The sequence below is a fragment of the Lontra canadensis genome, unplaced genomic scaffold (genome assembly GCF_010015895.1).
Source record: "Lontra canadensis isolate GAN:19392208 unplaced genomic scaffold, GSC_riverotter_1.0 scaffold68, whole genome shotgun sequence".
In the NCBI taxonomy this organism is placed as follows: Eukaryota; Metazoa; Chordata; class Mammalia; order Carnivora; family Mustelidae; genus Lontra; species Lontra canadensis.
Window position 1 is genome coordinate 266,926 of NW_022631062.1, and position 125,466 is coordinate 392,391.

At 44.0% G+C, this 125,466-nt stretch overlaps 4 protein-coding genes and 1 long non-coding RNA gene across 8 annotated transcripts in view; 4 read left to right on the forward strand and 1 right to left on the reverse strand.

The window, feature by feature from the left end:
* Positions 1–10,519, forward strand: part of VEGFD (vascular endothelial growth factor D) — a 41,921-nt gene extending 31,402 nt beyond the window's left edge. For both annotated transcript variants that reach the window (XM_032880144.1, XM_032880142.1), the window contains exons 4-7: positions 840–988; positions 3,106–3,206; positions 8,826–9,021; positions 9,855–10,519. In XM_032880144.1, the coding sequence (XP_032736035.1) occupies positions 840–988; positions 3,106–3,206; positions 8,826–9,021; positions 9,855–9,981 (573 nt within the window). In that variant the 3' untranslated portion in view covers positions 9,982–10,519. The remainder of the gene's footprint in view (positions 1–839; positions 989–3,105; positions 3,207–8,825; positions 9,022–9,854) is intronic.
* A 6,318-nt stretch (positions 10,520–16,837) lies between these two features.
* On the forward strand, positions 16,838–29,496 carry PIGA (phosphatidylinositol glycan anchor biosynthesis class A). 2 transcript variants are annotated; one of them, XM_032880146.1, is made up of 6 exons: positions 16,838–16,855; positions 18,868–19,642; positions 23,865–23,997; positions 24,903–25,035; positions 25,194–25,400; positions 27,141–29,496. In XM_032880146.1, exons 2-6 carry the CDS (start codon positions 18,925–18,927, stop codon positions 27,405–27,407), a joined length of 1,458 nt encoding a protein of 485 aa, XP_032736037.1. In that variant the 5' UTR covers positions 16,838–16,855; positions 18,868–18,924; the 3' UTR covers positions 27,408–29,496. The 2 variants fall into 2 exon arrangements, with proteins under 2 accessions (XP_032736037.1, XP_032736036.1); XM_032880145.1 differs by lacking the exon at positions 16,838–16,855 and adding an exon at positions 16,871–17,227.
* Positions 29,497–31,885: 2,389 nt separating this feature from the next.
* ASB11 (ankyrin repeat and SOCS box containing 11) lies at positions 31,886–56,396 on the forward strand. 2 transcript variants are annotated; one of them, XM_032880147.1, is made up of 7 exons: positions 31,886–32,189; positions 40,655–40,734; positions 44,333–44,440; positions 47,859–48,009; positions 50,841–50,975; positions 52,323–52,514; positions 55,648–56,394. In XM_032880147.1, exons 1-7 carry the CDS (start codon positions 32,009–32,011, stop codon positions 55,770–55,772), a joined length of 972 nt encoding a protein of 323 aa, XP_032736038.1. In that variant the 5' UTR covers positions 31,886–32,008; the 3' UTR covers positions 55,773–56,394. The 2 variants fall into 2 exon arrangements, with proteins under 2 accessions (XP_032736038.1, XP_032736039.1); XM_032880148.1 differs by lacking the exon at positions 31,886–32,189 and adding an exon at positions 33,116–33,263 and having other exon boundaries at positions 55,648–56,396.
* On the reverse strand, positions 38,484–40,265 carry LOC116880776. Its single transcript, XR_004385275.1, has 3 exons — positions 40,203–40,265; positions 39,530–39,610; positions 38,484–38,858 (listed from the first exon to the last, which is right to left on the reverse strand). It is a non-coding gene; the product is annotated as an uncharacterized LOC116880776 (long non-coding RNA).
* A 7,415-nt stretch (positions 56,397–63,811) lies between the features above and the next one.
* Positions 63,812–89,678, forward strand: ASB9 (ankyrin repeat and SOCS box containing 9). Its single transcript, XM_032880149.1, has 7 exons — positions 63,812–63,987; positions 71,630–71,709; positions 78,981–79,088; positions 82,343–82,493; positions 84,795–84,929; positions 86,159–86,350; positions 89,459–89,678. Exons 1-7 carry the CDS (start codon positions 63,897–63,899, stop codon positions 89,581–89,583), a joined length of 882 nt encoding a protein of 293 aa, XP_032736040.1. The 5' UTR covers positions 63,812–63,896; the 3' UTR covers positions 89,584–89,678.
* The last annotated feature ends 35,788 nt before the right edge of the window (positions 89,679–125,466 follow it).

Below are 125,466 nucleotides of genomic sequence, written 5' to 3' on the forward strand. Positions count from 1 at the left end.
TGAATGAATATAAAATAGGACCTGGCATATAGAAACCTAGAAAGAATGCTGTTCATGTTACCTATAGTATCTGGTTGAGAATGGTGATCTTGTATCAGCCACTTATTACTGGGTAATGCTGTATAATATACACCCTAAAATGTGGTTTCAAATGATAATAACTTATTCTTACCCATGTATTCAAAGATCACTTAGTTCGGAGTGGGCTTGACTCCAGGCTACAGGTTAAGTGCAGATCTGTTCCCTGAGTCTCTCATCCCTTGGCCCAGCACACCTGCCAAATCATGCTCTTCTCATGGCCACAGCATACGCAGGAGAAAATGAGCCCAAAAAGCACACACAGTTCAAGTTTGTAGCTGTATCATATCTGCTAGTATCCTGTTGGCCAAAGGAAGTCGCATAGCCACGTCCAAAGTCAACGAACAGGGAACTGTTCCTTCAGTGGAGATGGTATGAGAAAGAATAAGTAAAGAGTTTTGGACAATAATCTATTCACCATGGTCTCAAACGTCATAGCTATAATTTCACTCAGTCTGTATAATTTACACTCAAATTTAAGACAGGAGCAGATACCAACAGTGCTTTTTACAGGGGTACCAGTGACACCAAAAAGTTAAGAGACTTGGTCAGGCTTAAATACTTGTTAAAGTTGTGTAAGCCCAGTGTCCTGATTCCCAGCCCAGCATCCTTTCCATCATGCCAGCCCTTATCCTTATTAGTTCTGTTGTTAATGGACAGCTTTGCCAAAGTCACTCCCATAAAGGACAAAGGCAAAAATGCAGACTATAGAAATTATTATCTAAAAATATATATGTGTTGTGGTTCTTTCTCTCTTCTAGCTGTTTGAGATATCAGTGCCTTTGACTTCCGTACCTGAATTAGTGCCTGTTAAAGTTGCCAACCATACAGGTTGTAAGTGCTTGCCAACGGCTCCCCGCCATCCGTACACTATTATCAGAAGATCCATCCAGATACCGGAAGAAGATCAGTAAGCCCTTCTTGTATTCAGTTATGCTTGTTCTTGAGTTTGCTAAAGTTGTATGTGGAGAATTCTTCCTTAATGAGGTGTTAGATGGATATTGCATTAGGACCAAAAAGCTCAGTGGTTATGAACTTACCCATCCACTTACAGACACCTTTGCTCTTTTTTAAAATAATTTTTAGGGGCACCTGGGTGGCTCAGTGGGTTAAGGCCTCCGCCTTTGGCTCAGGTCATGATCCCAGGGTCCTGGGATCGAGTCCCGCATCGGGCTCTCTGCTCAGCAGGGAACCTGCTTCCCTTTCTATCTCTCTGTCTGTCTCTCTGCCTACTTGTGATCTCTCTCTGTCAAATAAATAAATAAAATCTCTAAGAAAAATAATAATTTTTAAATTATTTTAAATCAAATTTAATTATTTTAAATAATTAAAATAAATATTTAAAGTAACTTCATTATTGTAATCTTTTTAAAAATAATTCTTATTCTTATTTTCTTTCTTTCTTTCTTTTTTTCTTTCTTTATTTTTTAAGAGAGAGAGTACATGCCTGCATGTGAGATCAGGGGGCGGGGTAGGGGGCAGAGGGGCAGAAGGAGAGGGAGAGAGCTCATCTCAAGTAGGCTCCATGCCCACGCCCAGTGTGGAGCCTGATGCCAGGCTCGATCTTACCACCTGAGATCACGACCTGAGCTGAAATCGAGAGTCAGGTATTTAACCAACTGAGCCACCCAGGCACCCCTAGACACCTTTTTTTTCCTTTTTAAAGATTTATTTATTTTAAAGAGAGAGGGAGCGTGGGCGGATGGGGGGTGGAGTTGAGGGAGAGGGAGAGAGAAACTCAAGCAGACTCCAAGCTGAGCATGGAGCCACATGCGGGGCTTGATCTCATGACCCTGAGATCATGACCGGAGCCGAAAACAAGAGTCACACACTTAACTGACTGAGCCACCCAGATGCCCTGACACCTTCGATCTTAATATTCAGAGGCCAGTGGAATTGTATAATTCTTCTTCAGTCTTAGCTTTGGCACATGTCCCTATTCCAGAACAAGCATTACATGGAACTCATTTCCGGCTGTCTATCCTTTTAAGTCCCCAAATTGGCAGGTGGGGGGAGTCGGGGGAAGGTTCCCAAAGTCCCTGAGAGTGACAAAACTGTCTGCATCTGTGTTTGGTGATTATTCTGACTTTCCTCTTCTGAGTCCCAAATGGAAAAGTCTTATTTTTAATTAAAATGGCTTAAAATTGATTTGACTTTGAAATTTCTTGAGAGTAGTCTGTAGCTCTTTATGAAACAAATTATGACACCCTGATGTCCTGAAATCTAAGGTAAGAATCACGGGTTTGTGGGGAGGGAGGAGGAAGGAATTCCATAAAGAGAAAGCAAGGGTAGGCGCTGCTGAATGAAAATCTAAAGTGAGTAAGCTAGATACTTCGATCTTGCAGAAGTGGAGCAGTAAATGTGTTGAACGAGTGGTAAGTGGACTGAGCTGGTACTTATGTTAGTTATTACCCAGCCAAGAAGACCCTTCTGTCGCTCTCAAGCACAAACGAAAGCTCCTGGGGAAAGATTGCTTATCCTCGTGTTCCTGCTGTCCTCGCCAGTGCTCTTATCTCCATTTTATTTTTAAAGTTTTATTTATTTATTTGACAGAGAGCAAGCATGTGTGCAGGGCAGGAGGAAAAGCAGGAGAGAAAAAATTTTAGGCAAGCACCACGCCCAGCATGGAGCCCCACATGGGCTCGATCTCATGACCCTGAGATCACGACTTAACCCCAAAATCCAGAGTCAGATACCCAACCAACTATGCCACCCAGTTGCCCCTTATCTCCGTCTTAAAGAAGGAAGTGTTTAAGAGCTGTGACAGCTAATTTGCACAGTTTTAACAGCAGCCTTCTTAAAAAGATTATAACTGTCCAAAATTACAGTTTAGTTCCCAAATAGAGTATTTGTGCTTACGGATTTGCTGTCTAATAACACAAGCAGTTCATAAATATGGATTAAGCTCCTTAAAAACCTTAACTATTCTCCCCTCAGAAATGTATTCAGTCTTTTAAAAAAAAATGCCACAAAGGTGTGATTACCCTTGAAAGATTTTAAATCTGGTTTATTGTTTTCTTTCCCTAGCTGCTCCCATTCTAAGAAACTCTGTCCTATTGACATGTTGTGGGACAGCGACAAATGCAAATGTGTTTTACAGGAGGAGAATCCACTCGTTGGAATGGAAGGTAATGATGACAGTAAGGAAATAATAACAGTAATAATAAAAATAACAATTGTAACTCACATCTACCAAGTGCTTACAATGACCAGGCAATGTGTAAGACTTTTCGATGTATTAACTCATTTGATCCTCGCAACAATCCATAATGTACTATTATTTTTTTTAAGATTTTATTTATTTATCTGACAGGCAGAGATCCCAAGTAGGCAGAGAGGCAAGCAGAGAGAGAAGGGGGAAGCAGGCTCCCTGCCGAGCAGAGAGCCCAATGCAGGGCTCCATCCCAGGACCCTGGGATCACGACCTGAGCCAAGGCAGAGGCTTAACCCGCTGAGCCACCCAGGTGCCCCTGTAATGTACTATTATTATCCCTTTTTTTACAATGACAAAATGGACACACCAAGATGTCTTGTCATTTTCTCCAGATTACACCCCTAAGAGTGACAGAAGCAGTCAGGTCCCAGAGCCCTCTCTGCTCTCATTATACAGTTAAGTATAATTCCAATGCAGGACTCTTTCAATCTTAAAGAAAAGCCTGGGGATTAGAGCAACCCCCAACACTGGGTTTGAAAGGCAATGGCAGCCTTTCATGAAAGCTACTTCCAAACTCAACACTAGTCAACCACATGTTACTAATTTATTTGTTTAAAAGTCTCACAGGAACATAAAGTAATTTTAGACTTGTTGGTTTCTTTCAAAAGTGGCATGTGAAAACAGGCCAATTACTTGAGGGAAAAAAATGGGGAGTCGGAGAAAACTTTTTCTGAAACTAGGGCAAAGTAAAAGGAAAACACAGCTAGCTAATGGGCTGAGAGGAGTTGGGAAGCCAATCCCATCACTGCTCAAAGTCACAGTGCTGTGACGTTTGATGACGACTCTGGCTGAAAATGGATGCATTGTTAAAATTTCTTTCCCAGAGAACATGACAGAATTCCACTAGAAAAAAAAAATCACAAGGAGTCATGCGCTTTGAACCTTGCTTGTTTTAAGCTGATCTACAAGCCAGACTCTGTAAGGACTAAACTACTCTATGCAATGCTGTCCTAGAAACCATAAATAACATTCCATTTTCTAGACTTCTGTCTCTCCGCTTCCTCCTAAATGTTTTCCTGAAAGCTCATGCTGGTCCTGAATGTGGTCTACATCCTTCCCACCAAGTGTTGAGATTATCCTCTGCTAGAGTATACCTCAGTCCCGGGGAAGCCTGCCACCCACCGAGGCAGCCCAGTTACCCTGGGCTCACCCTTGTTGGTTACTAAACCATATTGAACCTCAGTCTGTCTTTCCAGAACAGGACTGTTCAATGGAATGACAGTAAGAGTCACAGATGTGATTCACATTTTGTAGTACTCACATTAAGAAGGTCAAAAGGAACAAGTCAGTTTAATTTTTATATCTTTTTATTTAATCTAACATATCAAAATAGAATCATTTCAGCATGTTCTCGGTATACAATTCCTAAATGAGCTGTCCTGGGGAGAGAATCAGTGGGCGCTTCCTTGTGTGTGCCTAGGGTGGGAAGAATGGGGGCTGGGGAAGGAGAGAAGTGCTCTGAGCAGGAGCAACATGAGCGCTCAGGACAGGAAGTGAGAGAAGGTAGCAGGTCAGCATGCTAAAAAATGCTCAGCCTGGGGGGCGCCTGGGTGGCTCAGTGGGTTAAAGCCTCTGCCTTCGGCTCAGGTCATGATCCCAGGGTTCTGGGATCGAGCCCCACATCGGGCTCTCTGCTCAGCGGGGAGCCTGCTTCCTCCTCTCTCTCTCTCTGCCTGCCTCTCTGCCTACTTGTGATCTCTGTCTGTCAAATAAATAACTAAATAAAATCTTTAAAAAAAAATGTTCAGCCTGGTGGGAACATAATGGGAGGGGGCTGGGTGGATGTGAGAGAGGAAGCTGGAGAGGTTCACAGGGGACGTTGTACATCTTGTCCCAAACATTGGATGTGATGCTAAGGCAAAGGGAACCCTTCATCTCGTTCAAGCAGGAGAGCGAGAGCACCAATTAGAAATTTTTTTAAGATTCATTTATGTATTTTAGAGAAAGAGAAAGAGCACGCATGCATGCACATAAGCCCCTGAGTTGGGGGAGGGGCGGGGGGAGAGTCTTCAAGCAGACTTACCACTGAGCACGGAGCACACCAAGGGCTCTTGCTCATGACCCATGAGATCACGAACCATGAGCTGAAACCAAGAGTCAGACATTTCATGGATGGAGCCACCCAGGAGCCCCAAGGAAGCACCGATTTGAATTTTAACACTGTCAGCCAGTGACAGGGAAGAAGAGGATGTGTTGGCCCAGGGTAGGAAAGGAGGCAAGGGCCTTTGGGGACGTGGTCACCGTGATAGAAGCAAGAGACATGGGGTAGCTAGTTCACGGTCACTCCTCTAGTAAGCTCATCAAACTGATGACATACACTGAGTTTACTGTTCACTAAACACCCTTTGCACACATGTGGCGGTTAAGCCAACTGCTTTTTCTACATCTACAATGACTTCTCTTCTTGAATGAGTGCATGTGGCTTAGTGAATCCAAGACCAGTTTAATTTCATCTCATTGGATTCAGATGATAGCTTTAAAGTGTTACAACAAACAATAGCCAAAAAGAAAAAAGGAAAATTGGGGAGTCCTTATGTTATATTTTAAATTCTTCAAGGTAGCCACAACTTTAAGAATTTATTTGGAAAAAAATCCATGAGCTTATTGATAAAAATGATGAATGAAACAAGGCTGGCAACAGAACTCATGGCCTTCCATCATCAACCTCCCTAGGCTTGAAATCAGTATATAATAGTTTCAGGTATCACCCTTGGCTAGTTGCTGCTTCACACAGTTCTCCTACACCCAGTCTCTGTTACTTTTTTTTCTTTTTTAAGTAATCACTACACCAAAGTGGGGCTCGAACTCATGACCCTGAGATCAAGAGTCACATGCTCTATAGCCTGAGCTGGCCAAGCCCCCCCAGTCTCTGTTGCTTTTAACTAATGCCTGTAGGGATTGTGGCCAGCCTCTGCCAACTACCTCAGCAAACGCTTAGTGGACTGTTTCCCTAAACCACTCAAGGGCGTTGGTGCTACTCTAAGGGGTCTAAATGAATCTCTACCGCCACCTAGTGATTCATGTGGGTCTTTTAAGAACTACTTAACTATCCTTTAATAATCGGTTTTGTTTTTAGTTTTTATTTTAATTCCAATATAGTTAATATACACTGTTATAGTAGTTTTGGGTGTGCAATATAGTGATTCATCAATTCTTCTGAATTTCACGTCACCTGGTGCTCATCACGTTAAGTGCCCTCCTTAATACCCATCCCGTTTTCCCCCGTGCCCCCTATCCACCTCCCCTCTGGTAACCATTAGTCTGTTCTCTAGAGTTAAGAGTCTGTTTCTTGGTTTGTCTCTCTCTTTTCTTCCCCTTTGCTTGTTTTGTTTCTTACTTTCCATATGTGAGTGAAATCATAGGGTAATTGTCTTTCTCTGCCTGACTTATTTCATGTAACATTATACTCTCTAGCTCTATCCACGTCATTGCACGTGGAAAGGTTTCATTCTTTTTTATGACCAAATAATATTCCACGGTATATGTATATACCACTTCTTCTTTATCCATTTATCAATCAATAGACAATTCCAGACTTAAAGTTATATTATAAAGCTATAGTCACCAAAATAGTATGGTACTGACACAGAAATGGACACATAGATGAACAGAACAGAATAGAAAACCCAGAAATGAGCCCACAATTATACAGTCAATTAATCTTTGGCAAAGCAGGAAAAACTATCCAATGGGAACAATGAATTCTCATCTTGCCCCAAAGTGACATATGCCTCATTGGCATATGGCTTATAAAGATTACCTTTTTCCTCTTCACACAACTCCAAGAATCTCCCCAGATTTGGCCTTCCAACACGCTTTCCACATGGTTCCTTGAATATCATCAACCAGAGAGAAATTAAAACTATGAGATTAGACAACCTGAGATTGCCATTTTGATATACTATCAGTAGTCAGATATTGACTAGAACACATGGTTTAACCCAATGTCTTGGAACGATGGATGGAATTCTTCAGAGTCTTCGTATATCTGCCTGTTTCAGGACCCTTTTATTAGGGCAGATGAACTTAACATTTATCATGTGCCTATTTTATGTCAGAATGATGAGATCTGGTTCCTATAACCTTCAGCATCTTTTAATTCATCAAGGAAATGGACAAATGTAAGCAGTGTAAGAAAGGACAGGATGGAAATATGCAGAGGGCAAGGGCACTTAGCTGAACTTATAGAAGTTGGGAAAGATACTGGGGGAGAAAGATGATGGGCAGGGAGAAAGGCAAGGCCAAAAGCATGGGGCTGAGAGATCCTGGCATATCAGGGGAACAAAAAGTAGTGTAATTTGGTATGGATGGAACACAGGATATATATGGAAGGGGAAGGTGAGAGGAAGAGACATGAGTCTGGGAGGTTAGTAAGATCTAGGGTCTCATATGTCCTGGTGGGTAAACCGTTTTTTTTTTAAATTGGGAACCTTTTAAGGAACTTAAAGCAGTAGAACGATGTGAGTAGTTTTACATTTGATAATATTGTGGAAAATGGATAGAAGGGATAAAACTTGTGATAGCAAGATCTGTGACAGCGTTGATGGAAATGATAGAACAAATTCAAGATGGCAGAACTGGATGGACAAAGCGATGAGACCCAATATGGCAGGAGAGTCGGGATTGATGGCATCATTCCCTAAATGAGGTAGGTTTGGAAATAAGTGGGTTTGGGGAAGAAGCTAACCACATACTTGCCTCCAAAACCTTTAAGAAAGATGTCACAGTCAAGTTCTTCCCACATACTTGCTTGAACTTACAAGTTCAACCACATACTTGCCTCCAGAATCTTTAAGAAAGATGTCACAGTCAAGTTCTTCCCAAGTTTCTATCTCTTCCATTTCCTTCCAAGTTGACTAGATCTCAACTTGATGATCAGAATTGAACATGGTGTAATAGTTACCCAATTGTGTACACTCTTTAGAAGAAATAGCTGTCAACCAAGTGTGTTAAAAATCTCTGAGACCCTCCTCTCAGCTGAACATATTCTTCCAACAGATGTCTGTGGAATCAAAGTTTATCATCACTGGTGTATCTTTTAATAACAGCACTGTGATCTGTGGTGAGGAAATACATCACTCTTTCTATCCACAGCTTGGAAGGTCTAAGGTGTATTTCTATCATGCCGATACCTCTGTTCCTCCCTCTTTTTAGTCTTTACCCCAAAACTAGGAAGGATCAGCCTCATAATTCTTAGCTATCCTATGTTTTATTCTTAATACTTGGTTGTGAAAGATTGCATTGTGTAACAAGTCACCCACCAACCAAAAAATCTCTTTAAAAATCCGATCAAAAATATTCAGCTCAAAACCTTTCTCACAAACGTAAGAGAACACATGCATTCGGTGTTTGTATTATGAAATCAGAGGTGAACCTCCTTCACTGCGTGGAAAGAGGAGAAGCAAAAATTGATAGGAAAGGAGATGAGGAGAATCCAAGTTATTTTCCCATGAATGGAGAGTATACAGCCAACTTCAATGCCATATGATCCGTGCTGCAGCCCTTCAAGCAACCCTTTCCTCTTTCCGTCTAGACCACTCTCATCTCCAGGAACTGGCTCTCTGCGGGCCACACATGAAGTTTGACGAAGATCGGTGTGAGTGTGTCTGTAAGACCCCATGTCCCAGAGATCTCATCCAGCATCCAGAAAACTGCAGCTGCCTGGAGTGCAGAGAGAGCCTGGAGAGCTGCTGCCAGAAGCACAAGATATTTCACGCAGACACCTGCAGGTCAAGTGCATTTTCACTTTCACCTTCACTTGACCCATTGACATTGAATGTGAATGCCCTTTCTTTTGATGTGGTGACATTTCTTGTTGAGGCATTGTTTGCAGTGCCCAAGCCCCTTTTTTAGATAGTAAAACAGAGGTTTGGCAACTAAGGACAAAGTGAGAGTATATAGAGTGATGATGAATTGTGAAAGCAAGACAGTCATGGGGCACCTGGGTGGCTTAGTTGGTTAACCAGCTGACTCTTGGTTTCGGCTCAGGTCCAGATCGTGGGGTCCTGGGATCGAGCCCCATGTCAGGTTCTGTGCTTAGCGGGGAGCCTGCTTGAGACTCTCTCTCTCTCTCCCTCTGCCCCTCCACTCCCTCTCTCAAATAAATAAATAAATCTTAAAAAAAAAAAAGAAAGAAAATCCTGCCTGCTATTGTTGGGTATGGATCTTTAGCAAAAACTTTAATTGATGAGATTTAAGCAATCATTTTGGGGGCTGAGTTTCAAATCAGCAGACTCTTTGGTCCCATCTCTCTCAATATATGTCCACCTCTGGTTTTTTTTTTTTTTTTTTTTTTTTTTTTTTTTTTTTTTCTTTGAAGAAGGTGATGGCGCTGGATTTATATCACAAGAAATTTGTTGATAAATAGAACCCTTATGGGTTACTGTTTGGCCTTTCATAGATTTTTGCATCCATGTGGAATAACCATTCAGGATTTTATGTTGACATTTTAAATACATATCTGGAAAATTCACTTGGAAAACATAATCAAATCAGAACAGAGTTATTCCTTTGAATGTAGTCCTTGATTCGGAACTCTCGTGTTTATTTTCTTTCACAACAGCTGTGAGGACAGATGTCCCTTTCACACCAGAACATGTGCAAATGGAAAACCAGCATGTGCGAAGCATTGCCGCTTTCCAAAGGAGAAGAAAGCTGTCTATGGGCTCCATGGTCAAGAAAATCCTTGACTCAACTTTGTTCTGAAGTTCCCCAGCCCTGACATTTTAAATAGCGTGCTGCTTTGCCAAGTTGCTGTCACTCCTCCCCTCCCCAGGTACTAGAAAAAGGTCCATTTTACCCAGTCCCACAGTGAATCCAGACCACTCTTCCATTACACACCAGCTGAGGATTCCCTGCCCTGGCTCACTGACAGATGTCTTCCAACTGACCACGCCCCTGCACAAGGAGAATGGAGAGGAGGGAACCTGTGTGAACCTTTTTTTTTTCCCTAATGAATGAAAAAGGTCTGATCATCCTAGAATCAGCGGGGCCATGTGATTGACTGCTCAAAGCCGATGAGATAATTTTATAGTCTCCAAATCCTTTGTTAATGCAACTCTCTTGTGAATTATTCTGACTCTATATTATGCAGATTTTGATTTTGTAGGATCAGCACTGATTTTCTGATGACTGTCCAGCTTGTAGTTTTGAGTTTACTGCATTACTGTTCTGTTGTTTCATATTTAAGTGTATTTAAAGAAAATAAACACCATTATTCAGGCCATGAGATTTTGTGTTATTTAATATCGTATCACTCTACATTTTATGCCAAAGGCAATAGCATGTTTTAAAGAGAGAAAGGAATTGAGAAGGGGGAGGGATGGGAAGAGACATGGGCAAAAAAAAACTTGATGTCAGTTTGGGGAAGCCCAGGGAGCAGCTCTCAGAATGTTTAAGATTCTCAGTGAAGTTAAGTGTCTGCCTTGGGCTCAGGTCATAATCCTGGGGTCCTGGGATCAAGCCCCAGTCGGAGCCCCACTTCCGTCTATCTGGCCCCCTGCTCAGTAGGGAAGTCTGCTTCTCCCTCTGCCCCACCCCTCACTCGCACTCGCATTCTCTCTCTCACAGGTAACATCTGAATGAATGAATGAGATGAAGCAAATGTGACCCAAGAATTAGCTTGAAATCTCTCTTTCCTTTGAGATTCAATTTGATTTCACTTGACCTGTGTCTCATGATGAAGGAGAGTCCAGTGATAACCCCTGATGTCTTTGAAAGCTTGCATCTTCCAGCTGCTTCCAGCTCCAACTGTGCCCTCATGCTCTGGTTGTTCACATCTCCCCTCTCGTGGCTAAGGGATTCTTCTCTCTTTACTGCACGTTTCTGACTTTACTGCACGTTTGGCAAACCAGAATGAAGGCAGCTTTATGGGTATTAAGCCTTTTGGCAAATTAAAATGTTAGTGCACAGAATTAAATTATTTAGCAAATAACTCCCTCCCTGGCATCTTGCAGAAATAGAAAGATAGATAGATCCACAATCTATTACAACACTTCATTGCGGACTTTTGGAAAGGGCTGTGTTCATGCTTCTCTCTCCATACACTGTGACCTCCTTACAACTGGAAACGCTCCTGGTCAAATTTGTGTGACCCAAGCTGGACAATAACAAGGGGGAAGATGATGATGTTTCTGATGCGCACCGTAGAATTGTTGGACCCTGGCCCAAATCCCTGCCCTTCCTCTCTTGGTCCCTAAGCAGTTCCTGAATTCTCCTCCCCTTCACGCAAGTCCTCTGTGGCCTGTGGCTCTGGACCCCTGCTCCTTTCCTGGCTTTAGTTCTCAGTCCCTGCCCTGGGGACACGACTGATCTGGAGCTGGCTTGGGACCAGTCCCCAGCGTGCTGCCATTATCACGGCTGTCCTTTGCTGGCGTTGGCCCAGTCATTCCTCTCCTGTCACTGTTCCTCTTGTCCCTGCCTTATGACCTTCAACCCAAAGCGCCTTCTTCCTTCTGGTTTTACTGTTTGATTCCTAGCCTTCTGAAAGGGCTTGTACATAACGCATCAGCTTTCAACTCCTAGCTGTATTCCTTCATTTGATTCCTACCAGTCTCTCCTCCTCTGTAGCTGTTGGTCAAATTCCGTTGAGAGCTGGGGCAGCAGACAGCAGACACTGCACGAAAGAGTCACTTTGCTCATCTTTGATATAAAGAGAGTCTAAATCCAAGCACGGGCTCTGTCACCTCACCTCATTAAGAGGCTGAGAAACCCTATGGGTCCTCAGTTTCCACACCTGTCAAATGTGGGGGATAATCCCATCTCCCTCTCAGAGTTGCTAACTTCACCTGAGTAACCACACATGAAAACAATTTGAAAAATACAATGTAATTTATAAATTAAAGGGATCATCCTGAAAGAGAGAAGCATGACTGTGAGCAAAGTTCTTGGCTTATGCTGGATTCCTGGATCTCCCCTAAAACCACCTAAAAACTGTGTTTTGATTAGTGGCTCTGGCTTCCTAACTGCCATTTAGATGGGGGATATAATAGAGAATTCTGGGCTGGGACAATATTATTTGCTGTCTGACTTTGCGCCCCTAGCCCTCCGTAACTGCCAAGAGATTTGCACTTGGATCCCCGAGGGCTGTAGGCTGCATCTGAGCTGGGATGGGGCTGGTCCTCAGGGTAGAGGTGGGTAACTGGCCTACTGCCACCTGTGTCTTTTTCATACTAACAGCTTTGGAATGTGGACTGAAAATTCTCAACTTGTTGCAAAATAAAAAATATGTGGGAAGCCTCAAGAGCTTAAAGCAAACACAGTAAACTCAAGTGCTGCATGATGTTCCTGATTATTTAAGCCAAAAGGCTGGAGAATGTATTTTAAGTAAATTCTCTCCCCCATGTGGGGCTCGAACTCATGACTCAGAGATTAAGAGCCACATGCGCTACTGACCGAGCCAGCCAGGAGGCCCCCATTTTAAGGCTTTCAAGGAAAGTAGTAGTTTGGTGAAAATTGTGACCTTAATGGATTTGGTCATTTGGTCATCAAGAGCTGGATTTTGTCTAATTTACCCATAATCCTCAGTGTGAAAACAATGTCTTACATTCAGTAGGGACCGAATAAATAAGAAAGAAGTATCGCATTAATTTTGTGGAAGCCCAAGCTCTCATTCTCCAGGTGGTTTTTCATCATTCAGCATCTTGCCTGAGTTTCTTTGCTGCATAGCCCTAGGCGATCAAGAAGAGAGTATCCGTTAGGACATCCTTGGCATGCAAAAGCACTTACTAATTAAGCTTCTGCTGCCTCCCCTTTACTGATGACCTGCTGGCCAACCAAGTCACGCGGCCCAGCCTGCTGCCGGTGTGGGAGGGAATAAGATGAGAGTGTGACTCTTGGAAGGTGGTTCATTGAAAGCCACCAATGTAAACGCCTCCTACAAGCCTGGTTCCTGTCTCTGGCCACAGGCAGAGCCCTTAGTCTTTGTCATTCTTCAAGAGCCGAACCCAGTTCATGACTTCCTGCTTCCACATACAGAGTCCGGGACCTATGGTGGCTTTGATCTGATTACCATTTTGCATTTTGGTTCTCTTTCTGGTACCCAGAAATGTTTGTTCTTTTTGAACTCACAGCTATAACATTTTGATTTTCTTGTATCTCTCTTTCTTTTTGAAGCAGAATGAGGAGGAGTGAATCGTCTCAAGATGTTAATTGAAAATATTATTTTGGCTGCAAGTCTGGCTCAAGATCAAGTCCATTTCGCTCAGTAAGTTCCTCCACCAGTTTGCTTCAACCTTTGCTGGAAGTGCCACACTTGTCCTGTCTGAACCCTTCCCCTCCTCATCCCCTGTATGACCGCACAGCAGTATACACTGGACAGTCAGCACCTGTCTCTCTACCTTGTTCCTGTTGTTCTTGGAATGATCTTGTGCCCAGCAATTGCATGAGCCACCTTTTACTTCTATGCTAAAGGCTGCCAGCTAGAAATACTCTTTCCCTATGAACTCCCGGTGTTTCTCTTGTATTTCTCTTGCGGTGCTTCCCACTTTCTACCTTTTCTCACAGGTATTTACATATGCCTTACTGCCATCTTGGTTCCTTGGGTATAAAGCTCATGCCTGAATTTCCCTGCCTCATGTCTTATATATAGATAGCAAGTTCTTGATACAAATGTGTGGCCTTCCCACTCCAAAATTACCCAAGGGAACTTGGAGCCAAATTTACAAAGAGCTGGATTTCAAGGGAAGGTGATATCGACCTTTATTTTATACCTTCTCCATGTATAGGTTATTTTATACCCCAACTGGTCCTGACTGCCCTCATATTTCACTAAGTGTCATCAGAATACACCGCAGGTAAGTATTTCACTTTCATTTTAGTAGTTTCTAAGAAAATTCTCTAAAAGCATACCTTGATTCCACACATTAGGCAGCACATGCTAATTAGAATGATCCCTCGTTTTATAGCTGAATCCTGATGCTACAACTTTGCTTTGACTTTCAGAAAGCAGCCTTAAATTTTAACGGACTAGAAATGGAGTCTCATACCCACCTGAGATTGTGAGCCACGTACAGAATTACGATTTGTTTGTCTTTAATGCTCAGTGCCTAGGTCAGAGACTGGAGCATGATGAATGAATTTCAATGTTTTCAGACTGCTAGAACCTACACACTTCATTGGAACAGCCTGCAGTTTTCTCAGCCCTCTCCCCTGCCACAGAGACTCAGCAACCGTGTGCCTTTATTAATTATTTATAAAGGTCAGCCTATTCTACAGTATTTAAAACACAAAGAACCTTTCAAGGAAAGTGGATTGCTTTTTACCATTGGCAAGAGGTATATAAAAGCACAGAAGGAATCAAAAAACGTTTAAAACATAGGGACTATGTTTAATATTTCTGGTATTCCCCACTAAGCCTTCTACAGAGTGGCACTCAGTAAATGTTTGATGATAAAGGTAGAAAATATGCTGTTTTGAAAAAAGATCACAACTCTTTTGAAGGAGTATTGGCACCAGGATCTTAGAATTTCAAATGTGTATTGTGACTAGAACTATGGCACTGGCAAACCAGGGGATCGATGAATGGGCTTATTATACTTTCTAGGGTCTCTGCCCACGCTCTGTGTCTTAAAACCTATTGTAAAAATGAAAAGGAGACCAAAGCAATGCTGTAGTTTGGTGCGGTCTGTGCAACTAACTGCACCTTATTAAGCTTTTAAGTATCCTTGAGCCTTCATTATCTTTATTTTCTGATGCTTAAATATTAACCCAGTGCAGTGTATCTATTCCTAATTGACTTAAATAAATTTTAACTCATGAAAGTTAGCTCACTGATACACTTCAAATCCTACAACCAAAATGTTCTTTGAATTCTATCACTGAACTGTAATTTAAAAAAAAAGATTTATTTAGTTTTAGAGGGAGGGAGGAAGAGCAGGGGGAGAGAATCTTCAAGCAGACTTCCCACTGAGCGCTGAGCCAGACACTGGGCTCGATCCCATGACCCATGAGATCAAGACCAGAGCTGAAACCAAGAGTCAGACGCTTAACGGACTGAGCCACCCAGGCACCCCTGAACTGTAATGTTTCTATGGTACACACCATAAAATATTTTCAATACATTTTATTGGGTATATGTATTTGTACTGGGACTGTACCGGTATTGGATTAAAAAGTCCATTAATATAACTAAAACTTACTCAATGTCTATTACCAGGAACAAACCCTGACTCAGCTTACTATCTGGCCAGGAGCGCAGACATTCAACAAGCAAATTCAATTGCCAGTTTTCAAAAAGAAGTCCGTGTGAGAGCCCAAGAAGACAGATCTTCCACGATCAGGTTGAGGGGGACAGGGCCTGGCAGCCAGGCAAACAACTTGAATATCACCCGATAACTGCTATACCAGCATATGGCCAAAGTATTATCAAAATACAAAGGAGAGAGAGGATTGGATTCCCTCAGGAGGCTTGAGGAGGGCATCAGAAAGGAGCTGAAGTTTTCAGGGGATGAATAGGACTTCTACAGGCTTAAAAGGTATACCAGTTAGAGTGCTCAGGAAGGCATCTCTTCCCAAAATTGTACACATGGCAGAGCTGGGGGAACTCCAAGCACCAAATGGAAGCGGTGGGTGGCCATCAGACCACTTCCACGGATTCATTAGCTTCCTGGCCAAGCACCACCATAGCCAGTTGAACCAGTTTGAGTGGGACTTGCTATTTCAGGTCAGACCTCAGAGTTTTTTCTTCAGAGTGTAGGGTTGCCTCATAAAACACAAGATACCCAGTTAAGTTTCAATTTCAGATCAACAACGAGTACTTTTTTAGTAAAGTCTCCAATGTTTGGGACATACCTGTATAACCTGTATTTACCTGAAATTCAAATTTTTATAAAACTTGATTTTATTTTACTCTTTAGCTGTGTGTTTTTATTTGCTACATCAGGCAACCCTAGCAGGGGGCTTAAGAACAAGCGCGGCTCTGCTGCTGGCACAGATAACCACAAACACAACGCCGCCACGACCCCGGTAGCCTTCCGCCCCAAAAGTCTCTCCAGTCCCAAGCCAGAGAGAACGGGATTCCAGAAAAGAAACGCTGTAACTAGGTAACCAGGACGCGAACCCACTCGACCTTCCGCAGAATCCAGGTTTAGAGGTGCGGTGCATCCTGGGAGTGAGTTTTCTAAGTTCTGCTTCGCTTCCAAAAGCCACCGGACTACAACTCCCAGCAGCCCTAAAGGCTCGCAGCGAGTCACGCTGGGATTTCTGACTTTAGCCTGAGGTAGGCTGCTTGTGTCAGAAGAGACGGGGGACGGCTTCTAGAGATTCGTGACACTAAGAATTCATAAGAAAGGTTAAACCGACGATTACTACTTTCGATGCAGAGAAAACAAGTCTCTTCGAACATTACGAAAACATGTGCCTACGCGCGCTGACGTTACCGCCCGCGCTGAAGGGTGGGGACCGAGCGGCGCTCCTGCACGTGACGCCAGCGCATCTTTGCGATTGGCCGCCTCGGGGGCGCGGAGCTCGGGCGCGGACGCCTCGGATTGGTGTTTCGGGGCAGCGGGGTGGGCCTTTGGCTGCAGCCGCGGGAGGTCCGGACACTGGCGGCCATGGGACTTGCCGGTAAGCGCGCGTCTGACCCTGCGCCGGCACTCTCGGCCGCTTCCGGATGGGACTGGGCAGCACCCGTGGGAGTGTGGCCGGCGATGGAAGGGGCGAACCCGGCGAGGTTTAGAAGCTCGGAAGTAGGGGTCGAGAACCTTCGGAGTCGAGCGGGGCTGAGGGTTCGCTGGAGCGGCCGCGCTGGAGCCGGTTCCGCCGAGATTGAGGCGGGTAGGGTGAAGGGCTCCGGGACCTCCAGCCTCAGACACCCGCCTACTGTCTGGCCATCATCCTCCTTTTGGGCCTGGCGAGACCCCGCTTGACTCCAGCGGGGTCGGTGGTTGAACCGGGTCGTCCCTTCCTTGGCCCTGGCGCTCTCCGGTGACCTCTCCAGTGAGTGGAGCCGGGAGTGAAGCCGGGGTATTTATTGCCCAGGGTGTGGGTGTGGAAACAACGTTCTCTTGACCCAAGCCCCGGCAGGGTATTCCTAAAGCTCCTCGGGAGCTTCTACTGCTGACTGCCCAGGGATTCGTTGGCCATGGCTGGTTGTAAATTTACGGCGGTCTCGCATTTGTCACTTAAGTGTCTGGGTGGAGACCTTGGGCAAATCGCTCAACTTGTTTGGCTTCTCATTTGTAAAGCAAGGGAGGTATTCCTGAATTTCCAAGCCTCTCGTCGGATTTAAAATCTAAGATTCTGTGATTGTTCCGTTTGTTGAGCTTTTACGCCATAAAGATGTTAGTCGTGATGACCCAATGGAAGTAGGCAGATTCCACAGTGTTTGCAGGTTAATGACAAAACTTCAGATAATTTCAGATGGTTCTTTGCTCACTTTTTTTTTAATTACTCATCTTTTTAAATTGAATACAACTGGGAATTCAGGTTTAGGTGACAAACCACGGTAAGAAAATGTTACTGAAACCACTTCAAAGTACAAAACGGAAGAATCGCGGTATTTGGTAATCTTGAATCTTAATTAATAAATTGAGGTCGACAAACACTTAACTGAGTATTTCTGAGACTGTGTTTAAAATACAGATGACTTTGTTGGCAGGAATAGATAATTAAGAGTTTACAAAGGCAGTTACTTTGCATTTCCTGAGTTTGCAGGTGAAATCAGAAACAGACCTTTAGGATGGCTTTCCATTGTGTAGTTCAGTTTACGGAGGTATGAAAATCTTATTTGTAAATCTGAGGAAGATTGTCACTAGCTTTCCAAAAGACTCTTTAGCTTTAAAACTAAGAATCTGTAATAGGACTGAATATTGAGTGAATTTTGTGAATAAAGTGAATAAGACTGAATTTTGTGCTGATAAGGATCTAGGGGACCCCTGAGATCAATATTTCCTACTTTAGATGTAGGAAATAGCCCCAGATCTGCTCTACCTCGAATTGAGCCTTTATCTTTAGACTTCAAAGAGAGAGACACTTCTGGAAGTAGGCCTGTGTAACTGAAAGAAAGGTTAAGAAAGAAAATGAAAGCAGTTTATCACCATTCTTGAAGAAGGAAGAGGAAAACATAGATGGATACCTGTAGCACTTGCGGTAGGTGCTCCTTGAAAAAGCTACTGTCAGAAAGACACTTAGGATGCCGGGTATATTTTAGTATAAGCCACAAAAGTGAATAGCAAAAGTGTATGGGATTCGCCACATCAGTGGCTTAAGCTCTAGAGCAGGGCTGGCAAACTTTTTCTGGAAAGAGCCATATATTTAATTATCTGAATGAACTGGTTTGTTAGCACATTCTTCTAAACTGTGATGTAACAAACTAATTTTTAAAAATTAGGTGTATCAGTATTTTTAAAGCAAAATTAAAATGTAAGGGCATTGTGGAATCGAGTTTTGTTGTAGAGCGCAGAGGAAGTACTAAGCAAGTAAATGTCAGATGAGTCATTTCATTATATGCTTGTGTTTTAGTTCTAGGGGGAAAGCTAGCAAATGTACATTAGCATAAAACAGTGTTTATGTCTGGATTTGGAAAATGTAATATATTTTGTCGCTGAGCTGAGATCTTGTTTTACTCTCTCTTTCAGGTACTAGACGACACATAACCGAGTTGCTGTAAGGACAAATGCCTAAACCATCTCAGCATGGCTTATAGAGGAGGAGGTGGGCGTGGCCAGCCCTCCTCATCTCTGCGCTCCTGTGTTAGCCCTGGAAGTCTCTCAACATGTAGGACCCGTACCCATAATATATGCATGGTGTCGGACTTTTTCTATCCTAACATGGGAGGCGTGGAAAGCCACATTTACCAGCTCTCTCAGTGCCTGATTGAAAGAGGGCACAAAGTCATAATTGTCACCCATGCTTACGGAAATCGGAAAGGCATCCGTTACCTCACTAATGGCCTCAAAGTTTATTACTTGCCTCTGAAAGTCATGTACAACCAATCTACAGCCACGACCCTCTTTCACAGTCTGCCATTGCTCAGGTACATATTTGTTCGGGAGAGAGTCACGATAATCCATTCACATAGTTCTTTTTCTGCCATGGCCCATGATGCCCTCTTCCACGCCAAGACAATGGGGCTCCAGACAGTCTTCACGGACCATTCCCTTTTCGGATTTGCTGATGTCAGCTCGGTGCTTACAAACAAGCTTCTAACTGTGTCTCTTTGTGACACAAACCACATAATTTGTGTCTCTTATACTAGTAAGGAAAACACTGTGCTAAGAGCAGCACTGAATCCTGAAATAGTGTCCGTCATTCCTAATGCTGTAGATCCTACTGACTTCACTCCAGACCCATTTAGGAGGCATGATAGTATAATAACTATTGTTGTTGTCAGCAGACTTGTTTACAGAAAAGGTAATGAAATGATAGCTACAATTGCACTGCACAGACTTTTTTTTTCTTGTAGAAAGCTGTTGAATACTTGAATGTAATGATTGTTTGGCTTTTCGTTTTGTTCTATGGTTTCATAACTACTTCTGTATTAAATATAGCAAAGAAAGGTGTAATGTCTTATACATTCAAAAAGAAATTTCTGGAGTGGTGGTGAATGCTGCCCACTCCCCCCCCCCCCCCGTGCCTGCCCACCTTCGATGCTTTAATAGTTACTTAAAGATAAAAATAGTAATCTGATGTTGTTTAATAGGTCAGGTCTTTCTAAAGTTAAAACAGCCCCATATGTGTGGTAAGAAGTAACAGGCTGAGCTCACCACTAGCCCGCCCTTTCTGAAGGCAAAAGTCATGTCTTTCATTGCAGGTATTTTGAAAATTCAGAAAAGCACAGGGGTGGAAACTAAAATCAGCTGTAACTGTACTGTTCAGGGGTGACCCTCATGAATATTTTGATGTACAACTCTCCTGTGTTTTATCGGGATCCTCAAAATCAATGAACTTGTCTCCCACGTGGCTCTTTGGCAACTTGCTTGTTTCATCTCATCGCAGATTTAGACATTAAGAGCATGTAGGCAGGTAAGTGGTGAAGGCAGGGGGATTAGACAGCTTGGAGTCTGATCCCGGCTGCATCCTCTTGTGTGATTGAGGACAAGCTACTTAACATCTCTGAGTCTCAGTTTTTTCATTTGTATGGTTTGGGCAACAAGGGGACTCTTGTGAGGGTTCAGTGATGGTTCCTTTAAAGTACTTAGGCCAGTTGGTATTTGATAAGTGTCTGCCATTACTAAGGAGGAGATTTTTTTTTTAGTGCCTCCGCAGCATTTGACACCACAGTAGCGTTCATAGAGCCTCGTGTACTAGAAGCCTGGAACAGTCTGGTTCAAAACCTAACTGGTCTTCAGGGTGGTATTTGAAAACCTGTCTAGTAATCAAAACTGTCACTCCAAGTAGGGAATTATTAAAAAGATAACAGGTACCTTCCTTAAATACTTGAATTTAACCCCAAATATTATTAACGTGTACTGAGTTGCCAATAGTCTGAGGTTGGCCTGCAGGCGTAAGAGTACTGGTCTACCGCTTGGAGCTGCATCAACTTTCTGGCACAGTCTCCTTCAAAAAGCATAATTTATCGTTGCCAGTTTGGGTTCCTTGTAAGTGGGGCGAGAACGTAACAGTGTATGAAGTAACGTACTTCTGGATTCTTAACTGGTTTTTGATTTTGTGTAGTGGTTTAATCTGACTAGAGCTTTTCTCCATAACTTCGCTTTGTTGAATTTTTCGAACCATTCAGCTTAGTTTCATAGAAACTTACTCCGTCAGTTTATGTGCTGTTTAACTAAATGTCCCAACACGATAGCAAGTGTAGCTGGCATCAAACACGTGGACCAATGCAGCTGATTGTTGGTGGGCACGGAGTGCAGCGGTGGGATCAGCAGCGTCCCGGTGTGCTAGGGAGCGGTCTGAAATCCACGCACAGGCCTTGGTCAGTAGGCTTTATATTTGGAACAGAGCCTCGGTTGATCGAGCAGGTTGGTGGGAAAACCACTGAACGTTTTCTGGGGTGAAGGCATGCTCTCGTGATGTGCTTTCATTCTTGAATCAAGAAGATGTGAATGGACCGGCATTCTCTGGTCTGAATCCCTCTTGGGATATTGGTGATGTGTTTGTCATAACTTAGAAAACGTGCCTAGTTTGTCTTTTAATCACCTTCGGGAGCTAGCTAGCCGAGCAAGCGCCTGATGCACACGTCGAGAATCAGAGCAAAACAATTTGTACAAAGATTTTAAACCTGTTACCTTTACTTCGTGAGTGATGGTATCTTAACCAGCTGAGTTAACCACCAGCCACAGAGCGAAGGTATGGCCTGTCCTGTTCTCAATTCAGTACTTTAATGAATATTGAACCCTCTCGATATGCCAGACATGGTGCAAAAAGTTAACATTCTCAGAAGGAATGGCCACGTCCATAGCCCAAAAGTGAGTAGCTGTATTTATGGTCCGTTACTTATTAACTAATTAATTTCCATAGGAGGTGTTCCTTTGGACCAGTTCTCAAAGGCCCGCTGCCACGTATTGAGTGAGAGAGGCTAAGTCCCAGTTCTTATCACCCAGGTTTTCTGGCTGCCGTCCTCCCTCTTTAGAGCCTGTTGTGCTCTCAGGGTGTCACGGTGCTCCTCTGTGTGTGCAGGCACGCCCCACTTCCTGCTGCGGTGGTAATGACAACTTCCATTTATATTCTGCAGTTGATAAAGCCTGTGCATGGTACAGTACCTCACTTGACTCTCCCAACAACTGTAGGGTAGATGTTATCTGCATGTAACAAAGAAACTGAGTCTCAGAGAGGGTAAGTAACTCGCTCAGGTTACACAGTAAGTATCAGAGATGACAAACATGAGTTCAGCTCTTGAGTTAAGGGCTCCTGTTCCCCTCACGTCTGGCCCAGCGTCTAGGTATATGCAGACTGATTTGAGTCTTTAAAATATTGTTAGACTGAACTTTAAAAGCAGTTCGAATCATGATTTTTCTTTGTCCATTTTGTGTGACTATGGCGATTGAAAGCCCTTTTCTGTGTTCCATTGTGTTAGACACTTCTCAGAGGCAGGAGAGTATCTTTTATCGTTTGGGAAAAACCTTTTATTCTTAGAATAATATTACAGATCATTGATAATGTTCATCAGTTCAGTTTCTTATAAGGTAGTTGTCCGGATTAAATGACATGATGCACTTAAGGGACGTAGCCTGATGTAGTAACCACTCAGCAGATGTTACTAGTTGTTATCAGCTCTTAGGATTATTACTGTGTATGTGTTGCACTTTTCAGTTGAAGAATGGGTTCTTAACCTTCATATTAGACGGGAGAAGGAAAGGAAAGAAAGAAAATGAAAGAAAGGAAGCTAAATGTTAAAAGTCATTAAGCCACCTTCTGGTTTAGGTAGAAATCCAGTTGATGGATTTCGTAATTGTCTCAAATCAAAGGTAGCTAAGATTTTAATGAGAAGCCTTCATAATTCAGAAAAGCCGCATGTGAATTTATGTTTGCTAATGCAATCATATTTGGAAAATACTGGCAGAGTTTACTTAAATCCTACTTTGAATTATTTAATAAAAATGACCCCGTATAAATGATTTCTCCCACCATCTTTTTAAATAACTCATCTGCCTGTATTTGGGAAGATTGATAGAAAAAGTGCAATTCTTATGTATGTGCGTGTGTATGTATGCATTTCTTAAATGAATAAACTTTAACTGGGTTATTTTACATTTACTTTTACTTTCGAATGTGTCCAGTTTATAGTTGTTAATGAACTAAATTCCCAAATAGTGTCAACATTGCTGTCACTTTGGATAGCCACTTTCAGACTGGTAGGGCATGGGTTTTGGTACTGCTTTATATCACCTGAGGTTGGTTTATGTATTGTAAGAAAAATGTTTCATTAAAGAAACAAAGGAACCAAGATGTACCCTTTTGTTCTCTGTACTGCAAGGATCTGGCAGTTGAGGTCCTGCCACCTGCATTTACTCTCATTCAAGGGAAGTGGGCTTCGGCAGGTTTGGACAGACTGCTCTTACATTTGGCTAATAGTATGAGGTTTGTTAAAAGACCCTCCTTACAAACTGCCTTCTCACCAAAGCCAAGGCTGTGGTTCCACTTTGTGGCTTAGCCCCTTCCTGTGGCGGGAAGTGGAACACAGACGTAGAAATTTTGTCGCTGAAAGAGACCTTGGACTTCAGGTACATCCGGTCTCTTCATTTTCTATATCAGAAAACTTCCCCGTGATCAAAGAGCTTGCTCCTAAAAGGGCTGGGACAAGACCTAGATCTCCAGTCAGCTGTCCGGCTGTGTAGAAAATTTAAACATTAGCTACCTCAACTACCTTTTTTAGATGTAGGTAATGCGGAAATGCGAGTGAATAACTTCAAGAATGTTATGTTAGAATGAAACACAGTAGTCCCCTTATTGGGTAACAGTGGACGTCAATGGATGTATCTCTAAGATTTGCAACTCTTAGGAGACCACTGGTAGTTGAAACATTCTACCTTCCTAGGAAAGGTTTGAGAGTTAGCTTCTCCACTTAAGGAGGGCGTAGCTAATATTTACCAAAGTGAGTGGTTTCTCAGTTCTGATTAATTTTTTTTAAGTTTCAATGTTAATATTTCCAACATTCAACTTTATTTTATATTTTCAGGGACTGATTTGCTTAGTGGTATAATACCTGAACTCTGTCAGAAATATCCAGATTTAAATTTCATAATTGGAGGAGAGGGACCTAAGAGAATCATTTTGGAAGAAGTACGAGAAAGGTACCAGCTGCATGACAGGTATTGATGGATTCTGTATTGTCTTGGGTGAGAAAGTATGTTACCTAAATTCAGTTTTGGTTCCATGTGTCTGTTAAGTGGGCTGCTTCTCCTACATGCACTTGATGTAAAAATGTAACGCAAGGCCTATTTTTTTTTAAAATGTGTATAAAATGGGAAACCTTAGTTTAAAAAAAATCACAATCTAATTTTTTTTTGCTAGTCCAGTATTATTTGACTTTTGGGGGCAGTGGTTGGAAGTACCCTAGAAGACGTGTGTGTGCGCGCACACACACACACACACACACACACACACACAAAACAAGCACTTTGGAAATGTTCGTAGATTTTCAAGCCTTGCTGAGTTCTGCTTTATATAGCATGGCCCAAATCATGTAAATTGTCCTGCACATACAGATTCAAATGCTTTCCTTTCTCAGTAACTTAGAATGATGTTTGCTGTGAAGCGTCAATTTAAAACGGGCCTTTTTCTGTTTAGAAATGACTCTTTAATATTTACTCTCCAAAGTATATATATATATTTTCACGGTTCCTTCTTTTGCCCCAAAGAGTGACATTTATTCAAAGAAAAAAAAATGACAAGATGTCCATCCCTTGGCTCCCTTCCCTCCCCACTCCTGTCCAAAGTATATTGATATTCTCACTAAATGCCAACTAATTTTGGAGAAGTTGAAATTTGTATGCGTGACCAAAGTTAGAAATATGTTAGCTGTATGAGTTTTAACCACATAGCTTCAAAAGACTCTTTTAGATCAGAATTTGGGGTATTAATTTTTTATGGTGGAAAATACTAGAACCAGCAATAATCTAAGTATAATATGAATAGCACACTTGGCTTCTAAATGATATTTCTTTTCTAGCATGATTTTCACTCCCTTCTTTTCTTCTTTCATTTCAAAAATCAGAGTGCGTCTTTTGGGAGCCTTAGAACACAAGGATGTTAGAAATGTCTTAGTTCAAGGACATATTTTTCTTAATACTTCCCTTACTGAAGCATTCTGCATGGCAATTGTGGAAGCAGCCAGTTGTGGTTTACAGGTAAAAATCTTTGAGGGCTTACACTGTTGGGGTTCCTATACTTGTATTTTGAAAAACAAGCAGATACATTCTGTAATAACTTTTAATTTAAGTTGGTTTTGCTGATTTTCCTGAGATAGGAATTATGGTATATTATATATTCTTTTTCTCTTTTTAAGGTTGTAAGTACCAGGGTTGGTGGAATTCCTGAAGTACTTCCAGAAAATCTTATCATTCTATGTGAGCCTTCTGTCAAGTCCTTGTGCGAGGGGTTGGAAAAAGCGATTTCCCAGCTGAAGTCAGGAGCATTGCCGGCTCCCGAAAATATCCATAATGTAGTAAAGACTTTCTACACCTGGAGGAATGTTGCGGAAAGAACTGAAAAAGTATGTCATGCTAAGCAGAGGGTATTTGAAGGTTGTGTCTAAATTCTTGGCGTTTCACGTACATGTTTGCTTTTTCTTGCATAGGTTTACCCTTTCTGTTGCTTAAGTTTATGAAATCTCTTCACATGAAAAGAAATGTACTATGTACTACTTTTGGGAGTTTTTTCATAGGCTGAGTTTCTAGTCAACTTGTTGCGTTTGACATCTGAAAACAGCAGTAATGCCATCTAGAGCCTTCATTAAAGTGGGCTTAAGGAAGTTACCGAATTTTCTAGAAGTCAAAACTATTAAGGGCCAGACTGATACTAATAGCTCCTCTTAGACCTTTTCTTGGGGCTCTTTCTAATTCTAAATCAGGCGGCCTATTAGAAAACACCTGGCTTTGCTTAGTCCAATGGCAGCGATGTAAAACAAACGTTTCATTCAGGCTACTTCCCAAAATTCTTGCGTCACCTTGGCTAAATACCTTGATTTTCTATGGGAAAAGGATTTTTGCATCTCTGCACTGATTGAGAACATAGTAAGTTAAGAGTCAGAATGCTCATGACAGATGTTAGAAAGACCACAGATAAAAAGCGGCAATAGAGAATTTATAGTCGTTCTCTTAATTCTTCCTGTTCCACACAGGCCGTTTTGATCCTTTGCGACCCTCCTCCGTAGTTTAACTGTGCATATTTAGAAAATTGATGGAAGAAATTAAATTGGAGTTCACGCTGCAAATATATTTTGTCAACTGTTCTAATTCACCAGTCTCCGCATAATTCGGACTGAAATGTATTCCAGATGTTTTGAGGGTAGAAGAGCTAGCTGGAAACAGCCTGTACCTTTCCAGAGGCTGCTGGTGTGTAGAGCCCGCCCTGCACGTCCCAGCCATCCTGAGTTTCAAAGGAGATGGCTCACAGGTCCGCGGTGTGACAATGACCACAAGTCATGCTCCAGTGCAATTGAAACAGATAAATGCTGGCTTCATTTATGTGTGCGAAACTAAGTATGTTTACGGATCTTTGTTTTTAAAATATTTCTGAGTTTCATGCTTAGCCGTGCTTCCAAACAAACAGCAAGGCACCTACTGTACCGGTTCGCAGCAGTGAACGTTGCTTTGTTTGCCAAAAGCGTCTGACCTATGCCATCTGCTAAAATTTCCCCCGTCTTTCCCCCGTCTTTCCCCCCTCCCTTTTATTTGGAGTCCACAAAGTGGTTCTGTATAGTCTCACCGTCCGTGCTCAGCAACACAGCCTCACAAGGCTGTGGAAAGAAGAGCCTCTCTGTACCCAGAAGCGCCCTAGGTTAGAGCCCTCTGATGGTGGTTGATGTCTGCCAGCCAGCCGGGAGAGCTGCTTAGCCAAGTCAAGGAATCTTAGAAGGCCAGTCCTGCTTCAGGAAGTCACTGCTGAATTAAATATGGCCTCGACAGAGGTGACCTGAAAAGCGGTTCCAACTTCTCAGGACTTTGGAATTCTCGTAGTTGGTTAGAATTGATGGTGATCTCCTAGGGGACAGGAGTCCTGGCATTATTCGTCTTTGTGTGATGCAGTGTCTAGCCCCGTGTTTTGTCCAGAAGCAGCACTCCATAAGTGTGGAATCACAGGGCAGTAATTAGTTTCATTAATCACATCCTTACTATAACAACGACGATGAAATGCAAGCGCCTCCCGTTTGCATCTATAACACATTCCTGGTCTGTGCAGGTCGTCGTTTCTTGTGGGTCAGAGCGCTCACTCTCGGCCTCTCTCCCGCCAGGTGTACGACCGCGTGGCAGGAGAAGCTGTGTTACTGATGGACAAACGACTGGACAGACTCATCTCTCACTGTGGCCCAGTAACAGGCTGCATTTTTGCTTTGTTGGCTGTATTCAACTTTCTCTTCCTCCTTTTCCTGAGATGGATGACTCCAGATTCTATCATCGATGTTGCAATAGATGCCACAGGGCCCAAGGGCTCCTGGACTCATCAATATCCTTACAGTAAAAAAGGGGGCGAGAATAATGAGATGTCTAAACCCAGGTAGAAGAAAGCCTGGATTGTAAGGTTTTACACATTTGTAATAGTTCTAGTAAGATGATTGAAAATAACCTTGCTTTTTTTCTTGCTTTTTTTTAACGTTAATTTAGTAAGTTATGCTACCTCTATATCATTCAATGTTTTATTTTGAGGAAAGATAAAAACTTATGCAATTCCTGAGTGTAGAAACTCCTTGCACTTACTTAAGATTTAGGAGAGAACATTGAAGCCACTCAGGTATGAAATTTTTCAGACTACTGAAGTCCCTCTATCAGAGATGTTTTAAAATTATATTTTGGGAGATTTTGGGTGCTGAAGGGCCAAATGTTTTCTGGGCATTTTTTGGCCAATTTTAAATGTTCTACCATTAATTAGACATTCACCAGATGTTTACAGGTTTTCTTTCGGGAAGTACAACAACGATATGAACTGTTTTTGAGTCCTCTTCATAAACATTCCAGTCATTGAAGTCATGTTCTTAGACATTCGTTTGGTGCGCTCAGTAAGTGTTACAGACCGTCAGCAGGATTCTTGAGCAAAATGGTCCATCAGTTATGAGCATGTTTTAAGCACCTACTGTGTGTAGAAAAATGAACTAGACACATCCTGCTGCTATGGACCAGGGGCGCATTCAGATGTTCTTTGTGTATCGCTTGGGTGGCTCACTTCACCATAGTCACAGTTAACAAAATGGTAAACCGTCTAACATGGCCAAAAACACTCAGGCTTCCAATGCCAGGAAAAAAAAATGGTCGGCACACTCTGATTTCTTCAATCTGGTCATAATGCATTCTCCTAGGTAGAGCCTTCGTCTTAATTTGTGTTTATGAAAAACCTTTTTGCTTCTGAAATACTAGGGACCGATATCACTGTTGACGATAGTGCAGAGAAACCCTCCAAGTCTTCCCAGGCATAATTGAGTCCTCTGTAAATGCCTTCGTATTTTCCGAGCAGGACGGATGAGGTGTGCCGTCTCCAACTCAGCTGTTACCCTCCTCGACCTTTGATAGAAGTCACTTCCCTTCACTTGTGGCCTAGCTGATGTCTGAGAAGTATTGTCAGTGTGCAGAAGTCTTCACCCCGGAACGTTTTATTTATAGCAAATTGAGTCTGAAAATTGTAGAAACACAGTCTCTTTGTGGTTGTCTGTTGTTAACTGTAATCGTTGTTGCCCAGAGCCATGGGTTTTTAAACCCCAAATTATCCACATGGTGTGTCTTATTAACTCCTTGAACTCCTTAGAATACATTTTTGTGATAAAGGACTGTGAAGTCAAAAGAAAGAGGCGCTCGTGGCGCACTAGGAAGATGCTGGCAGTATTGGGATTCTGTACAGAATTGGTTTCCTTTTTTTTTTTTTTTTTTAACGACAACACTCACAAAGCTTCTTTTTTAAAAGGTATCTTAACATGCCTATTAACCGGTTGCCACTGATACATAAAAAATACGATTTTTGTTTTGTGCTAAAACACAAATGCAATGTTATTTTTAAAACCTGCAAGTTGAGCGATCTTTTGTTAAAGAGAAATGAGTTGACCCAAACCATTAAAATGTTAGGGATTTTTTTGCACAGAAATTGATTTATATAAATATGAAATAAACAGTGCCAATAATCACGAAAAAGCAAGAAACAGTAACCTGTGTTTTTATTTATTCTCTTCAGCAGCTTTTAAGGGCATACTACCATTGGTTCTTATATTTTTGTTTCTCAGCATATTTTCAAGATGGCCATTTATTTCAGATGGAAATGGGATTTAAACTATTTGCATGTAAAATATGTAATTTGCAAATCAAAATTAGTTCCTTTGGTTTTAACAAATGGAGGTAAATTTGCTTGTTCTAGTAAATCTTAATTTTCAGGCTTCCTGGATACCTTAATTGTAACTGTCGGTGTTGCACTGGTCAGTATGCGCAAACATATTGTTCGACCCTGCTACTTCCATTAATTTGAAAGTGAACTTGCAGTGACGAGGAATTTATGAAAAACAATACTGTATTTCTCTCGATATTACAAAAACTAGCACATATGAAACTGATTTATGAAAACACGCTACACGTCCAAAAAATAAAGACCAAAATGACATTTTGACAATTTTCTGAGTTTGTCTTGTTTTATGAAGAGAATATGATTTCTTTGTTTAACAGTGCCCCCGCACCCCCTCCCTCTTATGCATGCTCTTTCACTGTGATTAGACATGTTGCTTGGTCTGTTAGTTAAACAGGAACTGTCCTTCAGATGATGAATTACTCTGTCATCTTTTCTCTCTAGAGTACATTCTCTCTCTTTACTCATGGAATAGCACGTTGAATTATGCCTTTGTTTCCTGATCCACACAAGCCCTGTTTTTCCCTGCACTGGAGTTGTCGCATGAGCCAAGCAAATACATCTAGAAGCTGTTGTATATGCGAACTACGTAATTATGCTTTCTATCTCTTAAGCTATTTTAAGAGGAATTTGAATTTTGATTTCACTTACAGGAGCCCAGCTTCTCCCACCCCTTTTGTTGGAAACAGTGGAGAGCAGTCCTCTACGCTGGTATTTTCTGATTTATCTTGCACCAAAATTTATTTTTGGCCAAGTTGGGGTATCATAGGTCTGTGTTTACTTTAGCACAGGGTTTTTTAAAGTCCTCTTTCTCCTTCTCCACATTCCCGAAAGAATATGGTGAGATGTTAAATTGTATCATCCTGTGGCTGGGCTTTTTTAAATATGAAATTCTAAAAATTCAAGTTCTGTACAAAATTTAATTTGTATTCACTAGTACTCCGGGGACTTGATTTTCCTTTATCCTTTATGTTTGGCTACGGCTCAGTGGTTCTTAACTGAATGTGGGTAGGGGGATAGGGGAGAAGGGGGGGTGGCGATTTTGCCCCGTAGGGGACACCTGGCAGTGTCTGGAGACATCTCTAGTTGATAGCCCTGGGTAGGAGTGTGGGGGTGTTGGCATCAAGTGGGCAGAGGGCAGAGCTGCTGCTGGATATCCTACAATGTTTTTGGATCCCCGCCAAACAAAGAATTATCTGGTCCCAAATATCAGTAGTGCTGATGCTGAGATATTGGTGCTACAGAGGATTTCGTCTGAGGGCTGCTGTGAGTTAACCCCTTATTTTGTGCCCATCCTGAATGTCATGCTCAAACACAGTTAAAGACGGTCTCTCAGAAATAGCATAGATGTCCGTATGAACCTTAAAAAAAGAGCCGAACTCCTCATGGCCAACACAGAAAGTATAGCCATGTTTTAAATGAAGATTAAGGCCCAAACAAGATTGACTAACGTGCTATAATATGTCACTGGGCTGACTTGAGTAAAGGACGGGCTTCTTAGAGGGTGGTGTTCTTGTGTTCACAGATGCCTGTGTTCACGGATTCTCCTACGTTGGCACTCTGTAGGTAGCAACCTGTGGTCGGTACTAAGCTGGGTCAAGAAACCGTGTATGTTGATCTCAGTCTTTGGGAGTGGGAACTGCACTGGGTTTTCCTGGTTCTATAATTCACTGAGATGGACGCAGTATGTACTGGGACCCAAAGCTGTGTGCTCGCACGTCAACATTTCCCCGGACTACGGGGAGCCAGTTCTCATAGAGGTCATCATTCCACTTTGCCTGAGTGCTATAAGAAACTCCCATATTTTGTGCATAAAGCATTTAGTAAGATTTCTTTAGTCTGCGCTAGGCAAATTTTTTTGGTTTGCCTTTTTCAATAGTTTGTAGAGATGTTTGAAAATCTAATATAGCCAAGAATGAAAGAGGAGACCTGGATTTTCCTCGTCTGATTTTTGTAGGTGAGGGAAATGAACAGCAAGCCGATTTCCCTTGTATTGGCCCACCGACATATGTTGAAGGGTTAGAGTTGTAAGGGAATACTGTCCAATGTGGGAAGGTATTGATATGTAGAATCTTTGGGTAATTCACTCAGAACATAGGGCATCTTCTTCATTTCGCTGTAACTCTTCCATGGTCAAGGAGAGCGCCCATATTCCAATCCGAGGCACCATCTTTACTAATACTTGAAATGGGAAATGAACAATGGGCTTTGCTAGCAGACCTTGTCACGGATGAGACCATTAGAGCAAGTGGTCTAATGCTTTCAATGTGACACAACCACTTGGAGAAGCATCCAGGATGAGCCCTTTACTAAATACTGCCTTAGAGTAAATGATCTTGTTTAACTGGTCATAGTTTAGATTGGGGCATTATCTCCCCAAAACCTCAGGAGGAAGAGAAAATGAAATGGTCTGGGGCCAATTCTTCCCCCTTCAGATAACTCACTCCTCGCCCCCTCCCCGCCCTGCCCCCGTTTGTTTTCTCTCTCCAATGCTGCCTTCCCATGTAACTGGGATTTAGGAACAGAACAGATCCAGCCAGGAATCCTGTGTGTTAAATAGCACTGAGGAATGCGGGTCAAAAAGGAAGTTTCTTGAGTTCATTTCCCATCGCTGTGGAAGTCAGCACTGCAGCCGCCAAATCACAGTGAGCTTAGAATGTATGAGTGAGTTCTCAGTAACAAGAGCAGCAAGGGCTAGAAAGTTGAAAATAGATGTCATATGATACCAATTATAACTCAGTGAGATTTTGCAGTACCAAGAACCTATACAGAGGGTGAGCCAAAATGGAAGACGGTCCTGTTTCCTATGGCTTTAAAAACATTTTTATTACAATGTTTGCTACCTTTTTTTTCTTCAAACTTTTAATTAAAGTTTGTTTGGCTCTCCTGACTCATTTCTATATCGTCAAAGGAAATAGAAAAGAAGCGGCTAGGATAGCAGAAGAGATCTATGGTGGAATTTCAGGTAAAAATACCCGGATTTGCTCCTAAAACTTAAAAAAAAAAAAGAAAAAAAACACTCTCCTGATAGTTCATGTGAATAATATTTCTAGAGGGCAGATTTTATTATACTTTGGCTTTGTGTGGGTAGTTTCAAGAATTATTGTTTAAAGTAGCAAGTGATGTTGGCTACACCAATTTGAAGGATTTCTCAGCTTTATTTTTTGCAAGTTTGTAGTTCTTTTAGGGGTTATTATTTAAGTAAATAGGTTAGTGGCTTTCTTAGAGTATGTGGAGAAACCTCATTGCTACTAACCTAGAGAATGACTTACATGGGATTATTTTCTTTAATATTTTTAAGCAAACTTTAACAATGCATTCTAACAAGACTAAGTTTCCTCTGGAAATAGAATGACCAGGAAATCTGATTTAAAGCAGCAAATGTGCCATGCTATATATATTTTTGTGTTGTCACTTGCAATTCGAATCCATTAGCTACTCGTCGCTGTCAGGAAATACCCTGCGTTAAACCCGTTTATACACGGCACTGTGCAAAGCCCTGCAAACAAAGGTTTCCTAATATGAAATGCCAGCATTCGGGAAAAACATTTTTAAGTCTCATGCTCTGTAGGATTTAGTCTCCAGTTCTCTCAAGAAATGATTCACCTTAACTGGAGTGAATTGCTGCAAAAGTAAATGAATTGGATAGCTGTCACTGCTGGGATGGTCACTTGATAGAGGAGTATTTATTTGTAAACAGAGTTCACAATTTCCCTCTCTATCCTTAGTGTTCGTAGGGATTCCAGGATGACGTCATTCTTGATCTAGTATACATGTCAATTTGCACCCGGGATTCTCTTTCAAAATAGACCTGTGCAATGTGATTCCAATACACTAGACAACTTTGAAGACACTAGATGACGGCAGTCTCATCCCCCCCCCCATCCCCCCAAATAAGACCTCCAAAGACAAAGCCTCAGAATGCTTCAGTTCCCCGGGGGAAATGAGGAGAATCTTGAAGTTTCAGGAAGTGTCAGAAGGCCCGGAATGTGGAAGGAGGTTTCTTTTGGGGATTACATTTGTCACACATTTCAGGGAGGTATGTTGCTTAGACTGGTTTTTTAAAAGTTTCTCTTTCATTTCAAGTTCATGTGATCTGAAAATCTATTTTCTAATTTCATATGTAAATGTGGGCAGGGACTTTCTAAAAGTTTCGGTCACACAGTATGGATGTTCTCATAGATTGATCCTCATGGTTTAAATGAGGTAAAGTGCAACAAAGTATTGACAGGAACGTGTTAAGAATATTTTGTCCTGTTGTTCACCTGCATTGTTTCTGTCTTTGTCATCCTGAATTAAGCACACTCTTAAAAAGTTTCGATAGTAGTCAAAACCCATGTAAAAACATGGTTTGGATTTAGGTCTGGAGCCATAATACAGATCTCTTAAGTAGAGCTCATTCATTCTTTAACCCAAATGTCCTCATTTGGTCATTAAATGGGTAATATCCCACTTAATTTGGAAGTAGCATGGCGTTATAAAATCAAAAATGTGTGTCTTAATTATCATCAACGAGGCGGATGGCGGGGGGAATAGTACATGTCAATTTCTCAGTTTAATTTCCTTTCTATGTATACATATATGTGTGGGTGGGTGACTGTGTGTGCACCCCCCCACGTATGTATAATAGACAGTATATCCAGATGTGGTAAATAAGGCTTTCTATGAGAATGTAGGCAGCAGCATGCCAGAAACAGTGTGGTTTTTTTTTTCTTTTGACACTGTTAGGAGTCAGTTGCTATATACTTAAAGCTAAATGTATTAAAGAACAAAATTTTGTGCCAGTCTTCAGCTCAAACCTGAAATTCTCTTTACCGCTCACGGTTAAGGCAAATGTCGGTTGGGAAAATATGTGACCTTTAATCAGTAAGTTAGCTAATTGACTTAGAAAAGTCTCAGTCCAAGGTTAAATTTCTTGATTCCTGTAGTATTGTATGTTCCTGTAAACTATCATCAGAGCTGTCAAAAACAAGGGGAGGGAGGTAAAAACTAAGCCAGGACAGAGTTTAGCCTGTCATAGCTGCTGGCACGCTTTCTTTTGGAAGCTACACCTAGAAACATGTCCCTCGTTAAATATCATTTCTTGGACTGTAAAATGCGGAGTTTTCTTTTTCGACTCTCATATTCTGGACTTAAGGGTTCCATATGTCTTTGTGGCTTAAACTACTGCATTTGTAGATAACTTACCAGACTTGAGGTGAACTGTGGCTGGCTGGTTTTTTGATCTTGGGGGGCTTCTTTGTGTAATTGGCCAATTATATATACATATGTAGTTAAGTTTAAAACATTGTCATTGGCCCTTGGCACTGCAGCTTGAGCACCAGATCAATCACTGGATCCCACCTTCAGCCCCTAGAGATCCCTGCAGGCACTTTCTCCTGACAGATGTGGTATATGATTTTTCTGCCTTTGCTAATTTGGCCAGAATTGAAGCTATTTTTAGTCCAGGGCTTGGTCATCAAACTTGATAAAAATATAAAAATAGCTACAGGTTGATCATCTGTTTTCACGACCCTTGGGCCAGATGTGGTTCAAGATTCAGGAGTTTTGGGGATACTGGAAAGATCTCACGGTGTGTATAACGTCTATCACACAGCACTCCCGTAGTCAGACTTTTTCGTATTTCTATTTCTGAATTATATTTGATATTTGACACTAAGTGGAAATACAAATGAAAGAGAATAAATTGCTTAACCTGAGTCCTTACCATGTTTTGCTGCCAAGGGAGTTTGTATCAAACTTGAGGAAAAGCTTCGTTTTCCAAAATTCGGGTGATTTTACAATTGCAGATAAGAGATTGTGGAACTATTGTACTCTCTTTTTTTTTTTTTGAGAATTTAAGCTAAACTTGAAAAGAAAAAATTTAAAAAAAAGCATTTATGCTAAACCATATCTAAAAGATTAGTTCTAGTCTAAGTGTTAACGCTTAGAATCAATTGTCCTTGTTCTAAATTCAGAAAAGACTCACCTTGACTTGATGGCCACACCTCTGTCTGACTCAACATCCTGACTCCTTTTTCCTGTCCTTCCCCTTCCAACAGGTTTTTCCTGCTTTTGGCCCATTCTTGCCTAATCCTTTATTTAGCTTTCTACCCTGTTGAGTTTTGCTGGTTATCCTCCCAAACCTTGGCCCAGCCATCCTCTGCAGAGTGACCTCTCACAGGAGTCTTTCCAAATTTCGACAACCCGTCCTCAGCAGGGGCTCTCTAACACCGCCTGTTACCTCTAGCTCAGCTCCCCTGCTCCTGATGGGCTCAAGGGCACCTTCTTTCTAACACCCTACAGAAAGATGTTCATTGACCATGGTGTGTCTCCTGACTAGAACCGTGTATTCTAGGGAGTATGCATTTTAATTCAATTTTATTATAATATTTTAGGTATCCCAGGAAGTTATAATATGGGTTTTTGCCAGTTACCTTTGTTTGATTTGAAATACCATTAATTCTGCCAGGTTCTTGTGTATATTTTGGTTCAGAATTGAGATTCCTTTTAAATTTTTTATTTGATAGATGCTACAAGAGAAGATATTGCTTCATATGATTTTGGAACTTGAATAAAGAGAATAAAGATTGTTACATGTGCACCAGAGATGATTACCCATTAGGTGGTTCTTTAAAAATAACAAACCAGTAATCTTAAATACTTGTTGGAATTAGGAAGGGGAGAATTGCAAAAAAATGTTTTTTTAAATAGTCATAATGGGTTTTATCTTGAATACTTGGCACTCAGACAACTATATTCCTTCGGAACCAATTTTGTGATTGAAATTTGTGGTTTTAGAAGTTGTCATGAAACTGTTATTCAAAGATTCTGAGAACTAGAGATATAAATCATATTCTGAGAAAAAGTCAAAGGGGTGAATGAAAAAGTACTTGAACATTTTCCATACACCTCATCAGGAACAAGTAAACATATTTGTTCAGTAAACTATCTTCCTAATGTGCTTGCAATCCTGTGACCCAGGCAGTCCGCCAAGGGACTAAAAATAGGCTGCCTTAGAAGAGAATGACTGATTTCTACTTAGGCATTCATTTATTTGGAGAGCTTAGTTGATATTTCCTGAAAGGAATGGAAAAACTCCCTAGCTGCCAAAAAACTTTTATCCTTAATTTCTCACAGTTAGCTCCAATTTGCAAAACAAGAATGATAAGAGTGAGAGACTGTGTGTTGGGAATAAGAAGAGGAAGACAGGAGAGCCCACCATGGCAGAGTTGCCAGAAAGGGTTTTGTGTGAAAACTCGAGGTCCTTTGAAGCGAGTGTTGGAAAACAATGTGACTGGAAAGGAGATTTCCTTGAGAGTCCTTTTTCCAGTTGGGAAGCAAAAATGAGTTCTGCACTTCCGGTGATAGGAACGGGTTCATTTCATGCTGTGTATCAAGAGATGGTGGACGGAGCTAAGCATCCTGGGCCAACAAATGGGCCTCAGGTTAAGCGGGAATTAAAACCAGTGGTTCTTAACACCAGAGCAACGGGTGTCCTCGGTCACAAAACCTTGGAATTCGGTTCTATTCCGGCCACTTGCTGCAAGTGAGATCTCTTCCTCTGGGGCAAATAGGTTGGCGTGCCTTTTGGGGGGTCTTTCCCATCGTGAAGCCAGGCTCTTCCCTTCCCTCCTCTCTGGAAGGCCAAGGGCGGGGGCTCCAGAAGAAATCCAAGTTGAGATAAGGGGCCTCTGGCAGGAGGGGAGCTTGGTATTTCCCTCTCAAGGTGGAAGTCAGGCAGTTTACTGAGCTGCCCCCTGGGACTGGCTGCCCCCTGGGTCTGGCCTGCGGGAAAAGAGCATCCCAGAGCAGTCCTGTGCTGAGAGACAAGCCCAGGACGGCTCACTGTTCCTGCTGTCATGGTGCAATGGAAGATGGCAGGCTTCCCATGACGTCAGAGGCGTGGCGTGGGAGTCGGGGGTGTCCGAGTGTGCTGCATTGACAGGGGACACTAGGAGAGATGGCCCAAAGCCGAGACATAGCGAAGGGGCCTGGAAGTGAGCCTCGGCAGGAAGGGCAGACCAGGAATGAGACGTGCAGTGGAGGCTACAAGCCCGAGAGACCCGCCTCCTCTTGCAGGGACCCAGGGAGACGTCTTCCCTCTCTTTTTGCCACCCCCTCCCCCTCAGGCCCCGGAGGATCTGCCACCTAGAAGAAGGAGGCTGGGACGCGTATGAGAATGCTCTCCCATCCCCAGCTGCTGGGGCGGCAGAGAGGGCCGTGCCCTGGGCTAGGAGAAGGCCGAGGAGCAGAAATGACAGTCTGAAAGTGGACTGACCCGTAGACTAGTTTGAAAATCTCCTTACTGAAGTACTTTGTAAATACAGACACGGGCACAAATTCTAAGCGAACATCTACCTGAATTTTCACAAGGTGACTGTGATCAGGTGTCAGCTCCCACAAGCCAGAACCCACATATAATCGGTACGGCCCTTCCTCTTTTCCTCTTCCAGGCAGCCCCACCCCTCCTTGGGGGCCTTCTGACTCCTAACACCCCAGGTGAGTTGGGGCCCCTTTCGTACATTACAGAAAGGGACGGCACAGCTCATGCTGTTTTGCCTCTGGTTTCCTTCACTTCACATTAGGTTTTGAGCAGCAGTGGGTCTTATGGGACTGGTGAGTCACAGACGTTACTAGAAATAGGACGAAGATGTGGTTAAGGTTCCTGCTTCTCAGAAGGAAAGGGGACACCACAGCCTACCTGGAGGTAAGTTTTAAAAATAATAAAGCCAATTCATGCTAGTATCCTAATTTCCTAATAGCAAGACTGGCTCTTCTTGGAACAAAAGAATAACCAAGCCATGGCTGTGGGTTTCCTTCTTACATTGGTCAGGGTGCTGAGTTGCCATCCGTGGATGAAGACTGTCTGTCCTTCCAACTCCAGTGCCCGTGGTCCTTTCCAAGAGTGATTAGGCAAGAGGGCAACGTGTCTGATACACAGATCATGTTGAATACGGTGGAGATGTATTAGAAGAAAACCAAGGCTGACTCATTAAGGACTATGTGCATTCATTATCTCATTCTCAGCTTATGCAACTTATAAATGTCAGAGGAGATTTAAAAATACTCCATCAGCTTTTAACGGACTCAGGAACAAATGAAAATACAAGCACAAGATTTTTTCCACGTTAAAATTTTAATCCATTTTTCTTATAGAAACATCCCCCATTTGTATCAGGAATATGAAAACATCAGTGATTATATGTGTATATAGGTAAACTTGTATATAAGTTCATTCCAATTTACACACACACACACACATTCTTTTTAATTTTGGAACTAATTTCAAAGTGACAGGAAAGTTACAAGAGTGGTACAAAGAATTCCTACTCCTCTTTGCCTAGAGACCTCATTCCTATTTACTCAACTGTCCTAATATTGTCTCATCAGCCTTCTGCCCTGTGCAGTCTTTCCTCAGTCCCTCCTTGAACTGGTTACAGGCCACTTACTTTTCAAAATACCCCTCAGTCAGTTGGTTCACAGTGTCCTCGGGTTGGATTTGGGTTATACATCTCGAGCAGGAATATTGCACAAGCTATGGTGTTTTCTTCGTTGCATTTCCTTCCAGAGTACATGAGGTCGCCCCTCACATTCCATCCCATGGTTCGCTGTGCTGATCTGTCCCATCACCTCTGATGTTAACTTTGATCCCCTGTGTAGAGTGGGGTCTATAATTTTGCTCCCCCATAAAATGGCCCGTGTTTCCTTTATAACTAGTAATTATTTTGTGAGGAGGTAACTCAAGTCAGATGCTACGATTTCTTCTCCATTTCTAAGCAGGTGTTCTACTGTGAGGTAGAGCTCCCACCTGGCTATTTATATATTGATTTATATCAGTGAGGACCTGGAGATTCTTGTTTTATTTGATAGGGGATGATATCCTACTACCATTTTTTATTTCAATGCTTGGGTCATTTCGTGTTTGACCAGTGGAAACCCCTGCAAGCCAGCTTCCGTGTCTTCTTGACATGTCCCATCATTCACTGTATTTCTGGCAAGGTGTTCAAGGCCCATCTTAATTTTTCCTGGCCCAGCCCTGGAATCACCCATTTCTCCAAAACCTTGTTAAAATAATATGAATAGAAACATAAATACACATATGTTGAAAATCACATTTTTGTACTAACTAGTCCAATTTCAATCCAATCCGGTAGAGTTCATTCTAGCCTTCCGTCTTTTCATACCCTTTTCTCACCCAAGGGTAAGAGAAGATAAAAATTAAATTGCAATATTAGGTGGCCTAATGAAATGTTTATGACCCTGGTTCTCGTCTGTTGGAGAAGTTCACTGTGTCCTTGTGGCCTCGAGCCATTTCACACTTACATAATCCCATCTTTGGTGGGGTTGTGTTTGCCAAGGTTGCAGGTATAGGAAAACCCGAATTCTTGGCACCATCAGGATCCCCTAGAAAAGGTTGATGAGATGGACCCTTCGTGTGAAATCCAAATTATGTCACATGCTATCCAGTGAATGAAGAGCACAATTATGTTTGAAATTTTACAAACTGGAACAGGTGTTTGTCCCAAACAAATGATTGCCCTTTGGCGTGCTTAAAGAGGGTTACTTCTTAAATGCCCCTTGAAGCTGGTTAGTCTTGTTTACTAATAAATGATTACAGGGTAAAAAATACTCGCCCTACCATGTGTACTTAATCATAAGTTGCTTGAGTACCTAACATTATGGATGTGTTTTATTGGCCTACTTAGAGACCAAAGCACTTGCTAAATACCAAATTACTAGACCCCCCCCCCCCGCCGGCCACTTTACAGATCATGAAATTGAGGTCGAAATAATTTTAGTTAACTTGCCCCTCTTGGCAGAAAGGGGTTGAGGTCAGATTTGACCCCAGGCAGTGTGGCCCCACAGGCTCCATGTTTAGCAATCACACTCAGCTGTCCACAGGAAATTTTGGAAGATGTGTCGTCTGAAAAACCATACCTATTCTGCATCATGGTAATAGATATGCCTTGTGACCAAAATGAACCGAGACAATTACCTTGAGCATTGAGAACCAACCCATTTCCCCTGATCATCCAGCCTCCATGGGTACAGGCTGTTGAGTTTTCAGGGTAGAGGTGAGAGTGGGAGGCGGGGGCAGGATGAAAGCAGGGAGGCTCAGTGAGTAGCTTTGCCCATCATTTGCCTTATTTGGAGCTATCAGATCCAGGCCCGGGGTAAAATGTATTCAAAGTAAATCTATTGCTTGTTAAAACTGCCCCCCCAAAGAGTGAGAGAGCTTCTCTGTGCTTCCTCTCTGCACACACCACTAGACCAATGGGCTGTACACTCACTGGTGTGTTACCCTGAAAACAGCTGATGAGAGAGCCCAATGTGTGGTCTGAGCTTCCATTGTCATCCCCAGCCCCTCTCCCATGGTGGGTGCGCTGCAGGATGGAACAGCCAGAAGAAGACTCCAGACCTTGACTTTGTGCTTGATTTGTGTTTCAGATTGTTGGGCTGATCGATCCCCTCTTCATGAAGCTGCAGCCCAGGGGCGCTTACTGGCCCTTAAAACTCTAATTGCACAAGTAAGTAAACCATAGACGTGCTCCTTTGTGCTTCCGCTATAATCGGTGTTGTGCTTCCGGAGCTTTGGCTGTGGCAGAGGTCTTGCTCGCCCCATCTGGTGGCCCGCATAGCCAGTCTAGGTGTACGTATCGCTCCCTCCCCTTCTGGGCCGCCTGCCTTGACCCCAGAGGAAGTTTCCCTGGGATGGGGACAACAGATGCCCTCAAATTTTCCTTGCAGTAACTCCCCCTGTCCTCTCCCAGCATGCTTGAGTAACAATGGCCTTGAACTTGCATTCGTCAGCTATTACCGCATAACAAATGACCTCAAAATCACAGTGGCTGAAAACAAGGAGCACAGATTCTCGAACTTTCTGTGGGCTAAGGAGTGGCCTGGCCAGATGGTTGTGGCTCTGAGTCTCTTACGGGCAGCCAAGTACCAGCCAGGGCTGCAGTCACCTCCTAGCTTGGTGGGGGAAGATCTGCTTCCAACCTCACTCATGTACTTGTGGGCTGGCTTCAACTCCTTGCCATGAGGGCCTCTCCACGGGGCTGTGCCATGAAATGGCAGCTGGCTTCCCCCAGAGAGAGCACGAGACAGTGCCTAAGAAGCAAGTCCTAGTATAACCTAATCTCCAGAGTGATGTCCCATCACTTCTGCCATATTCTATTCATTAGATGGGAGTCAGTGAATCCAGCTTTCAGGAGGAAAGGAGCACACGGTGAGCCAAACCCAGGAATCAGGGGTCACGGAGAGCATCTCAAGAGCAAACATTACAATAGGCTGACGTAGATTTATGAAATCTTTTGGAAAATTTGTGAAAGTCTTAGTTATTAAGGCTACTTTGTTTTTATTGATGACTGTATCTCCTAGCACCTTGAACAATGAATAACGGCTTAGTAAATATTTGTAAAATGAATGAACAAAAGTATACATGCTCCATTTACTTTGTTTGTTTTAGACTCTGCATGTGTATAGAGGAGGTGATTTATTATATCTTCTTTCCACATTCTAGCTACCACCGAACCTGGCTTCCTTGTCATTTTGAATTTAAGCAGCTGGGTACACTGGTGTGTGTGTGTGCACATATGCGTGCACATGTACACACACATATGCACGTGCACACACTTTTTTTTGGCTTCCTCTTTTATGAGCTGGGTTACTTCTTAAGAAAGTAGAGGCAAAAGAAAAACAGTACTGCCAATAATGATCAAATGGATTTTGTATGTGATTTTTATCACTTGCTCATTTATTTTTAAGCACCTACAATTGGATCTGATTATTTTTAATATGTAATACATTCCCATAGTTTGAAAATTAAAGTGATACTTAAAGGTGAAAAGTCTTGCATCCACCTCCTCCCTCTCGGCCCTCCTCAACACTTTTATTAGTATTTTTTTTTTAAGTAAGCTCCACACCCTGCATGGAGCCCAATGTGGGGCTTGGTCTCATGACGCTGAGATCAAGACCTGAGCTGAAATCGAGAGTCAGGCACTTAACTGGCTAAGCCACCCAGGCACCCCTCATTAGTATTTTTTAAAAATAAACTTTTAATCTTGGAATAATTTTAAAGATAAGTTGCGAGGAGAGTGCAGATACCTCCCACCCTTCACCCAACTTCCCCTGGTGCTAATATCCTACATAAGCATGTACTTCGGTCAAAACTAAGACAATAACATTGGTACAGTAGCGTTAACTAAACTACAGACTATTAGAATTACACCTGTTTTCCCACAGAGTCCTTTTTCTGTCCCAGGCTCCAATCCAGGATCCCGCATTGCCTTTAGTACTTCTTCATTTTTATTTTATTTTTTAAAAAGATTTTACTTATTTATCTGAGAGAGAGTGAGAGAGAGCATGAGGGGGAGACAGTCAGAGGGAGAAGCAGACTCCCCACTGAGCAGGGATCCCAATGCAGAGCTCAGTCCCAAGACTCCAGGCTCATGATCTGAGCCGAAGGCAATCGCTTAACCAACTGAACCACCCAGGCGCCTCTCTCTATTTTTTTTTAAAGATTTTATTTATTTGACAGAGAGAGATCACAAGTAGGCAGAGAGGCAAGCAGAGAGAGAGAGAGAGAGAGAGAATGGAGGAAGCAGGCTCCCTGCCTAGCAGAGAGCCTGATGCGGGACTTGATCCCAGAACCCTGAGATCGTGACCTGAGCTGAAGGCAGAGGCTTAACCCACTGAGCCACCCAGGCAGTCCTGCCTCTCTCTATTTTTAACTATACTCCATAAGCATGTTGGTTTCTGTAAACCAGTGTGCTTAAATGTATGAGGAGTGTTCTTCAGAAGGAAGTTCAACTTTTTCACTGCGCATGCCCATTTCTTCACACTTACACCCTAGTGCAAAATGTATTATTCTATTTTATTTTTTACTTTATTTCACGTACAGTGGGGTGGAGAAAAGCATTAAACCAGGCATCAGGAGCTCCTGACTTTCAGAGTCATCTGGCTGTCATCAACCCCTGGGAAGCCTTGAGTTTTATGAATAATTTGAACTTTCTGCCTCTCCATTTTCTCATGCACAGTGGAGGGGATTCACTCTAGATGGTCTTTCAGGCGCGTCCAGGCATTACGTATGCACAAATGCAGGGGTTCTTACACCTTGCCAAGGATGCAAGTTTTTTTTTTTTTTTTCTAGTGCGCTGCTGCCACCTTGTGGATGAGCCTGTTTTTCTTATTTTCTTAAAAGGAAATCAGGGGCGCCTGGGTGGCTCAGTGAGTTAAAGCCTCTGCCTTCGGCTCAGGTCATGGTCCCAGGGTTTTGGGATTGAGCCCCATATCGGGCTCTCTGCTCAGCGGGGAGCCTGCTTCCTCCTCTCTCTCTGCCTGCCTCTCTGCCTACTTGTGATCTCTGTCGGTCAAATAAATAAAATATTAAAAAAAAAAAAAGGAAATCCTATCTAGGAAAATGGCAAGATTTTTCTAATTGTAATAATTACCTAATTTGAAATCTATAACACGGCTCTAGTGTAATGACATCATATTCAGGACACGAGAGGGGACAGGACCAAGGAGGCATAGAGAGGCCCTAAGATGAAGGGAGCAGGAGTCGTGGGCAGTTGTGGGCACCGGGGGCAGTCTGGCAGGAGTCGGTGGGAACTTAGGTGGGGGGTTGGGGTTCAGGGTCACGCAGTAGGTTTTGGAAGCTTTCAATGAGCAGGTGAGGAGGCAGGAAATCAGAAGCAGAACTTGGCTGGGAAGGACTGGCAGGGACCTAACTCATTTCCCAGAGAGAAAGCGGTCCTCAGCGGGGCGGGGATGGTAAGGACCAAGTTGTAAAAATCAGGGCATGAAGTCAGAGTTGGCCAACAGCTAGGCTGATCTTGTCATCCGTCACATGGACTCCGAGAGGAGGAAGGTGGAATGTGGCAGGAAGAGGAGGGGGATGTGCTGGAACTGGGTAAGGAGGTGAAGTTTGGGGGAAGCCCCCAGGCCCCTAGATGCTGGTACTGCAGAGACCCCTCCACGCTGCGGGGTCATGGCCCCCCGCAGTGTGCTTCTGGCACAAGGATCCTAGGAGCCCTCTCTCCTTGACTCTGTACTTTTCAGCCCAGGACTGGCTGCCATTTCTATTACTAATGCAGCCTTTCACCCCTTCTCTCCAAATTCTAGGGTGTCAACGTGAACCTTGTGACCATTAACCGGGTCTCTTCGCTCCACGAGGCGTGCCTTGGAGGTCACGTAGCCTGCGCGAAAGCCTTATTGGAAAAGGGCGCACACGTGAGTACCGCCCTCCCCGCCCCCTGCCCCCGCCCCCCACATCCCTGCCCCCCCGCGGCTCTGTCTGCGCAGGTGCACCTGCTAGCGTCTACAGAGATGCTACCTTCCAGACAGCGCACGCCCTGGGGGTGTAGGCAGGTCTGGCCCTGTCCGCGTGCACATTCCCGAGCCAGTGACACACTGCGGGTCCCTCCCCTCTTCAGTGTCTGTGCCTGTGGATGAACATTCGATAAGGTAATTCACAGGACTCTTTGAAAATTGTGATGGTGAATTTCAAAAGATCAACGGGAACTGAAGTTATTTGAAAACGGCTCTTGGGAAATGGATCGGGAAACATGAAAAAGAGCACAATTTAAACGAACAACAACAGAAACACTCTTAATGCGACACCTTAAACCCACTATTTTCATTGAGCAAAATCACCCTGTGAGCTTCTTCGTAAAAAATACACGGGAAAAAAATCCAACAGCATGAACTTTATCTTATTTTAAAATTCTACCCTTATTTCTCTTCTTGTTTTGCAGATTTATTTTATTTTTATGTCGTTTTTAACTCTAGTGTAGTTAACATACAGCATTACCCTAGTTTCGGGTGTGCAATACGGTGATTAACCGTTGCCACACATCACCCCGTAGCCTCAGTTCAAGGCTAAGGAGGGGTTTAGGTGCTGTGTGTAATGAGCTATCACAATAGAATTGTAAAATTAAAACTTCTGAAAATCTCAGGGATGTTTCTTTAGTTGCCAGCTATCGGTTTGTTGCTAATTTTGGTTTTTAAATTCAGTGCCTGTGTTCTTTGTTTCTGGAGCTGCAATGTTTGTAAGTGCTTTTGGGAGATTTTCTTTAGCACTTTATGTGGCAGTTGGGTTTCTATGGTAGAACTCAATAGGAAAGTCTTTCTTGGGCAAAGCGTTGCTCCTGATGCCATCGCGAGCACATATTTTTATTAGGTTACCACTTACTCAAATCCCACATAATGATGATGGCGAGGCTGGGTGAGGGCCACTTCCTTTTTTTTTTTTTTTTTCCCTTTAAGATGTATTTATTGAGCGGTACCTGGGTGGCACAGTTGGTTAAGTATCTGCCTTTAGCTCAGGTCATGATCCCGGGGTTCTGGGGATCAAGCCCCACATCAGTCTCCCTTCTCAGCAGGGAACCTGCTTCTCCCTCTCTCCCTCTGCTGCTCCCCCTACTTGGGCTTGCTCTCTCTTTCTCTCAAATAAATAAACCAATACAAATAAAATCTTTTTAAAAAATTCATTTATTGATGTATCTGTTCATTTGGGGTGGGCGGAGGGGCAGAGAGAGAGAAACCCAAGCAGACTCCATGCTGAGTCTGACGTGGGGCGCCATCTCACGACCCTGAGATCATGACCTGAGCCAAAACCCAAGAGTCCGACGCTTCACTGACTGCCCCACGCAGACACCCCAGAGGGCCCTTTCCTTCTCTCGGTGGAAAAGGGCAAACAACATCCGATTGTAGAGGAGTGTGTGCTGGTACAACACTGGGAGGTTTTGTGAAGGACAAAGAAGAGAGTAAGACACAGTCCCTTGGTTGTGGCAATCTTATGAGGGAAGAGTCGATAAATATTGTCTTCCTTAACATTTAAATCAGAAGGAGAGAGAGAATCAAAGCAAGTTGGTTAGTCAGTAGAAAATTCCTCAAAACTGGCAGCCCTGTGGTTTTCTCAAACTCAGTGTGTCTGAAGCTTTGGTTAGGATATTCTTCCGTGGGGGACCGCCCCTCCTCAGAGACCCGGCGACATACATTCCTGCTTTCCGTGTTCCAAACCTGGGCTCAGCCTAGATCTTCTCTCTCCCCCATTAATTAATGCCCACATCCTGCTCCTTTTCCTGCTGAAATATTTCTCAAGTCTGTACTTTCTTTTGTCTTGCTTCTAAGGGTGATCTAAAGCGATTTCCTTACTAGCCTTGGCTTCTGAAACCCTGGTGCCTAATAGGTGCTCAATAAATGTTTGCTGACCTGAACTGAGGAACTTAGGAAATCAAATTTGAAGACTTTCAGAATGAAGATGAGGATGATTCTCATAAGAACAAATCAAATGAAACCAGCCCTACTGAATGTTTTTTGGTGAAAGTGTAAATAGGTTAGAAATCCCTAGACTGTATGAATTCACACACATTTTGGCCCGTCCTTGCCTGTCTCTGCCACCTTAGCATCTCCTCTTTAACTTTCCAATTTAACAGGGGCTATCCTGGCACTGTGGAGAGATATCTTTTATTGTTTCTTTTTTAAAAGATTTTATTTATTTATTTATTTGAGAAAGAGAGAAACAGAATGAGTAGGGGGAGGGGCAGGGGGAGAGGGACAAGCAGACTACCGGCTGAGCAGGGAGCCATACTCGGGGCTTGATCTCAAGACCCTGGGATCATGACCTGAGCCAAAATCAGATGCTTAACCAACTGAGCCACCCCTTTTCTGATTTCTGAAATAAGAAATTTAGGGTCCTGATTATCACAAGCATATATCCTCAGTTGTTGAGGCAAATGCTTTGACATCAAGCCTTCACTGTCCTCCATTTCAGTCTTGTCAGAGCCTCCCCACCAGAATGTCTTGGTTCTCTGATGTTCATCCCAATCCATTGCTGATACTCAAAGATGCCTCCCACACCCCTAGAAGGCAGTGAGGGTGGCTAGAGACGCTATATTGATGGCTATTTTCTTTGTGCCTTTGACTGGATCACAATCTCTTTGGGAGTCACTGCCCACACGTGTAGTTTGTACGAATTCTAGTAGACCAGTATGGAAATCTGTGACAACAAAAATCTCCTCAGGCACAGATTTGGGGACCTGGATTCTTCAGCCTTTTTGGTTCCTGCCATGTTGGTTCATGATTGGGAGGCGGAGTCAGACCCTTATTCATGGAAAGTGAAGAAAATTGTTGCAAACGCTTATATGCTTACTGGGCATGGGGCAACATTCTAAGTGTTTAACATGTTGTAATTCACTTGACCCACCCAATAACCTCTTGAGGTAGATTCTGTTATGATCCTCCTTTAAGGAAACTGAGGCACAGAAAGTTAGTATCCCAACCAAGATCTCTGAACAGATAGAAGAGAGGGTGCTGGGATTTGAACACAAGCTAATGATTCCAGAAGCCATGTTCTTAACCACCCAATAGGACAACTCCTCAATGATTAGGAGGCTCCTTAGAAGTTCTGGAATACCCCTGAATACATTTGAAAAGCTTTTTCCCATTTTGCCACTTGGGATATTACTTAGAGGTGATAGTTGATAGGCTACTGGTATATCTAAAAAAATGTAATACCGTAATGATGTGGGGTGCCCTCGCTCACTCACCAACCTGGAACATTCCTCCAGGCAGATGCACAGGAATACACGCTTGGAAACAGAGAGAGAAAACTGGCAAATTCTCTGGGTCTCTTGCTTACCATCAGGTCAACGGAGTGACAGTGCACGGAGCCACGCCCCTGTTCAACGCCTGCCGGAGCGGCAGTGCTGCGTGTGTCAACGTGCTGCTGGAGTTTGGAGCCAAGGCTCAGCCAGAGGTGCACTTGGCCTCACCCATCCATGAGGCAGTGAAGAGAGGTAAGTGGGCCGTCACATTGCACACACCACATTGGTGGGCTCACTGCGAACTGCACGAGTCAGCGGTACCGTGTCACCGCGCAAGAAATGCCCAGACCTTCACTGGTAGGCTGTGTGTGGCTTAGGGTCCCAGAGCAGCAACTTCAGAGTGCCCGAATCTTCTGGAAATGCTGCTGGGGCATCCAACCGCCCCTCTTCGGACCTGGGAATGGGTTTTTGTCTCAGATGTCGCATGTCCTGGGGAGTCAGTCTCTTGGCAGCCCTTTCTGGAAGCTCTTTGCTGGTGTTTTGGGAGCAGCGGGGCCGGTCAGGGCTGCAGTGTGACTTCCATGAGCAGTACTTTGCTAATGTCTCTGTCTTTACTAGAAGAGATCAGCTCATCTCCCAAAGCCCATAAAACCTCGACCACTAAAATAAATTATGAAAGCGTCTGAAAGCCAAGGCTGATCGGATTCTTAATGGAAGATTAAATGTAGTTGTCCACAACAAGGAACATACTCTTTCTAGATGAGCTGCTGACTTCAGGGTCATTAGTTATTGAAAAAAGGTTGCAACTTTAAAAAGCGTGTCTTTAGAAACCTTGAAGTTGATTCTAGACGCCTGTGTTCTCAGTTACTTTTGAAAGGAGGAAGAGAGTAAGATGAAGGTCTTTAAAAACTCCATGCATCGGCTAGACATGAACAAGAAGATGTCACTGAAAGGCCAAGGCCCTTTGTCAAAGGTCACACTGAGAAAGCAACATTTCTGTTACCCAGAGGTGGAGTTATTCTCTTTTACTGAGATAAGAAATAAAATGGGGAAGTTAGAACACCGTGGAACAGTGATCTTTGCTGGTCTAATTGGGGATGAAAGTCTTTATTTCCAAAGGCAATAATGAAAGATTTGCCCCGGGTTGTTAAACATGTCACTTGGTAATTTTCTTTTGCAGTGGATTATTTTTTTTCTGTGCTTTTATTTTTTCCCCATTTTTTAACAGTTGAGGTATAGTTAATGCACAGTGCTATATTCATTTCAGGTGTACAATATAGTGATCCAACACTCCCATTCCCCACCCCGTTCTCATCCCACGTGTACCCTTCAGCCCCCTCGCCTGTTTCACCCAGCCCCCCACCCCCTTCCCCTCTGGCAACTGGCAGTGTGTTCTCTGTATTTGAGTCTGGCTTTTTGTCTTTTTCTTTTCCCCTTTGTGGATTAATTTAAATGAAACAAAAGACCCAAATCTCAATGTATCTATGATTTTCATGTCTTATACATATTTAATAAACATGTATTGATTAAATAACTGATGCCGGTCATTTCCCAGACTCCAAGTACATTCTTTAAATTGAAGGGAAATGGTCTACTTTGGAAATGATCTAAAAGTCTTAAATTTTTTTTTTAATGTTGACTTGAAGTAAAGATTCATCTGTTAGTTGCATTTCCATCCAAATATTTAAAAATGGATTACTATTGGGAATGATTTGAATTACTGAAGCTATTCTGTGGTATTTGGATGGTTTTATATTGGGAGTGTTTGGTATCTATGTACTTACAAAATATATACAAACTTATCATAAACACATCAATTCATGGGTCTCTATGTATTTTTTGGTCTGTATCTACAAGCATGTTGGGGACCAATATCCACAGAATGGAAGAAAGAAGAGCAAATTCATTGTTTTAGATACTGTGATATTAGTGCTAATATTTTATATGTTAATTTTATAAAACTTCCTGTGAGTACTTGAGTTTAACTCAGACCAGGCTCAGTTTCTTCTGCAAAGAAAAAGAAAAAATTAAAAGGACAGGAATTATTTAAAAATGTTTATTAGATACCCAGGCAGTTTGAGGTACTGATTACATATTATTTCTGGATTCTTTAAACCTCTGCAGACAGACTAGGTCAGTCTGAGTCCATACTTTGACGTATTGATGCCATAATCCCAGTATAATATTTACTTATGTGAACAAATAGCTTGGATTCATAGGGTCCTTATTTGTACATTTTAATGCATATTTCTACTTAATTTAGCATTTCTGATAAATCAGCCAGGTTTGAGATGAAGCTTGCTTTTATGTTATAAAGAAAAGATCGGTAAAGTGATGGTAAGAGTTGTTTTTTTAAGAAAACACTTAAATCTTCAAAGAGAACAACTTCTTTATAAGCTCCCATCAATTCCTCAGAAGTATTTGCTCCTGATCAAATCATTTGTATGTTGCAAATTACTCAAGTCTGTTCATTGGGCAGCCTCTCCAAAGACAACGTTGTCTACATACTTCTTGTTAGCCACCAGATGGGAAAGTGCAATTAAATATATCTTATATTTGAGGATTTAAAGGTGCAATTAAATATATTCTATATTCAAGGCTTTTTATTCTCAGAGGTGTCTTCGAGGTTAACCAAAATAAGGAGGGACGGCCATACATGGGTGAAGCAGAGAGTGAGATACTTGTAGCAGAGAGGGATCCGGGCTGGGCCTCACGTCGGAGTGTTGGCTTTTCAGGGGGGCAGTAGGACGAGTCGTTCACCCCCCTGCACCTTGCAGCCTGTATTTATAAACTGGCTTCATTGCAGAGAGTGATTTCAGCTGAGCTCCTTGGAGCCCTTCGTCTAGTTGGAAGGTATCTCAAGGCGGCAAAGGGGAATTTGAGTGAGGAACTATGAGCATGCTTTTCTTTTTAATGGTTTTGATTTTGGCGTTTTCTAAGATTTCCCCTCCTCCAATTTTTTTTTCTGCTTAAAAAAAAATCTAAGTTATTTCTAAAGCCCATTCCAGATAAGCAATTCTATAGTTCTATAAATAGTCAATATTTCCCTTACTTGAGTAAGGTTATCTTTTTTCCCCCACCAGGTCATAGAGAGTGCATGGAGATCCTGCTGGCAAATAACGTTAACATTGACCAAGAACTGCCTCAGCTTGGAACTCCCTTGTATGTGGCCTGCACCTACCAGAGGGTAGACTGTGTGAAGAAACTTCTAGAATTAGGTAACTTCCAGAAAGTTTTTTTATGAGAGGAACCTCTTTGTTGGTTTCCCATGGCTTTAAAGACAAAGTTCTTGTCAGGCTGGACAAAATCCTGACAGTATTTGATGTTTGAATGCTTGAAATCACAGAACTTTTAGAGAAATGAGTATCTACTTCCTTTGATATTGGCTCCATTTACCTGGTATGGTTGTCCTTGGTGGTTTCAAGAGAGAATTAGAGTTTCTTTCCCATAAGTCCTAGTGGGAAAAAACAATTTTATTTCATTGGCTCTTTTTGAGTCACATGCCCATCTCTGAGCCAATCATGGTGGCCAGAGGAGTACAATGTGCTGATTGGCTTAGGCCTAAATTTCAGTCTAGACTGAAGTTGTTGGGTTTCACTGGAAGCACATGAATTGGGAATCACAAGGGATGTTTCCCCAGAGGGAAATCTAGGTGTGGTTATTAGGAAGATGCCAGATAGCAAAAATAACAGACATTTGCCATTGACTCCTTTAGATCAATCCTCCTAAGATCCTTAATAACCTTTTAATTTTTTTAATTATTTTTTTAAAAAGATTTTAAAATGTATTTTAGAGAGAGAGAGAGAGAGAGAGTGAGCATGAGGGGAGGGGCAGAGGGAGAGGGAGAGAGAATCCCAAGCAGATTCCCTGCTGAGCATGGAGCCCAATGCAGGGCTCGATCTCACGACCCTGAGATCATGACCTGAGCTGAAATCGAGAGTCGGACACTTACCTGAGTCACCCACCTGCCCCCTTAGTAACCTTTTAATTCTAAAAGGCATAATAGAAACTGAGAGTCCAGGAAAAAGTAGAGTGTTTTGAAGTATTACTTGGTTAAAGGTTCGCCAAACTTAGCTACTGACATAAAGGTAGAGTCTGTACTATGAACCTTTAAATAAGAATTTTTATCTCTAAGATATTTTTTTCTCTTTTCATCCCCCATCAGTTACTACTCCCTGTAGTAATTCAGAAATCTTTTTTTTTTGAGCCCAGAATAAGAGAAATACCAAAGAAACTTCACTTTGCCCTTTGCCAAAAACCAAAATAATAATTCTGTGTAAAAGGAGAAGCAAATATTTAATTGTACTTGTCACACAGTTCATACGGGAAAGCAAGTGACGTATTCTAAATGACTAAAATTACCTTTCTTCACTTTTCTCATCAAAATAGTTTTAGGTGGTCTGAGTAGCTGTGGCTGAGGTTCTCGGCATATGTCATATATTTTCAAAGATCTGTCAAACACGTCATGACAAATCAGATGCCTTGATCTGAGCTACTGTATTTTCGACTCTTGGTGTTCCCATGGTAACGTTTTATGTTGGCTTGTGGTCATCTGCTCTCTTCAGGAGCCAGTGTGGACCGCGGCCAACATCTGGACACTCCCCTGCACGCAGCAGCGAGGCGGTCCAGCGCGGAGGTCATCCACCTCCTGGCCGACTATGGGGCCCCCCTAAAGTGCAGAAACGCAGAGGGCAAAAGCGCGCTGGATCTGGCCACTCCCAACAGCAGCGTGGAGCAGGCACTCCTGCTCCGGGAGGGTAAGGAACGGGCTGGGTGTCCACTTCTCCTCCATAAGCACATTGGCTCTCTCTCCTTCCTGTCTCACCTCCAGACTTCCCTACCTTTGTTCTTCTCTCGATTTGATTGCAAGTAGCATGTGGTAGGCAGTGGGTCTCACTTGCATCGCTGGGGTGAGATCTTATAGGTTTTGTCTGTTCACTTATCACAGAATGGCCTTTATACATGGCTGGTATGTCACTGTGTATTTTCCATAAGGAGAAAAGAATCCAAGAACTTGGTTTTCACCATGAGGAGGTTGAGCTGCCACATCTGTCCTGGTCTAAGTGCACAACTGTGTAGACCAGAAGTCTGCTTTGCGGTATTCGGGGGAATTAACGGTACTTGAGCTAGAGGCTGTAGGGTGGACACAGAGTGTGTATTTCAGACACTGGCCTAGACGGCAAAGTTGCTTGCCTGATCTGTTTCTCCATCTCGGGGAGTACGTGGCTCTGAGCCCTCCATTGCCTTGCTCCCGTTTCCACCGTGAGCTGATGGAGCTACAGATACCAGAGGAGAGAAGGCAAATCTCTAAAGTGCACTGCGTTTCAGATTCAGAAGTGAGCCAAGCGAAGTCCACACAGAAAGAGAACTTCACCCGAGCCTGTCCTGATCACTTGTGTGCCTGGGAGACTCTTAAGAAATAATAGTAATTATTCAGCTTTATGCATATGTCATGCACTGAGCTAAATTGGAAACCTAGATGAATCTCCCTGAGTTGTGAAAACTTGAAAGCAGGGAGAACTTTCGAGTAACTGGTGGTAGCCCAGCTCCAGACGGGAAAAGAGAAATCTGAAGACACTGGCTTGCCGAAGGCTGTGTGACTCCTTGGAAGAACTAGGATTCCAGCCCAGCAGTTTGACCTCAGAACATGCACTCTTATGTCATGCCGGTTCTATCCCAAACCTTCTGAAATAGTTTCTGGGGGAGACGGTTTTTACTTTACTCACCAGTTCCCATTTAGGAAATCATCTCGTCTTCTAACACCTTCCCAGTGGAATGCTTGGTTGAATAATTTTAGGCATACTTTTGAGGTCCGTGCTTCCTGAGTTCTGCTGTGAGTACGAATCACCAAGGGGGGGGGTGTCTCATTAAACTGCAGATTTGGATCCAGGAGGTCTGCGTTGGGGTCTAGACTCGGCACACCTACCGGGTTCCCAGGTGATGCTGTTGCTAACCCTGCTCTGAGGCCTCGCTTGGAGTATTGCTGGTCTAGATGATCTCCGGTAGTCTAGATCATTTGTGATTACTCTTTTAGTTGAACCTCCACTTGAAGAATCACGATCTTCCTTTCCAGCTCCCCGTTTGGAAATGCCAGGTCCCTTCCCAACTCTCAGCTGAGAAGATGTCCTATAGCACCTGTCATATCTCCTCTTTTCTTCTATCAAAAATGTTTCCAGGTCCAGGATTTAGATTTTTTCTAAACGGGTTCTTCTATCTTCTGTTGTCAAAAATACAGTGGCTTCCTCCAGAAGGATGAGCACCAGCTCTGTCAGAAGTCACTCTGGCATCTGAGCTCCTGTAGGCAAACTGGACAATCCGTCTGCATTACTGTTTTCCAGAGGAGCTTTAGTTGGGTGACGGGTAGAGAGGCTTTCCATTCTTGCTGCCCAAGATTTTAACTGAGAGCAATTATTTGCTCTTTCTATCACATGGCTGGTCCTTAGAAACATCAGATCAAACGTGATCTAGTCATTTGCATATGCAGTACACCATTTCTCGTGGGGTGTGAGATCCTGGTACAGTAGGATCTTCTTGACAAGGACAACCTTGTGTCGTCCGCTAACCACACAGGTCTATCTGAAGAGATCTTTACCAGTACATTCAGGTCAGGGAATAATGGGACGTTACAAATACCTTGGTATAACTAGTATTCCAGCCTAAATCTCCTTTGTCCTACTCAACCATATTTTGGCTCTCATTACTTTCCTTCAGCCACTCAAAGCCATGGGTGTGATGACTCCATGAACCTCCTTGAGACTGAGGTCCTGGGCATAATGGGGGTTAAGCAAGTTGAGTCCGTTCGCTAGGTCCTCTATTGAGCTGGGAGCCTGGCGCAAATGGAGGGCCTCTCCTAGTAGGACTTGGCACCTAATAGCACCACCTTGTGAGCGGCCTGAGCCAGGAGGTCCTGGAGGCCTCTGTGACCACACAGGCCCCAACACCTGCTCGGCACTTAGCCCTTGCTTGGCAGCTCTGTCTCAGGCTCCTGCCTGCTGAGTGCCTCTATTCAGGTTTTCTCCTTGGCCAGCATTAACACATTCATTGGCACGTCTAGTGCATGAATGGAGTGCATTCCCTTTAGTTATTTTTCAAATTTTTAACTGAAATTCAATTTAATTAACACATAGTGTATTATTCATTTTAGAGGTGGAGTTCAGTGATTCATCAGTTGCATAGAACACCCAGTGCTCATTACATCCCATGCCCTCCTCAATGCCCATCCCCCAGTTACCCCATCCCCCACCCACCTCCCCTGCAGCAACCCTCAATTTGTTCCTTATAGTTAAGAGTCCCTATGGTTTGCCTCTCTCTCTGGTTTCATCTTATTTTATTTTTCTTTCCCTTCCCCTTTGTTCATCTGTTTTGTTTCTTAAATTGCACATGAGTGAAATCATATGGTTTTGTCTTTCTCTGATGGACTTATTTCCCTAAGCATAATACCCTCTAGTTCCACCCATGTCGTTGGAAATGACAAGATTCCTTCTTTTGGATGGCTGAGTAACATTCTATTGTATGTATACACCACATCTTCTTTATCCATTCCTCCACTGGTGGACATCTGGGCTCTTTCCACAGTTTGCCTACTGTGACATGAAATGCAGTCCCTTTAGACCTCATGCTTAATTCCTGGATTGCCTCTGCTTAGCCTCAGTCTTCAGTGTCACTAATACAATTATCTTTAGAGGGTCAGCTTAAATGTGTCCCCACCCCGGGGGGGGGCAAACTGGGGTCCCTGTGTGTATTAGTGTCTGCTCTGTCACTCTGTAATCCATGTACAGATCCAGCCTCTCTTAAGCTGGCAGAACATTTCAGCCTCTTCCAGTTCTCTGGTCTCCCCATGTCCCCCACCCCCACCACTAGGAGCTTCACACATTTTAATTTCTTCCCCAGGCCCACCGGCTCTTTCTCAGCTCTGTCGCCTGTGTGTCCGGAAGTGCTTGGGTCGAGCATGTCATCAAACCATCCGTGAACTCCATCTGCCAGAGCTGCTGGAAAGATTCCTGCTCTACCAGTAGTCCCAGCTGGCTGGGGGAAGATACCTGGAAATAAGCAGGTTGTTGCCTGCTGTATCCAGGGTACCTAGAGTAGATGCCCAACCACTAGACTCTGACTATCTTCGGATGAGCTAAGTCAGTTAGTGTAGGTCCCTGATAGACCGGAACCCTTGAGGAGTGGAAACTCCCCATTAACCAAGGGGCAACCAACACAGAGCCTTTTTGTTTTTAGCCCTTGTTGTTAAGAAACTTTAAAAATCTGTGAAGGAAAGTGAAAAATAATCTATGTTTGAAGATTCATGATCTTTAATTATCTAAGGGTCAATATTCTGAACATCATACAGACACATGTAAATCTGGGCGAATAAGATTGTGATGAGTGTAAGTATTTTAAGATGTGCTCCTGATTTATTTCCTCCCTCTTTCCCCTTTCTTTCTTTGCTTCTGTGAATAAACCTCTGCTATAATTTTGATTTCCTTGCTATTTATACACACACACACACACACACACACACACACACACATGCTGAATACATTAAAAACATCACAGTTAATGGAGACTTCCAGTTACTGAGGTCCTGGTTGATAAGGGAGATGTTGGAAGAGATTAGCTCACCCAGAAGTTGGGGTCTATTGCTCATCACTTTTGATTTTAAATGCTGTTCTTTGAAGGAAACAGTTATAAAGATTTTGTTTGTTTGTTTGTTTGTTTGACAGCAAGAGAGAGAACACAAGCAGGGGGAGTGGGAGAAGGAGAAGCAGGACTCCTACAGAGCAGGGAGCCTGATGTGGACTCGATCCCAGGACCCTGGGACCACAACCTGAGCCAAAGGCAGATGCTTAACAACTGAGCCACCCAAGCACCCAGGAAACAGTTGTAGGCTCAAGCAACACCGGGGGCTCCCAACTAGCTGAGCCCCCAGGCCCTGTTTGATGCCTGTTGCAGCCCAAGCATCCATCAGCTTATTTTCAAAGTCAAGAGCCTCAAGGTTTTTCTCTGACATGTTAATGACTGTCACTAAGATGGGCTCAATGCTGGGTCAATATTATTTCTGTGAGTCTGGGCCCCAAATAAGCATGACGGTTATAATAGAATACACAGCCTTCCCCTCCCCCTCTCTTTTTCTTTTTTTTTCCACTCCTTCCCCTTCTGCTTTTCCCACTGCTAGCCTTTCTTTATCTCCTCCTCCTTTTTGTGAATTTGGAACTTGGAACCTGGATAGACTTTCAATTGTTGTAAGTACTTCTGTCATGGTTCAGTGAGTATAGTTAATATTAGCTTCTAAGAAGAAAATTTTTTTTTCTCAAATGTTCCTAAGGTTTGTTCCAAACATGTATTTTCTCCCCAGTATTTCTAGCCCTTTGATTCTCAACTGGGGACAATTTTGTCCTTCCTTCTACCCCCGCCTCCCCCCAACCCCCCGGGGACATTTGGCAAAGTTTAGACATTTTTTAGTTGCCACAACTGAGGGAGGGGTGCTACTGACATCTAGTGGCTGGGGGTCAGAGAGGCAGCTAATCATCCTACTGTGCACAGGGCAGCCACGCAGCAAAGAATTATCAGTCCAAAATGTCAGGGTGGTGAGACTGAGAAACATTGCTATAATCTTGGGCTATTCGGTACAGAATCCACAAGCCACATGATGCTTTTGAGCAGTTGAAATGTGGCTAGGCTGTATTGAGACGGGCTGTAGTATAAAAAAGCATACCGTGTTTTATTATTTTTTTATTTTTTTAAAGATTTTATTTATTTATTTGACAGACAGAGATCACAAGTAGGCAGTGAGACAGGCAGAGAGAGAGAGGGAAGCAGGCTCCCCACCAAGCAAAGAGCCCAATGTGGGGCTTGATCCCAGAACCCTGGGATCATGACCCGGGCCGAAGGCAGAGGCTTTAACCCACTGAGCCACCCAGGTGCCCCAAGCATACCGTGTTTTAAAGATTCAGTACAAAACATGTAAAATAGTAATAATTTTGATGTTGATTGCACATTGAAATGATAATATTTTGAACATGTTAGGTTAAATAAAATTCATCATGAAAATTAATTCCACTTCTTTTTACTTTTTCAATGTGATTCCTATACAATTTTAAATTATAGGTATGGCTAGCATATTTCTGTTAGTACTGTTCAAGACCTTTTTTTCAATTTTCACAACTTTGGAATATCAAGTAAGTTAATTAGTTAACTACCTAGGGAAAAAAGATTAAATTATTTTAAATTCCTATTTAACATCACATTCCAAAATCAAATCTTGGTTTTTTGGAAAATGTGAGAAAATTTCAAATACTCTCAAATATTAGAAGAAAATGTACACGGAAGGGAAGGTCTTTTCTAAGCCCAATATCAAAGGCAGAAACTTTAAAAGAAAATACTGTTAAATTAAAATACATATCATATATATTCAGTAATTAAAATATGTATCATAGAACATTCAGGAATTGGAGGCTTTCTATCTTTAAAGTGTTCTCCTGAGTACATTTTTTTTTATCAACTTGCATCTTGTTCAATGTCTGAGCTCTGTGTTAAGCCCCAGGATGTCCTAGGATATTCCTTCTGTCTGTGGCTCCAAGGAATTGAGGATCCTGCTCTTCCATCCACTTTCTGAAACTGCAGACCATGAATTTCACCAATCACTTGTATGGACCTCCCAGCTCTGGTAAGTGTGGTTTTGCGTGTGTGTGGAGGGGCCGGGGGCACTTTAATTCCAAACTGAGCCCCAAGAGACCACTTACCAGAACTATCCTTCTGATTCCAGAAGGATGTGGATGCAGAACAGGTTCAGATCCCTGTATCTTGGGGCTGCTGCCATGTTTTATGATTTACAAATACAGAGATTGGACATGAGGTGATCGATCTATTTTCTAATTCTAGACCATCAGATGGAATCTTCAGGTTTATACACTATAATATTGCTTGCTTTTGGGGGTTCTTAACATACACCCATATGTATCATCCTGTCAGAAAAGTGATAAGAAAAATAAAGCATATTGGGGTAAAGAGTGATGATGACAGCTATTGTTTCAGGTAAGGTGATTAGGCAAGGTCCCTGGCAGGGTGACTGAATTGTGAAAGAACTCCTTGGGCAGGTGTCTAAAATTTATTAGTTTATTTTTACCGTGAAATTTTAGTGACTTTTTTCAGAATATCATGTTTTTTGTTTTGTTTTGCTTTCTTTGCTTGGTTTAACGTCATGATCCTGTCGTGAAAGTATTTTTGATTCTTGCCTTACCCCCACACCATACTGTAATGATTTTCTCAGTTTCAAACCCTTGACTCTATCCTCTTAAGTGGTTGCCTTCTATCTCTTAGCTACTTCTATATTGTTGGAATACTTAGATTACTTCTAATTTCTTACTGTTGCAAATACTGCTAATGTACTTCAATTTTTAATAAATCTTTTTAAATGTTTGAAGTATTTCTTAGATGTTCAAAAGAGTTATCTACTGATTAAAAAAACTATTTAAAGTAATAGTTAAAAATAATTGAAATATTACACAATAAATCACTTTCAGGGAAAAGTATTTTTGTAACCACACGAACATGCAGTATTACCTATCCAGGTACCACATGTCTCTCTACAGAGACACCTAATACATCAGTCTCTGTACCCTGCGTCTGTCTCTTCTCTTTCTGTCCATCCATCATTTATCTGACTATATCCCTCATCTACCTTGAGCCATTATTTTAAAAAAGGAAACTTGCCTGTTTTATTTGAAGACTTACACCTCAACTCTTTTGACATCCCTTAAAGTATTTAAAAGTTTAGGTATATCATTCAACATCTGTTTTTTCTGTGTCCTTTATTAAGGAACGGTTTCTCCCAAAGTGATTCTCTTCCCTGCTATTTCTAATATCGCCTTGTCAAAGAAACCTGAGGTTTACAGATGATATCTTTCTCAGTAACAGTGCTCACAGTGGAGACGATTTGATGTGCCTGGAGCTGGCATGGGGAGGGAGGAATGATGGACAAACAGCTTGCTAGGGATTTTAATTTTTACGTAGTATGTTTCCCCCTGCCGCTGTCGTTTGGAAACTTTCCCACCTTACAGAAAAATGACAAGAATAATACCATGAACATTCAGATACCCATCAGCTCAGTTCACCCATTTTTAGCATTTTGCCACATTTGCTTATCTGTGTGCATGCACTCATGCATCTATATGTACGCATGTATGCATGTGTGTGCACATGCCTGTAGAACACATGTGTACATAAGCCATGTATAATGAATACATATACCAATAATTTTTTTTAAAGATTGATTTGTTTTTGAGAGAAGGAATCTCAAGCAGACCCCACTGGGCACAGAGCCCAATATAGGCTTGATCCCATGAGATCATGACCCTGAGATTACGACCCCGAAATCACAACCCGAGCCTCAATCTAGAGCCAGACGCTTAACCTACTGAGCCACCCAGGCACCCCTATACAAATCAATTTAAACGAGCCATTTGTGAATAAACTGTGGAGGTCATGATTCTTCCCCAAGACCAGCGTTAGCTGAGGCGAGTGTTGCAGAAAATGTAAGGGGCCACCCAGAAACTCTATGGTCAAAGTAAATATTTTGGTGCAATATTTTTAAAAAATTCAATGTTATGGAAAAAAGCCCCTGATGACCAAAAATATCAAAAAGATGTTAATAAAAACGGGCTGTTGTTTATCTTATGGGCTTATGTAATTGCACAAGGAGCGAAGTGTTTCTAGTCAGTTGGAGGTGCTGGGACGTGTGGCTGTTGGGTTTTTGAGGATTGGCAGTGGCCTGTGAACAGATTGAGCAATGTGGGCTTTACATATACTTGTGTGTTTTGACTGTGGAGCTTGCGTTAGCTTTTTGTCTTCAGTGCACAGTGTGTCCACAGGGGCAGGCATTCCTCCCTGTGCAAGCTGCATGTGGTTCTGTCCTGAGCACTGCAGCAAGCAACTCCTGGAGTCCAGAGATTCTTTCGTATCCCCTTGGTGCAGTAATCACATGCAGGAAGCTTGACGGTGATGTTCTTGTGACATGATTTTAGTCCATATATAAATTTTTGCAATCGTGGCATTGATGTCTTTTAGGTCTTGTTCCCCCTCTCCCCAACAACACATCCCAGTGAGGATCTGATCAAGGATCACGGGCTTTTTTCTCCTTGGAGCTAGAAAGCCGCCCCACCCGCACTTTTGTCTTCCGTGCCCTTGGCAGTTCTCAAGACTCCAGCCCCATTGTGATGCAAACCATCTCCTTCAATTTTGATTTGCCAGATTGTTTTTCTCAAGAATACTGCATTATGCGGGACTTTAAAGAACACATCCTTGTTGGAATCTTATTGTACTGCTAGATGGAGCCGGAATGAGTGAGTGTGGTCCCAAGTACCCCTAAGCCAGAACAAAGGAAACAGCGAGGCTTTTTGCGGGAAGCGCAGAGGATTCCAAATTATCAGAGAAGATGCGTAGCTTTGGGGTTTTAAAGGTTTTGTGCTAGAAAAATTGCTGGCTGGAATGACAAGAGGTTTCTGTGCTTGGGCCAACTCTGACTGATTGGAGGTGATTTTCAAAGGTCCCCAAGGCCTGGGGTGGGGCGAAAGAGGCCATGAGTGATGTCAGCCGTGGACATCTAGGTGGGGGGCGCGCAGAGGCACTGCTAGTGTTAAGACTGCACTTGATAAAGAATGACTGTGGCCTTTACTGCTGCTGCAGGCCACAACTCTTTTTTCTTACCTAACCTGGGCTAAGTGTCTTGAGCACGCGTGCGCGCGCACACACTAGGACTGACTGGAAATGTGTCAGTTGTCCTTCTCGGGTTGTCAGCCCACCTGTTCGTCTGTAGTCACAGCTCATACACATGTAAATCAGCTTCGCCCTCACACAGACCCTTCAAAATGCATGACTTCTCTTGTAATGCTGTTTGAATTCCTGACTGGAGGTATGGTTGAGCAGTTAAAAAAAAATCAGTTCCCGTCCTCTCCTATTCACAAGAGGTGACCAACATTATAAATGTAGGGACAAGGTTAAAAGCTAAGTAATTCCTTCCCAGGTACTAAGGCAACAACCTGGAAATACTCTTTATTGCCCTTTTGGACAATAAGCTGAAATCTGGATATGGAAAAGGGCTCTCTTCTTGGAGTTTAATTAAAAGTAAATAAAGAAGCTGTACCATGAAGATTTTACTCAAAGAACGAGGATCATATCACATATTAACTCCGTGTCCTCCAGTCTACGATGGGAATACATTTCTCAGTCTCTGCCAAATGCAAGTTTTGCAGTTCTTGGAATCTGTCCTGATGTTGTAGCGAACAATGCCTATGCCGCCGGCCTGTTCGGTAAATTCTGCGAAGAACCAGAGGGCAGCTTGGCAGAGTCTCTCTCCATCTTGAAGGAACAATCTTGAAGTTTCTCTCAATCCTTCTCCAAAATGAAATGAGTATTGAGATAATTGAGCCTGTGTGTGCAGCTGTAAGCAGGAATACAGAGAGGTCTCCCACGCCTTTGCCTACTTTGCTGCAACGACGGCTTTCTGGAAACCTCCAGTACCGTGGAGCTCAACCGTGCCTCAAGCCCCCGACCTCACTCAGAATTCCCGTTTGGCTTGTAGTCACTTCTGCGTGTGTCTTTAGTTCTGGACATTGTGGGAACACACCTCCGACTCGGCCTTTTCCCCTCTTAGGAATCTCTCCTCCAGAAACATTTGCAGCTGTGCACAGAGCCACTGACACCGAAACATGAACTGCGCTATTTCTGTGGTCCTCACGGAGACGGTAACGGTCTGCCTCCATCATCGGGGAAGAGGGAGATGCTTGGGGCCCGACGTGGAACGCTACACAGTAATGAAGTAATGAAGAAAGGAAGGGACAACCACAGACCCACGTGGGGAGAGCTCCAAGATGAAACGAGCGCGAGAGGCATGGAACAAGATGGTAATACAATTACATTTCTGTGAAAAATGGAAAGGGATGAATGTGTGTCCATATGTCTGCCCAGAAATGCATTTTAAAATGTGAAGGCCGTTCCTCGCATCATTGCCAAGTGTTTCCCTTCAGGACTCCCTAAGTCTGAAACTGTGTGGCTACCTTTAGGGCATTAAAACGAAACAAAACAAATGAACAAAACCCCCAAATCCTCTGCAGCCATTTCAGAGACAGACTGTGCCTGAGACTAACTCAGGTCCTTCCCTCCCTGGGAAGAAAGGCGCCCTGGGGCCGGCCGTCAGCCCGAAGCAGCACCCAGGGGTGCGGGGGAACCCGGGTCCACCTGAGGAGACCCACATACCCACTGTTTTCCTAAAGGCGAGCAGGCGAGACCTTCCCAGAGGAAAACTTTTTATAATTAACAAAGTAATGGGTGTGTCTCCGGCACCCCAGGGCCAGGCAGCAACCCATTTTCCAGTAGCAACCATTAATTATTTATTTAGAAGTTAAAATATAGTTTGGGGGGGAAGGGAGAAGCAGGACACAGAGGGAAATCCTAGCAGTCAGAGGGAAGAAAACAGAAGTTCCGTCCAAAGGGGCATTTTTGTAATATATAGGCACATTTTCCCATAAGAAACTCCCAGAAAAATTGAAACCACATGTGCAGATGGCCAGGGTGTGCTGTGCATGTTGCTGGGCAAGCAGTTCAGGCGCGCTGCAGCGAAACCCGCTCTCTCAGCTCTCGGGTTCTGGGGCTTTCTCCGCAATGAGAAGCCCCTAGAGAACCAGCCGACCTCAGCTGAGTGCAGGGAGTGGCTTCCTTCACCCCCCCCCCCACCCTGCTTGTTCCCTTTGCTCTCCAAAAAGTTACAAACTGGCTTTCCTTCCTGATAAACCAAGGCTTCCTCACTGATTGGTCTCAGTTTAGGAAAGGACGTGACATCAGCAGCTTTGCAGACTGGGGCTGGGGGGCCCGCTGTGAGCTTTGGCCAACCTCCAGGCAGCTAGGTGGAGCATGTGTGTGTGTGTGTGCGCGCGCGTGTGTTTGTGTGTCTGGGCGCAAAGCGCGTCTGTCTGACCACAGGTAGTGCTCAGATTACCGTGCCTGCTCTGTTCTCTGCTGTTCTCTACCATCTGCCCAGGACGGTGTGGTTCAGCCAGTCCCAGTGCTGGAATTCCCAGGAGCAGGGGAAGCATGCAATTTGGACTCAACTGAGCGACCAAAGTGGAGAGTGGAGCTTGCCCGGCCAGGAGAGCACCATGGACGGCGAACCACGGGGCAGGAGCAGCAAGTCCCTAAGGCCAGGGGACCTTCCTGACACCCGGCTCCTTTCGAACTCGTGGATGGGGGGTGAGTCGCCAGCAGTGGCATCAGGGTGCTGGGGAGGCTGCATACGGTGCGTGGGGGAGGAGAGGGTGGGGTGAAGTCAGGGGCTCTGTCTGAGGTATGTCCACAGCTTGGAAGGTCTGTATCCTTCACATGGTTGTTCAAAAAGCTGTACACCTCTATCTGCAGAGTCCCAGAGACCGTACAAAGTTGATTGTCACAGTTCATTCACCAGTAGAAACTTCAGCTCCAAAGAATGGAGGTATAAAGCTTACTTATAAATAGGATACTTTTACTGCCAAGTCGTTTATTAAAAGGTCTTAGGTATTTGGCATGTAGGTGGGGCTGGCCTTTAAATGACGTCCAAACACTGAGTACTGATTGATTCACTTTAAAAGGAGACTTTTTTCTTTTTAACCTTTGGAGAAGCTTCTTTTAGGGATGCTTGTCACCTGTCACGTGGTATCTTTGCTAACTGTAGAATCTCGTGCCTCTGGGCAACTGTCATTTTTTGGTGAGCGTTCAGCAGGTGCCTGATGACCGAAAAGATTCTGAGAAATGGGTCTAAGCATCAGAGGAACGATAATGACATTGAGACTCATGTTATTAGCAAGGCTGCCCACAACAGTTGTCCATCACAGGGTCAATTTGCAGGGACCCAGCAGTCAGGGAGGATTTATTACTTTCCTCTGCTACAGCTGCTGAAAGGTGCGGGGTGGGGGGGGAACCCCCAGAAGAAATAAAATAACAAAATGCCTTCCCTCCCACTAACCCAGCCGATATGCATGTATCCAATTTTGCTCGGAAAAGGAGCAGAGCAGTAAGCAGGATTCGGGTTTGCAAAGGCAGAACTGGACTCGTCAAATTTTTGGAGCACAGACTTGGAGCAATAGAAAGCAGAGTGGCACCAAAAATGGCTTTTAAAAAAGGAATTAGATACATATGTTTTTTTTAAAGATTTTATTTATTTGACAGAGATCACAAGTAGGCAGAGAGGCAGGCAGAGAGAGAGGGGAAGCAGCCTCCCCGCTGAACAGAGAGCCCGATGCAGGGCTTGATCCCAGGACCCTGAGATTATGATCTGAGCCGAAGGCAGAGGCTTAACCCACTGAGCCACCCAGGCACCCCAATAAATATGTTTTGAAAGCAGCAAATTGTATTTCCAAATTCATATGGGAAAGTCTCAGTAATCTGGGTGATTTCCACATGGTTATTTTACACCTAGGTATGATGTTTATTTTTATTTCCACTCCAAAGTGGGGTGGCAGCCTCTTTTCACTGATTAGGGTCCTAATCTAACTCCTATTTGGGGCAGGATCCTTTGCTGGGTGGAGGTGAGCAGCTGCCCATATCCTCAAAGGTCTGGTGCTTAGAAAGTGAACACTCTGTAAGTAAAGAGTAAGGGGGTGGAGGGGCTTAGGGAGTCGACTGAGGACAAGTCTGGAGAGCTGGAGCTCGGTCATGGAGCTGCAAAAGGCTTGGTGGCATTAAGCCTCCATGAGGCAGGGAGTTGAGAGCCATTGATGGTTCTGGAGTGGAGACTGGGCATTAAGGAAGACTGTAAGCAGATGAATCTGGTCGCCGCAGTCAGGATGGAGGATGGGATCCCTGTCTCGTGCAGGGAGGGTTTGGGCACATGCAGATGGCTGTCCCCCCCCCCCCGACCCCGTGCTTCTGATACCCCGATAGGCCTGGGTGAAGCCTGGGAGACGGCATTCCTAATAATAAGCTCCCAGGTGAGGCTGATGGTGCTTGGAGAACCGTGCACTCACCGTCTCAGCATGGAGCTTACATTTGGATCGAACTCGGGGAATGACATAGAAAGGGGACATGGGTGACAATTTCAAAGGAGAGCGCAGTCAGTCTATGTTCCTTGACTAAGTATTGGGACTAAAAGAGGCAAGGCAGCCGAAACTGTAAAGTTGTGAAGTCTAAATTAATGTCAGCCAAGGGGGCTAGGTAAGAGAGAAGCTGGGGATGGGAGCTGGCTTGGGAGCCACGTGAGGAAGGGAGGACAGGGCTTCTGTTTTGAACACCAAAGTTTCAATGCCCGTGCCCAATGCACAGCGTGCCCATGTGGCCCAGACTGGGAGAGCAACAGGTCAGGAAGCTGAGACCTCAGAGTCTTCTGCCGGGGCTGCGCTGAAATCCTGGGAAAGGAGAGCTAGTCTGATGGCCCAGAGCTGAGAGCCAGGCATGGAGCCCGGGGCCAGGCCTGCAGGTGAGCACGTAGGCCCAGTGAGTTAGAGAAGCAGAAAGAGATTTGGATGTTGTCATTCCCCAGGAACTAAAAGAAGAGAAGTTTCCAAAGAAGCAGAAGTCACAAGGGCAGAAGACAGGACGCCTCTGCTCCCCTCCTTCCTTGTCCCCCACCTCTGGCTGGCCAGGTCCCCCTCATCTTCCACGTCCAGCCTGGCCGCTGCCACCATGAAGCCCTCCCAGGCTCTCCAATGCGCCTTTTCCTGAGCCGAGCCCGGCTCCCCCTGCTTTGTGCAGCTCTGCCCCTTGGGCACAACCGAATTGCCCTTGTTTATGCTTCTGAATGCCTGACCTTGGTGAGGTGTGGAAGGCGAAGTACTCCGCATGCTGTTTCCCAACAGCCCCGCCGAGAAACTCAGCTCAGGTGAAGCGTGTCCGGGGCACTGGACCAGGGCAGGGGTTAACAAGGGCCCGGGTGCCGCTCCTCTGGGGGAACTCAGCTGTTCCCTTTCTCGCCTGCAGGCCTCTCTCCGCCTCCTCCTCTGAAGGAAGGGAGCAAAGGTTATGCAGATGGCAACCAGCTCTTCGGAGAGATGGGCTTAATGCTTCAGTCCTCTGCCAGCAGCAAAAAAAAAAAAAAAAAAAAAAAAGCATCTTTTTTTTTTCTTCCTGAAAACACCTTGTTATGGGGTGAATTGAGTCTCCCCGCAGGATAGGTTGGAGCCCCAACCCCCAATACCTCAGAATGCGACCTTACTTGGAAATGGGGTCTTTGTAGATGTAATTAGTTAAGATGAGGCCCTACTGGAGTAGGGTGGGCCCTCATTCGATGACCGGTGTCCTCATAAGAAGAAGAGGGGAGAAAAGGGGGAGGCCTATGACAGCAGAAGCAGAGACGGGGGTAACACATCTAACAAGCCAGAAACCCCAGCAAAGATGGACGGCGGCCACCTGAAACTAGAAGGGGCGGAGAAGGAAGGATTCTTGCTTAGAGCCTCCGGGGGAGAGCGTGGTCCTGACAGTACCTTCCTGTGGGACTTCGAGCCTTCAGAACTAGGGGACAATGGATTCCTGTCATTTTAAGCCAACTTTGCTATGGCGGTTCTAGGAAACCAACGCATACCTCCCCATGGCAACTCAGGAGAACGCGCTGAAGGAGAAACTAAACACCACCCAGCCCTGCAGGTTTGTGTAGGGAAATTTCTTTCCTCACAAAATCGAGCCCACCCGGTAGAGAGTGGGCTCACATTTAAAGAGGAGACAGGCACGAACAGGCCCGGAAAGGAAGCAAGCCTGTGCGTTCATGGTGGCTTTTGAGACATCGGGGTGCCTTGGCAGGGGCAGGTTTTCCGGGGAAACCTGCCTGACCAGACAGAATGGGTGCTGCTGTGAGGTCCCTGTGGAGAGAGACAGACAGAGACCGAGGAAGAAGAGGCTGGAGAAAGAATTACAGGGGCCAGGTCGGACTTGCCCAAGAGCTGCCTCAGTGGGCCTTTTCTGTTTCCTGTTTCTGACCACGAGGCTCTGTGTCTCTTCCTCCTCTTTTCATTTGTCCCAGGATCCAACCAGGGTCCATCGTAACTGTGACCCCAGCCCCCAGATCATCTGTTGTGTCGGTGAACACCCCTGGGCCTCCCCTTTCCACGTCCCGTAGGCCGAAGGCAGACGCTCCTGCCCCCCCGCGGCCACCCAACCTCCCCTTCTTCCCCTTGACCTCGCACAGTGTTTCCAGGATGGAGAGAGACTTATGCCACTGCCTCAGAGCTCTGTTAGCAGCTCTCCTCAGAATCTATCAATTAATGCCTTTAAAAATATCTTCTGAAATAATGGAAATTTAAAAAAAAATCATTCCAGAATGGCAAGAAAAATGAAACGGTGACCTTCCTAATGCATTGCAGGGTTTGCCGGAGACTCGATTTAAGAGAAAGGTAAGTTTAATGGCAGTCATCGGAGGACTGGCAAAGTGGGTTTGGGAGAAGGGCTGCCTGCCGCATTTCCACCTTGAGCCCCGCTGCTGTGTCTGAGGCCTTGCCAGTGACCCCATTTGGCATAAATTTCCTGGCAGGAAAACCAGTAGACCCCGGCTGAGTGAGTGTTGGGGAAGAATCCCTGATGTATACTCAGGGCTTGGCCGGTGCACTGTGTACAGGCAAAGGCCCTTGAGTTGCAAAGGCGGTGGTGGGGTCAGTGGAAGACGGGATATGGTGACCTTGAGTCCCGTCTTCATCCAGTCTCCTACTGGGAGCATTTCCATGTTCTGGAGGCAACAGGTCCCCTTTCCTGCCCTGTCTGCTCTCTCTGGTGCTTAGCAGGAAGGCAGGCAAAGCTTCCCCCTGGGGGGAATTGCACATGCTGTCAGTAGCTCATTGCCTGCTTGGGTGTGGTCTCTGGAAAACCCTGGAGAGCCCCCTCCCTGATCCTCCCAGGCAGGATCCACACAAGATGTATGTCTCAGCCGTCTCTTCAGTGTTTTCAAGAGCTAAAGAGTGTGTGGGGACTAGTCCCTGTTGCACATTATGGTGTTTACAACCATGTGTGTATGTATGTGCGAAGATACCTATCTCCATGCTCCTGATGCTAGAAAAATGTCACCCTACCCACGGTCACGATTCTAAGTCTTTACATAATCACTCAGTTGTTCAGAGACCTGCTGAGGCTGACATCCTCGTGGAAATTTGTCATGAATTTTGGCTTTGTCGGGACCCAAGTTTTTCTCCTGGGCGGGAGTGATAGACACATTATGATAGGCTTACCGAACCCTAGTCTAAAATGACTTTATTTTTTTAAGGTTTTATTTATTTATTTGACAGAGAGAGACACAGCGAGAGAGGGAAAACAAGCAGGGGCAGAGGGAGAGGGAGAAGCAAACTCCCCGCTGAGCAGAGAGCCCGAGGCGGGCCTCAATCCCAGGACCTCAGGACCATGACCTGAACCGAAGTCAGACACTTAACAACTGCACCTCCCAGGTGCCCCCCCCCAATGACTTTAAATTAGAAAGCAAAGTTTCATACACCGCTGATGGGAATATGAAGTGGTATGACCCTTTTGGAAGAGAGTTTGGAAGTTCCACAAAAGTCTAAACATGGGGTGACCTTGTCCTAGAGCATTTCCACTCCTACGTATGAAGCCAGGAGAACTGAAAACAGCCACCCACAGACTTGCTCATGAACATTCATAGCGGCGTCATTAATAACAGCCAAGAAGCAAAAACAAGCCAGGTGTCCATCAGCTGACGAATGAATAAATAAAATGCGGTCTGTCTCTACAGTGGGTATTATTTGGCCGTGGAAAGGGATGAAGTGTTATTCCCTACCATAACGTGGATGAACCCTGAGACGTGATGCTAGGTCGAAGAAGCCAGTGGCAAAGGACCATGTTCCATACGATTCCACTTACATGAACTGTACGCATAGACAGATGTGGCTGCTCAGCCCCCCACCACGTGCACCTGGACAGTTCCCTGTGCTTCTCAGTGACACAGACTGTGTCTGCTTTGTAAATGCCGCATTCTCAAGCATGGGGACCCCGCTACAGGTAGCCTTTTTTATTCCTCTTAGGGGAGTACACGATTCTTGATTTACCGTAAGCGGAAGGAGGAATGGTTTCAAGACGAATGAATAGAAAGTGAAGCCTGTTTTTGTCTGTAGTTGATAGTATAATTGCATCCTTTTTTATGAAACCTGAGCAGAGTTACAATTTAGAACCCAGATTACCTGCCCGGACTCTTTAGGCTGTCAGCTCTGATTATCCGATCTCGCTTTAAGAAAGGGGAATGTGCCAGCTATGTTTCTTAGCCCCTGAACACTCGGAGGGAAAAAAAAATGGATTAATCATCACACACATGGTGATCCATTAGGATACACTTGCAAATTTCTTTTAAAATGGATTTTCAAACCTTAATTTTTGGCTCTTCCTTTGCACCCAAGATTTTGTGCAGATTGCGTTTTGTGTTTGCTCCGACGGTATAGACATAGTTGTCCTTTTAATTCTAATTTGGAGAGAAATCTTTCCGTAGCTACCATCTGGAGGGTAGGCTCTAAGCACTAGAAACAGCAATTTTTTCCTGAGAGAATCAGGAACCTCAGAGAATTCTGTGAGGCCATGAAGTTTCTATTGATTGAACATAAGGTTTGGGAGGTAAGAAAAGCTATTTCACGTAAGGTACTCGTAGTGACCCCAGGAGGAGAGTATTGGATGGACTGCGTGTCGATAGGCTCATTCGGCTACCTCTTCCCTATAAATGCTTTATGCATTCATCTGGAATGATAGTAATCTGCTCCATGGGACACACTTTCCTGGGTCTTGATAACTCCCAGATAGCAAGGCAGACCTCAGCTACTGTGTTAAGGACAAAGTATTCTAGCCTCCTCCTTTCTGGCTTTTTGGTTGATAAGGTACTAGTAAATTCCCTGGTTCCCCAGGTCTCCCTAGCTTTTAGGAGACACCGGTTCCTTATGAGGCATGCCTGCCATCAGACCGTTTTGCCTTGTCACATTCTGACTTCCTGTGCTTGTTCTGGAAATCAGTCACAGCTTGAGATGAGGAAAATGCAGGTCTCTGCCTCATTCACATTACCTCCACATTCAATTAGAGAGAGGAAAACATTTAATGTGTTGGGATAGGGTTTATAGGGTTTCTTCCGAAGAACGTGTGTTCTTCCTGCGTGGCCGTGGAACACATTTGCTATTTGCAACAGCAGCGGTGATGGGGTGTAATTAAGACTCTGCTTAAGGGGAGGGCAGGATAATGATAGTAGCTAATAGCTATTGACCTGTGCGTAAGTTCATTGCTGTCCTAATATGACAGGGAAGGAAACTGAGGCTCAGAGCCTGCCTGGGGACCCACAGCTCCGAAGCACCCAAGGGGGTCTGAATTCAGAGCTCTCTTAACCACACTGCCATGCTGCCTTTTGGGGTAAATAATGTCCCTGTTACAAGGTCAGACTGAACTCTGCTTTGTGCTTGATACTGGGACGGGCGGTAGTCCAGAAATAGATACCGTTCTGTTTAGCTCCGATTTTAAACCTAATGGCGTACGTAATGATGTGATCACCGCTATTAGTACACGGCACTGTTTGCTGAGATACCGAAGTTCGAGTTCATGCAGGAAGCTAGACTGGCAACCGCAGCTTAACACACGAATGCTGGTGATTAGTGAAGCTCTCACTGAACTAAATGGACCATTTGCCTTTGAAACCCACGCAGTCCATCACCCCAGTCTACCTCTTTTGTCCTCAGGTTGGAGACTGGCTGTAGTTCTTTCTTTAGCTACCTTGACATTTCAAATAAAATGTGTACTGGGAGCATTGATGGAGGGAAGAGATGCTGAAGGGCTCGTGGGTGTCTTGACTGATGGACTCCTATGTCTCCATCCAGGAAGACCCCTCAGGCTCTTATGGACGGTGGGGCTGCATCTTGGGTCTATAGCACAGTGACAGGATGTAACCCAGTCCTCCCTTCCCATGCAGATATTGTGTCTGATTGGTCTCCTGTGCATGAAGCGGCCATCCACGGACGTCTTCTCTCTCTGAGGAACCTCATCAGCCAGGTACATGGCTTTTCGGGGAAAAAAGACAAACATTAAGAATATCCTATCGCGGGACACCTGGGTGGCTAAGTGGGTTAAAGCCTCTGCCTTCGGCTCAGGTCATGATCTCAGGGTCCTGGGATCGAGCCCCGCATCGGGCTCTCTGCTCAGCAGGGAGCCTGCTTCCCCATCTCTCTCTCTGCCTGCCTCTCTGCCTACTTATGATCTCTGTCTGTCAAATAAATAAATAAAAATCTTTAAAAAATAAAAAAAATTAAAAAAAAAGAATATCCTATCGCTCACCACGCTGAGAAAAAAAAATCATAGTCTGATTTTTTTTTAAGATAGAAATTTCCTCTTTGGCAAAATGAGGTGAATCCTGTCCCCTTTAACCATTTCCTTATCTGGAGGCTGGCGTAAATACTAGAATTTAGTACAATTCTGTGCACATGATCGGTACTATTATACCTATTGGGTGAATAACAGGCAGATGAGTGTGTCCAGGTTGCCCTCGCTTTACTCGATAGATTGTATTCTTGAAAATTATCACACGAAACAGTTTTTCTCAACTGAGGCAGTTTTGCCCCTTAGGGAACATTTGACAATGTCTGGAGACATTTTTGGTTATCACAGCTGGGAGTGGGGGTAGGTAGGGGGTGCTGCTGGCGTCGAGTGGATAGAGACCAAGGACGTCACTGAACATCACACGTTGCTCAGGACAGCCCTCTACCTCAGGAAACGATTCCAGCCCCAAAGGCCAGTAGCGCTGAGGTTCAAAAGCCTGGATGTAAAATAAATGCTTGCAGATGTCTTTTTTAAATATGTCATCTTATCATTTCAAAGATCTTTTCGGTCTTATGGAACCTCTAGCTGATAGTGGCTCTGCCCAGTTTGACATCAGTTTCTCTGCTCTACAGGTGTAATTTGCAGTACACATTAATTTGAGTTTTGTTTCTTTGAAATTATTGGGAACTTAAGCTAAGATACTTGTTAAAAAAAAAAAAGCAGTTGAAATCACCATTCAAAATCCTAATAAAAGTTTTTGTTCAGAATGTTCTGTTTTCTGAAAAGACTATAGATCTTTCCAGGTGGGAGCTATTGACTCTTTTCAGACCATGGACCCTTTGGCAGTCAGGCAAAATCTATGGACCCCTTGTCGGATGAATGTTTTAAATGCATGGAACATAGTACTGAGAAGACCTATCAAATTAGTAAAAGAACAGGGGCACCTGGGTGGCTCAGTGGGTTAAGGCTTCTGCCTTCGGCTCAGGTCATGATCCCAGGGTCCTGGGATGGAGCCCCGCATCGGGCTCTCTGCTCGGCGGGGAGCCTGCTTCCTCCTCTCTCCATGTCTGCCTCTCTGCCTACTTGTGATCTGTCTGTCAAATAAATAAATAAAATCTTTTAAAAAATTAGTAAAAGGACAAATGTGACATGGTGATATAAACTGCATTAAATGAGATTTAGTGGCGATTCCATTAACTACTGTATTTTGTAAGTAGGTTGAGTGCATATTTTGAGATATTTTAGATGTCTATAACAGTTGTAATACAATAAAAGTGTCTGCGATTCCTCTCAGTGATAGTCCTATGGACTGCTATTACCACTGTGGTTTGTCGTCTGGATTCATAATGGAAAGACATCAGACATTTTAGGTGGTTGTTAGTGAAAAATAAATGTTTTAAATTTTAAAAATTTCCAATTTCATGGACCTATCTAGACTAAGAAATCCTCCTGTAAGATAACAATTTCTAAAGAAAAATTTCAGACTACCCTAAGCCACTATCTTAAGCTGTTTGTGGTAGCAGCAGCCCTATTATAAATCGAAATCTAGATAGTAACACATAACTCTAGCTAAAAGCAGTTAAGCTGCTTCTCAGATAAAATGAAACATTTACCTATTTTGATGGGAAGAAACATGATCACTGTAGCTTTTATATATCACTTATTAAATTGGACCGATATTCATTTATATTCAGTATTTATGTTTATTGCACATCAGATGGAACTATTATCTTTATCTAAGTTCTATGACATTATTTGAGCAACTTATCTTCTTGGAACCTCAGTTTCTGCCTTCATAAAATGAATTTCGTCCCCATGCCGAAAGGCTGGAGCATAGCAGGGCAAGCCCAGCCGTGCAGGAGTACTTCCGTTCTGTTCATGTAACATCTACCAACATCCTGTTGGCCAAAGCAAGTCGGAGGACCACGTCTGAAGTCAAGGATGAAGGAAGTACATTTTTTCAATTATGAGGTGATGGCAAAGGTGTGAATGTATTACACTACTATGGGAGAGTGAAGAATTAAGACCAAAAATTGTCTATTAGGTTACCTTATGCGAGTCTGCGAGGGTTAACTGAGGCGACATGTAAATTACCTACTCCAGTTACCGTCATCACTCATGGTATTTATTTTCTGATTACACTAATAACACTTTGGCTAATCAAAGAATAATGACAAACACAGTTGCTAAACCAAACCTATTTTAGGGAGGGAAGTAAGACCAACATTCAAATGTCTATAAAACAAAGAGAGAAGAGAAAAAATAAAGGAAAGAAATTTTTTTTGGCCCAAGAAGGGAGAAACTCATTCCGTAACTATTCTTCACCACAGTTCACATTAAAATATCCAGGATGTTTTTTAAAAAATAACAATGCCTGGGCTTCACGCCAGACAGTCTAATTTTAACTAGGGCAGTCTTCATGCACTGCTACTTTTTTTTTCAGATTTTATTTATTTATTAGAGACAGAGCGAATAGGGGGAGCGAGGGCAGAGGGAGAGGGAAATGGAGAGAGAATCTCAAGCAGATTCCCCAGAGAGGCCGACTCGGGGCTCGATCCCAAGACCATGAGACTATGACCTGAGCCAAAATCAAGAGCCAGATGCTTAACCGACTGAGCCACCCAGGTGCCCCCTTGCTTTGGTAGTTTTTTAAAAGCTTCTGTAGAACCACTGCATTCAAGGATTTTTTTTTTAATAAAAGAGAACATTATGATAGTGTAGGTGAGAGAGAAAGGCAAATGGACATGAAACAAATAGTAGGAAGAAAGAAACAAAAAGGCCAATAAGTTGGATTTCATTAAGATTAAAAACTTCTTCATCAAAAGGCAATATTTAAAAAGCAAGGAGGCAAGCCACAGATGAGAAAATATTTGCTATATATATATATGTACATCTGTCCATCCATCCAATGAAGGGCCCGTATTCCTTGTCTAAAATCAATACAAAAAGGATAGGTAACCCAGCAGAAAAATGGGCAAGAGACTTGGACTGGCACTTCATTAAAGGGGTTGTCCAAATGCTCAATAAAATTATCCAACTATGCTGATTAGTAATTGGGGTAATTCAGATTACGAGTAGGAGATGGTATTAGCAGCTCCTCCCAGCAGAGGGGTTAAATGTGAAAAGACAGATAGTACCAGGTTTCTTTACCTGTGTAGTGATAATATGCATGTTTTCTTTATGATAATTCACTGAGATTTACACTTAGGCTCTATGGACTTTTCTTTATTGCACTTTAATAAAACCTTATTTAAAAAGTAGTAGTGTTTGTTAGGTCAGCCGAAAGCAATCCTGATACTCCTTGACCATAGTGGGACCTTAATGTGGTGGTTCTCAATGTGGACTGCACGTTAGAATTGCCTTGAGCTGTCTGGGATAAGGTGAGGTTCTTAAAAAGCCTGATGCCTGACTTCAGCCTCCTTTGATTATATGGCAAATGCTCTGGGGTGCAGCTCCCCAGGGGATTCAAAGGCACAGCTGAGACCGAGAACCTTAGCAATAAGGTATGGCTGAAAGCAAGTGGTGAAAACCAGCTGTTCAGTTCCTTGAATAAAACTCCTTATGCAGCAGCCCCCCTCCGCAATCCTCAAAGGGCTAAGTCCCTACCAAGTGGAAATAAGGAAAGACCCCGGTGTTCTGAAACATCAGATCTTTCCGATGTGGCAGCTAATTGAAGGCAAAGTGGTAATGAATAAGAAGTCTCAGATCATGATTGCCTGCAAGTTACAGGTTGCTAAGCACGCATCGTTTCTTAGTCCTCGTAACAATCTTGTAGGGTAGGTACAACTGTCCCCATTTTACAAATGAGGAAACTGAGGCTTAGGGAGATAAGTCACTGCCTCGAGGTCACGATGCGTGTTAGGTGATGGTGCCGGCATTTGAACTTTGGAATCACTCTGCTTACCCTCCCTCTGAGGTCTCCATCCTAGGTATGAGACAAGATAGTGGGGCCATTCAGAGAAGTTGGGCCAGCGAGACAAGGAGCCCTTTTCAGGGAGAGTTTGCTTGTTGGCAGAGGCTGCGTTTATGTTGTGAGTTGGGTCTCTAGGTGGTTACATCTTAGTGGGGAATTAGAGACATGCATCAGGGGCAGAGAAAGCCAAATACAGTATGTAGAGAGTATTGAGAGAAAAATGAAAGGATCTGAGGACAAATCTTTGAAACGCCTGCACTTAGGAGCTGTGAGGAGGAAAAAGGCCAGAGTTAGTGAGAGAGACAGGAAAAGGACAGTAGGAGGTCAGAGATCTAGTTCTTTCTCAGGGAGAGCTTGGTTTGCAAAGCCAGAGGAGAGGTTTCACAAGCTTGGGATGAATACAGAGCCAATTCAGAGGTGGACGGAGACGGGAGACGGAACGATGTATATTGGATTCAATAAGGAGGAAGTCTCTGGTGATCTTTAAAAGCAGTTTCAGCAGGACTGGGTTGGTAGGTGAGAGAAGGGCGACAAGCAGAGACAATGGGGACAGACTGCTTTTGAAGAGGAAAAAAAGCAGGGGAAGCAAAGGGGAGAAGAGGATTGGATGGAAGTGTAGTGTGGTAGAGGGTTGGGAATGACGATGGAAAGACTTCAAGACACAAAAGGAAAGTGTGCCTGCAGAGGAGGGGAGAGGTGGAGAACGCATGTGAGAAGGTGGCCAAAGGCAAGTCATGACATGGTGGAGGGACAGGGTAAGGTCACGGGCTGTTGGGGCGAGCTCAAATGATTGTCTCCAAGAAAGGAGCAATGGCAGAACAGAGGACTGGCGACGTGCAGAGGGATTTTAGGGGTAGGGAGAGGGGGATGTGTGAAATACTCACATCAGGTGGCTTTGATCTCCTTGCTACAGTAGAAGGAAACGATGTGTTTGATGAACATGAAGGAGAAGGCTGCTCGTGACCTCCTTCTGCCCTGAGTGTAGAGAATGACACATCAGTTATGTGTAGGACAAAGGACAGAGCCAAACCTTATTGTAGTCTTCAGGTTGGTTCATGCGGGGATGGGCATGTGGTTTGAAGCTGGGACAGAAACCTGCCAGGTGCTGAGCGCTGTGTCACCGTGGGCGCCCTGACATCGTCCAGCCCCGAGGCCCCGTCTAAAAGAGGGTCTGAGGATGGGCCGAGATTAGGGACAATTGGTTACAGAAAGATGAAAGTGAAGCCATTGATCCATGTTTTCAAAACCTGAGAACCCACTGGGGACGGACCCTGTGTGAAGGAATGGGTTAAAAATTACCTCAAGATATTCTAGAATGTCCTAAATAATTCTGACTGACGGCCACCATTCATTTAAAGTAGTGCCGTCGCTCAATGAGGAACTGTACGCGCAGTCCTACGTTGGCAAAGTGAAACTGAAGGGAAAGGAACCTCCTAGTTATGAATTTTTTGTGTATTCTAGTAGTGTGAGGGGAAGCTATTGCACAAATATAGAGCATTGAGGGGGGCAAAGAAAGGATCTAAGAGCACATCTTTGAGGGGATGCCTCCAATTTAATAATAAAATAATAATGACAATAATAAAATAAAATAACAGACACCACACTAAAGTCCATGGGCAGAACTTGTGACGGTGTCTATGCAGTAACTCAGCTCTTCTTGAGTCGGTGGTCAGTAAGCGTTTATTGAGTGCTCTTTGGGTACAGATGGGATGCGAGGTTACAAAGGAGGGGAAGGTGTAGTCCCTTCCCTCCCTGGGAACAGCAGGGCCAGGGCCGGGGGGCAAAATACTGTAAGGGATGTCAGAACTTCTCATTTACAAGTGAGTCTCGCAGAACCCCTCCCCAGACCCACCCAAAGAAAGGCTCCAGATTCAGGACCCTGTTGACTCAGGCGTGTGTCTGGAACGATTGGACCTCTTGAAATCTATGAGGTCACACCCATCAGAGTGTAAAAGCTGATAGGATTGGATGATCAGGAGGTTGACTGACTTACGAATGTGTTAGGAATGATGATGTGGGAGGCAGTTCATTGGAATGATTTTACGCAAATTTTAACTCTTATGGGAAGAAAAGGTACGATTGTATTACCAAGTCATTAGTTAAGTTAACCGTATTCTTACCTAATGTGTCCCAAGAAAAACAACTTTTGTTGTACCCAGTTTCCTCCTGTCGAGGATAATGTATTCCATGATCAGGGCATCTGGGGGGGTCTCTCCTGGAGTTCTTTTGCTGCTTTGCGTGGATGGGGCTCATAAGCCATCTCCTGGAGAGAGCAACTTTTTTCCACAGTTTGATGAAATGCATGGCCTTCTGACAACTTCCTTGGCTCTTTGGACCTCAAGTACCTAGAGTGAGAATGTCATTCCCCTCTGTCTTAGGACTTTCTGCCTCTGTCTGTGCAAGTTCACCTCATGCTTTGGCCCTAGATTAGGCATCTCTTGCTGTGTAACCAATTACCCCCAAACTCAGAAGCTTCGTGAACAGACCTGTATTAGCTCACAGTGTCTGTGGGTCAGGAATCAAGACACAGTTCACCTGGGTCAGGGACTCCTATGAGTCTGCAGTCAAGGTGAAGGCCAGAAACAGAGACAACTTAAGGCTCGACCGGAGGTGGACCTCAGTCCTAACTCACTTCCATGGCTGTTGGCAAGGTTCGGTTCCTCCTGGTTCTTGAACTGAGGCCCTCAGCTCCTGGGTGGCTGTTGGCTGGAGACTGCTCTCTGTTCCTTGCCCTGGACCTCATCGAGACAAAAAGCGAGCAAGTGAGAGGACAGGAGAGAGTAAGAACGAGAGAAAAGTCATTCTAGAATGTGTGTCCCCAAGAGTCAAATGGCTGGGTCACGGGGATGCATCTCGTCAACTCTAGTGGAGACACTCCAGCTATTTCCCCCAGGGTCTGTGGCATATCATCCTTTCACGAGCTGCATGAAGGTTCCTTGTTTGCTTGACATCATTAGCAACACCTCAGCACGCTGGCAGAGCGGGAGCCAAGTGAACTTAAAGAGAATTGTCGTGGGGCTGCATCGGGGTTGAATCCCCACCGTATGGGGCTGTGGCTTTACATCCCTTTCTCTGCTCACTTCCTCTCCTGCAGGGCTGGCCCGTGAACCTCATCACGGCCGATCGCGTGTCCCCACTCCATGAGGCCTGTCTCGGAGGTCATCCCTCTTGTGCAAACGTTTTATTAAAGCATGGAGCTCAGGTAAGTGTGACTCAAATAATGTCTTAGGGACCATGACAAGGGCCTGTTTCCATCCCTTTTGAGTCATTTCTGGCATTTTTGACTAGTCTGATTGGAAGGTCGAAGAGGGGTGTTTTTCAAAAGCATGACATCCATCAAGCTTCTTTACCTTAGCGATAGAGGAGGAACCGAATTTTTAGCCAGGAAGGAATGGTTTGAGACTGCAGCAGTTTCTTTAGCAGTCACTCCTAATAAATACCCGGAAATAGATTTCTGCCTTCAGTCCCGTGGCTGGAAGGTAATGAAATATTACAGAAAATGTGGAACATTTGGCTCCATGAGACCTGAATAATGGTTCCAAACCATGTCTACCATTTGCTAATATTGGAAACTTGGAAAAGTTACTTGGGCTCTGAGCTTTAGAGTCCGTATCTGAGAAGAGGGGGGAAGATAACAATGAAGCTGTGTGCCCTGGAGAGAGGAAAGAGCTTTGTGGCACGCATGGAATGTCTGCCCCAGCGGGCGACGACCAAACACTGTTCCTACCCGTTATGTCTGGCCGTGTAACAAGCCACCCTAACTTAGTGACTTGAGACAAGAGCCACTTATTTCTTTATTTATTTAACATATAATGTATTATATGTTATATAATTGCACAATCTGTGAATCATCAGGCTTACACATTTCACAGCATACCCTCCCCAATGTCCATCACCCAGCCACCCTCTCCCTACCCTCCTCCCCCTAGCAACCCTGTTTGTTTCGTGAGATTTAGAGTCTCTTATGGTTTATGTCCTTCCTGATCCCATCTTGTTCCATTTCTTCCGTCCCTACCCCCCACAATCCCTGCCCGGCTTCTCAAATTCCTCCTATCAGAGAGAGCGTATGATGATTGTCTTTCTCTGATTGACTTACTTCACTCAGCATAATGCCCTCTTGTTCCATCCATGTAATTGCAAATGGCAAGATTTCATTTATTTTGACGGCTGCATAGTATTCCATTGTATATATAAACCACATCTTCTTTATCCATTCATCTGTTGACTGACATCTAGGTTCTTTCTGTAGTTTGGCTATTGTGGACATTGCTGCTGTAAACATTTGGGTGCATGTGCACCTTCGGAGCTCTCCATTTGTATCTTTAGGGTAAATACCCAGTAGTGCGATTGCTGGGTCATAGGGTAGCTCTATTTTCAACTTTTTGAGGAACCTCCATACTGTTTTCCAGAGTGGATGCACCAGCTTGCATTCCCACCAACAGTGTAGGAGGGTCCCCCTTTCTCCATATCCTCACCAGCATCTGTCATTTCCTGACTTGTTAATTTTAGCCATTCTGACTGGTGTGAGGTGGTATCTCATTGTGGTTTTTTTTTAAAGATTTTATTTATTTGATAGAGATTACAAGTAGTCAGAGAGGCAGACAGAGAGAGAGAGAGAGAGAAAGGAGGAAGCAGGCTCCTTGCTGAGCAGAGAGCCCGATGCAGGGCTCGATCCCAGGACCCTGAGATCATGGCCTGAGCTGAAGGCAGAGGCTTTAACCCACTGAGCCACCCAGGTGCCCCTCATTGTGGTTTTGATTTGTATTTCCCTGATGCCGAGTGACGTTGAGCACTTTTTCGTGTGTCTGTTGGCCATTTGGATGTCTTCTTTGCAGAAATGTCTGTTTATGTCTTCTACCCATTTCTTGATTGGATTATTTGTTCTTTGGGTGTTGAGTTTGATAAGTTCTTTATAGATTTTGGATGCTAGCCCTTTATCTGATAGAGACAAGAGCCATTTATTTATCTCACAGTTTTTCATGTTGGCCAGATAGTTCTTCAGGTCTGGCCTGGTTCTGCTGACCTTGGCTGGGCTTCCTTAGGCCTTCAAGGTTAGCTGACAAGTTCGCTGGGGCAGGCTGCTTTGTGATGACCCTGCTGGGGTGGCTGGGCAGACAGGAAATCTCTATGTGGTCTCTCATCCTTTCCCAGGCAGCCTGGCCTGGTGCCCGTGGTAGCAGGCATCCCAAGAGCATCAAACGAAGGCAAGCTCTTGGCTTGCATCCCATTTGCTCTCGTCCCATTGGGCAAAGCAAGTCCCGTAGACAAGCCCAGATTCAAGGACTGAAAAAGGAGTCTCCATGTTTGACGGCAGGAACTGCAATGCTGTGTCACGAAGGGACACTTCCTGGGAGGAGTGATGTGTAAGCTGAAATGCGAAGGACCCGTTGAAATCTGTCAGCTGAGTCGTGGGTTGGGGTGAGTTAAACAGCCTCTCTGTCCTTGCCAAGAAAAGGGCTTTGTCCTGAGAGCAGTAGTAGAGAGCTGTAGGTGAGCATGGTCATCGGGTCTATACTGGGGTTACGAAAACTTACTCCAAGTGTGGAAACAGGGCCAGGATGATGGAGAGGCTGAGAGGCACCGAGAGTACCATCTATAGCAAGAGACTCCCTCTCAGGGTTGTGGGGCACTCACGTGCCCCCGGGAGGGAGTGTCTCCTTAAACTTTGTGCCCTGGACATCTGGGCCTCACTGGTTGTCGCCTTCCTTGGAGATGGCTTGTGAGAATGACTTCATTGTCTTCATAATCTCTTTGCTTCACAGTGTAGAAAATGTGCTTTTGATTTTGCTCTTCCCTATTTGCTTATATCCCAAACACTGTGAAGTCAGATGTGAACTTGTAAGTTTCAGTCAGATTTCCAGTGTGTGAAAGACAGTGCCAAAGACTCTAGTTTTCTAGCCCTGTAGGACGTTAACCAGTCTTGTAACTGTTAGTGGCGTCATTTCAGCATTTAATTGACTGACGATATAAATTCTCCTTTGAGCTAGCCTTACCGTCTTACAGGTTCTCTCATTCATGAACGAGTTGAAGAAAATCTTTGGCACGCCTCCACCCTATATTTCTGTACAAGTCATGTTTTAAAATAAAAAAAAATAATAACACACAAACAACTCTAAACGGTTACTCTCGCTGCTGGAAAAGACTCTGGATTGGGGCGGGATGGGTCTGGAATGTAATGTTTAAAGCAGGGAGATTAGTTTGTAAGCCCTATAGGATTATCCTGACTAGTTCATATTCCTGGGGGCGTGGAAATGATAGAATATACGGTAACATTCTCGGGGCCTTATGTCATTCAGCTTTTCACAGCCTTGTGGATGTTTGGTATTTTTGTCCTCATTTTAGAGCTGTGGAATCGAAGGCTCAGAGACATTAGAAAGCAGCTCAAAGTAATGGAGTCTAGATTTGAACCCAGGACAGCCCACTGCCTACCTTTAGCCTGGGGCTTTTTTTTTCCAGGTGAATGGGGTCACTACAGACTGGCACACCCCGTTGTTTAACGCATGTGTCAGTGGCAGCCGGGACTGTGTGAGTTTGCTTCTGCAACATGGGGCCAGCCCCCATGCTGTGAGCGATCTGGCGTCCCCCATCCACGAAGCGGCTAAGAGAGGTAAATCTGCTGAGAATTTGTCGTCCACCACTCCTTCAACAGACATCTCACAGTTGTAAGAGGAGGGATAGCTTTCAGGGATCTTTCCTCGGTGTGGGGCCCTGGGACCAGAAACACGGGCCTGGCCTGGCCTGGCCGGCAATGGCAAATTCTTGGCCTCCACGCCAGGCACATTAACTCGGCAACTCTGGGGTGGGGCCGGGCCATCTGTGTTTTGTTTAGCAAGCATCCCGGTGATCCTCATGCACAAAAAGTTTGGGAACCACCCTTTCAGAGCATCTGGAATGTGGTTCACTGCTGTAGGTTCTGGAATGGGGGCTGGCCCATGGTAGACTGTCCATCAAGATCTGTGAAATACATTGTTGGATCCATGACCCCAGAAAAATCAGATTATTTTATTAATTTTTTAAAGATTTTTATTTATTTGACAGAGAGAGAGCACAAGCAGGGGGATCAGCAGGCAGAGGGAGAGGGAGAAGCCGACTCCACACTGAGCAGGGACCTCCCACATGGGACTCCATCCCAGGGCCCCAGGATCATGACCTGAGCTGAAGGCAGACGCTTAATGGACTGAGCCACCCAGGCGCCTCTCAAATTATTTTATAAAATAAATTCTATTCTTTTGTTTTAGGGCCTTAAAGAATATTGTCTCATGGCCACCTAGGTTTTCTTTTTTAAAAAATATTATATTTATTTGAGAGAGAGAGAGAGAGAGAACACAAGCAGGGGGAGACAGGCAGAGGCAGAAGGAGAAGCAGGCTCCCTGCTGAGCAGAGAGCCTGATGCAGGGCTCGATCCCAGGACCCTGGGATCATGACCTGAGCTAAAGGCAGACCCTTAACCAGCTGAGCCACCCAGGCGCCCTCCTCACCTGGGTTTTCTAAGTGAAACAAACTTTCAATTTTTATTGGAAATACAAGATGCTATATACAGCTCGGGGTAATTCTCTACCACACCTGGCTTTATTGAGATTTAACTGACAAATAAAATTGTATGTATTTAAGGTGTACTAACATGATGACTTGATAGATACCTACATTACAAAAGGGTTACCAATCAAATTAATGAACCTATCCATTGTCTCACAGTGTTACCATTTTTTGTGTGTGGGGAGAACACTTAAGGTCCACTCTCCTAGCACATTTCAAGCATATGGCGTTATTGCATACAGTTACCAATACTGTACGTTAGATCCCCAGAGCTTCTTCAGCCAGGGTAATTCTTTTCATAAAGCCACAGTTTTCCCGATATTCTTAACTCTGGTACAAAAAATACAATGGCAAGTTCTGCCTCTCCCCAGTGTCCATGACCGTCATTGTCACTATCATGAGCACACTTTGCCAGAAGAGTTTTTAGTTCCTCGGTGGCTTTCCCAGAATGGCTCCCCATGAGCACTCCCCACAGCAGCTCTGTTTGACCAAATCCATCCATATGATAAACATCTCCCAAGGCACTGACATTTCTTTGTTAAGAGACCTGTCAACTCATCATATTCCCTGGGTGCGTGGAACTCAAATGATTTTATAGAAAGAGAAACACAGGGCGCCTGGGTGGCTCAGTGGGTTAAGTGTCGGCCTTTGGCTCAGGCCATGATCCCAGGGTCCTGGGATTGAGGCCCGAGTTGGGCTCCTTACTCAGTTGGGAGCCTGCTTCTCTCTCTGCCGGCCACTCCCCCTGCTTTTGCATGCTCTCTCTCTCTCAGAAATAAATAAATAGATACAATCTTAAAAAAGAGAGAGAAAAGCAAAGAAGCAGTGTTTAAAGTATGACATGCTAGACCAAGCAAGAATGATTTGGCTTTCACCAAACCCAGTTTGCCAGACCAGGCCCCACTTGGATTGGATGGGGCAGGTGCTTCTCAGCCTCGCCTGTGTCCATGGTGGCTTCTTTCTTCCTGGGGCCAGCCCTTGGTAAGCTTCTGGGCTGCCTCCCTGGGCCCATGGCTCCTACTGTGCCTTTTCTTCTGCAGGCCTACCTGCAGTCCTTGTTCCCCCACCCCCTCCCAAGTGTCCCCTCCATTTCTGTAGTCAGTCTGGTTACAAAGCCACAGACCCTTGGAGCAGACTGCTGGTTGCTCTCCGTGGCCCACAAACCCGAGTGGGGTTCTCCCCGGAGCTGCAGAGGGATCATGCCTTACAGTCAGCGCATCAAGTGACGGCAGTGTGTAAAGTCCTTCCCTGGGCTAAGTAAATTAGCTTTTGGTCCGTGGCAAACATAAGCTTGCAGGAGAGGGGAAAGGTATTGTGTCCCTGGCTCAGAGAATGTACGCTGCAACCATGTTTCTTCTGCCCTGGGTTGCAGGCCATGCAGCGTGTGTGGAGACCCTGGCGGCCCACGGGGGCGACGTGGACCATAACATCAACCACCTGGGCACGCCGCTGTATTTGGCTTGTGAAAACCAGCAGATAGCCTGTGCCAGGAAGCTTCTGGAGTCAGGTAAAGCTAAAAGCACATGAAACAAGGAAAGAGAATGAGAAATGGAATGTCTTTTAAAAGCCATTTGTATTGTAATGGGGAAGAGTGTGGGCCGTGGAGTCGGGCAAGGTCAGGGTTCGTGGAGGCTGTGTTCTGGGGCAGGGTGGCGGGGGGGATAGATTTTACCCTGTTTGCACTTCCACTCCCGCTCTCTCGCTTGGAATGAGGGTAAGGATGGTGAGCATATCTCTTCCCAGGGTGGTCCTCAGTGATTATCTGTTCTCCTCCCTTCCCTCTCACCTCCTCTCTCCAGCCAGTCACGTTCTGAGGCCAGCAGGACTCGCACAGCTGCTGGAGCCTGGCTTGGTCTCCCCCCTGGGAACTTCTTCTCCGGTACTTGCCCTGTTTTTAGCTCATTGTTGATCTTCTGTGTTCCTCGGAAAGGCCTATGTCTCATCATTCTTTTGCACCTCCCTGGTGTTATCCAGAACCTTCTGCAACCTTGGAACACCACTTCGTCACCCCTGTAATGACCCGAGTCCTGCTTATTCTTTGAAACTCCAGCAACCCTTCCCTTCCCTTGACTGTCCTGTGCTGCTTGTTGCCTTCTGCTCATGTGACAGGCATTGTCATGAATTAGGAGAGTCATTCTCCTTCTCTTTCCCTCTCTCCCTCCCAACATCCCCTCCTCTATCCCTCACCCCACCCCTTTCCCCTAATGCTCTAGGTAGATTTTAAGTTCTAGTCAGGAAAAGGCAGGGTTTCCCATTCCTCACAAAACCAAGAAGAGTGCCGGAACAATCTAGTTACTATGTGTTGCGTGGACATAGGTTTCCATTTTCCTAGGGGAACAGCAGCTCAGGCAAAGCCACATATCCTCACCTGTCCTGGGGGGATCCAGCCCATCTGGCTAGGGTGGGCATCTGTAGAGAGCGTAGGGATGGAATTGGCTTGGGATGGCCCTAGAAGAGGAGGATTTTTCTAGAATGTAGCACACCTATGGTCAGCAGTCAAGGGCAAGGTTTTAAACCTCATATAGCTACATAGCTCGTTTTGTACCTTCAGTCACGTTGTCACATGGCACTTTCCCCATCTTAGTCGATGGAATCAAGACATCTCCCATTTTCCCAGAATTGCCAGGCCCACTGTCAAAGTGCTTTTGTTAAGGACTGTTGAGGAAGCGTGCTTCGAGAAGGGGGACACTTGGGCTCAGCTCCCTGGCTGACTCTCTCCTTCTTGTGACTTTTCAGGAGCCAGTGTGAACCAAGGCCGAGGTCTGGACTCCCCCCTCCATGCAGTGGCCAGGGTGTCCAGTGGCGAGCTGGCGCTGCTGCTCATGGACTTCGGAGCGGACACCCGGGCCAAGAACGCCGAAGGCAAACGCCCCTTGGAGTTGGTGCCCCCTGAGAGCCCTCTGACGCGGCTCTTCCTGCAGCGAGAAGGTGCTTCTCCTTTGCCCGAACCTAAGCCCTAATCCGTAGCAGCTCCTGCGGACTCTCGCGGGAGGCAGGTGCTGACCAAGCTCTGACTTGTGAGACTGTATGAGATCCTTCTCTGCCCTCGCCGCATGTGGGGAGCTGAGCTCATTGACTATTCAACAAGGTATGGTCCTGGTCACGTGGTCAGGAACCACCTGTGGTTTGCAATGTTGGAGACCGGTTGTTTTGGTTGATCTGATACTCCGTGTGAGGTAGGCCAGCTTTGAAAGAATGAACACGATCTTCAACTTTTGATATGAAAGTTTTCTAGAACATGGATTAGAACGATGCAGCAGAATTCTCTTCGGGGCTGGACAAAGCCCCCCTTGGGTGCCTTAACTGCCCTACGCATGGACCAGACTACTGGGCACTTGCTTGCTGGGGGCAAGGATGCTACTCGAGATAGTGCTAGAAAGTCTTCCTTTAATGATTGACAGCAGTCTGAGGGCATTTACTGTTGTAAGTCCATCGACACCTAAGTCTTCCACAAATAAGAGCCGACACTTCTAACCCAAACAACTAAACGTGGTCATTGAGTGCTGTGCGAGGGGGTAGGGTGTGAGGTTGGTGTGGGCTGGGGGGAGAAGCAGAGACCCCTCAGATGGCATTCGTAACTGTCCCTAGACACAGAGATCAACCAGCTCAGGACCTGCTTTCTTGCTAGAGTGTAGACTTTGTTCAGTTTTTCGAGGCGGTGGGACTTTGAAGCAGGCTTCCCTGCCTGACGGGTTCTGATGGCAGGTTACCGGGTTATACTCCACCTGCTGAGAATTAGGCCTCGCCCTGGGTAGAATTGTAAAGTGGCCGCAGAATCTTCTTCCTCCTACTCTGACTGCCCAGGGTACTTGCAGCCAAAGCCCTGCCTTTGGGGCCCGCAGGTACGGCCTGTGTGGTCCTCTCCAGGCCGCTCTTCCTGCATTGTAATGATTTGCTTTTAAAAAATTATATCTATCTATCTATTGCCTATTTCTCCAGCAGGCACAGATGGCACAATGCTTGGGGCCCATGATGTTTTTAGGGCCCACAGAAATATGTTCATCTCTTTTAAAATCCAAACGAAGAAAGGGATAAAACTCGACCTGGATTAGGTTTGCCTTTATACCGACACAGTGGCAAAATACCATTTTTTTTTAAACTGGGAAAGAGATCCACAAAAGCAAAAGTGCCTCATGGCCCTCTAAAGTTACAAAGTCATGTACACACACACGTGTGTGCATGCACGCTCGTGTGTGTATACGTGTGTATCTATCTCTACCTCTATCTATAGTCCCTCAGCCCCTGCCTCAGCAAATAATCCCACTGGATTTTCAGTTTGCCTCCCCTGACTCCTCCCTTCCACTTGATGTCCCCAGGCCATTCGTAGGCACCTACATTGCCTTTCATTCCTTTCATTCGCATTTTGGCGACAGTGGGGTCCATGATCCCACTGGCTTGTAGAATGTCATTTGCTCCTGCAGAGAATTACTGCTGCTTTTGCCCCCATGAGTCATTTTTGGGGGTTTTGGTGAGGTCACGTCTCAGTAGTCTGGAAGGCCACAGGACACGGGGCCAAGCCAAGGGCAGAGAGAGCCAGACCTGCAGTTTCAACCCAGCAAATTCTATCTCCGATCATCGCTGGAAAGGAGTTCTGGAGTATTCCTACCCCAGTAGCTTCGAAAAGCGTCTAAAGCAGTGTTTACTCATGGCTCACCATGAAAACGAAAGATGACCCCCCACCCAGCATGGCCGGAGCCACTCTCAAACTCACATTGGCTTTAAAGCATCACGAGTATTGCTGGGGGAAAAAAAAAAAAAAAGACATGGAGATGAAAGCAATAGGCCAATTCATAGATAAAGAATTGCTGCTTTTATAATGGAGTAGAGCCCACTCCTTGAACACTTGCAGGTGCCAGGAAGCGGCTGCAGAACTATAGCGGGTTTTCAGCTCTAATCCTGTGGACTTAAGGCTGTGGTTGTCGTGCGTCGCCCCACCTCGAGTAGACAGCAGGCAGCCAGCTGATAGCGGTAGTTGCACTGAGCTTGCTCGGATGTCCTGCTGTTCTGCCTCGTTGGACACTTCTCTATCCGCAGCGCCCACAGTGGTCCCCGGCCGCGTGCCTAGCGCAGAGGTTAGCCCCGTCCTTTGACCTTCCTTACTGAGAGGGACTCAAGTTCGGTTTTCCCACCGGGTACTTTTTACAGCTGATTAACATGTGCCTTGAGTCCACTGGGGAAGTTCGTTAGGAGATGCCTCAAGTCTACTAAGCAGAGTCCGGAAGGTGCCCCCGATCCCGACCCGGGGGCCTTGGGAATGTGCTCTGAGGTCCGCGCTGACAAGACTGCATTTATTTCTGTTTGGGCCACCCGTTTCACGACGTCCCTGGCCTCTACCTGCCAAATGCCAGTAGCACCTCTCCCCCAAGTGGTGACAAGCAGAAGTGTCTCTACACTTTGCCAAGTGTCCCCCCCTTTTCCCTTCCACCCGACCTCCTGCTGAGAACCACTGTCCTAAAATGTGAACTGTTGGCTGGTTCCCGGTGCGAAGTCTGTGCTGGTTTACTGTTCAGCTCTGAGTTGAAGCACTGGGCTAGCTCTGAATGCAGAATAAAAAACAACTGGGACTTAAGATAACATACCCTTGGGCTTCACTGATGGCTCATTAGATTTGAATATCTTAAAATGGCTTCATTATAAAAGTCTTTGTATCTAGACATGCCTTACTTTTTGGGAAATACCTTATTTTTAAAGGTAAAATACAAGAAAGCTGTTGAACGTGAACGTGAATTTTATTTTCAATATTGGGAATTTTGTGTGACTTCCTAATTCCAAAATTAGCTGCCTTAAGCCACCGTTAGTGAGAATAAGCTTTGATTTTTTTTTTAGTCTGCTCTACATCAAAAGCTAATAAGCTCATTTTAGTGAGATACCAGAAAAGAGAGAACATAGCCTAAAAATGCTGCAAAACCGTGAAAATGGTGTTAAGCAGAGCCACGTTATTTCCCTATGACAGGGTTACCTCTTGTGTGTTTTTAAGGAGAAGTAGCCTTAGATCAGTGACGCCAATATGTGGCTTGTCTTGCGATCTCTCTCCAGGACCCCCCTCTTTGCTGCAGCTCTGTCGCCTTAGAATCCGCAAGTGCTTCAGGACCCAGCAGCATCACAAGATCGAGGGACTCATCCTTCCTGAGGAGCTGAAACGTTTTCTCCTTCATATGTAAACGTGTCAAGGGATCAGAGTCACAAAAAACCCACCAAGATTCCGGAGTGTTGCGGCCACTGGCGTTTTGGAATAAAATCAGGTTTATAGAGCTTGGCCGGTTTTGTCAATTAGGTTTTTATTTTTGATGGAAACACACTGGGAACTTCTGTGTTATTGGTTGGGAGGCCTGAGACCTTTCCCCTGCTCCCTAGAAGAGGGCGGCGGTAATCCCAACCCCTGTTTGAGCCACTGCTGAGCCAGGACCTGTGGTCCGTTTGTTGAGTTCCTCACGCTGACTTCAGGGAAGCCAGATTCCAGGATGGGTTTTCTGACGCTAACCTGGGGACTTGGGTGTGAGGCCGAATTTTCAGACACGACTCTCTGGGCTCCATCCATTACGTAGGAAGGAGGATAAAGAAGAAAGAGATTCCTTTGTCTACCTCTTCCTCTTTTTCTTTAAGATTTTATGTATTTGACAGAGAAACAGAAAGAGACAGTGAGAGGGGGAACACAAGCAGGGGGAGGGGGAGAGGGAGAAGCAGGCTTCCCGTTGAGCTGGACTCTGGGATCACGACCCAAGCCCAAGGCAGACGTTTAGCGACTGAGCCTTCCAGGCGCCCCTGACTTTTTTTTTTTTAAGCTTCCCCATTCTTATGACAAAACCGCTACTGCTATAGTACAACTTAGGGGCCATTTCTTTTTCTTAATCAAAATGTCATATATATGTTAAGCATGTTCTAGAACTGTGCCATCCCCTACAGCAGCTACTAGCCCAGTGGTTCTCAACCACGGGTGATTTTACCCCCTAGGAGACATTTCTGGGGCAATGTTAGGAGAATTTTTTGGTCGTCACAACTTTGTGGGGGTCGGGGGCTGGGGTGGGGGTACCCCCGGAATCCTGTAGGTAGAGAGCAGGACTGTTGCAAAAGCAGCCTGCAGGGCACGGCGCAGGCCCCCAGCACAGAGAATGAGGCAGGCAGTCCAAAAGGCACAAAGCGCCCAGGTTAGAACCGCTCCACTAGCCATCTGTGGCTGGCTAATTTTAAAAATGTAAATTAATTAAAATTGGATAAAATTAAAAATCCAATTCCTCCGTGTCACTGACCACATTTCAGATGTTAATAACCACACGTGGCCAGGGACCCCTGTACCAGACAGCACGCACAGATACGGATCATTGCAGAAAGTTCTGTTGCTCCATTGTTGTGGACGCTTGTGTCGGACAGCACTCTTCGGAGCTTAACAAGTGGATTTTAACTGCCTTTCAGTTTCTGATTTGCACGAGACCTGTAATATGGTTTAGTAATAATAGCTGTAGTCCGTCTTGTCTCGGGGAGATGAATTTGGGGCTCCATTGTATTAACAGAAAGAAAGAAAATGTTGTACCTACTTAAAACCAGTCCTTACCTGTAAGATGACACGTGGCCTCGATTATCTCTGAAGATATTTCTGAGATAATTTCTGTGATTCTAAATTCAATTTGCTTTTTGGGGGGGAAAAAAAAGCCGACTAGAATGTTGTTCTAAAATGCCCAACTAGTTACCCCAGCAGATGGCGCTGCTGCCACAGTCACTTCAGCAGAAAGGCCTGTTCCTCATAAACGACCCATTGTAAGACAGTTTACAGCACGAGCTCTGGAAATTTCCATTCAGGAACAAAAACTTTGTAGTGATAAATTCTATTGCCACTGGGTTTCCTTCTTCCCTTCCCGTGTACCCCCAAATGCAAATATGACTCTACAGAACCCCACTTCCCTGCTCCTTTGTTTTCCTTCTCCATCTGATTACGTTGACATTTATAACTGCTCAGAATTCAGATCGAAAGAGAACATCAGCATCCTGCTACTTGCTAATTTATTTCCTTTCTCTAACCCATTTATTCAGGGAATATTCCATGCCCGTGTCTGCGCCAGGCCCTGTTCTAGACCCCACGGTAGCCACAGCCAAGGAGACAGGCGAAGATACTATATTGACTTTACGGATCTTAACACTGTAGTTGGGGGAATCATTGGCTAAGGATTAAGGAATGATAGACTCTTTGCTATAATTTTCTTTCGGAAAACATGAGTTCAAAAAATAGCCTGGTTTCTCATTTAAAATGTATCAGGCAGACTCTTGCTTATGTTAATCTTCCCTCAGCCAAATCCTCTGAGCGCAGGACTGCACAGAATTACTAGAACAGCATTTTTTCTTCTTAAATCTTCCAGACAATTAACCAATTTGCAAATCCGTATAATAGATGGTCATCTCCACAAATGGGAAAAATACCACCACCACCTCCCTAATTGCAATTTGGGAAAATTTCACATTACCTCGCTTAGCAATGCTCAGAAATAAGATTCAATTTAAATAGGGAGTCTATTTTTATGAGTCTAGATGTGGTTATATTTATAAGTGGCATATACCTTTGAACACTTGATCACAATCTGGCACAGCCTCATAAATTCTGTCATCAAAGTGGTTCGATGACATCTAATAGATCCTCCCTCCCCCCAGTGCACGAGGGATGTAGATTTTTAGCCTCAGGAAACCGTCTTTTAAAAATGGTAATTACTTTGTCTGTTTTTAGAGTGCAAATTTAACTCCTCTCTTTATTGTAGCCCGGTCTCCTATTGTCGGTGACTGCATTCCCTTGGTTTTATTCCAGTAGAAAATGCTGACTGTTTGGTACCCATCTGTAGCACAGTTCCTGTTCTAATGAAACAAGTGAGCAAAGAGAAGAAGGCGGGGAAGAACAATTGATTGACTCTGGGTTTGTACTGGGGCTGATTGATGTGGTCCCGTACTCCGTGTACCAGGTTGGAGTGGTTAGTCATTAAGCAGACACTTGGGGCTCGGGGACAAGGGACCGAGATGTGCTGGGTTGGGTATTTATAATATGACGAACGCTTAGCCTTAGAGCTTGAGTGTAAGACTCAGGCAGCATCAAAAGCAATTAAACACCACCTCTCATTTTAGTGGGCTTGCTAACGGCTGGGCCCTACATATCCATGGGTTGTAAGCCTTACCTCAAACCCTCACAACGCTGTTATCCCCATTTTCCAGATGGGGGTACAGATGGGTTAAGGAATTTACAAAAATTCACACAGTAGGTGGTTGTGCCAGAGTTTAAGGCATAGATAGGCCAGAGCTCCTCTGCAAAGCGCTCTCCTCTTTTGATAAATCCCAGAGCTCTGATCCCTGTCCTAAAACCGCCTGTCAATTTCAGGCCGGCCTTGGAAGTGGAGGTGGAGCCTCATCCCTAGGTCAAAGGTCAGGACACACCTGTAGGAGGTTGCCTAGCCCTCTCCCCAACCAAAAGAAACCACCCTGGGGGGTCCCAGACTTGTTGCTCTTGGCGTAGGCAGCTCGGCCGTGCGGGGCCAGGGATGCTGGTGAGTACCGAACAGTGCCTTCCCACGGGAGCAGCAAAGTCCATTTTTTTTTTTTTCTGAACGGGGAGAGTACTTTGTAATAACTCGGTCAGCGTCAAAAATGTTCACCTGTAATGTGGCAGGGCGGAAAGGAGGCTGCCTGGGCTTTGAACAAAATCGTCTAACTGATCATGTGTTACGTGTACCTATTTGCTTTATTTTTTCACTGTACCAGTGTTCTAGTGACGCATACTGAATTCTCACAAACGTAGTGGCCTAAAGCAATACAAATCTATGATCTCCTAAGTTCTGAAAGTCAGAAGTCCAGGCCCTGTGTCACCAGAATCTCCACTCAGGGTCTCATGGGGCTGAAATCTGGGTGCTGCCCGAGGCTAGAATTCTTCTCTGGGGCTTGGGGTGAAGGTTGTGTCTTTCTCCAAGATCACTGGTTGTTGACAGAATTCGGTTCCTTGCACCTGCGGGACTCATGCCCTTGTTTTCCTGCGGGCTCTCAGCTGAGAACTGCCCTGCGCATCCACCGACCTCCCACACAGTCCCTTGCTCTAGGGCCCCCTCCCTAGGAATTTCACAGGAGGGAAGCCATTGCGGCTTTCTTCCTGGCCAAGTGGCTTGACCTCTCTGCAGCTCCTCTGCTTCGGCCAGCCGGAGGAAACTCTGCTTCTAGAGGGTTTGCCTGATTAAGTCAGGACTACTCAGATCATCTCCTGATTTAGGACCTTAGTCACATCTGCAAACTGGCAGAAGGAGTGTGGATACCGGGGACCCAGAATCTTGGGAGACATCATAGAATTCTACCTACCACACCTGCTGATGGCTCATCGCCATCAGGTTTGTGTTGAAGTCCAATATATAACAACATGATCATGATTATTTTTGTCAAGTCGAACACGTGTATGGTGTTTACTGTATGTCAGGCGTGGCTCTCAGGTTTTCACAAACATCAACTCCTATAATACGTGTAATAATTCTTTGATACAGGTGTGTTGTTATGTCCACTTTACAGCTAAGGAAAGGGCCACAGAGAGGTCAAATAACTTCCCCAAGGTCACGCAGCCACCTATTCCTTTAATCACATCAAGCCTAGATCAACAAGTTTGGCAATGACAAATGAAGGTCCATATGGGACCCAGAGGTGGGATTTCTCAGCCTCGACTCCCATTTTCTTTGGGATCTTCTTACTAACTACAAGGTCACTGGCGTGCCTGCCTGAAGGGTGAGGTGGGAGCATGCTATTCTCTTACGCTGGTCTTCATGACTCTTCTGTAAGTCTAGGTATGTTATGGACCTAATATTTGTGTCCCCCCAAATGTACGTTGATCACATGTTGAAATCCTAAGCCCCAAGGTGATGGTATTAGAAGGTGGGGCCTTAGGAAGTGATTAGATCTTGAGGGTGGCGGCCCCATGCTGGGGTTAAGTGCTCTTATGAAAGAGACCTCACAGAGTTCTGAGATTTTATTTATTTATTTGACAGAGAGATAGAGAGCACAAGTAGGCAGAGAGGCAGGCAGGGGGAGAGGGGGAAACAGGCTCCCCACTGAGCAGAGAGCCCAAGGCGGGGCTCAATTCCAGGACCCTGAGATCATGACCTGAGCTCAAGGCAGAGGCTTAACCCACGGAACCAGCCAGGTGCCCCCCAGGCAGACCTTTTACAGGAGTCTTCACTGATGTTTATAAAAACCAAAAGGGAACCAAGGAACATGCTTATGTAACATGGCGAAGTTTGCTGCTGGTGCACCTGCTGGCCCAGCCCCTGGCCAACTCCCCTTGAGCAGAGAATGTGGGTCCCTTACCTCGCCTGACTTCCCTGAAGCATTTCTCTGTGATGTCTTCCCCACCCTCAGCAGAGTGGAAGCCAAGACAGACATTTGCCCCCTGGTCTGCTTTCTGCTCAAGGCCCACCTTCCATGCTCTGGTTTCCTGTCTGAGTCCCTGGTGATGTCACTGGGAGTGACCAGTCCCTACTCACTAAGGCGTGGGTCCCACCTTTAGGCTGTATTCGCCACCATGTGATGGAGAATGTCCTACAGCCTAATACACCCTCCAAGACCTTTGGACTCCTTCAAGTGTATAAATTCTCACTGATTTGACAAGATTGATTTTCTACCCTTTACTTTGCAAAATCCATTCTGAGGCCGAAGCAAGTAAAATTGATTTCTGCTCACTTTCCTCCCCACCCAAGGCCTCTCTGCTCACTTCGGGCGATATGAGATTTTTCAACTTTCTATACCCTTTTGAAAGCTTGGGTTTTTTTTTTTTCTTTTTTCTGAGTACAATGAAATCAGGTGGCTCTACAGGCCTGTGTGGGAATTTTAATGCAACGTTTTTCTCGGTGTTTAAGCCTCACGGGCTTAGAAGATACCGCTGTTGGAAGCCAAAGTATTTACATTGTAAACATTGGGTTATGACCACGGAAACTGGCGATGGTATCACTGTACTTTTCACCCAATACATGTAGTCCTGTGACTTGCGGTGTGCAGAATTGAATGTACTAGGTGTGGGTTTTATTCCTCAGCATACAATGTAAGGAGCACCCCGTTTACATTAGTTCTCTAAAGTGGATTTAATTGGTCCCAAAACCACCATCAGCCCAGCTGGAAGTTCCACCGTGGTCATAAAATGACCCCTGCTGAAGGGTTAAGCAGAGATCTCCAGGGTCTTCTGTTGCCCAGAACCTGCAAGGAAGGGCTCCTGAAGCGATTTTAAAACATTTCCGCTCTTTTTGGAACCTGGAATCTGTACGGTTGCCTCTTCCACAAGAGCTTTCTTCTTGTATGTCAACTAGTTCAAGTAGCTTCTAGTCCTTGGGACTAAATGGTTGCTGATGGAGTCTGAGTGCCACGATTGGGGTTATAAGTGGGCCTGTTGTCTCGCCTTGTCTCTTCTAGGGTTTCAGATCAGATGTGTTCCCCAGGCCAGTAGTGCTTTATGCCCTTCGTCATGAGGACAAAGGATACAGGAGGGAGCAGCACAAATGCCTATCAATCTTGACTCTTGGGAAAACCACTGATAGCCAGAAACACCCCTCACCAACCGCCGCCAAAGCCGAGTCAATTAGGTGCACTTTCTGTGACAGATGTACTTTTCTAGTCTTCGTAGGAAGGACTGGCAATCAAGTAGCAAGAGCCATGGGTTATTTGTTGCCCAAAGACAGCCTGTAGAGCGTCAGAGGTGCAAATGGTCTCCTTGGGCCCTCTTGTGCCCTTTGGCTCCTTAATGTTTTTTCTGATCCAATCACTTCATTTGTTCATTGGGTTGAGTGAAAATGCGCTCTGCTGTTGGGAGATTTAGCAGTAGAAGAGAGGAAGAAAGAAATCCGTGTGCTAGTACTGGCTACAAAATAAAATCATGGTACCAGCGATCTGGAAGGATTTCGAGCAGTGGGATTACTGATGTCTTGGTTCCCAGGCTGCAAGTGGACGGTCTTTGCCATGCCTGGTCAATGGTGACTCCTTTCCCTCTGATTAATGAATAAGCCGTTCTCTGTCTTTAGTTCAATAAACTGGGGAGCGAAGGCACCTGTTCTACTACAGATCCCCACCAGTGTGGCGATGCCAAATTAGTTGTCAAATGAGGCTGGCAGGTAGTCTTCCTTGGGCTGCAAATTTTTGTGTCTCCTGGGATTTCCACTGTAGGTCAGGACTCGAGACAGCCCGCTACTTTGGAAGGGTGAAAAACTGCAGTTTGATGTGAGACTTCCGACTGTCCTCTGCTGGAAGAAGTGATGGAAGCAAATGACTTCTTTCTAGACACCTTCCTCTTCTTAGGTTTGTCATAGGGCACCGAGGTCCCTCTTTAAGTGGAGAGTCATGGAATAATGAGCTCCTCTGAATTAGTGTTAGTTACGTAAAGAGTGACTCAAGATTAGGGAGGAAGCTTGTGTGTCCCCCCACCCCTGGCCGCCATGTGGAATAACAGGACCAGATTTGATGTTTGGCTGCTCTCGCTGTGGAGGACCCACTGTAGCAAACACCTTGCTTGACTAGTGGACCTTTTAGTGTGCCTGCCTTGGTGCGGACGATAGCTTCTGAGTAGCTGTACCTTGGTAAATTTTTAAGATTCAAGTCTTCAGAAAAAAAATATAGACATCTGATTTGTAGTGTTTACCAATTTCTGTGGTAGAAATATGCCCACCGTGGCCAATTTCAGCCCACTCACCTGATGCTGTGGGGCCGGTACCACTTGGCTTTAGCCACCCGTGCTTTGTAGGAATGGTTAAACCTTGTACAACGAAGCTGGCTCCTGTTGACTGACTTTTTCTTCTCTGGAGGATCTGCTGGATAGGAGAGTTCAGGGCCTATGTTTTGATATTGTCCCTTTTACCGGTGCCTCACCTTGATGGATTAAACACAAACTGAGGAGAAGCCGCCGAATGATACAGATCGATTGGTCTACTCCAGGTAAGCTGTAGGTGGTGTCCAACTGCATGTTTTCATCATGACGGTGCAGGGTTGTGGAGAGAACTTTGTGTTCGAGAGTGTGTGGAGCCCATTGGGCAAAAGATCTTTCTTTTCTCCCCAGATTTCCCCATAATTGACCATTTCACTCTGGGACAAATCGTACGTCGCCCGCCTACCTGCGTCCTTGCCTCCCCAACAACTTAGGAATAACAACCAGGCACCACCTTCTGCCAAACCAACTCGAAAGCAAGTCTATGGGGCTGTGCACTTTACATTCATCTTCTCTACTCTCCCTCTGCAAGTTCAAGCAGTAAGGTAATAGATGAAAGAGAGAAATAAGATGTCAGCAAACTCACCAAGCCCAGAGCAAACTGTGCAGTCTTCTCTGAAAAGACGTCACCACGTTGACTCTGAAAAATATAACGTACAGCATGGTGACTGTAGCTAATAACACAGTGTTGTGTATTTGAAGGTTTCTATGAGTAGATTGTAAAAATCCTCATCCCGAGAAAAAAAATTTAACTCTGTGAGACGATGCATGTGAACTACAGTTGTGGTGTACATTTTGTCATATACGCACATGTCAAATCATTGTGTTGTACACCTGGAACCAATACAGTGTTAGAGGTCAATTATGTCTTCATAACAATTGGGAAAAAATAAAAATTAAAGAACAGATTCCTGGAGAGAAAAATGAACATTAAAAAGGAGTTTTCTCCTATAATTCAAAAGAAGTGAACATACTTTGCTTATTAAAATCACTAATCACTTTTGAATTCCCTAATTCTTTACAGTATAGTTTAGAAAAGATATTCCCCAACTGTAAAATCACACATAGAACTTCTAAAAATACTGGTTTCCCAACCTCAGACCTGATGATTGAGAATCCCACCTGGGGTGGGGAGTGGAGAGGAAGGGAAGACCCTGTATTTAAGAAAAGGACTCGGTTAGAGCTCAGGTAAGCAGCCCTGAGAGTTAAGTGGTGTTTTCTAGATCAGCAGTCCATATGGGAGCCTAGAAAGACAGAGGGATTTATGGATTAATGTTGCTGGTGATAAGAAGTCAAACTTCTGTATCAGTGGCCCATCAAAATGGCTCCCCATCAAACCTCTGGCTCCCCAAACTTGGCGATGGATCTCACTGTGGTGTTTGCCAGCTGCTGGCCATTTCATCTTCCTGCCCCTAGAGCAAAGTCCATGAAATACAGAAGGTTCTGGAAGTACTAGGGAAACTGAAAGCTATGCGCCATCTGGGTGACTCTGTCTTCAGAGACTGGAAGAGCTGTCAGAAAGGCAAGTTCTTAGCCACTTGTGGCCTGTCATGGACATCAGGTTTTGGACTTTGAGTCAATGAAGATTAGGTACGTGAACTGCTGTTGCAACTGACCGTGAGTTAGCATCTCTGTGCCTTATGATAACTGACTTGGGTATAATCAGCAGGCAAACATACTCTTTATCACTGTCCATCTTTCTAAGCTTCTGTATATTGATTTCTGGCCTCAGAGCTGGGCCAAAACAGCCTTGAACTCAAAGTGATAATTCTACTTCGCTTCTTTCTGTACTTACTTATTCATCAAATAATAAATGCAGGAGGTCCACTATGGTCCAGGGATACAGCAATAAAGAAAAAATTAGACCAGAAACCGTGCCCTCATGGAGTCCCCTAATGGGAGAACAGTTAAAAAATTATAAAAGGAAAGTAATAACAAATACATATGATAATGTAGTAAACAAAATCATTAAGTAAAATTTACAATATATCAGATGGTGCTTAGTGTTACAGATACAAGGAAGAAGAGGGAGAGTTGGGTCGGGATTGTGCACTATTGGTGGCTCTTAAACAGGGTTTGGTTGCTAAGGATGACTCCCAGGACCTTTAATGACAGTGCTGACAAATCTGGAATTTATTCCAGGAAGAGGGCGCAATGGAGAAAGAGCATTAAAGTGAAGCTAGGCATCACAGCCGGAGACCGTCTGGTAGCAAGGGGTCTGGAGAAGTCAGGGCTGGGGCTCTATTGCCCTCTGTCCGTAAGAGCTGTGGCAGGAATGCATTCTTGCTTTCCGATCAGGAGCCATAGATGTGTACACGGGACCCCTGGAAACCAGGAACCTCCAAATGGAGTCTTGGCTTGGAGTTTTTTTCCTATTTTGCTGGTTATGTATGCATATTTCTGCTGCGTAACCACAGTTACCAGCAGAGAGCTCTGAGAGTCTCACTCTGATCGGATGCATATCGTCAGTCTTGCTGTTATCAGTAAATAATGTTGACAAGCTGGTACAGACTGCTTCAAACTCCCCCATCCCACGGTCACCCAGCAGCACAATTAGCTAATAGTTTTCATGCCTTGGCCAGGAGTCATTGCCCTATAGACATGCTTCTCACTTAAGCAGAATAGCTTGGGCCAATTCTAGGCATGCTACAATGAACTCTCCCAGAACAGATTACAATTCTAAATATGAAGTCAGGGAGTTTACCTGAGAAGTGACATTTAAGCCAAAATCTCAACATAGTGGCAGAACTAGCTATCTACAAATCTGAAGGCAGCTCCTCTCCCCACTCAGGCAGGGAGATCAGCAAGTGCAAAGGCCCTGAGGCAGGGTTGTATTCAGGGAAAAGCAAGGGGGTCTCTGAGGTCAAGGCTGAATGAATGATGGGGAAACTTAGTAGATGATCTCAAATAGGTAAGTTACCGAAGCTGAGTGGAACTCTTGAATCACATGGTCTTTGCAATGTTTTCAGACTCTGCCTTGCTTTCCCCTTCCTGTTGCCATGGACTATGTCAGTCCATTAGAGCAGGAATTCTTAATGTGAGAGTCAATGGCTAGAATTCAAGAGGCTGGTATCTTTAATTTTTTTAAAATCCGTATCTTATACCATGAAATGGAAAAGGAACATTTCTTTTAATTAGGAATTCAGGCAACCAAAGTAGTATTAACAGTACCTGTTAACTCAGCTCTACATGGATCTCACAGATATTTTTATATCCCATTATAGTTGTAGCAAATATTCTGAAATATCTTTTATGTTCCTCACATCTTTGAAATTGCTGTAGTTATTAACCTGCTGCTAGATTACACATGACCATGATCTTCCTGTCTCCAGATCAAATGGTGAATATTTTCACAAGTGGAGTTATACTCAGAACATTCTAAGAGAATAGATTTGAAAGTTGCTAAGAGAGTAAATCTTTCTTTTTTCAAGATTTATTTATTTGAGGGGGGGTAGGGTGTAAAGGGGCAGAAGGAGAGGGAGAGAATCTTAAGTAGACTCCCTGCTGTATGGGGAGCCCAATGCTGGGCTCAATCCCATGACCCTGAGATAGTGACCTGAGCCAAAATCAAGACACTTAACTGACTGAGCCACACAGGCTCCCCCTAAGAAAGTAAATCTCCCTGGTTTTAAAGATTTAATTTACTTATTTATTTATTTTTTTTAGAGAACAATAGGGTACAAGCAGGGGGAGGGAGAGGGATAAGCAGACTCTGTGCTTAGTGCAGAGCATGGCATGGGGTATGGTCCTATGACTGACCCCAAGATCATGACCTGAGCTGAAATGGAGAGTCAGCTGCCTAACTGAATGAGACACCCAGGCGCCCTCCCCCCGCCCTTTTTGAAAGGAAAGTAAATCGTAAAAATACTCATCATAAGAAAGAAAAATCAAAGCTATGTACAGTGAGGATGATAGCTAGATTTATTGTGGTGATTATTTTGCAATATATCCGAATATTGAATCATTATGTTCACCTGAAACTAATATAACATTATATGGCAATTATACTTCAAGAAAAGACCCCAACAGAATCACCAGAAAAGCAAATAAATAGTAATAATAATAATAATGGTAGCTTAGAATTCCTATTAAAAAAAAGCTCTAGAGAATTCTGATGTCTTTGAGAGATTATCTTCCCCCTGGAAAATGAGCTATGGAAGTTTAATTTTGTTCACAAGAGTGTTATTCTGTGGATTTTCTTTTCAATACTGGTGACTGTTAAAACAAACAAAAAAAATGATATTGATTGGATATTAAACAGGACATGACTTCCCTCTTCCCAAACACCACCTACAGTCCACAGCTTTTTGTTTTTGTTTTCTGGAGCAAAGCAACAATCACCTTCATGCAAAAATATCTTTTGAAGACTCCTATAACTTGCATACATGTATTGTTATTTTATTTGTCGTTAATTTAGGGGGATAACAAAAAAGCACTCGAGTCACCAGGCCATAAATGTATTCATTTTGCTTATTTGTTTTAGATTCATGGAGGTACACTTCATATCCACTTCACAGAACTTTACCAGCTGCAAAAAAAAAAAAAAAAAAAAAAGTGCTCAGCAAGAACATTTCCTATTAGCTGTTCCAAATAGATATGCAGGGTCTCCGGAATAACAGCTGGTATCTTGAGAAATTGAATTTTCCAGTGCCAGGTAGGGTTGATGAGGTATTAGCTCCTGAATGGAATATATCATATAAGATTTGACAAGCTTGAATTAATACCTAATGTTCTCGAAAGGGGTGGGAAATGATTGGAGAGCAATCAGGGAGCGTTCCCAAAGAGGCCCCAGACTATGTGTGAGCAGATAAATCCGAAAATGCACCCCATTAGCAGGTCACGGATGGCCTGGCCTCGGCTTGTTATGGCTGAGGGTGGAATGAAAGCTCGGGGAGGTGTGTGAACACAGCAAGGGGCTGGCACCTCTCCTGCTTTTTCCCTACCAGGTAACCGGAAATTCATTGACAAGGCTTGGCAAGCCAGAGATGCTTTTGGCCCAGGGCTCCATTTCAATAAAGAACAAAAGGTCCGCTCCGTCTTGCCCCTCGGCTCTGTTTCAGTTGTGGGTCCGGGCTCACAGCACGTCTGATGTCCCCCATTTCCCCCAGCAGCCCCTTCTCCACCCGGCACTGTGCTATGGAATCTTCTGGAGTCCAGGGTCGGGGGGCTCCTTGACACCAGAGCGAGGGGAGATTTAGCCCCTTCCCCAGGGACATTTGACCACGTATGGAGATCTCTTTGGTTGTCAGAACTGGACACTGCTGGCATCTACTGGTTAGAAGCCAGGGTTGTTGCTCTGTGCTCCCGCCTCCCAACAAAGAACCCTGGTCCAGAATGTGAGTGGCAGCAAGGGTGCGAAACCCCGGTTTTGAGGATGGGGGGCACAGCTGCCTGGGAGAGTTAGGCTGACGGACAGCACGGGCTTGACACAGGAGCAGAGTGGCCACGGAGAGAAGACAAGAGAAAGTGCACCATGTTGTCTGCCTGGACACATTTTCCAAAAACAGCTCTGTTCTGGACTTCCTATTGTGGCACAGAAATCACTCATTTCTGTCCTGCTTTCATGTTTCCTGTGGACAAAACGGGGCAGCCCAGATCAGGGAGGGCTCCGGCAATGCTCTGGCAATCCCTTGGCAACCCCCCAGAAAAGCCTCCGCCCTGGGGTCTCCCTTGTTCAGTGACTCATACTGAAACAGCAATACAGTATCAATGAATATCAGTCTATCCTGTGTCACTCATAATATATCATGCATAGTGGGATATGTCATCCTTCTCCAAATGAATATTATTTTTAGCTCCTGCCCAAAGAAAGAACTTGAGTGCAGTCATACCTCATATGGTGACAAATGGGTTTTCAGGCACTGTTCCAACCCTGCCCCAACGGGGGCTCAGAGACGCTCTGTCCAACCCCACGGAGAAGAAGAGCCATGGTGGGACGCTGGAAATGGTGGCAGAGAAGTAAGGAAGCACGTTTTCCCTCAGCTGTGGGACGTGGGGATAGGACTCAGGCCAGGCCGACTGAGAAGCTGGGCAAACTGGTAATGAGTGCCATCCTTGATCGGCAAGAACGACCCTCCAGCAAGGACGATCCTGAGGGACCCCTCCTGTGATCCCTTTCCCGCCACAGAATCTGTCACCCACCTATTCGACCATCTTGGGGTCTGCTGCCTGCTCACTCTTCCTGCTCTGATATTTGCTGGTGAAAGCCCAAAATGTTTCCTAGCAATGTATTTAGAGATTCTGGGAAACAGAAAAGTCTTCAAAGGGCCAAGAAATTGCTTTTGGAGCTCAGAGGGGCGTTCAGAGAACCCCTTCAATCACCATGTAGGGTGTCACTGTCTCTGTTCTCCGAAGGCACACAGCTTTCTCGTGTCCCGCACTCCCACTCCCTGGGTGTGGGACAGTCCTGGGTGCCCTTATCCAGTCCCATAGCTGTCAATGCCACCTTTATACCAACACCCCCGAACAAGTACTAGGAAGTGACTCTCCTAGTGATTGGGCCATCACTGATTCATAACCAAGCAGTAGTTCAGCTTTGAGTTTGAAATTTGACTGTGGTGGCTGAAAGAAAATGGTAGGTGAGGAAGTCAATAGAGATGGCCACTCTTTCAAGAAGAAACCAGCAATGAAGTTCAGGGCAAGGGAAGGTTGTGACCGATCTCTTTAGGAAGATGGTGCTTGATACAAGCGTCATATCCACGTGGCCTGCCTCTGATTTCAGAGGCAGCCCAGATGGACAGTCTAGATTTGCAGGAAGCTGAGTAGGCCTTTGTACAAGCACAGCCCAGAAATAGGAGGCAAGTACCCTCACCACAAGGGAAGGAAATTAGTGCGTAAGTGCGCCAATGTCCCACCAGTAGGGTGGTCATTTTTTCCAGCTTCTCTTGCAGAATAGAGCCCCCATTTCACACAGCAGAGACTTCAGTAAGGTGCCTTGATGTTGGCTTTTCCTCCTTCCCTGTCCCACTCTTCTCACTCACTCATTCATTCCCGATTATTTTTTTTAAAGATTTTATTTATTTATTTGACAGAGATCACAAGTAGGCAGAGAGGCAGGCAGAGAGAGAGGAGGAAGCAGGTTCCCCACTGAGCAGAGAGCCTGATGCAGGACTCAATCCCAGGACCCCAGGACCATGACCTGAGCCGAAGGCAGAGGCCCCAACCCACTGAGCCACCCAGGCGCCCCTCATTCCCAATTATTATTGCCTGATGTTCTTGCTCAGAGCTTGTCATCACCAGCACTGAGTGAACTCTTGGCTCTGCTGGGGTTTAAATAAAGACCATTTCCCTCACTGTCCCACCCAAATGGAGCTGTAGCATCTTTTCGAGTCCAGTGATCCTATCAACAGATTGCTTCCAGAACATTTCAGTTTACAGTGTCGTGAAACAGCAGCTCCCTGGTGCCTTTCTCACTGTTACCGACTGTCCATCTCATGGGGAAGAGTCCCCTGGAGTAGGTCTCTCTCTTTTGTTTTAAGTCACTAAGTCCCAAGATTTCACTTCTCTCATGTTCCTCAGAGTAAAGGGGCTCAGATAACGAGTTCTGACTTTTCTGTGTCACTATGTCTGCTCATTTTATCATTGCTCTCCAGGGGTCTGGGCTTTGGATTTGCTTTGGGATCTCTATCAGTGTAAAAGACTCTTGATCGTATATTTTTGGTGACCAGGACTCCCTGGAATAGCCCTCCCTGTCTGACAAGAATATTCTTAGTGTATGGATCAACTCTGGTCAGATTTCCCACTGGTAACATTTTCAAGGCAGCTAGAGGACACCTGAGATTTTTGGTCCTGAGCTTCCCAAGAAGGCTGTGGCTCACCTTTAGGGCCCAACATGCTCCCAGAAGCCTGCAGAGGGCTGGAGTAGACAAAGAATGGATGGACTAGATGATTCATTTCAGCAGGTGCAGCCCATCTTCCTGAAGTTCTCATGTCTTTGGATAACTCCTTCCGGTTTGTAGGGTTTTTGTGTGTGTGTGTGTGTTTTTTTTTTAGTTTTTTTTTTTTAATTTCTTTTCAGTGTAACAGAATTCATTGTTTATGCACCACACCCAGTGCTCCATGTAATATGTGCCCTCCTTAATACCCACCACCAGGCTCACCCAACCTCCCACTCCCCGCCCCTCCAAAACCCTCAGATTGTTTTTCAGAGTCCATAGTCTCTCATGGTTCATCTCCCCTTCCAATTTCCCTCAACTCCCTTCTCCTCTCCATCTCCCCATATCCTCAATGTTATTTGTTATGCTCCACAAATAAGTGAAACCATATGATAATTGACTCTCTCTGCTTGACTTATTTCACTCGGCATAATCTCTTCCAGTCCCGTCCATGTTGCTACAAAAGTTGGGTATTCGTCCTTTCTGATGGAGGCATAATACTCCATAGTGTATATGGACCACATCTTCCTTATCCATTCGTCTGTTGAAGGGCATCTTGGTTCTTTCCACAGTTTGGCGACCGTGGCCATTGCTGCTATGAACATTGGGGTACAGATGGCCCTTCTTTTCACTACATCTGTATCTTTGGGGTAAATACCCAGTAGTGCAATTGCAGGGTCATAGGGAAGCTCTATTTTTAATTTCTTAAGGAATCTCCACACTGTTCTCCAAAGTGGCTGCACCAACTTGCATTCCCACCGACAGTGTGAGAGGGTTCCCCTTTCTCCACATCCTCTCCAAAACAGGTTGTTTCTTGACTTGCTAATTTTGGCCTTTCTAACTGGTGTAAGGTGGTATCTCAATGTGGTTTTAATTTGAATCTCCCTGATGGCTAGTGATGATGAACATTTTTTCATGTGTCTGTTAGCCATTTGTATGTCTTCTTTGGAGAAGTGTCTGTTCATGTCTTCTGTCCATTTTTTGACATGATTATCTGTTTTGTGTGTGTTGAGTTTGAGAAGTTCTTTATAGATCCTGGATATCAGCCTTTTGTCTGTGCTGTCATTTGCAAATATCTTCTCCCATTCCGTGGGTTGCCTCTTTGTTTTGTTGACTGTTTCCTTTGCTATGCAGAAGCTTTTGATCTTGATGAAGTCCCAAAAGTTCATTTTCACTTTTGTTTCCTTTGCCTTTGGAGACATATCTTGAAAGAAGTTGCTGTGGTTTGTAGGTTTAAGGCCACTCTCAATGGGTGTTAAAAAAACATTAAACAAATTCTTCTCTTTGAGTATAGCTGACACGCAATGTTACATTAGTTTCAGGCATACGATGTAGTGATTCAACTTCTCTACACATTACGCTGTGTTCACCCCAGGTGTAGCTCCCATCTGTCACCATGTGTCGCTATTACAGTACCACTGACTACATTCCCTACGCCGGTAACTTTCATCTCTGAGACTTACTCATTCCGTAACTAGAAAGTGTACCTTCCACTGCCCTTCACTCATTTTGCTCAGTATACTCCCTCTTCCCCTCTGGCAACCATCAGCTTGTTCTCTGGATATATAGGTCCGATTCTGCTTTTGGTTTGTTTATTCATTTTTTAAATCCATCTATGAGTGAAATTATGTGGTACTTGTCTTTCTCAGTCTGACTTACTTCACTTAGCATAATACCTTCTGGGTCCATCCATGTTGTTGCAAATGGCAAGGTCTATCCTTTTTGTGTGTGTGTGTGAATTTTTTTATTTTTTTATTATTATTATTATTTTTTAATTTTATTTTTTATAAACATATATTTATTTTTTCCCAGGGGTACAGGTCTGTGAATCTCCAGGTTTACACACTTCACAGCACTCACCATAGCACATACCCTACCCAATGTCCATAACCCCACCCCCCCTCTCCCAAGCCCCCTCCCCCCAGCAACCCTCAGTTTGTTTTGTGAGATTAAGAGTCACTTATGGTTTGTCTCCCTCCCAATCCCATCTTGCTTCATTTACTCTTCTCCTACCCCATTAACCCCCCATGTTGCATCTCCTCTCCCTCATATCAGGGAGATCATATGATAGTTGTCTTTCTCCGATTGACTTATTTCGCTAAGCATGATACCCTCTAGTTCCATCCATGTCGTCGCAAATGGCAAGATTTCATTTCTTTTGGTGGCTGCATAGTATTCCATTGTATATATATACCACATCTTCTTTATCCATTCGTCTGTTGATGGACATCTAGGTTCTTTCCATAGTTTGGCTATTGTAGACATGGCTGCTATAAACATTTGGGTGCACGTGCCCCTTCGGATCACTACGTTTGTATCTTTAGGGTAAATACCCAACAGTGCAATTGCTGGGTCATAGGGTAGTTCTATTTTCAACATTTTGAGGAACCTCCATGCTGTTTTCCAGAGTGGTTGCACCAGCTTGCATTCCCACCAACAGTGTAGGAGGGTTCCCCTTTCTCCGCATCCTCGCCAGCATCTGTCATTTCCTGACTTGTTAATTTTAGCCATTCTGACTGGTGTGAGGTGATATCTCATTGTGGTTTTGATTTGTATTTCCCTGATGCCGAGTGATGTGGAGCACTTTTTCATGTGTCTGTTGGCCATCTGGATGTCTTCTTTGCAGAAATGTCTATTCATGTCCTCTGCCCATTTCTTGATTGGATTATTTGTTCTTTGGGTGTTGAGTTTGCTAAGTTATTTATAGATTCTGGACACTAGCCCTTTATCTGATATGTCGTTTGCAAATATTGCCTTTGGCGATGTTCCTAGGAAGAGGTTGCTGCAGCTGAGGTCGAAGAGGTTGCTGCCTGTGTTCTCCTCAAGGATTTTGATGGATTCCTTTCTCACATTGAGGTCCTTCATCCATTTTGAGTCTATTTTCGTATGTGGTGTAAGGAAATGATCCAATTTCATTTTTCTGCATGTGGCTATCCAATTTTCCCAACACCATTTATTGAAGAGGCTGTCTTTTTTCCATTGGACATTCTTTCCTGCTTTGTCGAAGATTAGTTGACCATAGAGTTGAGGGTCTATTTCTGGGCTCTCTATTCTGTTCCATTGATCTATGTGTCTGTTTTTGTGCCAGTACCATGCTGTCTTGATGATGACAGCTTTGTAATAAAGCTTGAAGTCCAGAATTGTGATGCCACCAACTTTGGCTTTCTTTTTCAATATTCCTTTGGCTATTCGCGGTCTTTTCTGGTTCCATATAAATTTTAGGATTATTTGTTCCATTTCTTTGAAAAAAATGGATGGTACTTTGATAGGAATTGCATTAAATGTGTAGATTGCTTTAGGTAGCATAGACATTTTCACAATTCTTCCAATCCAGGAGCATGGAACATTTTTCCATTTCTTTGTGTCTTCCTCAATTTCTTTCATGAGTACTTTATAGTTTTCTGTGTATAGATTCTTAGTCTCTTTGGTTAGGTTTATTCCTAGGTATCTTATAGTTTTGGGTGCAATTGTAAATGGGATGGACTCCTTAATTTCTCTTTCTTCTGTCTTGTTGTTGGTGTAGAGAAATGTGACTGATTTCTGTGCATTGATTTTATATCCTGACACTTTACTGAATTCCTGTACAAGTTCTAGCAGTTTTGGAGTGGAGTCTTTTGGGTTTTCCACATAGAGTATCATATCATCTGCGAAGAGTGATAGTTTGACTTCTTCTTTGCCGATTTGGATGCCTTTAATTTCCTTTTATTGTCTGATTGCTGAGGCTAGGACTTCTAGTACTATGTTGAATAGCAGTGGTGATAACGGACATCCCTGCCGTGTTCCTGACCTTAGCGGAAAAGCTTTCAGTTTTTCTCCATTGAGAATGATATTTGCGATGGGTTTTTCATAGATGGCTTTGATAATATTGAGGTATGTGCCCTCTATCCCTACACTTTGAAGAGTTTTGATCAGGAAGGGATGCTGTACTTTGTCAAATGCTTTTTCAGCATCTATTGAGAGTATCATATGGTTCCTGTTCTTTCTTTTATTAATGTGTTTTATCACATTGATTGATTTGCGGATGTTGAACCAACCTTGCAGCCCTGGAATAAATCCCACTTGGTCGTGGTGAATAATCCTTTTAATGTACTGTTGAATCCTATTGGCTAGTATTTTGGTGAGAATTTTTGCATCTGTGTTCATCAAGGATATTGGTCTGTAGTTCTCTTTTTTGATGGGATCCTTGTCTGGTTTGGGGATCAAGGTGATGCTGGCCTCATAAAATGAGTTTGGAAGTTTTCCTTCTATTTCTATTTTTTGGAACAGTCTCAGGAGAATAGGAATTAGTTCTTCTTTAAATGTTTGGTAGAATTCCCCCGGGAAGCCGTCTGGCCCTGGGCTTTTGTTTGTTTGGAGATTTTTGATGACTGTTTCAATCTCCTTACTGGTTATGGGTCTGTTCAGGCTTTCTATTTCTTCCTGGTTCAGTTGTGGTAGTTTATATGTCTCTAGGAATGCATCCATTTCTTCCAGATTGTCAAATTTGTTGGCATAGAGTTGCTCATAATATGTTCTTATAATTGTCTGTATTTCTTTGGTGTTAGTTGTGATCTCTCCTCTTTCATTCATGATTTTATTTATTTGGGTCCTTTCTCTTTTCTTTTTGATAAGTCTGGCCAGGGGTTTATCAATCTTATTAATTCTTTCAAAGAACCAGCTCCTAGTTTCATTGATTTGTTCTATTGTTTTTTTGGTTTCTATTTCATTGATTTCTGCTCTGATCTTTATGATTTCTCTTCTCCTGCTGGGTTTAGGGTTTCTTTCTTGTTCTTTCTCCAGCTCCTTTAGGTGTAGGGTTAGGTTGTGTACCTGAGACCTTTCTTGTTTCTTGAGAAAGGCTTGTACTGCTATATATTTTCCTCTCAGGACTGCCTTTGTTGTGTCCCACAGATTTTGACCTGTTGTATTTTCATTATCATTTGTTTCCAAGAATTTTGTCAATTCTTCTTTAATTTCCTGGTTGACCCATTCATTCTTTAGAAGGATGCTGTTTAGTCGCCATGTATTTGGGTTCTTTCCAAATTTCCTCTTGCGATTGAGTTCTAGCTTCAGAGCATTGTGGTCTGAAAATATGCAGGGAATGATCCCTATCTTTTGATACCGGTTGAGACCTGATTTAGAACCAAAGATGTGATCTATTCTAGAGAATGTTCATTTGCACTAGAGAAGAATGTGTATTCTGTTGCTTTGGGATGAAATGTTCTGAATATATCTGTGATGTCCATCTGGTCCAGTGTGTCATTTAAGGCCTTTATTTCCTTGTTGATCTTTTGCTTGGATGATCTGTCCATTTCAGTGAGGGGAGTGTTAAAGTCCCCTACTATTATTGTATTATTGTCGATGTGTTTCTTTGATTTTGTTATTAATTGGTTCATATAGTTGGCTGCTCCCACGTTAGGGGCATAGATATCGACAATTGTTAGATCTTCTTGTTGGACAGATCCTTTGAGTATGATATAGTGTCCTTCTTCATCTCTTATTATAGTCTTCGGTTTAAACTCTAATTGATCTGATATAAGGATTGCCACTCCTGCTTTCTTCTGATGTCCATTAGCATGGTAAATTCTTTTCCACCCCCTCACTTTAAATCTGAAGGTGTCTTCGGGTTTAAAATGAATTTCTTGTAGGCAACATATAGATGGGTTTTGTTTTTTTTATCCATTCTGATACCCTGTGTCTTTTGATTGGGGCATTTAGCCCATTAACATTCAGGGTAACTATTGAGAGATATGAATTTAGTGCCATTGTATTGCCTGTAAGGTGACTGTTATTGTATATTGTTTCTGTTCCTTTCTGATCTACTACTTTTAGGCTCTCTCTTTGCTTAGAGGACCCCTTTCAATATTTCCTGTAGAGCTGGCTTGGTGTTTGCAAATTCTTTCAGTTTTTGTTTGTCCTGGAAGCTTTTAATCTCTCCTTCTATTTTCAATGATAGCCTAGCTGGATATAGTATTCTTGGCTGCATGTTTTTCTCGTTTAGTGCTCTGAATATATCATGCCAGCTCTTTCTGGCCTGCCAGGTCTCTGTGGATAAGTCTGCTGCCAATCTAATATTTTTACCATTGTATGTTACAGACTACTTCTCCCGGGCTGCTTTCAGGATTTTCTCTTTGTCACTAAGACTTGTAAATTTTACTATTAGGTGACGGGGTGTGGACCTATTCTTGTTGATTTTGAGGGGGGTTCTCTGCACCTCCTGGATTTTGATGCTTGTTCCCTTTGCCATATTGGGGAAATTCTGTCCAATAATTCTCTCCAATATACCTTCTGCTCCCCTCTCTCTTTCTTCTTCTTCTGGAATCCCAATTATTCTAATGTTGTTTCGTCTTATGGTGTCACTTATCTCTCGAATTCTTCCCTCATGGTCCAGTAGTTGTTTGTCCCTCTTTTGCTCAGCTTCTTTATTCTCTGTCATTTTGTCTTCTATATCGCTAATTCTTTCTTCTGCCTCATTTATCCTAGCAGTGAGAGCCTCCATTTTTGATTGCACCTCATTAATAGCTTTTTTGATTTCAACTTGATTAGATTTTAGTTCTTTTATTTCTCCAGAAAGGGCTTTTATATCTCCTGAGAGGGTTTCTCTAATATCTTCCATGCCTTTTTCGAGCCCAGCTAGAACCTTGAGAATCGTCATTCTGAACTCTAGATCTGACATATTACCAATGTCTGTATTGATTAGGTCCCTAGCCTTTGGTACTGCCTCTTGTTCTTTTTTTTGTGGTGAATTTTTCCGCCTTGTCATTTTGTCCAGATAAGAGTATATGAAGGAGTAAATAAAATACTAAAAGGGTGGCAACAACCCCAGGAAAATATGCTTTAGCCAAATTAGAAGAGATCCCAAATCGTGAGGGGGGGGGAAGGGGAAACAAAGAGGTTCAGAAAGAAAAAAAAAAAAAAAAAAAAAAAAAAAAAAAAAAAAAAGAAAACCAATAATGAAAAAAATATAAAAAGGAAAAAATATATATATATTAGATAAACTAGTTAAAAAACGTTAAAAAAGAAAAGAGTAAAAGTTAAAAAAATTTAGCAGAAGAAGAGAAAAAAAAATTGAAAAAGAAAAAAAATTAAATTAACTGCAAGGCTAAAGAGTCATGGGGAGAAAGCCACGAGTTCCGTGCTTTGCTTTCTCCTCCTCTGGAATTCCGCTGCTCTCCTTGGTATAGAATCTGCACTCCTTGGTAGGTGAACTTGGTCCCGGCTGGGTTTCTTGTTGATCTTCTGGGGGAGGGGCCTGTTGTAGTGATTCTCAAGCGTCTTTGCCCCAGGCGGAGTCGCACCGCCCTTACCAGGGGCCGGGCTGAGTAATCCGCTCGGTTTCGCTTTCGGGAGCTTTTGTTCCCTGAGCGCTTTCCGTAGAGTCCGGAGGGCGGGAATGAAGATGGCGGCCGCCCAGTCTCCGGCCCGGAGGAGCCGAGAGGCCGGGGCCCCACTCCTCAGTGCGCCCTCAGAGAACAGCGCCCAATTGCTCCCGTCACCCTGGCCTCCGGCCGCGCTCCGAGCTGACCGAGCCTGCGACCGGTTCAAGGTAAGCCTGAGCTGTGAGCTCACTCCTCGGCTCCGTCTCTGTAGCCGGCTTCCCCGTTCTAATACCTGTAAGCTCTGTGACACTCAGACACCCCGATCCTTCTGTGACCCTGCGGGACCTGAGGCCACACTGGCCCCGCGTGGGCTTCACCCCGGTTAAGCCTCTGGAGCGATGCCCCTCAGCGGAACAGACTTTTAAAAGTCCCGATTTTGTGCTCCGTTGCTCCGCCGCTTGCCGGGAGCCGGCCCCTCCCCCCGCGGTCTGTCTTCCCGTCGCTTTGGATTCACTTCTCCGCCGGTCCTACCTTTCAGCAAGTGGTTGATTTTCTGTTTCTAGAATTGCTGTTCTTCTTCTCTTCGATCTCCCGTTGGATTTGTAGGTGTTTGCAATCTTTAGATAAGCTATCTAGCTGATCTCCCGCCACCTGAAGTAGTCTCAGCTGCTACTTCTCTGCCATCTTGACTCCTCCCCCGGTCTATCCTTTTTTATAGGTACATAATATTACATTGTATATATTTATATGTTTATATATATGTGTATATATATATATACACACATGCCATGTTATATACATACCATATATATGTGTGTGTGTGTGTGTGTGTGTGTGTGTGTGTGTACACCATATCTTCCTTACCCATTTGTCTATCAATGGACAATAGGTGGCTTCCATATTTTGGCTATCATAAATAATGCTGCAATAAACATAGAGGTGCATGCATCTTTTCAAATTAGTGTTTTTGTTTTCTTTGGGAAGATACCCCATAGTGGAATTATTGGGTCATATGTTATTTCTATTTTTAATGTTTTGAGGAAACTCCATACTGAAAAACATTTGTTTTCATGAGCTGCATGAAGTAGAGACTGATTATATTTTCTTCAAAATCTTCTGCTCTCTGTGCACTTGTTAGACCACTTGTCCCCACTCCCTGAAGTTAGTTGTGGCTATGTGACCGAGCGTGACCGGCGAAATGTAGGCAGAGGTGGAAAATGCCACCCCCAGCCCCAACTCATAAAAACCTCCATTGTGGTCCTCCGTACTCCTCTTCTGGTAGGTTGGAATGGAGGGCACTGTGCGGAGGGCATTTTGGGAGTGACACCTTGAAGATCATGCGACTAGTCGATGCAATGCAGAACTGGGCATTGCGCAGACTTGAATGATGCCGGAAGGATTCTGCTATGGGAGAAAGAACAAGGGAATTCCATGTGAATGTTTTACTCCCTCACCCATGTATCCCATTGCGACCTGGAGGCTGTGTCACAGATTCAAGTCTCTGAGCTTTGCACATGAGAGGGTTTCATTCAGTGGAGCAGGGCAGAGGCCCAGGAATATGCATTTTAATTGGCAGCCTACCGGATTTGGATGCAGGTAGACCAGGAAGACTATTTTGAGAAATGGGGAGAACACGGTCTCTCGCAGTGCTAAGGGGATGTTTGTCAAATGAATAATTAAATGAACAAAGAGCAGGAGAAGGGAGAGCGAAAATGAGATTGCAAGTGGGGAGATATGAAAGAAGAAGGAAACAGCTGGGGAGAACCTAGCCCTGAGGCGCACGAGAAGGTGGGGACGTTTTGTCACAGGTGGCCAAGGCTGATGATGGCAGACAAGGCATATGGAGTGTGCTCCTGAGCTTGCCAGCCCTCATTTCCCCAGGGGAAGCCCTCTGTTTTGAGGAGCCTGCTTTTTATCAGGCATTTTACGTACCTCCTGCTGTCGCTGTCCTCTGACAAGCTGCTCTTCTGCTAGACGCATTTTCATGGCTAATGGCACGGACGTTTTTGGAGATTCTGGGGGCAACAGAACACAGGGAACACTGTGCATAGATTGAAATCAGTCACCACATGCCAGCCTTTGCTCATTTGCGGCACAAATTTAATTTAAGCCAAAGAGATAAGATCTCTCTTGTCCTGCAGCCTTCTCCTTGCTTTCCTGACACCCAGGTAATAAATTCGATTTGCGGAAATAAATACCACTCCATCCCTAAGGGGGCTGGAAGAAAATCCACCCAGGGCTCGTACTGTGCTCATGGCAAGCAGGGTCAGGCAGAGAGCAAGGGGGTTAAGCTGGCAAGGGGACAAAGGGGTCAGGATGGAATGTACCTTGAGTGGTGTGAGCAGATGCCCCTCTGAGACCGGAAATGGCAGAGACAAATGACAGAATGTGAGGCTGCAGACCATGGCCAGGGCGTGCTGGGGGGAGCATCCACCCCAGGAGGCTGCTGGACCACACACACCTTTCCGATCGGACTGTCTGAAGATTCCATGTCCTCCACCACTGTCCTCATCAGCTCCTTTCAAAATCAGTGAAGTGCCTTATGTCCGAAGGTCACCAGTTGGTCATTCCTGCTGTATCTTCAAGAGTTTGAGGTGTGCTGTGCCTGGTTGACCAGTTCTCCAGGAATGTCATTTAGAATTAATTTCCATTCCTTCAAACATCGGGATAGAGATATTGTCACTCGAATGTCACATGAGTCCACAATAAAAAGAGCTCCTGTGTATGAAGAACTTAATGTGTAGCTCACATTGTGCAGAGAACCGGTTCTAACGGTGACCTCTCGAGACCAACGTCTTAACTCTATGAGGTTCAAGTCAAGGCAACTGAGTCTTGGAAAAGGAAGAAATAGGTCCACGTTCTCAAAGAGGCAAAGCCAACATTCAAACCTAAGCATGAAGGTAATTGTTTTAGTATCAACATATTAGAAAAATTATATAATGCTAAGTGAAATTAGCCAGACAGAGAAAGACAAATACTGTGTAATCTTTTATATGTTGAATCTACAAAAACAAAAAGCCTAATTCATAGAAATAGAGAGTGGTATAGTGGCCACAAGGACCTAGGGGTGGGGGAGATGGGGAGATGCTGGCCAGAGGCTTGTAAGCCCACAGTTGTAAGATGGGAGTCTGGAGATCTAATATACACCACGGTGACTCTAGTTAATAATACGATGTTGTGTATTTGAAAGTTGCTAAGACTTTGTGCAGGTATGCTCAGCACACACACACACACGCACACACACACACACACACACACACACACACACAAATGGTAACTATGTGAAGTGATGAGTGCATTAACTAACTTGATTGGGGGAGATATAATGAACCTTTTTAACACATCATATCCATTAATCTTGCGAAAGGAAAAAAATCATCATATTTTGCCCTTTAAATATATCCAATTTCCTTTGTTAGTTATACCTCCGTAAAGCTGAAAAAATTAAATGTAAATTCTTAAAAACATCTTTTCAGCCAACTTTTATTGGGGGAGATATAATGAACCTGTAGACACATCATATCCATTATCTTACCAATAGCCCCATGGAGTAGGCATCACGGTCATCACATGGAGATGAAGGAAAGAAGGGGTAGACAGATCAGTGGACTTGCTCAAGATCAGACAACTCTTAAGTAAGACAGAGCTGTGATATGTTGATCCCAAGGATCTCCGGCTGGGCGTTTAACAGTTCTTCTCTGTGGACTGTCCTGAGAGTCAGGCTACCATTGGGAGCCCCAAATGCTGATATCCAGTCTCTACTGTCCGAACCTGTCAGCTGGTTCTAGGTATTGCTGAGGGAGGGTATCCTTTATTATTTAATATGCCAGTTTCTAAGCTGTTGATACTGCAGGAGTTAGGAGGCTCTGGGGAGACAGTGTAAAGGGCCTGGGAGATTAATTTTTTTACTTTATTATTTTTATTAACATATAATGTATTATTTGCTTCAGGGGTACAGATCTGTGAATCATCAGACTTACACATTTCACAGCACTCACCATAGCACATACCCTCCCCAATGTCCATCACCCACCCACCCTATCCCTACCCTCCACATACCAGCAACCCTCAGTTTATTTTGTGAGTTTAAGAGTCTCTTATGGTTTGTCTCCCTCCTCTAGTTCCATTGTATATATATATACCATATCTTCTTTATCCATTCATCTGCTGATGGACATCTAGGTTCTTTCCATAGTTTGGGTACTGGGGACATTGCTGCTATAAACATTTGGGTGCATGTGCCCCTTCAGATCCCTACATTTGTATCTTCAGGGTAAATACCCAGTAGTGTGATTGCTGGGTTGTAGGGTAGCTCTATTTCCAACTTTTTGAGGAAACTCCATGCTGTTTTCCAGAGTGGCTGCACCAGCTTGCATTCCCACCAACAGTGTAGGAGGGTTCCCCTTTCTCTGATTCTCACCAACATCTGTCATTTCCTGACTTGTTAATTTTAGCCATTCTGACTGGTGTGAGGTGGTATCTCACTGTGGTTTTGATTCGTGTTTCCTTGATGCCAAGTGATGTTGAGCACTTTTTCATGTGTCTGTTGGCCATCTGGATGTCTTCTTTGCAGAAATGTCTGCTCATATCTTCTGCCCATTTCTTTCTTTCTTTTTTTAAAAAGATTTTATTTATTTACTTGGCAGAGAGAGATCACAAGTAAGCAGAGAGGCAGGCAGAGAGAGAGAGAGGAGGAAGCAGTCTCCCTGCAGAGCAGAGAGCCCGATGTGGGGCTCGATCCCAGGACTCTGAGATCATGACCTGAGCCGAAGGCAGAGGCTTAACCCCCTGAGCCACCCAGGCGCCCAGTCTTCTGCCCATTTCTTGACTGGATTATTTGTTCTTTGGGTGTTAAGTTTGACAAGTTCTTTATAGATTTGGGATCTAGCTCTTTATCTGATATGTCATTTGCAAAAATCTTCTCCCATTCTGTCAGTTGTCTTTTGGTTTTGTTGACTCTTTCCTTTGCTGTGCAAAATCTTTTGATCTTGATGAAGTCCCAGTAGTTCACTTTTGCACTTGCTTCACCTGCCTTTGGCGATATTTCTAGGAAGAAGTTGCTGCAGCTGAGGTAAAAAATGTTGCTGCCTGTGTTCTTCTCAAGGATTTGGATGGATTCCTTTCTCACATTGAGGTCTTTCATCCATTTTGCATCTATTTTTGTGTGTGGTATAAGGAAATGGCCCAGTTTCATTCTTCTGCATGTGGCTGTCCAATTTTCCCAACACCATTTGTTGAAGAGACTGTCTTTTTTCCATTGGACATTCTTTCTTGCTTTGTTGAAGATTAGTTGACCATGGAGTTGAGGGTCCACTTCTGGGCTCTCTATTCTGTTCCATGGATCTATGTATCTGTTTTTGTGCCAGTCCCATACTGTCCTGATGATGACATCTTTGTAATAGAGCTTGAAGTCTGGAATTGTGTAGCCACCAACTTTGGCTTTCTTTATGAACATTCCTCTGGCTATTTGGGGTCTTTTCTGGTTCCATATAAATTTTAGGATTATTTGTTCCATTTCTTTGAAAAAAATTGATGGTATTTCAATAGGGATTGCATTAAATGTGTAGATTGCTTAGGTAGCATAGACATTTTCACAGTATTACTTCTTCCAGTACATGAGCATGGAATGTTTTTCCATTTCTTTGTGTCTTCCTCAATTTCTTTCATGAGTACTTTATAGTTTTCTGAGTACAGATTCTTTGCCTCTTTGGTTAGGTATCTTATGGTTTTGGGTGCAATTGTAATTGGGATCAACTCTTTAATTTCTCTTTCTTCTGTTTTGCTGTTGGTGTATAGAAATGCAAGTGATTTCTGTGCATTGATTTTATATCCTGACGCTTTACTGAATTCCTGTATGACTTCTAGCCATTTTGGTGTGGAGTCTTTTAGGTTTTTCACATAAAATATCATGTCATCCACAGAGTGAGAATTTGACTTCTTCTTTGCTGATTCAGATGCCTTTTATTTCTTTTTTTGTTGTCTGACTCCCGAGGCTAGGACTGAGAGCACTATGTTGAATAGCAGTGGTGATAGTGGACATGACCTTAGGGGAAAAGCTCTCAGTTTTTCACCATTGAGAATGATATTTGCTGTGGGTTTTTCATAGATATGTACCCTCTGTCCCTACACTTTAAAGAGTTTTGTTTAAATATTTTATTTATTTATTTTTCAGAGAGAGCGAGAGAGAGAGAGAGCACGTGCACAAGCAGACAGAGTGGCAGGCAGAGGTGGAGAGAGAAGCAGGCTCCCTGCAGAGCAAGGAGCACAATGCGGGGCTCAATCCCAGGACCCTGGGATCATGACCTGAGCCGAAGGCAGCAGCTCAGCTGACTGAGCCACCCAGGCATCCCTGAAGAGTTTTGATCAAGAAAAGATGCTGTACTTTGTCAAAAGCTTTTTCAGCATCTATTGAGAGTACCATATGGTTCTCGTTCTTTCATTAATGTATTGTATCACATTGATTGATTTGCAGATGTTGAACCAACCTTGCAGCACAGGAATAAATCCCACTTGGTAGTGGTGAATAATCCTTTTAATGTACTGTTGGATCTTATTGGCTAGTATTTTGGTGATAATTTCTGCATCTGTGTTCATCAAGGATATTGGTCTGTAATTCTCCTTTTTGATGGGGTTTTTGGTTTTGGGATCAAGGTAATGCTGGCCTCATAAAATGGGTTTGGAAGTTTTCCTTCCATTTCTATTTTTTGGAACACTTTCAGGAGGATAGATATTGATTCTTCTTCAAATGTTTGGTAGAATTCCCCTGGGAAGCCATCTGGCTCTGGACTCTTGTTTGTTGGGAGATTTTTAATGACTGCTTCAATCTCCTTACTGGTTATGGGTGTGTTCAGGTTTTCTATTTCTTCCTGGTTCAGTTTTGGTAGCTTTTATATCTCTAGGAATGCATCCATTTGTTCCAGATTGTTAAATTTGCGAGTGTATAGTTGCTCATAGTATGTTCTTCTAATTGTATTTCTTTGGTGTTGGGTGAGATCTATCCTCTTTCTTCATGATTTTATTTATTTGGGTCCTCTTTTCTTTTTGATAAGTCTGGCTAGGGGTTTATCAATCTTATTAATTCTTTCAAAAAAAACCAGCTCCTAGTTTTGTTGATTTGTTCTACCATTCTTTTGGTTTCTATTTCATTGATTTCTGCTCTGATCTTAATTATTTCTCCTCTCTTTCTGGGTTTAGGCATTCTTTGCTGTTCTTTCCACAGCTCCTTTAGGTGTAGGGTTAGGTTGCATACTTGAGATTTTTCTTGTTTCTTGAGAAAGGCTTGTATCGCTATATATTTTCCTCTCAGGACCACCTTTGCTGTGTCCCACAGATTTTAAACAGTTATGTTTTCATTTTCATTTGTTCCCATGAAATTTTTTCAATTCTTTAATTTCCTGGTTGACCCATTAATTCTTTAGTAGGATGTTCTTTAGCCTCCATGTATTTGAGTTCTTTCCAACTTTCCTCTTCTGATTGAGTTCTAGCTTCAGAGCATTGTGGTCTGCAAATATACCTGGAATGATCCCAATCTTTTGATACTGGTTGAGTCCCGATTTGTGACCCAGGATGTGATCTATTCTGGAGAATGTTCCATGTGCACTAGAGAAGAATGTGTATTCTGTTGCTTTGGGATGGAATGTTCTGAATATATCTGTGATGTCCATCTGGTCCAGTGTGTCATTTAAAGCCTTTATTTCCTTGTTGATCTTTTGCTTAGATGATCTGTCCATTTCAGTGAGGGGGTTGTTAAAGTGACCCACTTTTATTGTATTATTGTTGATGTGTTTCCTTGATTTTGTTATTAATTGGTTTGTATAATTGGCTGCTCCCATGTTAAGGGCATAGATATTTAAAATTGTTAGATCTTCTTATTGGACAGACCCTTTAAGAATGATATAGTGTCCTTCCTCATCTCTTATTATAGTCTTTGGCTTAAAATCTAATTTATCTGATATAAGGATTACCACCCCAGGTTTCTTTTGATGTCCATTAGCATGGTAAGTTGTTTTCCACCCCCTCACTTTAAATCTAGAGGCGTCTTTGTGTCTAAAATGAGTTTCTTATAGACAGCATATTGATGGGTCTTGGGTTTTTTTTTTTAATCCATTCTGATACCCTGTGTCTTTTGATTGGGGCATTTAGCCCATTTATACTTAGGGTAACTATTGAAAGATATGAATTTAGTGCCATTGTATTGCCTATAAAGTGACTGTTACTGTATATTGTCTATGTTCCTTTCTGTTCCATTACTTTTAGGCTCTCTCTTTGCTTAGAGGACCCCTTTCAATATTTCCTGTAGGACTGGTTTGGTGTTTGCAAATTCTTTTAGTTTTTGTTTGTTCTGGAAGCTTTTTATTTTTCCTTGCATTTTCAGTGACAGCCTAGCTGGATATAGTATTCTTGGCTGCATTTTTTTCTCGATTAATGCTCTGAATATATCATGCCAGCTCTTTCTGGCCTGCCAGGTCTCTGTGGATAAGTGTGCTGCCAATCTAATATTTCTACCATTGTATGTTAGAGACTTCTTTTCCCAAGCTGCTTTCAGGATTCTCTCTTTGTCACTAAAACTTGTAAGTTTTACTATTAGATGATGGGGTGTGGACCTATTTTGTTGATTTGGAGGGGCTTCTCTGTGCCTCCTGATTTTTGATGCTTGTTCCTTTTGCCATATTAGGGAAATTCTCTACTATAATTTGCTCCAATATACCTTCTGCCCCCCCCTTCTTCTTCTTCTGGGATCCCAAATATTCTAATATTGTTTTGTCGTATGGTATAACTTATCTCTCAAATTCTCCCCTCCTGGTCCAGTAGCTATTTGTCTCCTTTTGCTCAGCTTCTTTATTCTCCATTATTTGTTCTTCTATATCACTAATTTTCTCTTCTGCCTCATTTATCCAAGCAGTAAGAGCCTTCATTTTTTATTGCACCTCATTAATAGCTTTTTTAAATTTCAACTTTGTTAGATTTTATTTCTTTTATTTCTTCAGAAAGGGATTTTTATTTCTCTAGAAAGGGATTCTCTGATATCCTCCATGCCTTTTTTGAGCCCAGCTTGCACCTTGATAATCATCATTCTGAACTCTAGTTCTGACATATTACTGACGTCCATATTGACAAGGTCCCTAGCCATCAGTACCGCCTTATGTTCTTTTTTCTGTGGTAAGTTTTTCCACCTTGTCATTTTATCCAGATAAGAATATATGAACAAGAGAATAAAATACTGAAAGGTGGCAAAGACCCCAGAAAAATATATGCTAAGCAAATCAGAAGATACCTGAAACTGGGGGGAGAAGAAAGGGGGAAAAAATAAAAATAGAAAAATAAAAAATAAAATAAAATAAAATAAATATATATATATTAGACTGGTGAATAGAACAGAGCCACCCACTTGATTTGGGGTGTATTCTGGTCTGTCAGAAGAAACTACCTATCAAAATTTTAAGAATGAAAAAATATATATGGGTAACATGATTAAGGGATGGAATAATGTAAAGATGAAAATTTTAAAAAAGATTCTAAAAAAGGAATTGGTAAGATAAGTTGATTAGAAAAAGAAAGATAAAGAGGAGAGAATGTGATTAGGCCGGAGAGTAGAACAAAACCATATGTTAGATTTAGGGTATATTTTGATCTATTAGCAGAAATTGTATCCCAAAAATTTAAAGAAAGAAAAAACCTGTACATATACAAAAATTAAAGTTAAATACAAAAAATAAGGTTAAATACAATGAAGTAACAAAACATGACTATAAAAGTGAAATTTTAATAAGATTCCTTTAAAATAGGTATTGTTAAGATAAAATAGTTTAAAATGTTAAAAGAGGGGAAAGTTTAAAAATAGTATAAGAAAAAAAATTTTTAAAAATTTAACTTTGCAAGACTAAAGGATCATGGGGGAAAAGCCACGAATTCTATGAGTTACTTACCCCTACCTCTGGAGTTCTGTAATTCTCGTTGATCAGTCAACTTGTCCTTGGCTGGATGTTCTTGCTGATCTTCTGGGGGTTGCCTGTTGCTGTGATTCTCAAATGTCTTTGCCTGAGGTGGAATTGCACTGCCCTTGCCATGGGCCAGGCTAAGCAATCTGCTCGGGTTCGCACTCAGAGATTTGGTTCCCTGAATGTTTTCCATAGAGCTTTGGAGGATGGGACTGAAAATGGCAGCCTCCCAATCTCCAGCCTGGAGGAACTGAGAGCTCGGGGCCCCACTCCTCAGTACACCATCAGAGAAAAGCAGCCAATCCCTCCTGTCTCCCTGGTCTCCGGCCATGCTCTGTGCTCACCCGGCCTGTGACCAAGTGTTTCTATCTCTGGTACATGGCCCTGCTTGGAGTATCCAAGCCCAGCAGATTCTTGCCACGCTGTTCCTCCCAGAGGAGGAAGGTGAGTCTCCCCAGATCTGCCACTTGTGGGGTCCCTGTTCAAAGAGCAGTGGCCTGACTGTACCTTGGATCATGGTTTAAGGTAATCCTGAGCTGAGAGCTCACTGCTCAGCTCTGTCTCTGTAGCTGGCTCCCCGGTCTGATATCTGGCAGCTTTGCCACACTCAGGGTCTTTCTGTGACCCCACGGGTCCTGAGGCCACACTGTCCCCATGAGGGTTCCATCCCCACTTTGCCTCTGGAGCAACATCTCTCAGTGGAGCAGTCTTCTAAAAGTTCTGATTTTGTGCTCCGCTGCTTCACTGCTTGCTGGGAGCCATCCCCTCCCCCCGGGGTCTATCTTCCTGTTGGTTTGGATTCACTTCTCCGCATGTCCTACCTTCCAAAAAGTGGTTGATTTTCTGTTCCTAGAATTGCTGCTTTTCTTCTCTTCTATCTCCTGTTGAGTTTGTAGGTGTTCGGAATGGTTTGATAAGTATCTAGCTGAACTCCTGGGACCTGATGATATTTCAGTTTGCTACTCCTCGGCCATCTTACTTCCTCCCCCCTAATTTTGGTGGAAATTCTGACAGAAGAGAATGTGAAATGGTGGCTGCTTCAGAGATTTAAAAGAAATCACTGTGTGTATGTGCGATTTCCTTCCAACACTCTTGGGGGCTGACTAAAGTAAAGCTATCAGATCTTTGCCCCATACCCAGTGCTGTCTCAAGAGTGACAAAAAGCCTGTCTGAGCTGGGGCCAGGTATTTGTCTGAAAAAGGAAGTTAGGCATAGAAATATACCCACAGTAAGCATCAAATGGGGAGAAGTGTTTAATCTGCCTTTTGAATGGATTAACGGTTGGCTTTAAGAAGGTGCCTCTGACTTTTGACAGCATAGACCTGGAGGAGAGACCATGCTATATAATGAGGATGAGCACTGAGGACGAACGTGTGTATCTGCGATCAGCAAAAAATACCCATAAAATTATTTCCAGGGAAAGTCAGACTTCCTCATGTCAAACTGGGATAGAAAAAAATCACCCACCTAGGATGCTTTGGAACAGTGTTGGAAAGGGTTTGCTTTCCAAAGCAGCACAGCATAGAGCTGGACTGCCCAGTACAGTGGCTACTTAGCCCATGTGGTCATGGAGCATGTGAACAGTGGCCATTTCTGCATTATTATTATTATTATTTTTAAAGATTTTATTTATTTATTTGAGAGAGCAATACAGAGATAGAGCACAAGTGGGGAGGAGAGGGAGAAGAAGGCTTCCTGCTGAGCAGGGAGCCTGATGTGGGATTTGGGATCCCAGGACCCTGAGATCACAATTCGAGCCAAAGGCAGACGCTTAACCGACTGAGCTACCCAGGTGCCCCAAGGTGGCCATCTCAAATAGAGCTGTGCCATAAGGGTTAAAGATGTACCAGATTTCAAAGACTTAGTAGGAAGAAAGTTAAATATCTCCTCAACCACTTTTCAACACTGATCACATGCCAAGAGGACCATGTTTTGGATAAATTGAACTAAATAAAATGTTAAGATGAATGTCACCTGTTTACTTTTTCACACACGACCACAAGGAAATGTGAAATAATATATGTGGCTTGCATTGTATTTCCATGGGAAGGCAGCAGTCTAGACTCTGAGAAGGGCTGTGAGGTCCAAGAACATTGGAATGAAATGATACCTGCTGCTCATTTGCTGTGTAGCTCTGGCAGGAGAACACCCTTCAGAGCTCGAGTTTCCATTTATATTGGTTGGGCAAATGACTTCCTCTGCTTTTGGAGTATTATGGTGGCAAAGTACTGAACATATTGAAAGTGTGGGCAGAGTGGCCCACTCTAGACAGATAGTAGTTTTCCTCTTCCCTTCCCTCTTGCCACATATTTTGAAAACTTGGAGGGAAATGATTTTGGCTTTTGAATCCCATAACCTAGCAAACTACCATTCAAGTGTCGAGAAAAGTTAAGACTTTTTAGAGATACAGAGACTCGTGGAGGCACTTTGAAAGTGCTACTTAAAGATGTTACTTACAGAGGTGCCTGGGTGGTGCAGTTGTTTAAGTGTCCAACTTTTGGTTTTGGCTCAGGCTGTGATCTCAGGGTCATGATCTCAGGGTGGAGAGATCGAGCCCCATGTTGGGCTCTGCACTCAGTGGGGAGTCTGCTTGAGATTCTCCCTCTCCCTTTGTCCTTCTCCCCTCCTGCTCTTTCTCTCTCTCTTTCCCTCCTTCTCTTTCTCTCAAATAAATAAAGCTTAAAAAAAAAAGGATATTACTTACAGTACCACCAGAATGAAAATAGAAGCCATGAGAGAGATGTAGCACCAGAAACACAGTGGTCAGCAAAGTATGAGAAAAAGCTATTGATCATTGTGCATGATTATAGAGGCAAAAGTCAAATGGTAATAATAGCACTAATGATACAACCTAGGAATCTGAAATCCTAGCCATCAGAAGGGAAATGAAAGGGAGAAGGGGAAGTGAGGTTTCCATTTTGTTCGGGAGAAGGATTTAGATACTGATTACCTTTGTTTTTTTATTTTTATTTTTAATTTTTATTAACATATAATGTATTATTTTCCCCAGGGATACAGGTCTGTGAATCATCAGTCTTACACAATTCACAGCACTCACCATAGCACATACCCTCCCCGGTGTCCATCACCCGACCACCCTATCCCTCCCCCACCTCCCCACCCTTCAACCCTCAGTTTGTTTCCTGAGATTAAGAGTCTCTTATGGTTTGTCTCCCTCCCCAGGCCCATCTTGTTTCATTTTTTTCCCTTCCAATCCCCCACAACCCACTGCCCTGCCTCTCAAATTCCT

What these genes read in the sequence shown, in the direction of transcription:
- PIGA (XM_032880146.1), top strand. Translation starts at nt 18,925, where the DNA reads ATGGCTTATAGAGGAGGAGGTGGGCGTGGCCAGCCCTCCTCATCTCTG. An exon ending in CAGCCAGTTGTGGTTTACAG is followed by an intron (nt 25,036 to 25,193) that starts GTAAAAATCTTT and finishes TCTCTTTTTAAG; the next exon opens with GTTGTAAGTACCAGGGTTGG. An exon ending in TTGCGGAAAGAACTGAAAAA is followed by an intron (nt 25,401 to 27,140) that starts GTATGTCATGCT and finishes CTCTCCCGCCAG; the next exon opens with GTGTACGACCGCGTGGCAGG.
- ASB11 (XM_032880147.1), top strand. Translation starts at nt 32,009, where the DNA reads ATGGAAGACGGTCCTGTTTCCTATGGCTTTAAAAACATTTTTATTACA. An exon ending in TTAAAACTCTAATTGCACAA is followed by an intron (nt 40,735 to 44,332) that starts GTAAGTAAACCA and finishes TCCAAATTCTAG; the next exon opens with GGTGTCAACGTGAACCTTGT. An exon ending in CCATGAGGCAGTGAAGAGAG is followed by an intron (nt 48,010 to 50,840) that starts GTAAGTGGGCCG and finishes TTCCCCCACCAG; the next exon opens with GTCATAGAGAGTGCATGGAG.
- ASB9 (XM_032880149.1), top strand. Translation starts at nt 63,897, where the DNA reads ATGGACGGCGAACCACGGGGCAGGAGCAGCAAGTCCCTAAGGCCAGGG. An exon ending in CCACGAAGCGGCTAAGAGAG is followed by an intron (nt 82,494 to 84,794) that starts GTAAATCTGCTG and finishes CCTGGGTTGCAG; the next exon opens with GCCATGCAGCGTGTGTGGAG. An exon ending in CAGGAAGCTTCTGGAGTCAG is followed by an intron (nt 84,930 to 86,158) that starts GTAAAGCTAAAA and finishes GTGACTTTTCAG; the next exon opens with GAGCCAGTGTGAACCAAGGC.